This window comes from Chenopodium quinoa, unplaced genomic scaffold, assembly GCF_001683475.1.
Source record: "Chenopodium quinoa cultivar QQ74 unplaced genomic scaffold, ASM168347v1, whole genome shotgun sequence".
Taxonomy (NCBI): domain Eukaryota; kingdom Viridiplantae; phylum Streptophyta; class Magnoliopsida; order Caryophyllales; family Amaranthaceae; genus Chenopodium; species Chenopodium quinoa.
Window position 1 is genome coordinate 1028090 of NW_018743792.1, and position 114362 is coordinate 1142451.

Below are 114362 nucleotides of genomic sequence, written 5' to 3' on the forward strand. Positions count from 1 at the left end.
TGTTGCGAGCTCTCCTGGTTCTGCCAGGAAACATGTGGCGGCTGAGAAATAGCCGGCCACTTCTTCTAAAACTCCAGCTGGGCCGCCTAGAAGTATGAAGTTGTCCTTGTAAATTTTAGACTTGCTCCCTTTTTTACTAGGTCTAATCCGTTTGTTTATGCTTGATGCAGCCGGCCCTCAGGAGCCTGACCTGGTCGAGGTGGCCAAGTCTATGATCAAGGCCGTTCCTCCAGCTGAAAGGGAGGCGGTCAGGGGTGTCGGCACCCTTGACCTAGATGGGATTGCAGGGATCCTTGCTGAGGTATACAGCATATTTTTGAGTATTTGAATTCCAGGTCGCCTGTTTTCTTTTTGTTTGGAAACTGACGCCTGTTCCTTTTTACTTAGGCCCTGCTCCGAGTGAACGGCCTTCGCAAGCCGTTTGACCGGAAGAACAAAGAGGTAAAGGCTGCAAAAGCTATGGCCGCCTCTGACTGTGATAAGGCAATGTTTCAAATTGCCCAAAATGAAGTTCTGACCATTGATATTCTTTATTATCAGGCGCAGGCTACCGCCGCTATCCGGGCTCAGTTAGAGGCGGCCCAGAAGAGGAATGGCGAGCTGGAGGCAACCATCAACAACCTCAAGGCCGAGCTGAGACCTCTTCGCCACAAGATGTCCTCATACGAAGCCTTGGAGAAATCCTTGGCCAACGTAAAGGAACGCCTGGTGACCCAGGAGAAGAGTCTTACTCAGGAGCTCTCGGAAAAGGTCGAGCAAGAAAAGAAAGAGCTGGTCCGGGAGATGATGGAAGACTCTGCTCAAATCCAGCGCATGACTTGGGGCCGCCTCTTCCCCAATGCCGACTTTGCCTCATGGGAAAAAACGTACCGCCAGTGTTCTGATACATATAATCAAGAGATCCTGGCGGCTGCTGAGGAAGAGGCGTTGGAGGAAGCGTTGGAGGAGGAGGAGCCGGTAGTGGCGCTTGTGCCGCTTGGGGGTAATGCATCAAAGAAGGATGCAGCTGAAGCCGAGTCCAGCAAGAAGAGTGCTGACCAGGCGGCAGCTGCTAATATTGAAGACCTACCCCCTTCATAAGCTTAATGTCTTCTTTCCACGGCCTGCGTGCCGTTTGTTTGTATTTACCCGGCCAGGGGGCCGGGGCTGTGAATATTTTGCCGGTCTTTAATGACCGGCTTCTTTTTAATGAATCTTTTTGTTTTGCTTGCTTCAAATATGTTTAAGTATTGAATATTCTGATATCCAATTGTACACTATACCGACTGTTTTACATGGCCGATAGTTGCAGAAAGGTACGGATAGTTAGTCACGCCGCCTATGCCCCTGGACGACTGGTTGTCTGTTTCCAGGCTAGACGATCAGTCCGCCATTTATCCAATCGGTATTCGAACCATTTTAAAGACTGTATCCCCTTTAGGCAGGCGGTCCTGTCATTTGTAAAATTAACCAAGTAGGAAAGTGGTCTGACCAAGTAAACATGATTGTTACCTAGTTGCCAAGTAACTGAGTAGTAGAGGTATCAAGCGGTGGGTACCGGTTGTTATCCTTTATTCGCCAATGTTTGTTGGCTTTTAACTCATAAGTTGTTAACCTAGCAGGAGTAGTGGTTGAGAGCCCCTGTTTGCTAAAAACAGGCGGACGACTCATACCTTTTAGGCTCCATACTAAGTTCGAGAGAGTGACTATGAGTTAACTTTGGAGTTACTCAGTCTCCGTCACTCCTGCTTGAGTAGTAAAGGCACCAGGCGGCGGAGGCCGGCTGAACCTTTTGATTCGCCAATGTTTGTTGGCTATTAACCCGAGTGGTTACCTAGTAGGAATAGGGGTTTGAGTGCCCCTGTTTGCCAAAAAACAGGCGGTCTACTCAAACCTTTTAGGTTCCATACCAAGTTTGAGGGAGTGACTATGAGTTAACGTTGGTGTTACTCAGTCGTCGTCACTCTTGCTTGAGAAGTAAAGGTACCAGGCGGCGGAGGCCGGCTAGACCCCTTGATTCGCCAATGTTTGTTGGCTATTAACTCAAGAGGTACCCCCTGTATTTATCCCAAGTAATACAAGCGGTCATCTGACTCAGATGTCAACTGCTACCACTGGTATGGTTAGTGATAGAGTTATCCTTGTCTCAAAAACGGCTACGTGGTTGCCCTTGGGGACAGTCGTATAGGTGCCGTGTAATTAGTTTATAGAGCAATGTTCCACCCAAAAGGGAGCTGCTCTCTGCGACGAATTTCATCCGGAGGGATGCCGCCGGACGCCTGCTATGATGTTGGGACAGGTCGTATTAGTTTTGAAGATGGGATCAGTTGGCTTGGCGCCTGGTTTGATCATTCGGCTTGTCGCCTTGGTTAGTTCTTGGTGAACGTAGGTGCTAAGTAAGAGGAGGGTAGCCGCCTGTTTAGGCACAGGGTCGGCCAGGGCCTAATCTTTTTTAGCTAAGTATAAGGGGGGTGGCTGTGTGTTTGGTACCAGTCGGCCCTCTTCTATGGAGAGTAGTCGAGTATATGTCCAGACAGCGTGCCCCTATGGTGATAGAGTAAAATACTCAATGGAGAGTAGCCGACTGTAAAGGTACAGGCGGCATGCCCCTCTGAAGAGTAAAATACTCAATGGAGAGTAGCCGACTGTAAAGGTACAGACAGCATACCCCTCTGAAAGTATAACTCAATGGAGAGTAGCCGACTGTAAAGGTACAGACGGCATGCCCCTCTGGAGAAAGTTAAACATGGAGAGTAGCCGACTGTTTGTTAGTAGGCGTGCCCCTCTTAGTACAAAATTGAATATTAAGTACGCAAACTTTTATTAAGTAGCCCTTGACTATTTACATCATTCAAAAGAAATATTTCTTAAGATTATCTACATTCCAAGTTCGAGGCAACGGTTGTCCGTCTGGTGTTCCCAGACGGTAGGTACCGTCCCTGACCTCTTCCAGATTCGGTAGGGTCCTTCCCAGTTGGGAGTTAGTTTGCCAGACTCATTAGCCCTACCAACTGCTTCTATTTTTCTAAGTACAAAGTCCCCCACTTTGAGTGGACGCCTGTGTACTTTTTTATTATATGATCTAGTCATTCTCAGGCGGTAAATTTCATGGCGCAAGACAGCATTGCCCCTCCTTTCAGGAAGTGAGTCTAATGCCAGGCGCATGGCTTCCCAGTTTGCATCTTCGTCATATAGCATTACTCGAAGAGTCGGCTCGTAGTGTTCTATTGGAAGAACAGCTTCCGCACCATAAGTTAGGAGGAATGGAGTTTCTCTAGTCGCCCCTTTTTCAGTCGTCCTAATGGCCCAGAGAACATGTGGTAGTTCATCCGCCCATAGGCCGCCTACTCGTTCAATCTTTTTCTTGAGACCGTCTGAGATGATTTTATTAAAGGCTTTTACCTGGCCGTTTGCTTGTGGACGGCCGACAGATGCAAAATAGTGTGCAATTCCTTGGTCACCCAACCAGCTTTTGAGAACAGATGTCTCAAATTGGGGACCATTATCAAAAACCATAGACATGGGAACCCCGAACCGAGTGATGACATTTTTCCAAATGAATGAAATTACATCCTTCATCTTGATTCCCTTTACAGCCTCCGCCTCTACCCATTTAGTGAAGTAGTCGACGGCAACAAGTATGTACCTCCTTTCGCCTGTAGCAGGCGTATATGGACCCAGAATATCCATGCCCCACTTAGCAAACGGTAGTGGGCTATGAATGGTAGTGAGGTTAGTAGCCGGACGGTGAATTAGCTTGCCAAACCTTTGGCACTTGTCACATTTTTTCACCATCTCCATTGCATCTGCTTCTAAAGTAAGCCAAAAGTAGCCCTGCCGCCTTGCCCGTTGAGCAAGCGTCCTACCGCCTATATGAGAAGCACAATAACCAGAGTGAAGATCGTCTAGTATCTCTCGTCCCTTTTCTGGAGTAACACACTTTAAGAAGGGTTGAAGGTACCCCCTTTTGTGAAGTTCTCCCTTTATTATTTCAAAACTGGTTGCTCGTTTTTTCAGTGCTGCCGCCTGTTGATTATCATCCGGCAGGGTACCGTTTGTCAGATATGCCCTGATTGGATCCATCCAGGTTGAGCTTCTGTCTAGGATTGCAATAGGTTCTTCCTCAATGATTCTCCTAACCATTACTTCCCAAAAAACAGTTCGAGGAGTATCAGAGGAGGCGGATGATGCTAATTTTGAAAGTGCATCCGCCTGGTTGTTTTCTGATCTCGGCACTTGGATCAGATGAAAATCCTCAAGGGAGCCAACTGCTAGTCGGACCGCCTGTAAATACTTGACCATGGCCGGATGGGTTGCTTCGTATTCGCCATTGTACTGACTCACTATCAATTGTGAATCGGAACAGGCGCCTATTTTTCTTGCCCCTGTCGCCTTGCACATGCGGATTCCGGCTAGTAAAGATTCATATTCTGCTTCATTGTTTGAGGCCTGAAAACTGAAGCGTAAAGCATACTCGTACCTGTCGCCCTCTAGCGACTGACATATGACGCCTGCTCCACAACCATTTGAAGTAGAGCTTCCGTCCACATATACCTTCCAGACTTGGTCTGGAACTTGAGAGTCAGGAGGACGAGTCATCTCAACAATAAAGTCAGCAAAGGCTTGCCCCTTCACTGTTTTTCTAGGCTCGAAAGTAACTTCGAGGCTCTAAATTTCTATGGCCCATTTGATCATTCGGCCTGACGACTCCATGATGGTCAGTGGCCGCTTGATAGGTTGGTCTGTATACACGACGACTGCATGTGCCAAAAAGTAGGGCTTCAATTTTTTAACAGCCATGAAGAGTGCAAGACCAAATTTCTCCACTAAGGGATACCTCAACTCGGCATTTTTCAGTACGTGACTGACAAAGTAGACCGGGAGCTGACAGCCGTCTCTTTTAGCAAGGAGAACAGCGCTTAACGCATGATCAGAGACGGCCAGGTACATGTAGAGTATTTCTTTGGGCAAAGGGCTGACCAGCCTCGGCAAGGAATGCAAGTGAACATTCAATTTCTGGAAGGCCGCCTCAGCATCCGGCCCCCATTCAAACCTTGCCTTTTTCTTAATTGCCTAGAAAAAGTATAGGCATTTGTCGCCTGATCGGCTTAGAAATCTTCCCAAGGCCGCCAGACAACCTGTTAACTTCTGAACCTCTCGGATGGTACGAGGCGACTGCATGTCGATGACCGCCTGCACCTTCTCAGGGTTCGCCTCTTTCCTCTCTGATTGATAAGGAATCCGAGAAATTTCCGAGACTCAACTCCAAAGAAACATTTCTTGGGATTGAGCATGACATGGTGCCGCCTGAGTGTGGCGAAAGTTTCTCGGAGGTCCGACAGATGATCTTTCTGAGTTTTAGACTTGACAATCATATCATCAATATATGCCTCGACATTTCTCCCAATTTGATCAAAGAACACAGTGTTTATCATTCGCTGGAAAGTGGCCGGGGCATTCTTAAGACCAAACGGCATGACCGTGTAACAGTATAGCCCCTGATCAGTGACGAAGGCCGTCTTCTCCTGATCTTTCTTCCATAAAGGAATTTGATGGAAACCAGAGTAGGCGTCCATAAAGCTCATCAAAGCATGGTCGGCTGTTGAGTCGACCAGGTTATCAATTTTAGGCAGAGGGTAACTGTCTTTGGGGCACGCCTTATTTAAGTCTGTGTAGTCTACACACATTCGCCAGGTGCCATTCGGCTTTTTAACAAGCACCACATTTGCAACCCAGTCTGGGAAGTAACATTGCCGAATGAACCCTGCATCAAGTAATTTTTTAACTTCGGCGGCTGCCGCCTGACTTCTTTCTTCGCCATGGTTCCGCTTCTTCTGCCGTACCGGCTTCTTTTTCGGATCCACGGCCAGTTTATGTACCGCCAGATCAGGACTAATGCCTGGCATTTCATGGACTTCGAATGCAAAGATGTCCTTGTATTCTTTCAAAAGTTTGTGAAAGTCGTCACCCAGGACTCTCAGAGCAGCCGTCCCAAGTTTGACTGTTCGCTCAGGACATGAGTCGTCTAAGATCAAGTCTGTATGCTCACCAGCCGGCTGAGGGCGGAATTTATCCGACCGCTCCTCTGCCAATGATTGCTATTTTTTGTCTTTTCTTGCGGCCCCTGTCTAGGATGCCTTTCTCTTCTTGCCGCCTGCTTCTTGAACAGGCGCACTCTCCTTGACATTGTCAAGGTCTGTTTTTCCACCAGTCGACCCAGTGGCCATAACAGTGGGCTTGACATCCGAGAGATAGCACTCTCGGGCCATCCTCTGATCTCCCCTTAGGGAGCCGACTGTTCCATTGTCCCTCTCAAACTTGAGCAACATAAGAGAAGGGATTATAACAGCCTTGGAATTATTCAGGGTTGGTCGTCCCAGAATCATGTTGTAGGCCGAGAGTTCTTCTACTACCAGGAACCGGACTACCATGTGTCGTCCTTCCCCTTTTTCGCCCTGGCGGATGGGTAAATCCACTCGTCCCAGTGGGTGGACGACTCCTCCTCCAAACCCTACTAAAGGGTGGGATGCCGGATGTATGCAATTAGTCTGATATTTTAGTTTCGACAGACATTTGCTACTGATGAGATCTGAGAAGCTTCCGGTATCTATGAGGATTCGGCCAACTCTCTGGTTGGCCACTTTACATTCAATAACGATAGGGTCGTCATGCGGCCCTCTTACCCCTCCTAGATCTTCTTCAATGATGACAATCTCAGGAAATGAATATTTGGAGGGCCGTTCTTGGTGAACGGAATTTACATCTAACCGTCTAATATTGTATTTGTTGCCCCTAATAGTGGGGCCGCCTCCTGAGAAGCCGCCTGCAATGGTGTAGACGACTGCATCATCTGTATCGGAGCAGTCGGCCTGTTGATTCTTTTTGGTCGACTGCTTTTTCGAGGAAGTGTTCCCCGTAGATTTCTTGACATAAGTGTCAAGGTCACCTTGCTCAGCCAGGCGGTCCAGATACCGCATGAGACTGATGCATTCATTGGTGTGATGACCAACATCTTCATGATAATCACAGAATTTTTCTTGGTTCCGACTGTTTGCAGAACCCTTCATGGGGACCGGCTTCTCAATTGAGATCCGTCCCTTGATTTCCTTTAGGATAAATTGGCTATCCTTGTTAAACGCATACTTTGGGAAGTATGGTTTGAATTCTTTTTTCTTTTTCTGGGCCGGGTGTTTAGAGGAATCAGCCGCCCAGACCTCTTTTCTCTTCTCGTCTTTGTTTGACGACTGTTTCTGTCGTCCTTCTCTTTTGTCGAACCTTTTCCCGTCCGACTGTTTTACCGTACTACAAAGATCAGTCGCCTGTATATAGGCTTCCGCTTCAATCAAGGCCTCTTGAAGAGTCGCCACCCTCTTTCGAACCAAATCAAATTTGAAGGTCAACCCGTCTTTGAGACCTCTGAAAAAGTCAGTATAGGCTACCTCATCCGGTAACCCTTGAATCTGTATTCTCATCAGGTTAAACCGCCTGATGTAAGAACGAAGCCCCTCCTTCTCGCCCTGCTGAATTGTTCCTAAATCAAGGGTCGTTTTCTTCGCAGGGATGTTCATGGCGAAGTTGGAGGTGAATAAGTAAGCAAGCGTCCTGAAGCTATTTACACAACCAGTCGGCAGGTTGCCGAACCATTGTTGTGCGATTCCTTTGAGAGTCGCTGGGAAACACTTGCACCAAGTGGGATCATCCAACCCTTGAAGGTACATCAAGTTGGTGAATGCCATCAGATGGTCTTCTGGGTTAGTAGTGCCGTCATAGGCGCCTACTAATACATTTTTCACTTTGGCCGGCTGAGCGGCTTCAGTAATTTCCTTGGAGAAGGCCGACGGCTGTTCACCAAGTCTAAGCAACCGTAGCTGTCAGTCCATATGTTGGACGTTTTTTGCTGCATGTCCACCAAACGGAGGTGGCTGTAAAAAATATTGTTGTTGCGGCACAAACGGTAAGTTTGGTACCGCCTGGTCGCTATGAAAGCCGGACTGACGGGAGGTGCCGCCTGACTGACTCTCATGATACGACTGAGCATGCCTCATTGAGGTATTTCGCAGACTGTCTTAGAAGTTTGAAGTAGAGGCCGACTCTGACAATCGGTCACTCTTCTTCTGCTCTAGCAGTAGCCGAGCGTCTGTGTATGATTTCCTCGACCCGTCCGCCTGAATATGACGAACAGGTTTCCTATTTCCTGGAGTAGGAAAACGGTATTTTGTGAAATCAAGGGCAGTCGGCTCCCGCTTCCTAGATTTAGGATGAGGAGTCGCCTCTCGCCCTGGAACTGGCTTCCTCTTTAGTGAAGTGGAGGGTTTCTTAGCCGACTGTTCCTTGTCCGGAGCAGGCGGCTTCTTGTTGATCAACTCTTGAATTTCTCCCTTGAAGTCCCTCATGAAGGTCATGAGTTCACTCCTTGTGATGGGAGCAGACCCATCAGTCGGCTGTTGCCGAACAGGCGGTGCGCCTGCTGGCTCGCTTCCTGTATGAAGATGTTCCCGTTCCCTCCTTTCGGTATGACGGGTACGTCGGGCCCTTAGGGTCCCGTCTGAAGCTGTGTGAGCTTCAACTTCAAATTCATTCTCAGTATCGTGGTCCGACTGAACTTGAGGGTCGTCTAGGGGACGCCTCTCTTCAGGAGTCGGTACAGACTTGGATGCCATCTCAGAAGTACTCTCCCCACAGACGGCGCCAAATGTTTCGGGGTTTTCTGATGTCCTGCGGGAGAGTTACAATTCCGAGACTGGAACCGGACGCCTGTACCTGCAAAACAACGGAGACTCCTGGTGGTGGGAGCTCCGCCTCCAACGGTCAAGTTAGTACTTGATTAAAGAGTAATTAATGCGGAAATTAAAGTGATTGGGTCTCTCTAGGTGAGAGTGTTTAATGTGAGTTTTTAGCGTTTTTCATGTAATCCCCCCTTAATAAGGATTAAGGGAGGTATTTATAACCTTGGGAAACGTGCCAATCCTAGGTTTAGGTTAACCTAGGGCTGATTGGGCTTCCCTCGGAAGTTGGGCCTGGGTGGTCGGTTTCTCCATTAGGCATGGAGTATGCCACGTGTCATGACATAATAGGTCCAAGGTGGACGAATAAGCGTGTGCCACGTGGCAAGCCCTGACAGTTCCAACTGGGGGACACTTGGCAGGACCTGATTGGCCCACGTGGCGCATTCCGATTGGTGGGAGCAAAATCCCCTAATCACCAAGATTACATCTTCCAATATGAAGATTAATCAAATTTTACTCACAAGTAATTGAACTTGATGGATTTTAATCAACCAAACATGAAAAGTCCAAACTTTGTTCAACATGGAATTTAGGGTTAGGGTTCCAATCATTTAAACCTTTAAAGATTAGAACTTTAACATTATAGGAACTTAAAATTACAAGATCACAACAAGTTTTCACACTTTATTGCAATTTATTTGCAAAATTTGTGAAAAACAAGTTTATGTGAAAAATTGGTATATCAACTTAAGCACTAATAAAAACTCCATTATTATGCTTAAGGATATTTTAAAACCAGTAGATTAGTGATGCAAATGTGTATTTAATCTAACTTTGTAATGCTTGCATTAATCAAGGCTTAAAAAGAATTAAAATTTTCGTTAAAAAACGAAAAACTCCAAAAATTGGGTTTCTGGTTCGAATTTGGCTTCTGGACAGTCTTGAAAGGGTTGAATCTGTTCCAGAATGTCGATTCTACCCAAAAATCACTATTTTTGAGCCAAAATCTTGGTTCGACAGCCAAATCGAAAATAAAATCGAGTTTTAAAATTAATTAAAATGAGCATCTAATCTAATTAGAAGAACATGAACCAGAAAAATAAATTCATTTTAAACATCTTAATTAAAAAATAATTGCAAATATTAAAAGGAGCGTGGCTCCGATACCGCTGTAAGGTTTCGTAGTGACCCGACACTACGCGGAAGGAAACCCACCAAGACCCGCCCCTTAATTAAAACAATTAACAAGCATATTAAACTTAATCAAACAAGATTAAGAACAAGAATTATACCTTTGTCGCGTGCTTCTCTCCCAAAGAGCTCTTACTTCAAAATCCCGAAAACATGAGATCTCCGACGGATCGTACCCTCGACCCGACCCGAGCGTCCTAAGTCTTGAAGGTTAGTCAAGACCCGGACAAAATAACTATGAGTTTTACGAATCAAAGGTTTACTCTTACTTAGAGTTCCCTTTTTAATTCCACTCAAGGTTGTTCATTTCCCAATACCCAAGCTTGGTATTTATAGGGAAATGAACCCTTGAACTTCATTCCCCAACCAATGTGGGAGAATGAATAATTTGCTAATTAAATTCAATCACAATGCAACAAGTGTCAAAGGGAGAGAGAAGATTAGGTGAGGACCATGGAGAGGTGGGGGGGACCATTGCCTTGCTCCCCAAGGCTTACCCAAAGCCTTGGTCCCCACCCTCACAAAACCGCCTCACCCATAAGGGCTGCTGGGTTGCTGCCATCTAGCACGCCAGCTAGCAGTGCCAGCCAGCTAGCGCCAAACTGCCCAGCAACCTCGCATGCTTAGTGCTGGTGCGTGCCAGTGCTAGGCGCTGGTGCGTGCTGGCCCTCGCATCCCACGCACCACACGCATCATCGCTGCACCCCTTCGCACATGCTCGCACACCCAGCATGCGTGCTGCTAGCGAGCCACGCATGCTGGCCCCCTTTGCCTCGCCAGCCACACGCACCATCCTCGCAACATCCCTCGCTCATGCACTAGCTACGCACCATGCGCACTAGTCATGCACATCGTGCATTGGCCTCGCACCACACGCACATCCACGCATCACACAGCAGCCTTGGTGCATGGTGATGTTGGGCTGCTGTGCGTGGCCTAGCAATATGCTGGCGCCCAGGCCCTCGCACATGTATGGTGCGCTTCTTGGTGCTACCATGCGAAGGCTAGCACACAAGCCATCACGCATGCTGCGATAGGCTGCTTGGTGCGCCTGGTGCCTGCGATGGCAGCGATGGTGCTCCTAGCGCTTGTGGTGCTTGCGATAGTCAGCGATGGTGCCTAGGCATCATGCTAGGGCTGCGATAGCGCCTAGGCATGATGCTAGGGCTGCGATAGGTTTCCATGGCGCGCCTACGATGGTGCACCTAGGCTGCGATGGTGCGCCTAGCACACCTAGTGTGCTTAGGCTTGCGCCTAGCCATGCTAGGTGCATGCTAGCCTGAACTAGCCTAGCATCCACATGGCTAGGCCAGTGTGGTGCTAGGGCTATGTTCATACTTGTTGCTTTGTGATTTCGCGACGCTTGGTCTCGACGCTCGGTCTCGACGCCCTAGGCTCGATATCCGACGTCTATATTCGTAAAACTCTGCTGACTCATTAAATCCTTTCGGATTAATTCGTCGTCTCGGATCGGTGATTCGATTGGGTTCGACCCAAAGGGTTCAGTTAAGATTAAGCTATAACATCAATTGTACATTGATGTTACTGATCGGAAGCGGCCTCCACCTAGGCCTCCACCTAGGCATTCCGATCACTTGACTCATTAAATCCTTTCGGATTAATTCTGAACCCTCTATCGGAAGAATACACTTGTTGGAGGGACACCATTCCTTTCAGTTTCTTCTACTCACTCAAATCAAAGTGACAGAGATGGATTAACCCTTAGGGTTAACTCATAGTCACTCTGGCAAGCTTGAGATGGAACCTAAACGGTGCAAACTAAGCCGCATGTTTTTGGTAAACAGACGGTACTCGACCACTATTCCTCTAAGTTTCAAGCACAACATATGGACACAGCCGACTATTTCTTATTATTACTCAAGAGCACGTGACGGAGATTGATCAACCAAAAAAAGTTAACTCATAGTCACTCAACAATCTACAATTGGAATCTAAAAGTTACAAATGAGACCGCCTGTTTGTTGGCAAACAGACGGCATTCGCCCACTGTTCCTATTATACTTTGATTGAAAACATCCAAATTGGCACCTGTTCTGTACGAGCACCAAGCAAACAGACTATTTACAATCAACAAAATAAACTAAGTACAAAACTTAGTGACAAAACCGAGGTTCGTCAAAGAACTATTTTGAGGCCGAGAACCGGATAATGCTGAGTGTCCACCTATCGAATAGCCGCCAGTCTGCCTAGTTTGGGGCAATCACCATAGTGATTGATTGACTTAAAAATCAGTCATACTCAAAAGTATCAAAGATTTCCAAGTCAATCCATCAACCTTAGAAAACCAGGCGCACAGCCGGCCAAGGGCAAGAATAGTCGGTAAACCAAAATAATCGGCACTTGAAAACATACAAAAAGGCAAGCTACATACACTTAGCAAAAAGTGAAAAGCAAAAATTCAAAAACTTCAACAATGGATGAATACTGATGAAAACAACCAGATGATTGATGTAAACAGTCGGCCAGGTGACCGACTGGAAATGTTAATATTTCAAATTGTCAATAAACCCCGACCCCTTGGTCAGGTAAAGATACAGAACAAGCGGCACACAGGCCGAAGAAAGTTGACATAAAAGAATTGGAATTCAAGCAGCTGGAGGAGGACCTTCAGTGTCGGCAGACGCTTGATTTTGATCATCAATTAGCGGTTGTTCTTTATCGGCATTCGTCTCCTCCTCCGGCGGCTCCTCGTCAACATCCGCCTCCTGCTTGTCATCCTCTTCCTGGTCCGACTCCGCGGAAGTGGAGTCGGACGCCTCATCCTCTGCCTCCTCCTCGCCGTCTGCCTGCCCCATGATCTTCTTGTTGTATTGATCAGTACAGACGTCGGATTGGCTCCCCCGTTTTTCATAGCCGGTATCAGGGAAGAGGGCCGCCCAAGTCATCTTCATAATGGCGTTGTAGTCGTCCATCATGTCCTGAACAAGAGCCATCTTCTCCTCGCCAGCTTTCTTATTAAGTTTCTGGGTGAGGTCAGCCTCTTAATTCTGCAGGCGGCCCTTGAGCTTGTTCACCCGAGCGTGGAGTCCCTCGGCCTTCTTGTCTGCCTCCTTTAGAGGCGCCATCTCAGCTTTGAGGTCTTTAAAAGACTTCTCCAACTCCAAGATCTTTTTCCTGGCCCCCTCTAAGTCCTTCTTGGCCTGCAAAGTGGCGGACGCCTGATAATACAATATAGTGGTCAGAATCTCGTTTTGAGCTATCTGGAACATAGCTTTATCGGAATTAGAGGCGGCCATGGCTTTCACAGCTTTTACCTCTTTGTTCTTCTCGGTGATGAGTTTGTGGAGACCATACACTCGTAGCATAGACTGCAGTCGGCCAAAAACAGTCGTCAGTTACAAGCGACCAGGCAAATGTTAAATAAAATGAAAGAGAACTTTTTTACTAAGTATACCTCGGCAAGAAGAGCCAGGATGACCTCAAGGTTAAGGGTGCCGACTCCCTTAACAAACTCCCTGTCCTCAGCAGAAATGGCCTTCAGCATGGCCTTGGCCATCTGAACCAGGTCAGGCTCTTGAGGGGCATCTACAAGGTAGACCCTGATTAATACGTGGCATGAAAACAGAAAACCAGCCGCCTGAAATCAGAGGACTCGGTTGCTTGATGATACTTTGAAGATTTGAACAAATTATACCTCTCGCCGCCTCCTTTTCTCTTGGAGGCCGGCTGCTCCCAGGGGTGGCCGAAGTCCTTGCCCCGCTTTGGGGAGTCCTTCCTTGCCTTTCGGTCGTCTGTCTCCTAGCGTTGCCAGGAGTTGACACATCCCCAGTCGTCTTCTTCCTGGCCTTTGGGTCCGGCTGGGAAGAGGAGGAAGGTCTGACAGTGTCGCTCTGTAACAAGTCATTAAGTCAAAGACAAGCGATAGATAAAAAGGGAGAGAAAATTGTGCTAAGGTAAGGTAGCTCACCCTAGGCGCCTGTTTGGCAGGCGACTCCTAAGTGGACCGCTTACCAAGAATGGCTGCGCGGAGTTGGGCGGCTACTTTCTTGGAGGCCGAGATTTTGTCCATAGCTTTGTCTGCAAAAGATGAATCAAATGGTTAGACACAGAATCAGTCAAGTCTATCAAGACACTCTAAATAGGCGGCCCCCTACCTCTCGGCATCTCCTCGCTAAGGCCGTAGGCGGCCAGGTATGTCCCATCGTATAACCAGTTATACTTTGGGATGTAATTTTGAGGGACGAACTCCCTCACCCCAATCTGGGGTTCGCCTGTATTATAACTTTGAAGAGCCTTCGGTCAAGGATCTCTTTTTTTGCTCTTCGAGGACAGGCGGCAGGTCGGATCCGCCTGTCAAGTAAGGTGGATCCCTGTTCCACCTATTGAATTTTTTGTTCTTAACTTTGTCAGGGTGGGAGAAAATTTAAAAGGTGATCCCCCAATCCTTCCACTTGTTCTCCTTCCCCATAGTCATCATGTAGCCCTTGTGGCTAGTCAGCTGGAACCAGCCGGTCCTGCTTGTTTTTGGGGTCCGACTAAGGTAGTTCATGTGAGCAAAAGCTTCAAAGCTTGGCTCCACCTCGTATATCTCACAGTCGGCAACATAGCCCAAGATGTTGAACCATGAGTTTGGGGCCAGTTGCCAGAGACCTAGCTAGTACCCATCCAAAATCCTCTCTACAGCCGGATGTAGAGGAAATCTTAAACTAGCTTTAATGGCCGCCTCAAAGCAGCCAAAACACTCGTCCCTATAGCTGGACTTCTCTGGCCAGATTACCGTATCCTCGGCATCCGACACTATAAGAATGTAACCATGGATAGATCAATGATAGGAGGGTCATTCTGAACCTCCTCCCCTGATTCTGCCAAAATAGAATCACTTGGGGTGCTTGGGACGCCTGTTGGCATGTCCGAGATCTCGCTAATGGGCGCGTAAAATGAGGAGTCGTCTGAATTTGTTATCCTGGCCATTCTCTCTGTTTTTGCCATGGTGTCCTGCAAAGACACATAGACAGTCGGACTCTGGGCATTTCGCAAAGGGTGGTCCAGCATGGGGCAGGCAGCACTCCTAGTTCTAGATTCAGCCATCGCCGGTGACTGGCTGATCACTAACCTAGGTCGTGTCGGGTGCTTTTGGGCTACCATTTTTGAAAAAAGAAAAAACAAAGAGAAAGTGAAAAAGGGAACAGGCGGTTACCTTTGAGTAGAGACGTCTTGGATGAAAAACTGAGCGACTGAAGAAGCAGCCGGTCTGTAAACAAGAGGCAGTCGTCCAAAGTGTCAGATCAAACGTCCAAAGTTCTGTCTTAAAAAAGTTTCTAGAATGTCCAAATGATTTGGACACCCCCTATTTATAGGGGGGAATGTCAAGGGTAAAAAAAACGGTAAAAACCATTAGCCAATCATGGCGTGACACTTGTCACAAGCGCCACGTGGCATGCCACGTCACCCCTGTGAGGGGCAAAAGATTAGGGGATTTTTCCTCGCCACATGGACCAATGAAGCCCTGCCATGTGTCATCCACGTGGACTAACTAGAGTCCACCACGTGTCACCTTGTAAGGGGTCCAAGGTGGACCAATAAGGTCACGACACGTGGCAGGCAGAATTGCCAACTAGGAAAGTGGCCTCCCACGGCCCAAATTCCTAGGCAAGGCCCAGTCAACCCTAAGTTTACTAAAACCTAGTATTGGGCATGTTTTCCAATACCCTATAAAAGGGAGTTGTTTCCCTCTGAGGGACATTTTTTATTCAGAAATACATAATTTACATTAACTCTCCATCAGAGAAAGTCGGACACCTGACGCCTCAAACTGAGCAATCTCACGTTGCAGATACTCTCTTGGAATCCGAGACAGACCTTTTACTTTCCGCACTTCACTCCTCATACATGTTCTAACTTGATCGTCGGAGGCGGAACTCCCACCCACAAGAGTCTCCGTTGTTTTGCAGGTACAGGCGTCCAAAGATTAGTATTGGAATTGTAACTCTCCCGCAAGACATCGTCCAGAGGTCAGTATTGGAATTGTAACCCTCCCGCAGTATTGGAATGTCAAGGGTAAAAAAAAACGGTAAAAACCAATAGCCAATCATGGCGTGACACCTTTCACAAGTGCCACGTGGCATGCCACGTCACCCTTGTGAGGGGCAAATGAATAGGGGATTTTTCCTTGCCACGTAGACCAATGAAGCCCTGCCATGTGTCATTCACGTGGACCAACTAGAGCCCACCACGTGTCACCTTGTGAGAGGTCCAAGGTGGACCAATCAGGTCACGACATGTGGCAGGCAGAATTGCCAACTAGGAAAGTGGCCTCCCACGGCCCAAATTCCTAGGTAAGGCCCAGTCAGCCCTAGGTTTATTAAAACCTAGTACTGGGTACGTTTTCCAACACCCTATAAAAGGGAGTTGTTTCCCTCCGAGGGACATTTTTTATTCAGAAATACATAATTCACATTAACTCTCCATCAGAGAAAGTCAGACACCTGACGCCTCAAATTGAGCAATCTCACGTTGCAGATACTCTCTTGGAATCCGAGAGAGACCTTTTACTTTCCGCACTTCACTCCTCATACATGTTCTAACTTGATCGTCGGAGGCGGAACTCCCACCCACAGGGGTCTCCATTGTTTTGCAGGTACAGGCGTCCAGAGGTCAGTATTGGAATTGTAACTCTCCCGTAGGACATCAAAAACCCCGAAACAAAAGGCAACTGCGGTTTGTCTCCTCGCTTTTCTATGTCACTCAGATAGTGAGGAATACAATTAGATTAGAGTTTAGAGCTTTACATTTTATTAAAAAAAAATAAAACAAAAAAAACTTAGAACATTACATTATCCTTAGTGACTATCTTTGTAATAGTTTGTAAAGTTTATCAATGCAATGTAATACAATTCAACCTTCAATTACAAAATATAGATACGGAGTATAATTGTTAAAGGCGTTGGCTATACAAAATTCAAATTAAACACCATTTAACGGCGCATTTCTTGTGGGCTATGCAATTGGTGGCAGTGTGACGGTGACGTAGGTTGTGTAGATTAGTTGGTGTGGGTGGCTTTTTGTGTGGGTCAGTGATTGGTTGTTTGTGTGGGTCGATGGGTTGGTGTGGCTGACGGTTGGTTTGGATCTAGAGAGATGAATGTAGGATTGTGGGCGAAGAACAAACTCAACTAAAGAAAAACCTTTTTTCTTTTCCAATAAATGTAATTTTATTTTGTAAAAAAATACCGCACAAAACAGGTATGACTATCAAATGAGCATGTTAAATGGTTTTGAGTTACGAGTCAAAAAAAAGAATCAAAATCTACTAAACAAGTCAGATTAAGATCGGGTTTGTGAGTCGAGTTAAAATTATACGGGTCTACACACAAACCCACACAATGGACACAAGGAAGCACAAGAGACAAGTCTTTGTCACCGACTCTCCAGTCTCAACCCCATTTTCGTCATTTCACGTACCCCTAAAAATCCTCACTCACTCACACAGTCACACTCACTTTCTCTCTCTTTCCCTCCTCACCCACTTTCATCACTCTCTTTCTCTCACTCACTTCTCTTCTTTCTCTTTCCTCTTCATAATGGGAAGCCGCACTCAATCCCATCAGCTCAGAAACGGGCTCTTCGTTTCGGGCCGGCCCGACTCCCAGCCCAAGGAGCGCCCGCCCACAATGGCCGCGCGGGCGGTTCCGTACACTGGCGGCGACATCAAGAAATCCGGTGAACTCGGCAAGATGTTCGACATTACCTCCGCCACTCCACGCTCCAACACCACCACCGCAACATCCTCCTCCTCGCTTTCTCTCTCCTCTCCTCGCCCGCCACCTTCTCGGGCCTCATCCCAGCCCAACTCCGGGTCGGCTCGATCCGGGCCCAACTCCGGCCCGCTCCCTCCTCGCCTCAGCAACTCGGGGTCCTTTACCAAGAAGGTGTCGGGCCCACTCTCGCTCCCACCGACAGGTCTCATCACGTCCGGCCCGATTCGGAAGTCGGGTCAGCTCGACCCGGGTCAGCAACAAGTGGGTCCCACTGGGGGTGGGGGACAAGGGAAGATGGTGTATGGGACAGCTGTCACTAGTTTAGGGAGTGAAGGGGTGAAGTATGGGATGAGGGTTTCAAGAGGGGCAATGTGGGTATTTGGGATTGTGGTTTTGATGGGTTTGTTGATTGGGGTGTTTCTGATGGTTGCCGTTAAAAAAGCTGTGATCTTGGTGGTTTTTGCCGCGATTTTGGTTCCGATTTTCATGTGGTTAGGGTGGAATTATGCTTGGGGGAAGAGGGCAATCTTGGGGTTTGTTAAAAAGTTCCCTGATGCTGAGCTTAGAGGTGCTGTTGATGGCCAGTTTGTCAAGGTTACTGGGGTAAGTCCATTTTCTGTGTTAAATTTTTGATCAATTGATTTTTAAGCTTTTATTTTGTGATTGATGATGATGATAATGATATGTTTAGTTTTGTTTTTGGTTATGTTGTCATTTTTAGAGCCTTTTTTTATGTGATGTCATTACTCATTGGTTTTCACTTGGTTAATGTTGATTGCTACAATTTGGCATTTGCTTCATTCCATTTAGTCATTTTCATAGATGGAATTTGGGCTTAAACTCCTTTAGTAGTGAGTAGTAAGTAAAAGGTGTGGACAAAATACTTGCTTCATAGGTAAGCATACTGTTGAGTAGTTGATTAATGATTCATTCCTTTTCTGTAGTCATATCATTGATAGAACTAGTCATTGGCAAAAGTTGTGGATTATTATTCATTTATAATGGAAAAGAGAAGTGGGGTTGAGCTATTGTGCTTTTCTCAAATCTTAGGTGCTAGTCAAGCATTTGAAGGCTCGAGTTTAAAACTTAAAAGGGTAGTGAGAATTGGGCTTATAGAGTGCTGTAATGGTTGGTTTGTTATGCTTCTCAAGCTATTTGGGATCTGCTGTGCCTTTGATGTTGCTGAATGCTAATAGTTTAATGCGTGCTTTTGCACATTGTTCCTTGAGCTGGTAAAATAAAATTTGTATCTTGAGTTTGCATTTGCAAGAAAGGTTTCAAGGTGGTTAAGGCTATCCATGTGCCTACTGAAGTTCTCATTAAGTAAAAGGGAGCAGGTCGCTTGTAAGTTTAACTTGAATCTTGCAAGTGAGGGCAGAGACTAATAGGAGAAACGAAAATTGTTAACTTCTTTTAGCTTTCATTAAAGGGATTCAGCTTGAGTTCAGCGTAAATGTGGTATTGTACATTAGGTATGATGACTATTGGAAACCTTATCGTACTAGCTCTAGGGGGTAGTATCCAGTGGTTATGTTTATTTGAACTCATGGATTGGGAATCAACTTTAATCAGGATCCTTTGGTCTTAAGTAATGAATTTTGGAGACTGAGCAGTATTCCAAGTAGTGAAAAAAGGCTATGGAAAGCTACTGCAGGATGAGGTTTAGCTGGGGTTCTTGCTGATGGCTATTGTAATTCCTATTGTGACCAGTTTGAGGTGCAGATGCCTTAGTTGGATTCTACTAGTGATACTTCTCTTAGGTTTACTTGGAGTTCTTGGAAAGGCCAATAGTAGCTACACAAGCAAGCAACATGAAAATTGAATGATTGATCACCCATATTGGGTATTTAAGAAGATGGGATCAATCATGATTTCTGAATTTATGGATAAGTATTCCTCCTTTTCAACTGTTGTTTCCTTTGCAGATGCAAAAATATGAAAAAATTTATCTGAAGAGAGGACAAATAGTCCATAGAATGTGTCCTCACTCCACAGTCAGAAGATATCATGGAAGGGAACCATGTATTCTAAACTAATAGGCTGATAAAGTCACAAAATTAAGGTTCTTAATTGTCACAGGTAAAATACTCTGTTTTAAGATTATACAAGCAATTGCAAATGTGGTATGAGCATTAACATCATCATTTATGTCTTGATTCAAGGATCTAGTGAGATTTGCCTTGGGTCCTATGGAATGGGCTGTCTTGGGATTGCTAGTGTGTCTAATATGCTTTGCCTTGGTAATAAGACTGTTTAACTTTTGTTTAATACAAATATATCTAATAAGGATTGAATCAATCAAAGCCTTTATCTAATAAGTGGGGTCGGCTACATAAACCAGAAGTGATTATTCCGTGTAGTTATCCATATACTTCATATCCTTCCTAACTCTTTCTAACCAAGTCGTTTTCGGTCTCCCTCCCTCGTTTAACCCCTTCATAGTCCCACTCTTCCACTCTTCGTACCGGTGCACCCTCCGGTCTCCGTCTTATATGCCCAAATCAACGCAGGCGATATTCCCTTAGTTTGTCTGCAATACTCGCCACACCCACTTTCTTGCGAATAACCTTATTTATGATTCTATCTCTTAGAATGTTCCCGCACATCCAACGTAACATGCCGTATTTCCATAACCTCCATCTTTTCAATATGCTCCTTCTTTGAAGCCCAACATTCTGTACCATAGAACAACACTGGTCTCATGGCAGTCCTGTAAAATTTCCCCTTCAATTGTAAGGGAATGTTTTGGTCACATAACAAGTAAAATAGTTCCCTCACCTTATTTTAATTGGCATGCTAGTAGGGAGTGTGATCGATAGAATAAGCTACTCATGTTCTCTTACAACTGGTACAAGCAACAGTTTCCACCAGCCAAAGAGTTGTTAAGATTCCCAACTCAAATATAAGGTTTAATTAGCTTTTGTCGATATTTCTAACAAAGTTAAACAGTCAGCAAGATATTCACAACTACTACTCTCCCTTTGTTCCACAGTCTTTGCACCATGGGTGTTTGAACACAAATCAAGGAGAATGAAAAGTTACGAGAAAATTGTTATAAGGTGGTGTGAGTCCCCACCATTTGTGAAATTGTAGAGAGAAAATTACCTTGTGAGAAATGTAGCAAAAAGTTTGAGAAAAACCAAAAACAGAAAATGTTGTAAAGATTATGGAAGGGAGGGAGTATGCTTTGATTATCACTTGTAGTATAATCCACCTTACTGAGCTTGCTGATTATCAAAACACTAACGCCTGCCCCAAATTGGAAAGAGTAAGGAAGATAACTATGAGGGCAGGCGAAGCCTTGAGGAAAAATCTGGTAATTGCTCTGTAATTGGCTCATGTTCAGGGGCAACTAGACTGCTGTAATTGCTCTCAGACATAATGACAATCAAACTCTATGCCTCTATGTGCTTCGTCCATTTTGGAAAGTTTCTTTCAAATCTGCAATATAGATTGTTTTGAGAGGAATGGGAGCGACCCTAGGAACAATGTCAATTTACTGGCAACCCTTTCAATATACTTGTTTTCAGCTTCTGCTATTGCAAGGCCACTGTAGTTTGCAGTATGCTTTCTAGATTTACAGGATCTCGGACTTTGTCATGAAAAGGAGGAAGAAGCCATTGACCATATGTAATGAAGTTTGACACATAACTGTCGCTTTTTGTTGATTGATGAACTATGTCCTGCTGTTCAAATCACCCCCACAAAAAAATGTAAATTATAAATTATTTAACTCTTGTCATTATGGTATTGTTGTTGTATTACTGTCTCATGTCCTCTGTAATGTTTTTAATTTTACTTTTATTATTATAATCATTGTTAATAGAAGGTAAAGAAATTACTTTGTGAGAGAGCGGTTATTGATAATGGCTAGTGATAATTATTGAATTAAGCAGCTAAGCAATACGTGATGCACTAATGTTATTTATAATAATTAGCTCGCCTAATATCCAGTAAACGAATCACCTTTGCATCCATCAGTAGAGCAGAGAATTCTTTTTATTCTATTGAACTGCATCGATAGGACAGCATTTTATGGGCAGAAGAAAACTTAGGTTCCAACTCTTGGTGGTGTTGGTTTTTTTTTTTTTTTTTTTTTTTTTTTTTTTGTCTATAGGCCATGATATTTGATTTGTTGCTATATATTTACCTTCATGTGGTGAATTCGTGCAAGGCTACACTTCTAAATTGTGATTGTTGCTCATGTTCTTATGTGCCTATTTGAATATTTTGTGATTTTAATTTATATTAGTTGAGCCATTTTCTTTCTTTATGTTATCATTCTTACCATGATACATATATATCTTCCCCTGAAACTAAATTTTATTGCATACAACTGCAGGATGAAACGTATACTTAGACCTTGTTTTCCCCACTTTATATTTGCTGACCTAAACTTATTTTTACTGAATTGAACTTGTTTATTGAATATAACCTATTTTTACTCGATCAAACTTATTTTTACAAATTGAATTTATTATTACTGAACTGACTCTACTTTTTCTGAAATTATATTTAATGAATTGAACTTATTTTTACTGAATTTATTAAAGTAAACCTTCTCAGAATCTTATTTTGGTATGGATTGGCCTATGACCTTTAGTAACAAGCAATTTACTACTGTAGTAATTGTGATATCAGCGCAGTGGCACTTCCTTTCCCATTAAATCTTCACATTATACTCTCAGAAAAAAAGAACTTCGAAGTTATGTGCTCATCACTCATCAGTCATCTGTGCTTTGTAACTGTGAAATTATCATCTGTGTGGTGGTTTTATGTTTAATGTTTTTACTTGACATATGTAAATATGTAATTGCTAGATATTTCGTAAACATATCATTTTCAAAAGTCAAAACCATGTTATTTTACCTAACACTGAACATGCCTACTGGATATATAAGTATATAACTGTCAAAAGATTTTGTAGTTATAAATTTATATTTTTTTGTTCCTTTTGTATGCTTTATTAGCTGTGAAGTATATTATATGTCTGGATGCAGGTTGTTACATGTGGCAGTATACCTCTTGAATCGTCGTTCCAGAGGGTACCGAGGTGTGTGTATGTATCAACTGAGCTGTATGAGTACAAAGGATGGGGTGGGAAGGATGCAAACACCAAACATCGTTGCCTCTCATGGGGATGCAGGCATTCAGAGGTCAGTTAACTTAGTTCTTTTTTGGGCAGTTGTATATAGCATAGATATTGCTGTTATTGAACTGAAAGATCTTGTTGGACTTTCTTGTATGTAAGCGGCTTATTAGGTACATATATAGTTCTCTAGTGTTGGTTGCTCCAAAACCAGTCTAGAAGAAAAATGTAAGATTTTGATTTTCTACTTTTGAAAGTTTAATGATTGACACTATCATCTATTGCTATTGTCTATTAGGAGCCAGGTTCTATCCCTGGATCTTTACCATTACCATTAGTAATCAATACTGTCATAATCCTTTTCCCTCTGTAATTAATGGGAAATTCTCAATGGTAGCCTCAAACTTTTGTTTTTTATCAGTGGTAGCCAAACTTTTTTCTATTTATCATTGATAGCCTCATAGTTATTAATTTTCTACAACATGGCATTACTAATACTAAAAAGGTAAAATAACTTTTTAACTTAATGTTTTTGTGGTTAATATGATTAACTAAGGTTAGTAATAGGTTAGAAGTTATAACAGCCTATGTTTTTTTAATATTTGGCTCCAACATTTCCCTCCAAAAATTTCCCCTCTTAACCTAGCGTAGCAGCCACCCCTCTTTTATTAATATTTCTTCCTCTTTTTTCCATTGAAGATTTTTTCTTGCCATTACCATTAGAGATCTAGGATGATTGTATTACAACTGCAATATACGTGGGTTTTTCTTGTGAGAAAATGAAGATAATTTTTTTTTTTTTTAGATTAAATGAAGATACTGATATTGTTAATTAGAGCAGTAGCATGGTTTTCAATCCTGAGCATTAGTTCACCAAAATATTAGAGTTAAACAGCAAAATAAACACCTGATTCCCAATGTTAAACATGAGTACACAAAAACTAGTACCTAAAAATCATAACTAGGCATAGCATATCAACTACTTATGATTAGATGTTGATGCCCTATTTGTGTACTTGTTCTTCGTAACTGTGGCTGGTTGCTTCTTCTGATTCTTTATTCTTGTACTTTTCCTTGCAGTCACCCCTCCTTTACAGGTTTGGGTATTATGCCCAAATGCCTTGCAGTTGCTACATTGTACTGTTTTAGCTCTTTTACCTTTATTTGCTTCATCATCTGCTCTTTTTTGGTTCCTACAAGGTCTCCCCACACCTCTTTTCATTTTTGGTGGGTGTATGTAAGGCATGTTGATCTCTGGCCATTGTTCAATATCTGGTATTGACTTGATGCCATGGTTGTAAATTGCCTTATACCTCCTCAATGAGTACCATTCATGCACAAAAGTGTGGGGGTTTAGTTTTGTGTGTAATATTGCTCTCATGCCATGTTTACACGGAATACGTGACAGTTGCCATGCCCCACATAGGCATGTATGGTTCTTCAAGCTAACTGACTTTCCATCTAAAATTTTGTACTCTCCATCTCCACACATGAACGGCCTGCAGGTTCTAGAATCATGACTAAGCTTTTGAATCCTTTTTATAATGTCAGGACATATATCATTCCTTTCCCATTCTTCACATGCCTGTCTCCTAGTAGCTATTTTGACCATAGTATGTCTTCTAATGCCTTCAACAATAAGAAATTATTAATGTTAATGCATATTTTATTATAGAATAATAAAGAAATAAAGTAAAAAAGAAAAGGAAAAAATAACAAGAATAATATACCTTCTAAGAGAGTGAGGACAGGTCTGCATCTATCTATGCCAAGGGTCACATTAAAGCTTTCGACAAAATTAGTCTTATTCACATCACATTTAAGTTCTGGATTAAATTTGTGTTTGGTCCATCTACTCTGATCTCCCAAAGTCTACCAGATGGGTTAACCTTGTTCAATTGATCCATTGCCTTCTTAAAAGTGAAAGGTGAGTATGCCCCACAAGCTTTCCGGAACAAAAAGAGCATAAGAGGCCCGGGAAAGGCTTTTTTCCAGTTAGCACAAAGGTGTCTACAACAATACCTTCTAGGTGCTTCTGACCAAAGTTCATTAAGTGCCAAATCAATCCCCTACATACGTGGTATTGTATTATTACACTATATAAAATAATAAAAATAACTAATTAACAAAGTTAACTAAATCATAGTTGAAATAAAGAAGATACATACCTTCTGTCTATCTAAAATAAAACGGGCTTGCCCCAGTTTCTCAACATGAGAAACGTTGATGTTTCTCAACATGGCAAAATAGTAAATACTAGCAAATTTATAAATATTTTATTGTTTTTTTGTGGCTGACTTACCCTCTTCCTTCTCCTTCAACCATCCTCATGTTCTTCAAGCTTTTCCATCATCAATGGCAGACGAATTTCAACACCATGCCCAACACCACCAACTTCATGCCCAAAACCACAGACACCACAACAAACCCCAACCCCATCCTAAGAAAAATATATTAATTAAGGGCATAGTTAACCCTAAATGATAGTTGTGTGTTGTTAATTGTAAGATTTCTGTCCGTTGTCAAAGATATTCCCGATCTACAATCTTCCATTGTTAGGAGAGAGAGAGAGAGAGCAGTGAGGAGAGAGAGAGAGTAGTGTGTATGGGTTTTTGTTTTGCTGAAATGACACATGTACCCTTACTTGTTCTAGCAAAAATACGAAAATACCCCTTTGAGAAACATTGTATGATGAGAAACTTGTATTTACTCAAATAAAACACCAACTTTCACCCCTCCCACTATCTTTCAGTAGGTTCTTCAACTGCCAAACAAAAAAGAGCCAACTATCTGCATCTTCCCTGGAAACAATGGCCCAAGCAAAAGGGTAAAGCTCATTATTTGCATCCAAAGCTATTGTAGAAAGAAGTACTCCTCCATAGTTGCCTTTAAGATGAGCCCCATCCACACCAATCAAACTCCGGCAACCACTAACTAACCCATCTACTGCTGCCTTAAATGATGTGAATATGCTTTTGAAAATCAGTGGTCTTTCAGGGTCTCCTGATGCAACCCAACCACAAAATGCAGCAGATTCAGGGTTTGTCATCTTCACCATCTCACAATAATGTGGCAAATGAGCATAGGATTGATCATGGCTGCCATGTATTTCCATCAGTGCCCTATTTCTGACCCTATATAAAGTACTACAAGCCATTTGTATACCATATCTTTGGAACAACAAAATGTTCAAAGACTTTGAAGATATATCATTATTAGCTCTAATGTCCTCCATTAAAATCCTTGAGGCCCATAGACTAGTCACCATTGGATTGTTTGTATCTAATCCAGTGCAAGAGTGTTCAGCATTTTGAATTGACTTAATAGCCCATGTTAATCCATCTGGTAGCTTAGATGCATGTAATCTCCACCCACACCCTTCTGCATCACAACTAATTGTGTACCTTGAGTTGTTTGCCCTCTCAACTATGACAGAAAATCCACATTGTATATAGTAGTATCTGACTAAATCCCTTAAGTGTTGTTTGTCAATGAACAATTGCCAAGGTCTCAAAACTATCTTGCCAAAGTCTTCACTCTTATACAACTCCCCATTTTTGTACAATTTCAAGAAGTAATTGTCATCATCTTCTTCGTCATCTTCAAATACCGGATCATCAAAGGGGTCAAAATTGTCATGGATCAGTGGACCACCTTCATCCTCAGATGCACCACCTTCTTCATCTAAACTGACATCATCATCTTCCTCATCATCCAAATTGCTCTCTTGAATATAATCATCTTCTTCATCATTTTCTAAATCCTCATTATCATCATTGCTTAGGCTCATTACTGTGTTAACATACCTTCTCCTACTTCCTATTCCAATGCTTAGACTGTTACTACCTTCTAATACACCTTTCCTCCTTGCTGTTGTTAATTGAACTTTCCTCTTCTAAATTCATGTGCTATAGAAGACTTAGATTAACAACTTATATCAGAAAACCTCTCACTGCTATTGTTATTGTCAATTATATCAGGGGTAGGAATAACAGGAGTTGGTATAAGCTGATTTGGTAGCTTTTGTTTTCTAGGACTTCTCCTAAGAACAAGGATTGGTTCTGGTTGAGGTGGATGAATAGGTTGTGATGGATTACCTTGAGGGTCTTCATTGTATTTGGGTGTAGGTTCAGCAAGTGTGGGATTAATCCCTAACCATTCTTCAAATTTATACCCTTTTTGGTTTCCTCTACCACTACTCCTCCCCCTTCCTCTTCCTTTACCCCTCCCTCTACCCCTCCCTATTCCTCTTCTGTTAGGTGGGGAGTTACCCATATTAACCATGTCATTCCACATTATCTCTGTATCAAAGTTATAACTGTCATCCGCATTGGATGTCAAATTTGCATCATTCTCGCGTGTCTTTTTTCTTATAGGTACAAGCTTTTGCACTACATTAGGATTACTTGGGCCATCAATCACATAAGTAGTTGGTTCATGTACTGACTTCCCTATTAGGCTGGTGGTGTATACTTTGTTTACCTAGCCTATCGGATCTAATATCTTTAGCAGAGCTCACATCTGTAGGGTACTCAGCCTCACTCACCCATATGAATATCATAAGCTTATCATGTAGCCTATTAAACATCTCCATCAAATCATGGTCTGATTTAATTTCATATTGTTGCATATTATACACATATTCAAAGGAAGGATATTATGGAGTTAGTTTATTGAGTTTGCTAGCTACTTCTCTATAATCAGGTCAATTAACATAATCTTATCAATGTCATCAATTATAACATCAACATCATGTCCTAAATATTGAAATTTTAGTACTACTGGAGCATCCATTCTGCAAAATAATCAAAAACAACACCAGCAACTTGTATAAGATATCCCCTAAATCAAACTAATACGAAGTATTAATTACTCACAAATTCAATTCAAACATCAACCAAACCCTACAATATTTAACTGAATACACAATATTTCATTAACAAAATCTTACAACTATGTATAGTGGACATGAATTTCATAATTGCACTAACAACACAATCCACCAGCAACAATAACAAACAAAATGATCAAACTTTTTCAAAATTGCATACAAAGTGGCCACATACGAATCATACGGGGTCAAAATTGCATACCTTGCCTTATGCGATGATTATGCTCCAACTACCCACTCACAATACACTTTGCTCCAACAATTTCTGAATTTTGCTCAAAAAATAGAAGTAGCAATATCCTCTGCATATGACTCTTCGAAGAAAAAGGTGACTGATGATGGCGGTGAATGAAAAATAAAAGTACAAATGCCTTTTGAAATGGTTTGTTAGAGCAATTAAAATAGGTAGGTGGGGGGAGGGAATTAGATTAATTAAGAACTTAACATTTATAATTTAATCATGGTTAAGTTAAAAGGTGTTTTTAACCTTTTTAGTGTTAGTAATGCCATATTGTAGAAAATTATTAATTATGAAGCTACCAATGATAAATAGAAAAAAGTTTGGCTCAGTTTGAGGCTACTATTGAGAATTTCCCTTAATTAATTTAAGTTCCAGCGCTACCAATGAAGTTGACTTACCCTTCGTAGCTGGGAACTGTGCAAATAAATTAAAAGTAAGCTTAGGTTTGTACCAACTCCTAGAATTTTTTTTTTTTGTGAGTGTTGAATGGAAATAGAAAGTTAGAGATGCATGTGACGAGGAGAGAGAAAATGAAATGCCAACTTATAAAGGAAAGAAACATTGTTGCCCATAATGTGTAGTAGCCATTTTTAGTAAATGTTGCACATAATATGAAGCAGAAGTAGTATTTTTTTTTCCTTTAAATATTTTGAATTTGGAACTCTACTTCACCAAGATTTCATGTTGTGTTTGATCAAACAACTTTATGTTTCAATCTGGCTAACAACTCATTAATGGGACGTGGGGGGCGGGGGGTGGGGTGTTGATTCATTTGTTAGTATTAGGTTTGGGGTTAGGTATCTAACTTATTGGTTTGGATGAGTCATACCAAGAAAAACATACCTAAAATCATGTGTTAGGTTGCATAAAAACTTAAAAGTTAATCTCATTAGCCAAAATAAAAATTAACATTCTCTCTGTCACTCTATATTGGGGCACTCTACTGCTGCTCACATAATTTCAAAAACAAACTTAAATATTGTTGCCCACATCTCAAATCACGACCAAAATAGCTCCAAATCATACTCTATATAACTCATCACCAAAAGCATCGTAATGATCAAAGCAAATTTTTTTGATAGAGTCCAAAGAAAAAGGTAAGAAAAATCATTAGTTTCTTCCGGCTATTGCAGTTTCTAGCCTGCAGCAATGGTGGGCAATTGGTTGACTTGAAGGTTGCTGATTTTCATGAAGTTAGTTTGGTAACTTAGATTAAGTGTTGGAAATTAACGAAATTGTGGTGTAGCATTGATAGCATACGGAAATACAGATATAATTGTTTTAATGTTTTTGTTGATTCCGGACTTGAGGGTTTCTTCCAACCCACTCACCCTGTCCCTTGGTATGAGGACCTGATACCTTGGGGATTTGAAGAATGGAGACTTGGACAAAACAAGTGGTGTGGGTTTGGGTGATTCCAAACCTATACCAAACCCATACCTTGTAATGAACCAAACACCCACTTACAAATTCTTTCATAAGTGGGATTGGTCTTCTTGTCAAACTTTTTTGGTGTTGACTTTTCTTTCTCTGGAATACCACATTACCTGAATCTAGGTGTATAAAAATTTATTGCTTTTGCTTGCCTTTGAGACCATTCCAATTTGTGTGAATCAATATAGGGACTTGTGAAAAAATCTATTTTTGTGAAAAATATCCATCTTGTTGCATTTTTTTCTAAGCAGCTGCTGTATCTAAAACATATGTATTATATTTGCAGAAATATGTTGCAGATTTTTATGTGTCAGATTTCCACTCTGGATTAAGAGCCCTCGTTAAAGCTGGTTATGGAGCAAAGGTGGCCCCTTTAGTGGAAACTGCAACTGTTGTCGACATAACTAAAGAAAAGAGAGACTTGTCTCCAAACTTCTTGCAGTGGCTAGCTGATCGAAGTCTTTCTAGTGATGACCGCATAATGCGCCTAAAAGAAGGGTATTACTCTTCTGCCTAGCTTTACTCTAGCTTTTTTACTACCTATGTGCCAAAGGAAATCCTCCATTATTATTGGCATGGCTTGTTAAGGAAAGCATCCAAAGAAATAAGAGAAAGTAAAATATCATATTCTTTTAGGTTGCACCATTAAATAATTAGTTCTAATCTTTCCAAAAGAATTAGGTCGTTATCTTTGACGGGTGAGAACTCTGAGAAGAGCTGACCCTGGGCCTCTCCTGAAAATGAGGCTTGTGATGGTTCAGTTATGACGGACCAGGGCTGAGATTGTTCTGGTCAAGGTAATAATGCCTGCCTGACTGACTGGTCGTGTGCTGTATTGTCCATTTGCAGTCATTTAGTGTTTTTTAAAACTTCTTTTTTTTTTTTTTGATAAATTAGGTAATTAAATTAGGCCTTGTTGCTCTCTTTTGAGCTGAAAGCAGACCTGTTTCAGAACTTGCAACTTGGCCATACCTGTGCTTCTTCACCCCTGGTCAGGACTGGGGTGAACTGGCCTATTGGGGTGGCAGCTGTGGAGGGTGTTCAAGTTTTTGGTTTGAGTAGAACTAGAACCTAATGTCATTCTTGACAGTTCCTTCTCTTCACTTGTTCAGGTATGTTAAAGAAGGCAGTACTGTCAGTGTCATGGGCATTGTTCGGCGCCATGAGAATATCCTCATGATTGTACCACCCTCAGAACCGCTATCTACAGGCTGTCAATGGTTACGATGCCTCCTTCCGATGTATGTCGAAGGCTTAGTACTGCATTGTGAAGATAATCAAGATTCTGAAGTGGTTCCTGTGTAAGTACATAGATCTAGTTTCCTCGCATGTTTTTTCTTCTTTGAGTGGATTCCACAAGTACATATCTGCCCTGCGAAGACTGCAAAAAGGGCATGATGCTTTTCCATCCCTCTGTCCATAGATTTTCTGCTCTCAAGTGTATGTAAACCAGCCTCTAGCAGACACAAAAGGGGCTCAGAGGACGCAGGTGTGTAATAAGTAGAATTTCTCGAGTCTCTTATAAACCTTTCTGTGTTTAATTGGATCAAGCAAGTAGGGGGAGAAGTTTTCCTCATCAACACTATGAGAAAAGGAAGCTCGGGTTTTTCACGATGAGCCACGTATATTCTAAAGCTTTAGCTTTGTTTAGTGTAAATAAGCTACAACAAATCCGAAGAGCCCTATTTTCTTCTCTATTCTTCCGCATTTTTGTTTTCCTTTCAATTTTTCACGAAAGGTAGAGTATGCTCAACACTAGTGCTTTGTGTATTGATTATATAATTATGATTAAATGTTTTTCCATCCTTCAAGCATCTATGTAAGGTGTGCTCTCTGTTTTTTCATGCTGAGTTGCGACAATTGCTTTCCATATGGTGTGTTCTCTGTTTTTTCACGCTGAGTTGCGGCAATTGCTTTCCTTAAAAGGACGTAGAGGCATACTTTGTATTTCATACATGCTGTTCTACAACTAACCTGAATCACCTCTGCATGACTGCATCAATTGCATGAGCTTGGATGAGACAGCTGCAGAGCATGCTGCTAAGAATGAATTGAGAAATACTTCTCTTCTGTTCGAATGTAGTTGTCTTATTATTTCAAAGTATCTTAATATGATAAAGAATGCACCTGTGAATCTTTCCTTATCATTATTGTCAAGGACTTATGCTTTGTTTGGAGTGAAGAAATGGCGGGAAAAGAAGGAAAATGGAATAGGAGGGATGAAATATCTTTCATTTGGATAGGAAATGAGGAAGGAAGGGAGTTGAAGGGGAGATAAATGGAGGGAATCGAGAGATTAAACTGTAAGAAATTGATTCCTCCAACTTTGGAGAGATTTGAAAGGAAAACTCATCATTTTTCCCTTCCCTTCTCCTCCTTTTCCTTTATCTATCCAACGATAGTGCTAAGGTCCATTATACCAAGTTCTCGTCAAAAAAAAAAAAAAAAAAAATATAATAATAATAATGGTTACAAACCAAGTAACGCATAAAAAACTTAAGTTGAACAATTCTTGTGAGTTTTTGACATCTTAAAGTAGTAAATGGGAAAAATTATACAAAAGAGGGCAAATTAATGTTTGATTTCCTTCAATAGTAAGTTCATTTTGAATGCAATAGTGAAGGGAATATGACAAAAGTATGATGCAATTCTTTTTTCCTTTTAAATAGTAATTTATTTAAAGAAGGAAAATGAATTCTTTCAATTTCCTCTCCTTCTCTCGTATTAGATATCCACACCAAGTATGATGCAATTCCTTTTTCCTCTTTTCTTCCTTTTCCTCCATTTCTCTCTATTCAAACATAATGTTAAGGTTATCATATACAAGCCTGAATTGCTCAAGTAAAATTGACGTTTTCTTTATCACTAATTCGATTCAGCTTAGAAAAACAATCACAGAAATTCTAAGTATAGGGTGGCTTGTAATTAATTACCAAAGATTATAATTCCTAGAGTGATAAACTTTCTTCGAGATTGAGATACGCACGTTTTTATTTATTTATTTATATATTAGTGTAAAAAAGTGAAACTGGTCTTATTGTAAAGTTTTAAGTATAATTTGGTCAATTTTTTAAGACCAGATGCATCAGCCGTCATAAAATCATGTGGTCGATCCACTTAAGGAACACCTTATCTAGAAATAAAGTTAAGTCTCATAACAGTGATGAATTTATCATACAAAATTATTTGGTATAACCTTTTGTTACTTTCCATAATTAAGGTGGCATGTTACGTTAGTAATAATAAAACTTAAAAAGCAATTACCTATCGCCGGCGATCAAATTGGGCATCCTGGAAAATTATAATCTTAACTAGATTTAGTAATCAGTATCATATCTTTGACATCATAGAAGTATAGAACCCAAAAGCATTCGTTTCTATGTTTTTTTGACGTTACACCTTTCTTTATAGCCGTACTTACTCATTTCGAATGTTTGAAACATACTTTTATTGTTTGTTTGGCTTTATTTGACCATTTTCATTTATCACATTTGTCAATGTATAAATTTAACTACTACCTCAATATATTTTATATCTAACAAGTTAAATGGATATTATGATACGGAGTAAGATTTTTTGAAATAAATCAAACAAAATCTCACATGATTATATTTGACAGCCAAAGATAGTGTGTAAAAACTGCAAAAGAGACCTAGTTAAAAAAAAAAAGAACGAAAGAAGTATTTCATATGTTACATTTTATAGCCCATCTGTTTCATTACTTTACTTTAGCATTTTTACTACATTTTTTTTTACTATACTTGGTGAAAATAGGAGAAAATCCAAGTTTCACTTTGAGATAAATCTGTAAATGTATTTTTCTTTCACAATGTAATTTTTTTTCTTTAATTTTTTAAATAATAAAGGTGAAATAGTAAATAAAGTTGTGACAGGAGATAAACTGCAATGTTAATTTCAGAGATTAATCTGTGCTTCCTTTGAGAATAGTACTCACGTAATGACCTAGACTATACTTGGGAAGTAAGTAAAGGTTTATTGGATAAACGAACAAAAAAAATTATTATTAATTAAAGACATCCACAAAGTAAGAGTCTGTTCTGTTCATTTTATTTTAACTTATTTCAGTTTTAATAAGTTAAGATAAGTTCAGTTCAGGAAAAATAAGTTCTGATAAGGGTTACCAAAGTTCAAATTATAACTAAGTTAAGTTTTAATAAGGTTTAATAAGTTCAAATAAGTTCAGGTAAGTTCAGATACGTTCAGGTAAGTTCAGATAAGTAAAAATCAGGTGAATATAACACATCCTAAGCCCTTGAAGACCTTGATTATTTGGTTTTGGGATGATGTACTCTCTGTATCCCAAATACAAATTTTATTAAACCCAATATCGTAATCCTTAAAATTTATTTTTAATCACCTTTACCTGTTTTTTTTATTCACTTGTCCATCATACTCCATTCTCTCATTTTTTATTTATTTATTTATTTTTTAATATATTACCTCCGTTTTATTTTATTTGCAATAATGTGCCATTCATTAATATTGACAATATGTAGGTAAAGTTTAGATATGAATGGTAAACGAATCAAGAAAATTAAAGTTGCATGATGAAGAGGAGAGAGAGAAAAAAAAAAAAAGAAAGAAAAGTAAGAAAGAAACTATTGAAATGGAAATAGTATACAATTTTAATCTACAAAATGCCACTATATATCTATATCTCTCGTTTTTTATGCTACCTTCGTTTTAAATTATTTGCAACGATTAGACATTTTCAATTCACATTTTATGTTAAATCATTGCAAATTATTTGAAATGAAGATAGTATATACAATTTTAATCAACGAGATGCCACTATATTGTTTTTTATTCATCTCAAAAAAAAAAAAAAAAAAAAAGACTTTATTTGGAGACGGTTAGAGTAGTAAATGGAGTGATGGAAAACAAGTTTGCTTTGGGTTCTAAAATCATCAGTTAATGGGTTGCTGGCAATCATAATGGCGGATAAAATTTGCAATGGTCATACGAAGTTTATAGTCAATACTCGACAGTCGAAGATACTGCAAAAGAAGAAAGATTAACAAAATCATAATTAAGAGTAGCTATCCACTACGTTGATTAATATTACTATTTAAATTCAGAGGTGGAATAAATAAAAAGCATTCTAACTTCATTACTATTTAAATTTGCGGTTGACTACACCATGTGATCACTTGTAATGAACAAAGTAATTCCTATAATATTAACTGAGTAACCCCTATAATACTGACCGAGTAACCCCTACAACACTGATAAAGTAACCTATAACACTAACCGAATAACCCCTACAACACTAACAAAGTAACCCCTGTAACATTGAGTGAGTACCCCCTATAACACTAACGCGTAGCCCTTGTGATGGCCAGTTATATATAAGATTTTTTTTTTTAATAATATAAGTGAAAAGGGATTTCTTTAATAAAATATTGTCAAACGACAATCCATACAATTCTTAAGTAAACAAGAATTCCAGCATAAGTACATAACACCTTAAATCTAAATACATCACAGATTCAACTAATAATCGCCTTATTAAAATATTCATATGAAGCAATACAATCTGTGAGTTAGCATTAATTCGGCTTGTTGCAATCCACTGATACGTAGTCATTTGAGTGAAAATAATCAGCTCATGGTGTCCTCTGAATTCTTGTGAAGATTATGAAACCCTAAATCTTCAATTTTCACATACAAACAGAAACAGAAAATAAACACAAGAGAGAATCATCATCCCAAGGATGAGATTTGTTCATTAAAAGCAATTAAAAAGTTTTTCAAACTTAACACCGGTAAGAACACCAGTGAAAATACTTACAAAGATTCACAACTGAGACCAAGAGAAAAAGAGACGGAGAGAAAAGGGAGAAGAGAGAAGAAAAACCTTTAAAATAATGGAAAAATAATCTAGCAATGAAGGCGAAAAATCTTTCCCAGGAAAAAACACTAGAGGAAACTAAGAGAACACTTCCAAGAAGAAAACCTAGAGGGAACTATATTACATTGTTGTTATTAATGCTTAATTGGGTGTTTACAAAAATTGTAATTTCTATTGTGTGCCCACTTAACTAAAAAGTATTTCAAGAGTTTTTAAGCGGATAGCATTTATCATTACTTTTTTGAAATTTCATTTAGTAAAATTATTATATTAATTAAAAAAAAAAGCCATTTTCAAGAAAAAGAATAGTGTAAAAGACTTGTGAATCCAACAAATATTTTGTTTTTTTATATATAATACTTAATTAAATTTTGAATCCAACAAATAGGGAAAAATGAAATTAAAACAAGTCCAACTTAATTAAATTCAATTTAAATAGTGCACAAGGCTAAATTATTCAAGAACCATTCTTTAAATCAACTTAGGTCTATATTGATGCTTCAAAATTGAAGGGCTACATTCATTATTAATTTAATCAAATGTAAATTGATAATGAGATTTGACAAAATTAAGGGGTTTGGAAAATTAAACCCTTTCATCCAATGAAAAATTTCCCAACAACAACTTGTGTAAAATTGAAAAATTTACATCTTCCAATATGAAGATTAATCAAAATTCAATCACAAGTTTTGAACTTTAAGGACTTTAATCAACACAAAAATGATTAAATCCAAAATTTAATTCAACATGGAATTTTGCAATCAAAGTTCCAACCAAATAAACAATTAAAGGTTGAATCTTTGAAATTTTTAGGGGCTTCAAAATTGCAAGTTCACCATAAACATTCACACTCAAAGCAATTTATTTGCAGTAATGTGAAAAATACAAGTTTATGTGAAAAGTGAACACACCAAATTAAGCACCAATTATGACTTCATAAACATGCTTAATGAGGTTTATAATTGTAGTAGATTAGGGATGCAACCATACATTTAATCTACCTTCATCATGCAATAATTAATCAAGGTTAAAAGATTTAAAATTTTTCGTCAAAAACGAAAAACCCCTCGAAAAACATATTTCTGGGTGGATTTTGGCTTCTGGAGAATCCTAAAAGGGTCAGAAATGATTTAGAATGTTGATTCCACCCAAAAATCACTATTTTTGAGTCGAAATCTTGGTTCATCAGCCAAAATTATAAAAATACGAGATTAAAATAATTAAAACGAGCTTCTAATCTAATTAGAAAGCACAACCAGAAATTTAAATCCATTTTAAATCACCTTAATTAATTATTAGTCACAATAATTAAAGTGAGCGCGGCTCTGATACCGCTGTTGGGTTTCATAGCGTCCAACGCTACGCGGAAGAGAAACCCGCCCAAGACCCGCTCACTAATTAAAGCAACTAAATATTTTATCACATAATTAACAACATAAAGAGAGAAAGAGAAAAGACATTCTTACCCTCGACGCGTGCTTCGCTCGCAAATCGAGCTCTTACTTCGAAAGCTTGAGCGTCACAATCGTGACCGCCTCCAACGACTCGTACCCACGAACCTGGCCCGAACGGTCCAAGTCCCGAAGTTTAGTCGGGACCCGACCAATAAAATGGAGTTTTACGAACTTAGAGGTTTTCTCACCTAATGAGAGATGCCTCATTGAGTTCTACTCAAGTGTATTCTCAAATGCCCAACCATTGGGTATTTATAGAGAAAATCAACTTGTCATCCCATTCATGATCAATGTGGGACAATTGTATTTTCCTACTAATTTATTTTAATAAAAAAAAAATTAATAAGCAATGCAATAAATGAGTTACAAGTGGCAAATGGAGGAAGAGTGATTAGGTGAGGACCATTCCAAGAGGGGGGGACCATAGCCTTGGTGCCCAAGGCAATGCCCACAACTCTTGGTCCCCACACTCAAATCGGATCCTCCATGTGGCTGGGACAGCTGGCTGCCAGCCAGCCTTGCTGGCGCCTGGTGCCTTGGCTGTGCTAGCAAGCCACCCAGCACTCACATGTGCCCAGCCAGCAAGCTACGCACACCATGCGAGCTGTTGCTGTGCCATGACATGTGCTGGGTGCTGCCCAACAAGGCTACTAAGTGCTCGCCACTGCTATCCCCGTAGGATGCCCACCCCAGCCCGCACAGCACGCATAGCTAGCAAGGCCCAGCCCTGTGATGCTGCGTGCTTGCGAGAGGCTGGCTACTGGCCGCGCGCCATTTCCTAGCACCATGCAAGGCTGCCAGCGCCTAGCACCACGCATAGCCTTGCATGCTGAGCATGCTGCTATGCGATGCTCGGTGCGGGGCTGCGATGGCTTGTCGATGCTATTACCTATGATGCTAGCAAGGGTGCTAGCGCCCAGCACCACGCATAACATAGCATGCTGCTATGCGATGGTGTGTGGCTGGATAGCTAGGCGAGCAGTGCTAGCCCATGCCTTGCGCCAGCTCCTAGCAACCAAGGCCTAGCCTTGTGATGCTTTGGGCGCATGGCTTGCTAGCACACACGCAAGGCTACGATGCTTGCGGTGTTTAGCTAGCATGCATGAGCCTAGCACGCCTAGCATGCTAGGCTTGCGATGGGTATTGCCTAGCCTAGCACTCACATGGCTAGACCAATGCGAGGCTACGACTAGGCTCGTACTTGTAACTCGATTGATTTCATGTCTCGTCGAATTCTAAATTCGACTCGACTTGCGACGCTCGATCTCGACGCTCTAAGCTCGATATCCGACATCTTTGTTCGTAAAACTCCGACGACTCATCGAATCCTTCGGATTGATTCGTCGTCTTGGATCGGTTATTCGATTGGGTTCGACCCGAAGGGTTCAGTCAAGATTAAGCTGTAATATTAATTGTACATTAATATTACTGATCGGAAGCGGCCTCCACCTAGGCATTCCGATCAATTGACCTTACTGAAGAATTAGCTTTCCGATAATTCTGAACCCTCTATTTGAATAATACACTTGTTGGAAGGACACCACTCCTTTTACTTTCTAGGTAAGGTATACTCCCAAAATTTTCTTTAGAACATCAGCTTTATGCGATCCTTACTGACGTGATTGTGTTATGTCTGCAGTGCTTTTAATCTTGTCTAGGGGTGCTGGGCAAAGTGTCTGAGTTTACTAGGGCTTTTAAAGCCATGAAGAAGGAACGTGACTCTTTGTCTGAAAGGATCAAAGCATCGTTTGACGCTTTGAAGGGGGAGCGTGCTAAACATAAGGAATGTCGTACTAAATTGGAGCAGATGCAGAGCACCTTGAAAGTTGCTGCGAACGAGTCTCTTGACTTGGCTAGCTATTATCTCGACAAGGCTCGATTGGAGATCATGGTGGAGTTCCAGCAGGGCAAGCGTGAGGCTTGGGAATATGATGCTGAGAAGGTTGCCTTTGAGAAGTCTTACCCTAGGGAAACTCCTGTTCCAAGTTCACTTCTGCTGAGCTGTGCTGATAAGGAGGTGAACTTCCCTGTGATTGATGCTGTTAAAGTCTCTCCTGATGAATAGAAGGTCCTTGCTGACAAGATTGGAGAAAATTTGCTTGCAGTGTTATTTCCTTAGTCATTTCTAAACAATATGCTTTTTTATGTTTAAGTGTTTGTAATATTGCTGCCTTCGTGCCGCTTGATGTTTTTGCTTTTTGTTGCCTTTGTGCAATAGGATATTTTGTGTTTTTGTTGCCTTGCACAACTAAGTAATATATGCTTTATGCTTATTACTCTAGTTGTTTATGTTGTTGCGATGTATCCCAGTTGTATTACAGTTGTATTGCAATTGGGATGCAATATTGCTTACATGCCCTTCTTGTGGTAATTTGGTAGCTATACTTTCCTTGTTCTACAAGAACATTTCTACGCGTTGTTGTGCCTTATACAGTGATTGTATCCTTGAAAAACAGGAAAAGGCAGGGGTGGCCGTGGGTTTCCCCAACGACCCTCCAATGCTTAAGTCAGTACTCATAGTTCAAATAAGCGAAATTGATTAAGTAATGGGAAAAGAGGGTACCTTTCTTGTGTTAACATCGTAACTAGAACTGCTTCTTAGGAAGGTTTCCTTTCTGAGACACGCTTGTTTAGAAATACAAGTGGAGGGATTTCACACCTTTATCGTGTCTTGGCTGCCTTTAGTTAGGTTTTTGCGTACCTTAGAAATGATGAAGCTTTAAGTGTGTTGCGTTCTAGCTTGTTGGAATCTTTCCCTTATGTGTTCCTTAGTCTGTATGCTCCATTGCCTACTACCTTTGTGATCTCGTATGGACCTTCCCAGTTTGGTGCTAACTTTCCAACATTCACTTCCCTTGTGTTCTCGTATACCTTTCTGAGGACCTAATCTCCTACCTTGAAGACTTTGATTTTCACGTTTTTGTTGAAACTTCTTGCAAATCCTTGCTGATAGGCTGCCATTCTCATCTTGGCATCATCTCTGGTTTCTTCAACAGTGTCTAGGTTGTACGCTAGCTCTGATTAGTTTCTATCTTCTATCATCAGCCCATATCTTGCAGTTGGGACTTCCACCTCAGTAGGGATTTTTGCTTTAATTCCGTACACTAGTGAAAAGGGAGTATGCCCTGTTACGCCTTTTGGTGTTGTCCTATCTGCCCACATCATGTTAAGTAATTCGTCAGCCCATTTCCCTTTTGCACCTTCTAGTCTCTTTTTCATGTTGTTGATAAGGGCTTTGTTGCTTGACTCTGCTTGTCCATTTGCTTGAGGGTACCTTGGTGTGGATGTGATGAGTGATATGTTTCATTCCTTGCAAAATTTAATGGTTTTCTTACTGATGAGCTGAGATGCATTGTCAGTAATGATTTCAGACGGTACACCGAATCTACACAGAATGTTCCTTGTTTCGGGTGTTTTTAGTCCCTCGGGAGATTTACAATACTGGGTATGAGCGCCTACCTTCTGTACCTGCAAAACCACAATACTCCGGTTGGGTGGAGTTCCGCCTCCGAAGATCAAGTTAGTAGGATTTCGGATGAGTAAGCGTGCGAAAAGTAAATGTGTATTTCTCCCTGATTCAGAGAGATTCCGCAATTAATATTGCTCGGGTTTTGTGTATGTATTTATGAATCGGTAATAAATGAGGATTTTTCCCCTATTTATAGCAGATGAGGATCTGCTCCCCCATTGGGGGTATATTGCCACGTGTCAGCATCCAATTGGATCCCGTTGGGCCTCTGGTGGGCTGCCACATGCCATCATACTACTGGGCCACGTGGCATAGGGTATTTTTACCCTAAACATTTGCCCCTCACAGGTGTGACGTGGCGTAGCCACGTGTCACCTGTGACAGGTGTCAAGCACAGGGGAGGCGACGGTTGATTTGCTTCCCGCCTCTCTCTCTTGGATTCGAATTTTGAAAAGTTGAGGCAGAAGTTGGCGATTTGCCTTCTAGGCTTGTCTATAAATAGAGACGCACCCCTCTCTCCTCTTCACTTTACACATTTTGCAAAAAATTCTCTTGAGAGCTCTGATACCGGCTGCTTAATTGTGCACCCAACTTCCTTGTTCGAACACATCCGGATACCGGTTGAGTGCTTCTTCAATCAACTCACCCAGGTACCGTCTGGCTCTTGATTTATTCTTGATTTGAGTAGAACTATAGACGATCTTAAACCATTTGGGGCACCTTAAGCCCTTTCTTTCATTTCTTGCATTTGGTAGACCCATAGACGGTTTGGAACGTCTAGGGTATCTTCAAACCATGGTCTTCAAAAATAGACCCTCAGACAGTTATGGACCATCTGAGGTATCTTCAAACAATGGACTTTCCAATTAATGCATCCCATAGGCCCATAGACGGTGATATACCGCCTGTGGCATCTCTAAATAATGGTCTTCAAGGAGTTGCACTCAAAAGACCCACAAACGGTTACATGCCGTCTGGGGCATCTTCAAACAATAGTCTTTAATATTTTGCATTCAATAGACCCTCAACCGGGAATATTCCGCCTAGGTCATCTTCAAACAATTGCTTATCAAAACTTGCATTTCATAGACCCTCAGACGGCTAGGAGCCGTCTAGGGTATCTTCAAACAAAGGATCTTCAAATCAAGACGCACAGACAGTTTTGGACCGTCTGGGGTATCTTCAGACAATTGTTTTTCGAAACTAGACCCACAGACGGTTATGGACCGTCTGGGGTATCTTCAAACAATTGTTCTTTTAGTCTTGGATCCATCATACCCTCAGCCGGACTTAATCCGTCCGGGGTATGCTTGAGCAATTCTCTTCACAACTTGCTCATGATCTGCTCTGGTGAGGCCCTCAGCCGGTTCTTATGCCGTCTGGGGGTTCGTTGAGCAATTCTTCATGGAAACCGCTAGTTGTAGCCTTGAGTCATTCTTGTAAACCATTAAATTGACCCTCAGCCGAAAATGTTCCGCGTGGGGTATTTTTGAGTAGTATAGATTTTTTTTTTTAACTTGCCTTCATTAGACCTTCAGCCGGCCTTTATGTCGTCTGAGTTATCTTTGGGCATGCTTCCTTGATACCGCCTGGGGTATCTTTGAGCAAGATTTTGTGATACCTCTTGGGGTATCTTTGGGTGATTTTCTTCCAAAATGCCTGACTGTTTGTCCTTGTGCTTCAGGTTTTTTAAACGCAAACGGACTGCTCCGCTTGTGGCATCTTCAAGCCACACTTTGGAATCTCAGCCAAGTCTTCTTCAGACGTCTTCACATATTCAAGGTATCGCCTTTGCCCCCTGTAACCTTTTGAGTTTACCGGTTGTATAGGTTAGAGAATAATGGACTATCCCAATACACACACGGCACGGCCTAGGGCAGTTGTCAACTGGTCATCGGATATGGCTGAATCTAGGACTGGGGATGCTGTCTGGGGGTGTATGGAACGCCCTTACTTTTCTGCGAATCCGACCATCTCTGTTCATGTGCAGGACATAATGGCTCGGATAAGGAAAACGACTGTTGACCCCGAGTACAAGTCAGATGATTCAGCCGGAACTCCGGTTGAAGATGTTCCCTTTGATTAACCGGGCGTTCCAAGTACGCTTGGTGATGAGATTCTGGAAGAATCCGGGAGCTCAGGCGGTATGGGAATCGATCAGGAAACCGGATCTACTGATTCCTCTATGACGCCGGATGCCCCTCAAGATGACGAGGAGGCATATAACTGGCTTACAATAAATAATCCAATGGAAGCGCATATGAGCGCCCGGGATGTGGTGACACTAAACGCAACCCTCCCGACATTTTTGGAGAAGCGCCCGATAGGGACCGGCTGGGAGTTGGGTGTCCCGCCTGCGAGCGCGTTAGTTGTCTGGGAGGATGACCTGGAACATGCCGACAATTACTTCGGCTGCTATGAGGCGGCATTCAAAGCCGGCCTCCGGTTCCCACTCCATAGAACAATTAAGGCCATTCTTCGGGGTTATGACCTGGGTGTCTGGCAGCTCACACCCAACTCTTGGGTGAATATCATTGGATACATTGCCGCCTGTGAGATGCAGGACGTGACGCCTAGTTGGGAGGCGTTCGCGCATATGCACTACTTGAGCCGTGCCCCAGGCGGCTGGAATGCGTGGTACACTCTCACCACGCATCCGGAATATATGATGACCTTGGAGAAGCCCTCCAAGTGGACGAGCTGGAAGAGCAAGTTTTATTTCGTCTCTTCCCCATCAACGGCTGCTAATCACCGGATGCGCCGTTACAATAAGAACCCGACTTTATTGGGAAAGAAGTGCGCCCTACCAAGGGTGCCGGCTGAGGCCTGGGATGCCATTATGGAGCCGGGGCTATTTAAGAAGACCACTCAGCCACTGGATGATGGGACGCAAATCATTGTCCCCAAATTATGGGTCCCTCATCCGGACTGGTTCAAAGATGAGGCGTTCCTCTCCGCCTGCGGTCTCAGAACCTTTTGGGACAAAGGTTTACCGCTTAACTGGCGATTTATGCCGCCTGTATGGTGTTTGAGTGCTGTTGAATATTTTCCTTGTTATTTTGCAGAGAAAGGACTTGAGATGACTCCTAAAAAAACTCCGGCTAAGTCAGCCGCTAAGATTAGGAAAGAGCAGCTCGAACAGAAGCGAGCCCAACTTGCAACCCGAGCAAGTGGGGTAAGCACCGGCTGACCTTATGCTGTCTGTATTCCTTGTAATTAATTTGATTTTAATTCAAGCTTCATATTTTTTACAGACGGGGAACTAGAAAATTCCTCGCTCCCTAAGGCAAATGGTTAGGAGGCCGGGAGAGGAACTCCCGCAGCCGGCGTCGCAGAGGTGGAGGGTTGCAAGTGGCCCTGCACCAACTTCAGCCGGCAGGGCACTGCCTCCTAAAAGGCCCACGACCGCAGGTAAAAGCCTGCAAAGTCTGGGCTTAAGTTCAGAGCCAGCTGAGGCTGGATCTAAGGAGCCTGCTCCTTCTAGCCGGGTGCCTACTATTGCATTCCGGCTCAAATGCGGCTGGGGGTGGATGGGTTGAAAACCCCCTTGCGGAAGAAGCAAGAGGAGGTAAGGGATGCCCAAAAACGGGAAGCTGAATTAATAGATGTCTGTCAATATAACTCCTTAATGCTTGAAATCCAAACTAAATCCCGGGAGATGAAATAGGAGGAGCTCATCCAGCAGCTGACGGCTGCTGCTGATTCAGCCAACAAGACGGCTGCCGACCTACAGCTCCAAATTGACCAGCTCAAAACCGACATCCAAGCTCTGAAGGATGCGGAGAAGGAGAGTGCCGGGTTGAAGAATGAGGTCACCCGGCAGGGGGAGGAGTTGGACGAAGCCAAGAATGATCTGGTTAAGTCCAAAAAGGAAGCTCTAGACCAGCTGTCGGCTGAGCAGACCCGGATAGTCACCGAGAATGAGCGTGAATGCGAAGCGCGCATGAAGATGGCATGGTCCATGATCCACCTGGACACCGACTATGCCTTCTTCGACTTGAGGTACAAATACGCAACAAAAGTATTTGATGCTCAAGTACTCGGGATTAAGCAGCCGTCGCCTTTCGAGGGGTGGGCCGGCATTGGGGATGATCAGGCAGAGGGAGAAGTGCCGGGTGAGGAAACTCAACCCCAGCAGACCCTGGATGCCCCTAATGCCGGTCAGGGCCAGCAACCGGAGCAGCAGTAACAGCAACCTCAGCAACACCAGCAGTAGGATCTTTAAAATTCTTTCTTTTTACTGGCTTGCGAGCCGTGAATTTCTGTATCACTTTCTCGGACGGGGGTCCGGTTAACATTTGAATTTAAAATTTCAATATATATATAAACCGACTGTGTCGGTTTGCTTCGCATATTTTCAATTCTTTTCAGTTTTTGCAACTTTTGGATTCTTGCATTCTGTTTTGAATGAACTCTTGTAATATGACGGATGCACTGGCTATGTATGCCGCTGGACGGTTGGTTGCTTAGTCCAACCCTAAGCAAGCAGCCGTACATAATCATTCGGGTTATTGTAGAACAGAGTTGTCCGATTGCATACAGGCGGCTTAGGACCGGACGTATAGACAAGGTTCTGGCCTTGCTTCCATTGTCGTAACCAGCTGTAGTGCTTTCCTGCAAAGGCCGGATGCGCATTGACGTACAATTTGTCGCCTATACTGCCATGGGGCAATAGCAAGGCGGATGCTGGGGTCAACAGGGTTTGACCTTTCTGTACTGCGTTGGGGCAGTCGGTTGTGACCTATGATGCTATTTTCCGGCTGTATTGCCTTGGGGCAATAGCCGGTTGTAGTATGACAAAATTTGCCGGTTGTATTGCCTTGGGGAAATAGCCGGTTACGAATTTCAAGATGATTTTAAAGTTAATTAGGGTTGAACTTCAGGGTAGAAGTGGGGACCGACTATAGTGCTTTTTGGGCAAAGCCGGCTGATTAACAAGATTTAATTCACCGTCTGTATTGCCTTGGGGCAATAGCCGGGTGTATCTTGTTTGCGATAGGTCATTCGAACGGACATGGGTTCTTTAACCTAACCGGTTAAAGCCGTTTGAGTTCATGACGCATAGAACAATGTTCCACCAGGAACGGAGATGTTCTCTTTGACGAATTCACCTGGATGGGCTTCGCCGGATGCTTGTTCACGGATAGAGCAGGCGGTTTAAAATATGTTGGCTTTGGGGCCTTTACATAGCTAGGTTAGGTACTTAGCTTTTTACTCATTTTGAGCAAACGGGTGCCCGGTTGTGCATTGCACAATTAGGTCTTGATAGGTGCCCGGTTGTGCATTGCACAGGGGACTTGGAAGATTCCCAGATGTGCATTGCACATGGGACTTAAAATATAAGAAATAAAGCTGAAATAAAGTATTCCTTTCAATCATTTACTCTTAGAAAAAGTATTTACAATCTCCTTAGAAGTAGTACTTTTTCAAGTTATCTACATTCCAGGTTCTGGCCAGCTACCTGCTGTCTGGTGTTTCCAGCCGATAAGTGCCGCCTCTTAATTCTTTGAAAATCCGGTAGGGGCCTTCCCAATTGGGGATTAGCTTTCCTTGTTCATTTGCCCTACCGGTTGCCTCCATTTTTTGTAACACAAAGTCCCCCACTTTGAGGGGCCGCTTGCGTACTCTTTTGTTGTAAGCCCTCATCATTCTCAGACGGTATATCTCATGACGCAAGGCGGCATTGCCCCTGCGTTTCGGGAGTGAATCCAATACAAGGCGCATGGCCTCCCAATTAGCCTTTTCGTCATAGAGCATGACTCGGAGTGTTGGCTCATAAAGTTCAATAGGCAAGACGGCTTCAGTGCCATATGTCATGAGAAACGGAGTTTCACCGGTTGCCCCCTTTTCTGTTGTCCTGATGGCCCAAAGCACGTGAGGTAACTCATCCGCCCAAAGACCACCGGCTTTTTCAATTTCTTTTTTTATGCCGTCTGAGATGAGCTTGTTGAAGGCTTCAACTTGACCGTTTGCCTGGGGCCGGCCAATAGATGCGAAGCAGTGCGAGATCTCCTGATCTCCCAACCAATTCTTAAGGGTAGGCGTTTCAAACTGGGTTGTCAAACACCATAAACATAGGAACCCCAAACCGGGTGATGATGTTCCTTTAAATGAAGGAGATGACATCCTTTATCTTGATGCCTTTGACCGCCTCTGCCTCGACCCATTTGATGAAGTAGTCTACAACCACTAGAATATATCTTCTGCCGCCTGTGGCAGGAATATAAGGACCTAAGATGTCCATGCCCCATTTTGCAAATGGAACCGGGCTGTAGATAGCCGTCAGGTCTGTTGCCGGACGGTGTATGTGCCAGCCAAACCTCTGGCACTTGTCACATTTTTTCACCAATTCCATGGCGTCTGCCTCAAGGGTGGGCCAAAAGTAACCTTGCCGTCTGGCCCTCTTTGCTAGAGTCTTGCCGCCTATATGTGAGGCATAAAAGCCCGCATGCAGGTCCTCTAGCACCTCTTTTCCCTGTTCAGGGGTGACACACTTCAGGAACGGCTGGAGATAACCCTTTCTAAAAAGTTCCCCCTTGTACATTTCGAAGCTCAGAGCTCGCTTTTTCAGTGCCGCCGCTTCTGAAGGGGCATCCGATAGTGTGCCGTCTACCAAATATTCCCGAATGGGGTCCATCCAGGTTGAGCTTCGGTCAATAACTCCAATGGGATCATGCTCAATGCTTCTTTTTTCCATGACCTCCCAAAAGACTGACCTAGGCGTATCACAAGTGGCGGATGAGGCCAGCTTGGACAGAGCATCCGCTTGATTGTTTTCTTACTGGGGCACCTGACTTAGATGAAACTCGTCAAGTGTCCCCGCCTCTTCTTTAACCGCCTGAAGGTATTTGATCATTGTCGGATGGGTGGCCTCGTAGTCACCATTGAATTGGCTAACGATCAATTGAGAATCCGAGCAGACGTCAACTTTTCTCGCCCCTGCCGCCTTACACATGCGTATACCGGCTAACAGGGCCTCGTACTCAGCTTCATTATTTGAAGCTTGAAAGTTGAACCGTAGTGCATATTCATACGTGTCTCCTTTCGGAGATTTGTAGATTACGCCTGCACCACAGCCGTTCAAGGTAGAACTTCCGTCTACGAATAACTTCCAAACTTGATCGGTATTCTCCGGCTGTGCCGGCCTAGTCATTTCAACAATGAAGTCGACAAACGCCTGACCTTGAACTGCTCGCCTAGGTTCGAAAGTTATCTCTAGGCTTTGTATTTCAACAGCCCACTTGATAATTTTGCCAGATGACTCTATGGCAGTCATTGGACGCTTGAGTGGCTGATTAGTATAGACAGTCACCGGATGAGCCAAGAAGTAGGGCTTCAACCGCTTGACTGCTTTGTAAAGAGCCAACCCAAATTTTTCAATCATAGGGTACCGGAGTTCAGCATTTCTAAGTATGTGACTGATGAAATATACCGGGAGTTGCTTTCCGTCTCTCTCAGCAAGGAGGACGGTGCTAAGGGAGTGATCTGAGACAACTAGGTACATGTAGAGAACCTCCTTAGGCAGGGGGCTCACTAGCCTTGGCAAAGAGTGCAAATGTTGCTTTAACCTCTGAAATGCCGCCTCAACCTCTTCCTAGGGCCGCCAGGCAACCGGTTAATTTCTGGGCCTCCTTGACGGTTCGAGGTGATTTCATGTCAATAACCGCCTGGACCTTTTCCGGATTGGCCTCTATGCCTCTTTGATCAATCAGAAATCCGAGAAACTTCCCAGACTTTACGCCAAAGACACACTTCTTGGGATTCAGCATGACCTTATGCCGCCTGAGGGTGGTGAAGGTTTCTCGGAGGTCAGCTAGATGATCCGCCTGCAGCTTGGATTTGACTATCATATCATCAATATACGCCTCTACATTTCTTCCGATTTGATTGGAGAAAACCGTATTGATCATTCGTTGGAAGGTAGCAGGTGCATTCTTCAACCCAAACGGCATCACCGTGTAGCAGTACAACCCCTGATCAGTGACGAATGCTGTCTTTTCCTGATCCTTCTTCCATAAGGGGATCTGGTGGAAGCCTGAGTAGGCATCCATAAAACTCATTAAGGCATGACCGGCTGTAGAGTCGACCAGGCTGTCGATCTTGGGAAGTGGGTAGCTATCCTTCGGACATTCCTTGTTCAAATATGTGTAATCTACACATCCGCCAGGTACCATTCGGCTTCTTGACAAGAACAACATTTGCTACCCAATCCGGGTAATAGCATTGCCTAATGAACCCAGCATCCAGGAGCTTTTTGACCTCAGCGGTTGCCGCCTGAGACCTCTCCTCGCCATGATCCCTCTTCTTTTGCCTAACCGGCTTTATTTTGGGATCAACAGCTAACTTGTGGACAGCTAGATCCGGGCTGACGCCTGGAATCTCTTCCACTTCAAAGGCAAAAATGTATTTGAATTCTCTCAAAAGTTGGAGCAGGCTTGCCCCCAATTTTTCAAAAGCTACCGTCCCAACCTTGATTGTTCTGTCAGGACGCCTGTCGTCTAGGACGACATCCACATTCTCACCAGCCAGCTGGGGCCGGGAGTCATCCGGCCTTACCCCGACTAGTGATTGCTATTTTGTTTTTCTAGCGGGGGCCATCTGGTCCGCCTTTCTCTTTTAACCAGCTACCTTGAAGGCAGGCGCGGCTTCCTTGTCTTCGAGGTCAGCAGGTTCCTCATTATGACCGGCTACTGTAACAGTCGGCCTGACGTCTAAGAGATAGCACTCTCTTGCCGTCTTTTGATCCCCGCTTAGGGCACCCACTGATCCGTTATCCCTTTGAAACTTGATCATCATAAGAGAGGGGATGATGACCGCCTTAGACTCATTGAGGGTGGGTCGGCCCAAGGTTGTAGGCAGTCAATTCCTCGACCACCAAAAACTTGACAACCATGTGTCGGCCTTCCCCCTTATCTCCTAGCCGAATGGGCAGGTCAATCCTCCCCACCGGATGCACTACCATCCCCCAAAGCCGACTAGGGGGTGGGGAGCCTTGTGCATGCTGTTAGGCTTGTACTTGAGCTTTGTCAAGCATTGATAACTGATCAGGTCAGATGAGCTCCTAGTATTAATTAAGATCCGGCCAACTCGTTGATTGGCAACTTTGCATTCGATGACTATGGGGTCATCATGGGGCCGTCTGACCATGCCCCTATCCTTCTCAGAGATGAGGACCTCAGGGAAGGTTTCTTTCGACGCTTGACCCTCATCCTCTAGGCTGGATAACTTTCTGATGTTATCCTTAGTGCCCCGGATGGTGGGACCTCTGCTTGCGAAGCCGCCTGCTATGGTGAAAATATGCTCTTTGTCAGTTTTAGAGCTAGCAGCTGGTTTCCTAGACGGTTGTCCCCCGCTTGGTTTGGGGTTGCCCTTGGACTTCACCAGATAGGACTCCAAAGCCCCCTCATCAGCCAGACGGTCCAATAGCCGCCTGAGGCTATAACAACCATTGGTGTCATGGCCAACATCCTCGTGGAACTGGCATTACTTGCTTTTGTCTCTATTCTTTACAGAGCTTTTCATAGCAGTCGGTTTTTCAATTGTCAACCAGTCCTTTATCTCCATGAGGATGGAGGAGCAGTCTTTGTTGAGCTCGTACTTGGGGACGTAAGGTTCTAACTTCCTTTACTTCTTCTAGGACGGCTGACCTTGGCGGTCTGCTGCCCAGACTTCTTTTCTTCTTTTTTGGCCGGCTGGGTTGGCCGGTTGTCTCTCCTGTCGGACCGCTTAAGCTCCGACGGATGCTTGATGGCGCAGAGCTTAGTTGCCTGTATATAGTCCTCTGCCTCCATCAGCGCCTCTTGGAGGGTGGCTACCCTCTTACGAACCAGCTCAAATTTGAAAGTTGACCCATCCTTCAGACCCTTGAAGAAGTCTGTATATGCAACCTCGTCAGACAACCCCTTATTTGAATTCTCATCAGATTAAAACACTTGACATAGGAGCAAAGTCCCTCCTTGTCACCCTGTTGGATTGCCCCTAGGTCGAGACTTGTCTTTTTTGCAGGGATATTCATGGAAAAGTTGGACGCAAACAAATATGCAAGCGTCTTGAAGTTGTTGATACACCCAGCCGGCAAGTTGCCAAACCATTGCTGGGCAATGCCCTTCAATGTAGCCGGGAAGCATCTGCACCATGCAGCGTCATCCAACCCCTGTAGGTACATGAGGTTAGTGTATGTCATTAAGTGGTCTTCCGGGTTGGTGGTACCGTTTTAGGCGCCAACCAACACATTTTTAACCTTGGCCGGCTGTGCCGCCTCGGTTATCTCCTAGGAGAAAGCCAAAGGCTGTTCCCCAAGGTTTAGCAGCCGGAGCTGCTAGTCCATAGACTGGACCTGGTATGGCGCCTGACCCCAAAAAGGAGCCGACTGCATGAACAGAGATCCATAAGGCGCGTGTGGCTGTTGGGGCACATACGAAGCCTGCTGAATCACATTAGGGCCAGTACGTGCAGACACGCCGCGTGACTGGCTCCCTTGCTGCATCTCCGAGTGCTTCATTGAAGCATTTCGAAAACTGTCTGAGTAGGTCGACGTTGAAGCCGACTGAGACATGCTCTGACTTCTCTTCTCCTGGATGAACATGCGGGCGTTAGAGAAAGTCTTTTTTGACCCATCCGGCTGTGTATGCCGGATGGCCTTCCTTTGCCCTGATTCAGGGAAAGGAAGTTTTGAGAGGTCGATCAGGGGTCCATCCGTCCCCTTGGGTTTAGGGTGTGGAGTTGGCACCCGGTCTTTTATTTACTTCTTCCTGGAGGGTGAAGGCTTCTTTGCCGGCTGACCTTTGCTTGAGCTAGCTGACTTCTTGATTATGTCTTTGATTTCCCCCTTGAAACTAGTCATGAGATTCATGAGTTCGTCTCTGGTGACGGGGGCAGCACCCTCCGCCGCCTGGGGTTGTCCAGGGTGCTTGCCGCCTGGGTTGTTGGGATAAGCTTTGTCCTGACCCCTTTCCTTCTTTACTTTGGAACAGGTGCGTCTTGAACGGAATGACCCGTCTGGGGCCATATATGTGTCGACATCATAGTCGTCACCACTTCCACTTTCATGGTCCGTATGGACCTCAGGGTCAGCCGTAGGCCAGCTGCCCTCTGCATTCGGTACAACATCAGATGCCATCACAGTAGTACTCTCCCCACAGACGGCACCAAATGTTTCGGGTGTTTTTAGTCCCTCGGGAGAGTTACAATACTGGATATGAGCGCCTGACATCTGTACCTGCAAAACCACGAAACTCCGGTTGGGTGGAGTTCCGCCTCCGAAGATCAAGTTAGTAGGATTCCGGATGAGTAAGCGTGCGAAAAGTAAATGTGTATTTCTCCCTGATTCAGAGAGATTCCGCAATTAATATTGCTCGGGTTTTGTGTATGTATTTATGAATCGGTAATAAATGAGGATTTTTCCCCTATTTATAGCAGATGAGGATCTGCTCCCCCATTGGGGGTATATTGCCACGTGTCAGCATCCAATTGGATCCCGTTGGGCCTCTGGTGGGCTGCCACATGTCATCATACTACTGGGCCACGTGGCATAGGGTATTTTTACCCTAAATATTCCTTTTGATGAATGAAATGGCATGTTTGTCCTTGATGTCCTTGTATGCCTCGGCTTCAATCCATGTGGAGAAGTAGTCTGTCATTGCCAAGAAGTATACTCTTTGCCCTGATGAGGGAGGTAATTTAACTATATCTATTCCCCATTTCATATATGGCCACGGTGTCAGTGTTGAATACAGTTCTACGGATGGTTGATGAGTCAATGGTGCGTGCTTTTGACATTTAGTGAATTCCGCAGCGTCGTTTCTCATGCTGGGCCAATAATACCCCATTTTGAGGGCTCTGTTGGCTAAGTTCCTTCCTCCTAAATGATTCCTGCACTCTCTGATATGTAGGGATTGTAAGACCTGTTGTACTTCTTGTTTCTCCAAGCACCTTAAGTATGGACCAGCTGCTGACTTTTTGAAGAGTACGTTGCTGATAAGGCAATATTTGGATGCTTTCATGGCGAAAGCTTGTGCAGCTACCTTCCCTTTTGGTGTTACTTTGTTAGTGAGGAAATCTTTGAGGGGTTTGGTCCAACTATCTTCTTCATTAGTAGGGTCTGCTTGGATTTCATAGACGTTCATGGTTGATTCTTTTTCTATGGCTGGAGACATGATATGTACCAACGGTATTGCTCTGAACTCATCAGGATTAATATTGGATCCAAGGTTGGCTAGTTCATCCGCCTTAGTGTTCAAGTTCTTGGGTACTTGTGCGATTTTGAATTCTTCAAATTCCTTTGTGAGGCTCCTTACTACCTCCAGGTATGCAACCATTTAGGCATCTTTTGGTGCATATTCACCGTTAAATTTGTTTACAATGAGTAAAGAGTCAGAGATTACCTCTAGGTGTTTTATTTTTATGTCCCTAGCAAATGGCCAGGTTGAATCCTTCAATAAGTTAATCTCAGAAGGCATTAAGAAGAAATTAGAAAGAGTTGGCGGCCTATGGGCTGACGAATTACCACATGTTCTGTAGGCCATCAGAACGACTGAAAAAAAGGTGACTGGTGAAACCTCATTTCTCATGGTTTATGGGGCAGAAGTCGTCTATCTATTGAGCACTATGAGCCGACTCTTCGAGTCATGTTATATGACGATGAGGCTAGCTGGGAGGCTATGCGGCTAGCTTGGACTCACTCCCAGAACGCAGGGGCAATGCAGCCTTGCGCCATGAGATCTACCGTATGAGAATGACGAGAGCCTAGAACAAAAGAGTGCACAGGTGCCCCTTGAAAGTAGGGGACTTTGTGCTGCAAAAAATGGAGGCGATTGGTAGGGCCAATGAGCAGGGAAAGCTGACTCCCAATTCAGAAGGCCCATACCGGATCTATGAAGAAGTAAGAGGCGGCGCCTACCGCCTGGAAACACCATACGGCAGGCATCTAGCCAGAACTTGGAACGTAGACAACTTGAAAAAGTACTACTTCTAAGACTTGTAATCTTATTTTGTACTTAAGTATCAATGGAAGTTGCGTTGTTAACTTTTAATGTATTTCTCTCATGGTACCGTCTATATAATGTACAAGAGGCCTAATTTAATATTTCAAATTACTGCTCCAACATGAGCAAATTTAAGCTAAGTCTAAAAAACTTAGTGGCTATGTGTTGTTCCTTTTAGAAAACCTAATGAGGCCCATGGACAGATGATCTGACTAAGGCCGATGGCCCAATGACCTTTAATATATAAAAAATTTGTCTACCCGAACATGAGTAAATATAAGCTAAGTCTAACAAACTTAACAGCTATGAGTTGTTCTTTTTAACAACCTATTAAGGCCAATGGCCGGATGATATATGATTAAAACAATACGTCTGTCCCAACATGAGCAGGCGTCCGGCGACATCCATTTGGGTGAATTCGTCGCAGAGAGCATCTCCCATTTGGGTGGCACATTGCTCTGAACTGATCAAATAAGACAAGAATAACAAAGACTACCGATTTCTTTAAAACCTGCGGTAATCTATAATATCTAAGTCGGATACCGGTTATTGTTGCTCAGGGGCAACACAGTTGGCTAAATTTGAGGATATAAGCTAAGTTAAATATTTAGCAGCTAAATTGCATAAATAAGCTAAGTCTAACACTTAGCAGCAAAACATGCGAAGCAATCACATGCGGCCTTTTGCCGTCTATACATTTAAAATCAAGCGACAAAGACTTTACTTATAGTTGTTAACATTTAAAACCTAAAATGGGACCTAAAAGGTACGAATGAAACCACCTTCCTTATTGACACCAGACGGTATTCGGCCACTTTTCCTACTTAGGTTTACGAAGCAAAGCGTGGTTCGTCTAAAGAACTATATTAAGGCCGAGAGCCAGATAATGCTGTATGGTCGCCTATGCATTGGTCGACTGACCGCCTGGTTTGTGGTAATCACCATTGTGATTGATTGACTTAGAAATTAGTCATACTCCGTAAAGTATCAAAAATTCCCAAGCCAATCAATTCACCTTTTGAAACCAGGCGAACAGTCGCCCAGGGGCAAGAACAGTCGGTATATAAAGAAATCAGCATTCATGAAAAAAGCAACTTACTTATACCAAGAAATGCAAAAATTTTACGCAAGTACAAATTGGAGAAGCCGGCCAAAATTGCAGGATGATTCATATTAACAGTCGGCCAGATGCCCGACAAAAAAAGAGTTAAAATTGTTAATAAACCCGACCCCTCGATCGGTAAAGATACAAACAGAGCATGCGGCACGCAGGCCGAAGAAAGTTTGAATAAAAACAAGAAAGGCTTAAGCAGCATGAGGGGGCTGTTCAGCATCAGCATCCGCATCCTTTTGTTCCCCGGTCGGCTGTTAGTCTTTTTCGGCATCCGCCTCCTCCTCCTCCTGGTCCGTCCCCCTGGATGCGGAATAAAACGACTCGCCCTCCCCCTCTTCTCCATCTTGGGCTTGGCCCATGATCTTGTCATTGTACTCTTGAGTAGAGGCGGCAAACTGATTATTCCAGCCCTCATAGATGGCGTCCGAAAAAAGAGCCGCCCAGGTCATCCCCATGATGATGTTGCAGTCGTCCATCATGTCTTTGACCAAGGCCTACTTTTCCTCCTCGGCTCTAGAAGTGTATTTTTTGGCGAGCTGGACTTCCTGGTTAGCCAACCACTGTTTTAGTTTGTCAACGTGAGTACGAAGGCTGTCTGCTTCCCTCTTTGCCTCTTTGAGAGGCTCGAGCTTGGCCTTGAGGTCCTTGACCTGCTACTCCAGCTCAGAGACCCGCTTCTTCGCAACGTCCAAGTCAGCCTTGACCTGTAGGTTGGCGGTCGCCTGTGAATGTAGTATGTCAGTCGTCAATATTTTATTTTGAGCAATATGAAACATGGCCTTATCATGAGAAGAGGCGGAATGAGCATTCGCAGCTTTTATCTCCTTGGTCTTCTCATTGATGGGCCTGTGAAGACCGTGCACTCGCAGCATAGACTGCATTCGGCAAAAGAGATCATTAGTAACAGGCTGCCCTAAGAGAAAAAGGAAGTAAAAATTACAACGATACCTTAGCTAGAAGGGCGAGGATTGCATCCAAGTTAAGGGTGCCGACTCCCCGACTGACTCCCTGTCTTCAAGGGAGACGACTCTCAACATGGTCTTGGCCAGCTGTTTAAGATCTGGCCTCTGAGGGGTATCTGCACAATTAACATTTTTTAAGTACTTGGTGTAAACTCGGCCAATAGACCGACTGTTTTCAGAGGTAATAGACGACTGCTGATTGAACTTGACCCTACAGGGGTAAGGCAAGGGATTAAAATTTTTGATACCTTCAGCTGCCACTTCTTTCTCCTTATGAGGTCGGCTGACCTCAGGGACGGTTGGAGACTTGGGAGGATGGCTTCTCCCTAGTAGGCGTATCGCGTACCTAACAAAAATAAACCTAACGAGACCACTACTATGTAAACGGGAAAGTAAGGATCGAATCTCAAGAGATTAAGGTTCACCTAATTAAATAGACTCAAATAATCACTAGGCAAGTAACAAATCAATGGCGATGAACTTCTAAGAACTAATAATTAAAGGACTCAATTAAATCTAAAGGAAGTGATAAATCAATGAACTAAAGCATCCAAGATCAAGCATTACCACGAATATATAATCAATGCATAAATAATTCTACCCCTAATAACAATTCAATCGACAAGAGGAAAAGCATTCCCTAATCAATACCAAAGGTCTCTTCCGAGTTATCAATGGCTTCCCAAATCAACTATCAAGCCTATTTCCATGTAATCAAGCAAATAAGGGACATTAAACACAATACTTAACTTTCAGAATCATTCTATCATCTACTTCCGTGATGATCTTCAAACCCTTAATTGAAATACCCAAATCCCGTTAATGTTCAACTTCCGTTGCAATAAGAACAAAGGGATGATAACAATACTAATTCTTCCTAATCTAGTATTGGCATAAACACAATCAATCAAGAATGTCACTTGGAAATATTATTGGAGAAATTAAAGATTAAATCTAAGCATTAATCATATCCGGGCTTTGCAAGATGCCGGATTATGAATCTACTCACACATAATAGCAAAACCAATAACAAGATTTAATAGAGAGAACATAATCATGGTGATATTACTAAGCCATCATGGTGCTCTTTGACTTGTTGATGATGTAATCTCTCTAATGGTCTTCTTAGTTTCTCCACTAAATCCTACCAGCATCGTTGACTTGTTGATGATGTCTTTCTCGTTAATGTTCATATGTTTCACTGTATCGAGTATAATGATGTTGGCTTAGCTTCCATTGTCAACTAGGATCCTCTTGATTAAGCAGTTTCCGACTAAGAGTGATATTACTAGGCCATCATGGTGCTCTTCCATTGCATCACTTTCTTCAAATATGATTGGAGCGTCTATCTTTGCTTGCACCTTCTTGGCTGGCTTGTTCATGTTACTTTCTTTGGTGTTACGCTTTGCTGCTGAGTGCGTCAAACCTCACACTTCTGATCCTCCGGAGATGAAATTGATTGTTTTGACGATTTGAGGAGGAGGCGGGGGTCCACCTTGATTGGACTCTCTTTCTCTACCCGGAGCTTCGGACCTGTCCGTCATGAATTCCTTGAGATACCCCTTCTTCAGCAAGTAGGCAACCTCCATTCTGAGCGCCACACATTCATCAGTAGTGTGACCAATGTCTGAATGGAAGTCACATCACCTCAATGGATCTTTCTTTTATCCTGGCTTGTCGCTCTTCCTAGGCCATTGCACGGTATCTCCCATTTTGTTCAGGGTCCTAATCACACCTGCAGGGTTAACATTAAAACAATATTCATGTAATTTAGGAGGGAGTTGAGGATCTTCCCTCCAATCTTTTAATTCTCCCTCGACAACATTGACTGTTTCCTCCTCAAAGCGAGATCGCGGATAAGGCTTGAATTTATGATCCCTTCTTGGGAAGTTGTTGCTCCTTGTTGACGAACGATCTGGCTCGGGAGTCTTTCTTGTCTTTCTTGCATAGACATCTTCTTCGAACCTGACTTGGGCCATTGCTTTAGCTTGAACATCTTCGAAAGTTGTGTAGGGATCTTTGGTTATTTCCTTATAGTGCTCGCTATGGTCCAATAGTCCTCTTCTAAAAGCTTCAATAGTTGTCGGAGCATCACATTTGTGTATTCCAATCTTCTCCCTATTAAACCTGTTAAGGTAATCTCTCAAAGATTCTCCATGACTTTGCACGACTATGTACAGATCCGAAGATTGCTTCTCAATCTTTCTACCGGTAGCAAACTGGATTTTGAATAGGTTGACCATTCCATTAGAAGATCAAATAGTCCCATTATCTAAATTAATGAACCAAGTTAGGGCTGGACCTGACAAGGTGGATCCAAAGCCTTTGCACATGATTGCCTCCCTGATGTCTCTGGGATAGAGTTGGTCATCATTTTCTAATTGTAGAGGGACACGTGCTCATCAGGATCTGTTGTACCGTCGTACATGGCCATGCTGGGTATACTGAACTTTTTTGGCACTTCTACCATGGCGATCTCTTTTGAGAAGGGTGACTTGATGGAGCCATCTGCAGTTTCATCCTCCATGGGCTTTGGCACTCCGAAAATTTTTGCAATCTTTGCCTCGAAAGCCTTGAGGTACTCCTTGACCACCTTTTCTATCCTTCCCTTCTCAGTTCCTGCTTGCTTGCTTGCTCTTTTGGAAAGTACCTGCATCAATAAAACCTTCCACTAGTAGAAAAATATAAAAGGGCACCGATTCAAAACCCCCATATAGCACCGGTTTTAACCTGGTGTAGATTTGAGGGATGCTTAAAAAAAAGAACATTAGCACCGGTTCAAAACCGGTGCTAATAAATTTTTTTGGCACCGGTTCAAAACCAAAACCGTTGCCCTTAATGCCCCAGAAAAAAAAAAAAAATATATATATATATATATATATATATATATATATTTATATATTTTGCATTTTTTCACTTAAAATGATATAGAAACACTAACATATATATATAATTACATTATTTTCATTAAAAAAGGCTGTAATATTACAATTTTTGTCCAAAAAATAAAATAATCCAGACTTATCTCTGAGTACCTTTCTTGCATTTCATTTAACTAGCATATTTCAGACAAAGGATCAATTGAAAACCATAAGCCATCTTCATCAAAATAGCACACATCCCCCGTTTTTAGCCAACCATTTGAAGTGAGAGTTGAAACAGTCGCCTCATGATTGTTAAAGTAGCCTGCAACAATAATGTAAGACTTTAGGCAACATAGCATCTAAAAATAAATTGTGCTTGGCAGGGAGAACGATCGGACTAATTAATATCAGGTCTTAGATCGTGTTTGGCCAGTACTGGTACAGTTTTGAGTATTTTCAGTCTTAAAACAAAAGTTTATTAACAACTGCACATTAGCATTTTATTTATGGATTTGCATACTCTTTAATATAGATCTCCGCAAACCAGCAATAAGTTCAAAGAATACAGCACATGTGGAAATGTGTTAACCTTACCTTATCAAGTATTTGTTCGATTATTTCATCTGCCAACTTCAGTTCAGATTCACATAGAATTGCGACCAACATTTGCCTCACCTGCAAAATAATAAATATCAGCTCATATGAATATTATAACAAACTTGCTAACATGCAAGGTATACAAGTGTACTTTTACAAAGCATGTAGAATTATGATCAAGTGCATACTAGAACAACTAAGATATTAAAGGCACTTCTATGCAACCTAAAGGATCACCAAGCGAAGCATCACACCAAATAGCACTTGCGAATTGAAAAAACGTTGGTGTTGAAGCACCTGTTTTATCACTAGTTTAATTTAATTCCACAATCACTATAGTTTAGTGCACAATGATCATACAAGGTTATATGACCGGCCGACAACCATATTGCACAAATTTATGATCCCTCAAATCAGGGTCCACAGTATTGCAAAGTAAAACAATACATTGTTCAGACATCAAAGATTGTAAATGAAAGCTGAGGATTGAGGATTAGGGGATAGCAAACCCAGTATACCTCGTCGCGGTCAATATATCCTGTGCCATCCACGTCATAAAGCTTAAATGTGACTGCAATAGAAAAAGGATGAGTGTGAATAGATATACATGACCTAGGTTTCAGATATACAATATGTAGGACGATGTTAGAGAGACTTTGTATAAAACAAGGTTACATACAGTCTATCTTATCCTCTTGGGAGGCATTAGGATGGAAGACGTTCAACACTCTGACGAAGTCACCGAAGTCAGCTACTCCTTTCCTTTTAACATCGAACAAATCAAAGATCTGTGTACAAAAGGATTCACAGTTATTAAGGGTATAACATAATATTTACGGACACAAACTATCAAATGAAAAACAAATAAAGAAGAATATAGCTGAAGGTGTAGTGTCATCAATGTACAACATCAGTAGCAACATACCCGAGTAGCAAAAAGATTCTCTTTCTTCTTGTTTTTGAACAAATCTAACTGAAATTCCTCCTACAAACATACATTTATTATACTATGGTAAGGAAAAGCCATACATAGTCCAGAAATATTTCATATGCACAGGATATACAGAAATTAAGGATGCAATCGAGAAGCTACAGTACAAGAATCAAAACCCAACTCTAATTATGCAATATCAGACAAGTCAAACACTAGGACACATTAATTACCAATAATTTGGGTTCGTTCAGTTTCTGGTTGAAATTAAGGATCCAATATCATTCAGTTACATCATGTTGCATATTCGATTTCGGGTAGAACAATCTTGTTCCAAACCCTAAATTCAGACATGTTTGTCAGAATTTGGGGTTGAATCAAGATTTGTATAAGCTCATAGTCAACATCTAATTGACACTATAAAAATGGCCTTAAAATCTTAGTGAATCTTTACTACACCTTAAGCTGAATAAATAAAACCTTATAAAGTAGTACAACCTTGCAGGGGATTTCAGCATACACATGAATATGAAACAGAAGTTTCACATGCCTCACAAAGATGACACAAGCAACAAGGCAACAGAATATACTCAAAGCTAACATGGTAATATTGTAATGTATACCTTACTTATAAGCCCATCATCAATCACAGAACTGCTTATGCTCTTAAACAGCTCGAACAACGCTTCGACTTCACTAATAATAACTGAAAAGAGAGTAAAATTCATTTTAGTTCAGTCAAAACCTCACCAATCATATATTCTACTCATACAATCAGGTTATCTGAAAATCCAATTCAAGATCAGAGAGTTGTCGAGTTCATAACGATCACAAACTTTTAATCGATAGCATACATCCAAGGTAAATGTTGATAAGTATATTAGGTGACTCGTACTTCGTAGCTTTGTCCGCCCGATCGGGCGGACATTGCCCGGTCTGACCGGGCGGAAGAAGAAGAGGTGCCTGGCAAATTCGTTGAAGAAGCTGCTCTCGCGCCCGACCGGGCGAGCCTTCGCCCGACCGGGCGAGCCTTCGCCCGATCGGGCAGACCTTGCCCGGTCTGACCGGGCGGTGGGGGTTGGATACGTTGAAGCATTCGTATGGAGTTTTCTTCTCGCGCCCGATCGGGCAGACCTTGCCCGGTCTGACCGGGCGGAGAAGGAAAAATACGGAACGCGGATTTTGCGGTTTTAGGTTATCTTATTTTATTATCTTTTTGCCCAAGTATCTTTTAATTAGGGATTAATATAAAACCTCCCTAATATCAGTATTAGGGTTAAGAGAGACAGAGTGAAAGCCGTTCTTGAGAAATACAAGAATCATCTTTGTAATCTTTGCAGTTTATAGTGAAATCATTCGATCTCGGTGCCCGTGGACGTAGCTATCACATCGATAGTGAACCACGTAAATTCTTGGTGTTGTTCTTATTGTTTGCATTGAATTTCTTTATTGTTTTCTTGTTTGTTTACGACCTTTGCTTCCGCTGTCGCACAACAATTGGTATCAAGAGCTCAGGTTCAATCCTTGGAGAGTTTCTTGAAGATAACAATGGCAGGAGATTCAACAATAAGAATTGAGAAGTTTACCGGGAAAAATAGTTTCGGGCTATGGCAAATTAAGATGAAGGCTCTGTTAAAACAACAGCAGATATGGCGTCCGTTGGCTCCAAAGAGTACTACTTCGGAGTCAGGAGACGGACCGACTGACTCGCAGTTAGAAGTTATGGAAGAGAAGGCACACTCTACCATATTACTTAGTCTTGATGATCAAATCATCACGGAGGTGGCTGATCAGGAAACGGCGGCTGGATTGTGGCTGAAGCTGGAGTCATTGTATATGACTAAGTCGTTGACCAACAAATTATTACTGAAACAGCGGTTGTTTAGCCTCCGGATGCAGTCAGGTACTTCCTTACGGGAACATCTAGAAAAACTTAACTCTATTTTGCTTGATTTACGTAATTTAGATGTTAAAATTGATGATGAGGATGCTGCGTTGATTTTACTTGTATCTCTACCGTCTAGCTTTGAGAATTTTGTAGAGTCTTTTGTTGTTGGTAAGGATTCTATAACCTTAGAAGAAGTGAAGGCAGCACTTCATACTAGGGAACTCAGAATGAAAGCTACGAGTGATAATGGGGATAATGGTAGTGGGTTGTTTGTTAAGTCCGGAAAGTCTAAAAAGAATAAGGGGTTTAACAAGGGGAACAATGCTGGGTCGGGTGCTGGAAACGGCAAGGATGGATCTAGTAAAACTACTACTAAAACATGTTATTACTGTAAAGAACCGGGTCACTTTAGGAATAATTGTCCGGTGAGGAAAAACAAGTCCCAGGCTGCTGTAGTTGAAGAGAAACCGAATGAGAGCTATAATTCAGAGGAAGATTTAGCATTAGTCAGTTCTGCTAGGTCTGATGATTTATCTGATAACTGGGTTCTAGATTCGGGGTGTTCGTTCCATATGTGTCCACGTCGAGATTGGTTTGATACATATGAACCTCGCAATGGGGGTATGGTTATAGTCGGTAACAATGCTCCATGTAAGGTCACAGGTATTGGTTCCATGAGGTTGAGGACTGTTGATGGGCGGAGGTTAACTTTGACTAATGTACGGCATGTTCCTGCTTTAGGAAAGAATCTGATTTCATTGGGTACCCTGGATGAATTGGGGTACAATGGTGTGTTTTCAGATGGGGAGTTGTGTATTTTCAGAGGTTCTGAGTTGGTACTTAAGGGTATCAAAAGGAACACCCTCTATGTTTTTGAGGGTGTTACACTGCCTAGTTCTGCGGTTTGCGCATCTGTATCTCACCAGGAGATGACTAAGATTTGGCACATGAGGCTTGGTCATATGGGGGAGAAGGGGATGCAGCTATTGTCCAAGAGGGGTCTTCTATCCGGGGTCAAGGTTGCCAACCTTGAATTTTGTGAGCATTGTGTGTTTGGTAAGAAACACAGGTCAAAGTTCAGCAAGGGTGCTCACATTACTGATGCAGTGCTCGATTACATCCATTCAGATTGCTGGGGTCCATCTAGAGTTGAAGGTATGGGAGGTTACCACTATTTTGTGTCATTTGTTGATGACAAGTCCCGATACACATGGCTTAGGTTGCTTAAGTCAAAGGATGAGGCCTTCAAAGTTTTCAAGCAATGGAAAGCTTTGGTGGAAAATCGACAAGGAAGGAAGATCAAGAAGCTACGAACGGACAATGGGCTAGAGTTTTGCAAAGACGAGTTTAATCAGTTCTGTGCAGATGAGGGTATAGGTCGGCATCATACTGTCAGGAAGACACCACAGCAGAACGGTGTAGCAGAACGGGTTAATCAGACACTGCTAGAGAGAGTCCGATGCATGCTCTCTAATGCAGGGCTTGGGAGGAGGTACTGGAGTGAAGCTGTGTTAACAGCTTGTTATGTCATTAATAGGGGTCCTCATTCTGGAATTGATTCCAAGATTCCGTTTGAGATCTGGAGTGGTAAGTTGCCTAATTTTTCGAATTTGAAGATTTTTGGTTGTGTTGCTTATTATCATGTTATTGAGGGTAAGCTGGATCCACGAGCCAAGAAGGGGTGTTTTGTTGGGTACGGGGATGGTGTGAAGGGGTTTAGAATTTTTTCACCTTCGGAGGGTCGGGTCATTCTTAGTAGGGATGTTACTTTCGATGAAAACACCATGTATTCAATTAAAAATGCAGAGATTTCAGATTTGAGAAGGGAAGGAGACAATTTATTACAGACAGATGGGGTACTTGAGGTACATCAGTCTACCATTGCTGATTTACCTCGGGTACAATATATTGATGATGATGCTGATGTTCCAGTGCCGGGTACTCCTGAACCTGAGATTACTCCTACTCATTCTAACTCTGGGGATGAGGTGGAGCAATCTAATCAGGGGTCATCTAGTCAACCTGACACCATTCTTGAGATGCCTAAACGAGTTATCAAGAAGCCTGTTAGATTGATTGAAGAGATGGAGGGAAGAAATTGCTGTGTTGATGCGATGACAGGTTATGCATTGAGTGTAGCTGATGATGTAGAGTCATTTGAACCTGCCACATATAAACAAGCAATTAGTTGTAGTGAGTCTGCGCAATGGCTTGCCGCAATGGGTGAAGAGATGCAGTCCCTTTACAAGAACAGAGTGTGGGAACTGGTAAAGGTACCGGAAGGGAGGAAGCTTGTGGGTTGTAAATGGATTTACAAGAAGAAAGAAGGGTTGTCGGAAACTGAGCAAATACGTTTTAAGGCTAGGCTAGTTGCTAAGGGGTTCAGTCAGGTAGAAGGGGTTGACTTTGTTGAGATATTCTCACCTGTGGTTCGACATACTTCTATCCGTGTGTTATTGTCAATTGTAGCACATTTTGATCTTGAGCTGGAGCAGTTGGATGTTAAAACGGCCTTCCTTCATGGCGATTTGGAGGAGGAGATTCTGATGAAGCAGCCCGAAGGATTCGAAGCTCCTGGAAAGGAACACTATGCCTGCAGATTGCTAAAGTCATTGTATGGACTTAAGCAATCCCCCCGACAGTGGTACAAAAGATTAAAGGAGATGCTTAACTCGGAGTTTGACATGAAAGACTTGGGTGCAGCTAGGAAGATTTTGGGTAAGGAGATCTACAGGGATCGGGCTAGAGGTAAGCTTTTCTTGACTCAGAAAAGCTACATTGAAAAGATTCTGTCTCGTTTTGGGATGGAAAAATCGAAGCCTATAAGTACGCCAACTACTGTTAGTTGTAAGTTGTCTTTGTCTATGTCACCTCAATCAGAGGAGGAGTTGTCTTATATGTCTAGAGTTCCATATGCAAACGCGGTTGGTTGTTTGATGTATGCTATGGTCTGTACTAGGCCGGATATTGCGCATGCTGTTAGTGTTGTAAGCAGGTTTATGGCTCGACCTGGGAGGGAACACTGGCAAGGGGTGAAAAGGATTTTTCGCTACCTGAGAGGGACAGCTGATATTGGTCTTGTGTACGGGAATGGTAAGGAATGCTTGGTCACTGGGTACAGTGATTCTGATTATGCAGCTGATGTGGATACCAGGAGGTCTGTGACTGGTTATGTGTTCACTTTGGGTGGTTCTGTGGTTAGTTGGAAGTCTACATTGCAGTCATCAGTTACGTTGTCAACTACTGAAGCTGAGTATATGGCTTTAACTTCTGCAGCTAAGGAGTCTATTTGGCTCAAAGGCCTAGTAGGTGAACTGGGTATTGCACAGGATTTTGCTACAGTGTATTGTGATAGTCTAAGTGCGATTTGCTTAGCTAAAGATCAAGTACACCATGATCGGACGAAGCACATTGATGTCAGGTATCATTTCTTACGTACTGACAAGAGGATTAAGGTGAAGAAGATTGGGACTGCTGACAACCCGGCTGATTTCTTCACTAAGCCTGTTCCGTTTAGCAAGTTTAAACATTGCTTAGACTTGTTAAATATTGATTACTACGTGATGTAGTAGGCCCTGAGGGGCGAAGTTGGGGAGCTCCTGGTGTAGGTGTGTTGGCATTAAGGTGGAGCTTGCCCGGGGCTTGTGATGCAGGTGGAGCATTATGAGTTGTTATACTTGGAGACGAGTATGTGATGGGTCTTGGTTGAAGACTTATCGGGATGTATGGCTTATGCATGAGTCTTGCATCGGGTTTGGCTTGAGATGTTTTTTCACTATGTCTTGATGGGGTCGTTTGCTGACTACGAGTTCTCGTCAAGGTGGAGATTGTTGATAAGTATATTAGGTGACTCGTACTTCGTAGCTTTGTCCGCCCGATCGGGCGGACATTGCCCGGTCTGACCGGGCGGAAGAAGAAGAGGTGCCTGGCAAATTCGTTGAAGAAGCTGCTCTCGCGCCCGACCGGGCGAGCCTTCGCCCGACCGGGCGAGCCTTCGCCCGATCGGGCAGACCTTGCCCGGTCTGACCGGGCGGTGGGGGTTGGATACGTTGAAGCATTCGTATGGAGTTTTCTTCTCGCGCCCGATCGGGCAGACCTTGCCCGGTCTGACCGGGCGGAGAAGGAAAAATACGGAACGCGGATTTTGCGGTTTTAGGTTATCTTATTTTATTATCTTTTTGCCCAAGTATCTTTTAATTAGGGATTAATATAAAACCTCCCTAATATCAGTATTAGGGTTAAGAGAGACAGAGTGAAAGCCGTTCTTGAGAAATACAAGAATCATCTTTGTAATCTTTGCAGTTTATAGTGAAATCATTCGATCTCGGTGCCCGTGGACGTAGCTATCACATCGATAGTGAACCACGTAAATTCTTGGTGTTGTTCTTATTGTTTGCATTGAATTTCTTTATTGTTTTCTTGTTTGTTTACGACCTTTGCTTCCGCTGTCGCACAACAGTAAATATAGATGGAAGAGCTTACAAGCAGTTTGAGAAGCAAGGAAAACCGGGTCTTCGTTTCCAGGACATTGCAGCCTACTTGCAGTAGAATGAAAGCAACCCATATTTAAAGAGCAAGAGATCCACAACCACTAGAATAAAGTGCTATGGCTCTTTTATTGTATACTACATCACTAGTAAAACCATCTTTAACCTTGAAAATTTCAATTTCAAATTCAAAGCCAAAAATACAATCACTAATTAGTTAAAGCCAATCTTCAAATTTGATTGAAAAAAACCCAAATCTATGTCAGACCTTCTGATTCAAGAATTTGCAAAATTGTGATACATACATATTAATTTGAAGTTCCTAAAAAATAAAGTGAATTAACATTATAAAAATCAATAAAAATAGAATAATTCAACACATCATGGAACACCACTTTCAATACATGAACTTTTTGATTAAATAATTGTCAAAAATAGTGAACCACCATTATACCAGCAAGCTTTCCCTTTTTTTTTTCCCAGGTATATACTTCCCAATCTAATTAAATACAATTAATTTTATTACAACTTTTTAATTTTGGTTTTCGTTTAAAAAAACAAAAATCAAGCATTTCGCTTACTTCTTCGGCAGCAATAGAGATCTCGTTAGCCTTTTCCTCCGCTTCTTGGCGGATGAATCTAACCATCTGCTGGATTTGCTTTTGGACATCGGTCTCATTCATCTTCGGATCTGCAATTTCGGAAAATTTACAAAAACCCTAAGTTGAAAGAATCAACAACTATAACCAAAATAAAATCCGAGAATTTAAGTGTAGATCTAGAACAACATGAAATTGCAAAAATGAAAGAAAAAAAGATTGATCTAGAAAGAGAAAGAGAGAAATACCTGAATACCGAGCTCCCAAGAAGCATTTCTAAGCAATTTCAGGAGGACGGCTATGGCAGCATACCAGAAGAGGGGGAAGATGAGCTTTAATCGTCTCCCTCTTTCTCTCTTCTCTTATCTTCGTCTACTTCGCCCCATTGAAGCTTGGTTTGCTGCTGCATCTTTGTTGATTAGGGTTTGTTTGAGGAGAGAGGAAAGAGGAGAGAGAGATAAAACAAGACTGAGGAAACAGAAAGAAAGAAGAGGGGAAAGAGAAAGAAGGAAAAGGGACGTTTTTTTTATTACAATTGGTACCGGTTTGGTTTGAACCGGTGCTAATCACATCATTTCGCACCGGTTTGGTTTGAACCGGTGCGATTACTCTTTCCCTCAATCCCGCCTATTTTTTTGGCACCGATTTTTAAAAACTAGTGCGCATTTTGCGGTGCTCATTTATGTTTTTCTACTAGTGTTCATCCAGGGTTGCGTCCCTGTTGTTAGCTACTTTTTCCCCATTAGTAGGGGTATGGAAAGCTCCTGACAAATCAAGTTGCATGGCTATGCTTTCAGTATTCTTTCTGGAATTGACTGTTTTGGATGCAACCGACTGTATTTGGTTGCGGAGGGCTTCATTTTGTTTAGTTAGGCTAGGGAGTTTTGCCTCTGTTTGAACTTTTTTAGCAAATAGGGTTTCGATCTGGCTTTTCTATTGGTCTAAGGTTTGGCGGAATGCATTCATTCCCTCATGATTTCGGCTATGGTGAAGGGTACTGGTTGTCCTGTTATGCTTGGAAGGTGTTTCTTTTTGTCTTTTTAGAGAGTTTTTGGCAGGTTAACTGATTATCAGCCCCACGGTGGGCGCCAAATTGTTTAGGGCAAATCTTAGAGGGATGATTCTTGGAATTTAAAAGGTTTTAGGGGTAACAATAAAAAATCCTGCAAATAACAATCATAATAACCAAGAACAATAGCGCAATAAAGAATGAGTAAACTAACAAAGAAATAAGTGTAAAGAAGGCAATACTAAATAAGGATGGTCTCCTTGATCAGAATGAACACAAAATTTGTAAGTAACTTGCATATATTTCGAGTATTAATGTATGAATGAGGTTGTACATGTTTTGTTAGTTATTTATACTTAGGGATACCTAGGATTTACAAGTATTTACAGAATATATTCAAAAGAAGAAGATCTTTGCTTGTTTATTCTTCTTTCCTTGCGGCATTATGTATTTTTGGTATGCTTTCCTTACCGCCTTGCTGATTGATTCCCTTTCCATACTTGAGTCCATCAAGGCGTTGAAAGGAATGGTGTCCTTCCAACAAGTGTATTATTCTGATAGAGGGTTCAGAATTATTACAGAGCTAATTCTTCAGTAAGGTCAAGTGATCGGAATGCCTAGGTGGAGGCCGCTTCCGATAAGTAATATTAAGGTACAATTAATATTACATCTTAATCTTAACTGAACCCTTCAGGTCGAACCCAATCGAACAACCGATCCGAGACGGCAAATCAATCTGAAGGATTCGATGAGTCTTCGGAGTTTTACGAACACAGACGTCGGATATCGAGCCTAGGGCGTCGAAACCGAGCGTCGCAAAATCACAAGCAACAAGTTCGAGCGTAGCCGTAGCATCAGTATGGCCTAACCATGTGGACGCTAGGCTAGCTCGAGCTAGCATGCACAATGCATGGCTAGGCATTAGCGTGTGTGCGTGCGTGTGTGTCTTCGCATAGCACAGCACCATCGCAGTGCTAGGCACTAACGTGTGTGCGTGCGTGTGTGCCTTCGCACAACACTGCACCATCGCAGTGCTAGGCACTTGCGTGTGTGTGTGTGTGTGTATGCCTAGGCCTATCACCACACACCAGCCATCAAGCATATGTGTTGTGCGCATGTGCGAGAGACAGGGGCCAACACTACGTACCAGCCAGCAAGGCTATGCGTGTGTGTGTGCGTTGGCTAGGAAGGAGCACTACGCTATCAGCGCCCAGCAACCCAACAGCATGCAACACGCATATGATGGGTGTGCTGGGGCCAGTGTGCGCTGGCACCGTAAGCTGGCTGGGGTGTGCTGGCGTGCTAGCTGGCTGCCAGCCCAGCTGCCCTTTGTGAGTGGCGGTTTAGGAGAGGTGGGGACCAAGGCCGCAAGGCTTCCCTTGGGGAGCAAGGCTATGGTCCCCCCATGGGATATGGTCCTCACCTAACCCATTCTCCCCTCTTGCCACTTGTTGCTATGTGATTGCATTTGCTTAATAATTTATTTTAGAATTAAATAAATTAGTGCATTTGCACATGATCCCACATTGATCATGAAATGGGATTCAAGTCCCCATTCTCTATAAATACCCCTTGGTTGGGATTTTGAGAATACACACAACTTGAGTAGAACTCAAAAGGTATCTCCAACAGTTCAGAAAGCCTTAAGTTCGTAAAACTCCCTTTTTATTTTATCGGGTCCCGACTAACGTTCGGGACTTGGATCGCTCGGGTCGAGGTTCGTGGGTACGAGCCGTCGGAGACCTTGCGATTGTGGGGTTCAAGTAAGAGCTCTTTTGGTGAGCGAAGCACGTGTCTAGGGTATAACCTTTTCTCCCTTTTCTCTTAATTATGTATTAATTATGTTTTGCATGCTTTAATTGCTTTAGTTATCGGGGCGGGTCTTGGTGGGTTTCCTTACGCGTAAAGTGGGTCTCTACGAAACCCTACAACGGTATCGGAGCCGTGCTGCTTTTAATTATTGCAATTATTTATTAATTAAGGTGTTTTAAAGTAGATTTAAATTCTGGTTTTGCTTTTCTAATTAGATTAGAAGTACGTTTTAAATTAGTTGTAATCTCGTATTTTTCGGTTTTTGGCCTGGGAACTCTGATTTTGGCTCAAAAATATTGTTTTTTGGGTGGAATCGACGTTCTAAATCAGTTTCAACCTTCTTCGAGAACTGTCCAGAAGCCAAATTCGAATCAGAAACCTATTTTTTGAGGGTTTTTTCATTTTTAACGAAAATTTTAAATCTTTTATGCCTTGATTAATGCAAGCATGTCAAGGGTAGATTAAATGCATTATTGCATCCCTAATCTACTGCAATTTAAATTTCTTTTAAGCATGATTATGGAGTTATAATGTGTGCTTAAGTTGATATGTTCTTTTTCACATAAACTTGTTTTTCACAATTATGCAAATAAATTATTGCATTAATAAGTGAATGTTTATTGTGAATGTGGTAATGTTAAAGTTCCTAGCATGTTAAATATCCAATCTTTAAATGTTTAAATGGTTGGAATCTTGACTCTAAATTCCATGTTGAACTAATTTTGGATTTTTTCATATTTGATTGATTAAAATCCTTAAAGTTCAAATGCTTGTGATTATTTTTTATTAATCTTCATATTGGAAGATGTAATCTTGTTATTTTACACAAGTATAAAAGTTGGAAAAAAAAAAATTTCATTGGATGATTAGTTTATTTTTCCAACTCCCTATTTGTCAAAATCCATTGTTAATTTGCATATTGGTTAAATTAATTATGGACATAGCCTTTTCAATTTTAAGCATCAAGAAAGACCTAAAATATTCCAAGGTAATTTTGGAAATTTAGGCTTGCACACCATTAAAATTGAATTTAATTAAGTTGGACTTATTTTATTTTCATTTTGCCCTAAATTAATTCTAAAATAAATTTAGATTAATTTTACGTCAGAAGTATATCGGGATTAAAATTCCGAGAAAAATGCACGCAAATCGAGGCAAAAACCCCAAGCGCCACCAAGGCTAGCCGGGCTGCCCACGCAACCCGCATGTGGCTGCCTATGGTGCGCACAGGGCTGTGCCTTGATGTTGTGCTGCTGTGTAGCGAGGAATGCAGGGGCGCTGATGCGTGGGCAATGGGCCAAGGCTGCTGGAGCGCTTGGGTATGCTGCTGGGCAGCACGGCAGCAAGCCCTAGCCAGCCCGCCACTTGCTGGCAGGCGCCAGCGTGCTAGCCAGCATGCGCAGCATGCAAGGCAGGCTGCTGGTGCTAGCAGCGTAGCATGCTACGCTACGCGCTGCATGCTAGCACCACGCACCAAGCACCTCCCATGGGCTGCCTAGCAGCCATGGTGCGCAATCTACAAGGATACGAGCGAGCTGTTTTTGCTTAATTTCGGGCTATGTGTTTTGCGAAAATTTTGCCGTTTTAAAATATTTATGTAATTATTTTAACGAGGTTGGACCTCGAATTTTCCGGGTCTTGCAAAATTTTTGATTTTGACAAATTTGGGTTAACTGGCTTAATTAATTGGATTGATTAAGTTGGATGCAGAATTTAATGGGAGCTTAGCTAATTACGTGTACATATTGCACCTTAGTGATACCTAATTTATTAAACAACTTTGACTAGCTTTAATTAGGCGCGTTAATTGGATTAACCACCTAAGTTAGTTACTAGTTTTGCGTGTTTACTTGTTTTTATCTCTTAAAATGCATGGGTCATTCACAAATAGTGAATGGGTGAATGAAAGATTGTTTCAAAACAGGTTTTGAGAAAAATGGCAACTAGTGGGACCCGACTAGGATAGAAAATATGGTCTGTGTTCCGTTACGTATTTTTGTAAATCTAAATACGGTCTGCGTACCGTTAAGTATTTTTGTACTTTAGATTAATCTTAGTCGTAGTAGCTAGTAATTTTATTTTGGCAAAGATGTCTGAAGACGGCGTTTCGATGAAGACGAGCCAAGATGAAGACCCTTGAAGATTTGAAGATTTCAAGGGGTCATGCTAGTTGCCAAATGCATCAAATTTATGCCTTATATATATTGTTGTTATGTTCATATATATATATATATACATATATATATATATATGTATATATATATATATATATATATATATATATATATTGTGAATGATAGATGCATGTTTAGGATTTCGATATGTTGTGATGATTAGTTAAGTTCACTTAAATCAACCAACATAGAAACCCTAGGTCACTTAAAATATTGAGCTAAAATTTGTTGTTCCAAGAACAACACTTACTGAACTAATGGGCGTACGTGATGGGCTACGCCAAAGCGAGGCATCACTACTTCCCTAGGAACGTAAGGTATACTAAGTATACGAGTTGATCTTGGTTAAGCTCAACGATATAAGTAAGGAGTCCTTAGATGTCATGGCAAAAGAGATAAAATGTCAGGAATGCATTAGATGCGACGTTTTATTAAACCGAGAGTAGCTTAGAGCTATTAGCAATTGGATTGCTTACCTTAAGATATTTAATGTTAAGAGAAGCCAAAGCATGCTTAACCATTTCTTGATCTTTAGGATCTCGGAATCATTTTATTCTCGCCTTAAAGGGAAAATTTGCATGAACGCTTTTAAATTTCAAACTTATTGATTATATGAATGGTTTTCCATTTTAAATTCTTTCAATTGTAGAACAATGTCTGCAAATAACTCAAACAACAACCAATTCTCTTTACGCTCAATTCTCGACAAGGAGAAACTGAGTGGGCCAAATTTTCTCGATTGGAAAAGAAATTTGTGTATTGTTCTCATGCAAGAGCAAAAGGAATACGTCCTTGATGAGGAAATGCCCGACACTCCCAATGAGGAGGTCACTCAGGCTTCCCTTAACCGATGGCAAGTGACAATGATTGGATTGTTTGAGAACATGGAAAGGCTAGATGCTGGGTATTCAATCGAGATGGAAATTGACATCATTCTCCACTTGCTGCATAAAGGCTATGATCAGTTAAAGATGAACTATAATATGCACAACATGGAGAAAACTCTCACCGAGCTTCATGGTATGTTGAAGCAAGCTGAGCAAACCCTCAAGGATGAGGGAAAGCATGATATGCTCATGGTGAGAAAGGGCAAGCCATTTAAGCGCTCGGGCAAGAAGAAGAGCTTTAAAGGGAAAGAGAAAAATTTTCCGCCTAAGTAAAACACTGCCAAGGGCAGCAAGGACAAAAAGGTAGCCTCTTCCAAATCCGACTCCGAATGTTTCTACTGCAAGAAGAAGGGACATTGGAAACGGGACTGCCTCAAATTCAAGGAAGATAAGAAGAACGACACCGTTGCTTCTTCATCAGGTATTTTTGTTATTGACTTAAACTTCGCTAGCAAAACATCATGGGTATTAGATAACGGATGTGGCTCACACCTTTATTCCAATGCTCAGGGACTAAGGATAAATAGGAGGCTAGAGAAGGGAGAGGTCAAGCTTCGGGTTGGCAATGGAGCAAGGATGTTTGCCGTCTCCGTTGGAACTCTCAATTTGTCTTTGCTTTCTAGGCTTATTTTAGAACTTGATAATTGTTATCATGTTCCTAGAGTTACCAAAAACATTATTTCAATTTTGGCGTTGGATGCCAAAAGGTTTTTAATTTTGAATTAAGAACAATAGTTGTTCATTTTATTTCGATAATGTTTTATATGGTAAGGCATATTCTGAAAATGGTCTTTATGTGCTTTCTCTTGACGAACCAGTTTATAACATTAATGATACCGCCAAAAGGGCTAAGACCATCAAGTCAAATCAAACCTACTTGTCGCATTGTCGTCTTGGCCATATTAAGGTCAAACGCATCAAGAAAATTCTACAAGAAGGTGTTCTTGACTCATTCGACTTGGAGTCGTTTGAAAATTGCGAAGGATGTCTATTAGGCAAGATGATAAAACATCCGTTCTCCAAGTTGGGAGAAAGTGCAAGTGACTTATTAAGTCTAATACACATGGATGTATGTGGACCAATGAGTACCCGCAAGACAAGGTTACCGATATTTCATCACTTTAACCGACGATTTTAGTAGATATGGCTATGTCTACCTAATGTCGAAAAATCTGAATCTTTTGAGAAATTCAAAGAATTTCAGAGAGAAGTTGAGAATCAACTTGGCAAGAAAATTAAAGCACTTCGATCGGATCGAGGTGGCGAATATTTGAGCCATGAATTCGACGATCACTTGAAAGAAAGTGGTATTCTTTCAGAGCTAACACCTCCCGAAACTCCTCAATGGAACGGAGTGTCCGAATGGAGGAATGGAACCTTGTTAGACATGGTTCGATCAATAATGGGTCTTAGTGAACTTCCTATCTCTTTCTGGGGACATGCGCTACAAACCACGACACTAACACTGAACCGAGCTCCGTCAAAAGCTGTTAAATAGACTCTATATGAATTATGGACTAAGAAACCTCCTAGGTTGTCTTTTCTCAAGATTTTGGGATGCGAAGCATATGTCAAACGGTTAATTTCGGACAAACTTCACCCCAAATCAGACAAGTGTTTCTTTGTGAGATACCCAAAAGAAACCAAAGGGTATTACTTATACAATAAATCCGAGAACAAAGTGTTTGTTGCTCGTGATGGTGTCTTTTTGGAGAAGGAACACCTTTCCAAAATGACAAGTGGGAGGAAAATCGAACTTGACGAAGTTCGAGAGGACGAGCAACAATGTCAACCTGATAAAACTAACAATCTAAGTGCTTTGGAAGCAGCTGAGAAGATTGATCAGAATCAAACAGACAATGTAAATGCTCAACCCATTACCCTTCGTAGGTCGCAACAGCCAAGATTTGATGAAGGCATCAGCAAGTTTGGTTTTATCAAGAATCCAGATGAGTCTTGTGTCTACAAGAAGGTCAGTGGGAGTGACATCACATTCCTAGTCCTATATGTCGATGACGTACTGCTCATTGGAAACAACACAAAATTACTAGAGTCCGTAAAGGGCTGGTTGGGAAAGTGCTTTTCAACGAAGGACTTAGGTGAGGCACTGTACATATTAGGCATCAAGATCTACAGGGATAGATCTAATAGGATGATTGGATTGAGCGAGAGTACTTACATTGATAAAGTACTGGCACGATTCAACATGGAGAATGCCAAAAGAGGGCACCTACCCATGTCCCATGGCGTGACTCTCAGAAAGAAACAGTGTCCACAGACACCTGTTGAGCGAGAGAGAATGGATCAGATTCCATATGCTTCGCTAATTGGGTCGATCATGTATGCCATGATATGTACCAAGCCAGATGTATCGTATGCTTTAAGCGCTACGAGCCGATACCAATCAAACCCAGGAGAGGCGCATTGGACTGCGGCCAAGAATATCCTAAAGTATCTGAAAAAGAACAAGGATAAATTCCTGGTCTATGGTGGCCACAAAGATTTGGTTGTTGAAGGTTACACCTATGCTAGCTTCCAGACTAATAGAGACGACTTCAAGTCACAGTCAGGGTACATATTTTGCCTAAATGGAGGAGCGTTTAGGTAGAAGAGTGCCAAGCAAAGCACCACTGCAGATTATACAACTGAAGCCGAATACTTGGCAGCTTCAGAAGCCGCTAAGGAGGCTGTTTGGATTCGCAAGTTCGTCAATGAACTTGGTGTTGTACCCTCCATCAAGGGTCCGATAGATCTCTACTGTGACAACAATGGAGCTATCGCTTAGGCTAGAGAGCCAAGAGAGCACCAGAAGGTCAAACATGTCCAGAGGCGATTTCACATGATAAGGGAATGGAAATCCGAAGGTGAAATCAGAATTTGCAAGATCGGAACGAATGATAATGTGGCCGATCCTTTGACTCAACCTCTGCCTCAAGTGAAGCACAACAAGCACATTGAGGCAATGGGAATCAAGTACTTTGGAGATTGGCTTTGAAATTCCCTATACATGTGTTTTAATTAAACTAGACGTTTTAATGTAAGACACTTTGTTGAAACCATTCATTTATGGAGTAATGAATTTTATAATTTCTATTCACTCCATTGCTATTTAATTGTACTTTAAAATTAAATAATGAGTCCATTCGATTTATGAAAATATTCAAAACAGGGTATCAAGACCATGTCTTGGATAAAGAAACACCTGTTAAGTGAACATTGAATATTTAAATCGAAAATTATCCCAAATCAAGGTCATCTAACTGATGGACGATTGATGACCACCAGAGATTAGTGTGTAGTATGATTTACATCGCCGTTTCTTGTGCTGCAAGGACGTAATGGTCATAAATCATTTGCAGAAGTGATAGTTTAGAACTGCACTGGATAGACCTATGAGAGTACTTTAAGAGATTCAAAATTTTCATAAGTACATTTCTCATTATAGCTATCGGAACCTATTTCCTCAACCATGAGTATTGTGAAGTTTTCTTGTTTGAGTACTAGTCTCTTTGATGTTGCCTAACGTCTGCCGTAACTGGGGATCATAACGGGAACACTCGAAAGATTAGGTCCTCTTAGTAAGAGAAACTTACAGTACAAGATTGGGAATGTCCCCCTATTAACAATAGGGAACATGTCTTTGTTGTTTACAAGGCCGATCGAAGAGCGAGATTGTGAAAATGCATGGCCGTGCTCAGATGGATTTTAGAAATCATCTGCTTATTGACAGTCGAACTCGGAGATCGAGAAACACTTCTGAACGTAATAAGGATGACGATGAATCTTACCTTATAGTTCACGAAGAGACATTAAGCGACATAAGAAATGGGCTATACACTGTATGCACACTTGTCTGGAAGGACAAGTGGAAGATTGAAAGGAATGATGTCCTTCCAACAAGTGTATTATTCTGATAGAGGGTTCAGAATTATTACAAAGCTAATTCTTCAGTAAGGTCAAGTGATCGGAATGCCTAGGCGGAGGCCGCTTCCGATAAGTAATATTAAGGTACAACTAATATTACAGCTTAATCTTAACTGAACCCTTCAGGTCGAACCCAATCGAACAACCGATCCAAGACGGCAAATCAATCTGAAGGATTCGATGAGTCGTCGGAGTTTTACGAACACAGACGTCGGATATCGAGCCTAGGGCGTCGAAACCGAGCGTCGCAAAATCACAAGCAACAAGTTCGAGCGTAGCCATAGCATCACTATGGCCTAACCATGTGGACGCTAGGCTAGCTCGAGCTAGCATGCACAATGCATGGCTAGGCACACCTTGGGTGCTAGACGCACATAGCAGCACCATCGCAGTGCTAGGCACTAACGTGTGTGCGTGCGTGTGTGCCTTCGCACAGCTCAACACCATCGCAGTGCTAGGCACCGGCATGTGTGCCTTCACACACCACAACACCATCGCAGTGCTAGGCACCGGCATGTGTGCCTTCACACACCACAGCACCATCGCAGTGCTAGGCACTGGCGTGTGTGCGTGTGTGTGTGCCTTCGCACAGCACAACACCATCGCAGTGCTATGCACTTGCGTGTGTGTGGTGCGTGTATGCCTAGGCCTATCGCCACACACCAGCCATCAAGCATATGTGCTGTGCGCATGTGCGAGAGACCGGGGCCAGCACTACGCACCAACTAGCAAGGCTGTGCGTGTGTGTGTGTGTTGGCTAGGCAGCAGCACTACGCTAGCAGCGTCCAGCGCCCAGCAACCCAGCAGCACGCATATGCTGGGCGTGGTGGGGCAAGTGCGTGCTGGCACCGCAAGCTGGCTGGGGTGTGCTGGCGTGTTAGCTGGTTGCCAGCCCAGTTGCCCTTTGTGAGTGGCGGTTTAGGAGAGGTGGGGACCAAGGCCTCAAGGCTTCCTTTAGGTAGCAAGGCTATGGTCCCCCCATGGGATATGGTCCTCACCTAACCCATTCTCCCCTCTTACCACTTGTTGCTATGTGATTGCATTTGCTTAATGATTTATTTTAGAATTAAATAAATTAGTGCATTTTCACATGATCCCACATTGATCATGAAATGGGATTCAAGTCCCCATTCTCTATAAATACCCCTTGGTTGAGATTTTGAGAATACACACAACTTGAGTAGAACTCAAAAGGTATCTCCAATAGTTGAGAAAGCCTTAAGTTCGTAAAACTCTCTTTTTATTTGATCGGGTCCCAACTAACCTTCGGGACTTGGATCGCTCGGGTCGGGGTTCGTGGGTACGAGCCGTCGGAGACCTTGTGATTGCGGGGTTCAAGTAAGAGCTCTTGTGGTGAGCGAAGCACGCGTCTAGGGTATAACTCTTTCTCCCTTTTCTCTTAATTATGTATTAATTATGTTTTGCATGCTTTAATTGCTTTAGTTATCGGGGCGGGTCTTGGTGGGTTTTCTTCTGCGTAGAGTGGGTCTCTACGAAACCCTACAGCCGTTTGTCTTGATTTCATTTTATTTGACTCGCTTCTTGGATCTATTGGTCATGCCCTATGTCTTTTGGACTTCTTGGGAGTACGGGCCCAACAAGTTTGTGTTGCATTCCACTGCCTTCCCCTACCAATTTCAGTTTTATTTGAGAATGAGGGATAACTTAAGTGGTAAGAGCTCTCCACTCAGTTTTAGGTGATCCTGGGATCAATTCTAATCACTTGCCCTAGTGGCTCTCTAAAAACACGCAAAAAAAAAAAAAAAAAAAAAATAAAAAAAAAAAATCTAATTTTATTATCAACCAACAAATATATCATCCCGCAAAATATTTAAATATAAAAAATAAATCCTTCATTTTTAAAAACAAAAGCCTCATTGAACAAGACATGTATATTTGTCAGTGTAGATTTTGACCAATAATATATTTCATTATGAATAAACTTTAATTATAAAAGCATTCTCTTCGAAAACTACACATTTAGATGTCTCTAAAAAGTACCCACATAAATATATATATTTTTCTTAATTATAAATGTCTAACACCGACAGAATTGGGTTATGTAAATAGTGCAAAAAGTAAAATAGAGTACTTATTTTGAAACATAGGGAGAAAAAGTAAATTCTACCTTTGTGTCTTATTATTTGCAATTTTGGAGGGTTGCATGGAATCTCAAACAAAATTGGTTTATGATGGGCGTTAGAACGGTCGTACATTCCACACTCAATCAAACACATTTATTAACAAACACCTTACAAACCAAGCATAATGACAAGTAAGAGTTCGGTCCACAAGGAACAGGATATGATTGCCAAAGATCTTTACACTTAAGCTAACTCGAAGTCAATTGGTGAATTGGGGTTCGTCAAGAAGACAAACAAACTATGGTTCTAAATCAATGAATTAAAGATACTAGGGAATGAGATCCACTCAACCAAGGCAAATAGGCAAACGGGGAGTAAAATAGACAAGATATAACAAGGACTATATGTAAAATCAACCTCATGCAATTAGAAAACAACTCACACTACTAAACTTAGATTCCTCATTAGTTTAGCAATAGATGATACATAATCAAATTACAATAAGTAATGACGTACTCAATTTACACTTCCATGTCAAATTAGGCATATCATACTATCAAGCTCCTTAGTCAAGGGTAGCTAAACCTATCATGAGGAACTAACAAGCAATCTCATATAATCAATTTAATTGCAATACAAACATCAATGCTTCTCCCACATTTGCATAGTTAACCCAAAAGGTCGAGCTTCACCCAACCCCTAGCAAGAAAACTACTCACAACTCATGTTTATCAACATGCAATCAAGAATTAGGGTTCTAAATACTTCAATAATTGGGGAAAAGTGGTTAACAATTGAAATAACTATCATCCAATAACAAATTACCAAGAACTAAGAAGATTTTAAATAACATGCAAATACCAAATAAAATCTGAAATTAAAAGGAAGAAGGTTGGAGAAATTACTAATTGAAGCTTCAAATGTTGAATACAAATTGCCAAACTTTGAGAATAATTCTTGAATTTCACTAATACAATGATTTGATTTGATGAAAACTAAGCTAAATTAATCCTAAGGAATGTTTCAAACTAAGAGAGGTTTCTGAAAACTAGGCTACTGTCCTCCTTCTCCTCCTTTTTTAAACGATCTCAAAAGGACCTTAAATAGTCCGTACAAAATTCGCTGAGATCGGGAAAAGGTCCGACCGAACTCTGGGTAGGTTCGGTTGGACTCAGGGTAGGTTCGGTCGAACCCTGTGTAGGTACGGTCGAACCTCCCTGATCCTTGTTTGGTCGAACTTTTGAGGTTCGACCTCTCCTGCAAAATTGCTGAAAAACTGGTTTGACACTGCCTTCACTGCACCCTGGAGGTTCGGTCAAACTTTTTAAAAGTTTGACCACACCAAGGTTCGACCGGACCTTTCAGAGGTTCGGCCACACCTCCTCTTGCACTTCCTTTTCTTGCTTCCTCTCCTTCCCTTTTGCTCCTCTTGCCTTTGTCCATGGCTTCCATACTTGGCCAAGGGGCTTCCCACCGTGCATAGGACCGTCACGGAACCTGCAGAAGATACCAAAGTTCACGAGAGCATGGGGATGATAAAATAATGCATAAAGATTATCAAAATAAGCATTACTTTTCATCAACACAAAAAGAAGCCATAAGAGGATAATGAGGTGGAAAAACCTAAGAAAAATAAGAGGAAAAAGACCTAAATACTACCCCTAAGAGTGACATAAATGTCACTCATCAAACTCCCCCACACTAAGCCTTTGCTCGCCCTCGAGCAAAGCAAAGGAAAAAGAACAAGGGAGAAAGAATTAGTTATTCAAACATGCAAGGAACAAAAGAAAAACCGAAATTGCTTTTAGCAAAAGCAACAAGCCATTTAAACCCCAAGGTCGCCGATGAGGACGAGTTGTGATCTCGTTAGGGTTTCCAGAGAGCATACCCCACAACTCTTACAAAATTGCGTTCAAGACAAACCAAAAACAAGGGAAAAAGAAACAACAAATCCAACACAAATCATAGCCAAATCGAGCTTTTGGAGATAACAAACATGAATGAGTGTCAAACTTTCTGAGTAGTAGAAGTGAGCATGCAAGGGGATGCCGAAAGTTTATTGAAGGATAAGTTATGCTAAGCATAGAGAACTCAAACATGCACCACTCCCCCCGCATTCCATACAATCTTACCGCGTTCCCTCATCTAGATTCAAATCCGCCTTTGGAGATAGCATCAAGTGACTCCTCGAAGGAGCCGGAACAAAGATAAAACACTGCAAAATAGGGGAACCCGACATCTCACCAAGTCATGCCTTCTCCATATGCTTGAGTTCCAGCTCCCTCCACCGATTAGTGACTCAACCAACCTAGGTCAACAGGGCATTGAAAGGGTTATAACGATGGCTAGGGGGTAAGGGTGTGGAGGAATTTGGAAATTGGTGCTTAGCCTAACCATGAAGCAAAGGGTGATCAAGCCTCTTTTTCAAAATCAATCATCAACCAATTTTCAAACTACGTTGCCACAATCTTGAACTATAATGCCAAACACTTTTGAGCTTTCGCTTTCCTCTTACATCTTCATTCATCAACTCTTCGTTTGTCACATTCTCTAGGATTTACATTTGCTTTTCTTGAACATATATTCACAAAAACACTGCTTCACTTTCCAAGTAGAACCATTCCCTTCCAAATTTCAAATCAAAACTACAATAAGCCCTCATGGCTTGAGCTTCACGATTCTAAGGGTGAAAGTAAAACAAAAGAGCCATGGGCTTGCAATGTGCTATAATCAAGGAGGGGAAGATTCAACATGGTAAGGGCAAATGCAACCCAAAAATACAAAAGAAAAAAAAAAAAAAAACTAATACTAGAAAACAAAAATAGTCACCGAATGAAGAATGCCTTTGTCATTCGTAGGTTAGTTCGGTCTCGATCTCGGGAGCCAGACGCCAAGTTCTAGATCTAAGCATGCCTTGGTGAGGATCCTACGCCGCTCATACAAGTAATGTTGGAGGCTTGAACAATAAAGCTCACATCGGGTTACAAAAACCATCTCTAGGGCTTCAAATCCCCTAATGAGAGCAACACCTTCTTACCACAAACAAGTGAATTTGGGTTCGATGGGCCTAACGAGTTCTATAATAACTACCTTAGCATGAACATGTCCCAGAGTCAACCAATGGCAATCCTGAAGCATGCAAACTTATAACACTCAAGAAGCAAAGCATTCAAACACACGAGTCAACATTATTATGCTCGAAATGAAAATGAAACAACTAAGCTTTTCGTGGTTTTCCATGAATAAAAAGGAAAATCTTTTTCATTTTTTTTTTTTCACATTTTTCGAATTTTTTTTATTTTTTTTTAGTGCAAGGAGTACAAGAGAGATAAGAGGCTAGTAAACATATAATTCTCAATCGACAAACAAAGATCGTTCGGCATCAATACCAACGATCACCAGATTCCGAGGAATCAAATGCAAACAACCTCGAACAATCAACTCCATTCTAGTCTAAAATAACTATGCACACAAAGAAAAATAAAGGAAAGTAGGGAAAGATCTCACCAAATGCTGCTTGAAATAGAACACAAGGCAAAATTGCGATCTCACCAAGGTTTCCGGAGCTTGAGTTGCTCCTTATCCCATCATTTTGTGCTTCCGTTTTCAAGCTACAAGGAAAGTGGGCCAAAAGAAAAGAAACACTACAACTATACAAAGAAAAGTTAGTGAACAAAAGGAAAAGACTTGAATTATAAACAAAAGAAAATGATTGACAAAAAGCCATCTACAATATTTGGATTAAGGGATTTGGATTTTGGGATTTGGATTTTGAGATTTGGATTTTGGGATTTGGATTATGGGATTTGGATTTTGGGATTTGGATTATGGGATCAAGAGAGAAGAGGGAAAAACAACTTCAAAAATATTTTTTTTTTTTTTTTTTTTTAAAAAAAAAATGGTTCATAACATCATCATCATAAGAATATTACCAACCAAAAATCATCTCTAACTACAATAAATTCATTATCCGTGATGGTTCTCCATATGCACAAGCTACCATCCTACCACACTACCCTCCTATGTACACTTCAACCAAAAGGAACATCCTCCCCCACGCTAGTCTTTTGCACGTCTCGAGCAAAAGGAATAGGCATGAAAGTCCGGGGGGGGGGGGGAAAGGGAGGGAGAGAACCCTCATTGGGGGTTTCTATCCTCCCGTTCCTTAGGAGGGTTCATGAAATCAAACCCCGGGCGGTCCATGGATGGATGGAAAGGTTGGTTAAAGTGCTCATAGGGCCACCCTTGTGTACCCCAACCACCATCAAAAGGATTCGGGGTTGATGGACTTGCCGGATCATAGGCGTAGTCACACCCACCCGGCCGATAAGGGTTGTATGGTGGGGTACCAACACGTTGGGATGGGTCGATAGGACCTTCCCAATAAGCATAGGTGTTGGGGGAGGGGTTGTTAGGGTCATAGGGGTCCCAATGTGGAACTGGACCCTCTTGAGGCGGGTGGTAGGGATAGTTAACATAGGGCGTTTGAACGCCCGCTTGCACAAGACTATCATAGTTCATCCTTGCGTAGTACCCCCATTGTTCAATAGAAGCCTGATTATCAAAACGAATACCATCGAGGGTACTACGCAGGGCACTCATATCAAAAGGAGAAGAGGAAGAAGAAGAAGATGTCTCACCTCCCCCACTAGGGGGGGGGGGGAAGGGATGCTCCACTTGGTAGACCGGTTGAGGGTGAGAGATTGCACCGCGGGCTTGTTTTTTCCTTAATTCATCGGGGATAAATTTCGCGCAATCTTCCACCTTAGCGGGTTGGAAGGGTCTACCGAAGTGTGAGGAGGATCCGGGAGGACACACCATTCTTCTCCATTATCTATCAAGAGGATAAATTTGCGATTCTGGGTGGAGTAGTTGATGAAGCGTTGGTTGCGGAGAGCAACAATAGAAAGAGCATAAGGAGGGTAGCCGACGGCCTCTTCTTCTTTGTTTTGGAGCACATGGGGGAGCAAATCAATTTGGTCCTTGTAAGCTCCACCATTCAAAGAAAGGGCAATGAGGGTGATCATGCCCCCCATGTGTATCTCATCACCAAGCCGCCCATCTCGAGTGTCCAACAATCTCGAGATAAAAGTGGCGGAGCATTTGAACTTTAAACGCTGAGGATTGTCGACCAAGTAAAGGCAAGCTACCTCATCTTTCACCATAGAGTCGAGGTTTGCCTTGAAGAATACGGCATACTGAAGGAGCCGGGCAAAGTATCTCAAAGCAATATGGATGATGTTGTTGACCTTTGCGGTGTTAGTGCGAAAGATGGGCTTGGTGGAGATGCTCTGCCACCATTCTTGTTCATTATAGGGAATGCGACACATTGAGGTCATATCGGAAGGTCGATGCATCCCGGTTGCTTGCCAATGGAAGATCTCATTGAGCTCACTCTCGGTTAGGGAATGGTCTTCGTTGAACATACGAAAGTGAAGAATAATTTGAGATTCATTCCCTTCATCATCTTCTTCAATGACTTCCTTGCGGAGGGAAGCAAGGAACTCCAATGTGACGCGCTCATAGGTGTGAGCGTGGAGGTCAATGAACTCGCCCCAACCAAAGTTTTGTGCGAGCCGGACTACTTCATCCATGATGCCAAGCTTTCTTAAGGTGTTCCCGCAGAAGAACCTTGTAGATCGTATGGGACGGTCTATGAGGGTTTTATAGACATCCCAAAAGTTTTTGTTTGGAGCGATGATGCCATGATCATAGATGCCGGGTGGAGGAGGAAAATTTGACGATGAAGATTCACCCGTCCTCTTCCTCTTGGACTTGCTTTTGCCAAAAAGATGCATTGTGAATCTACAAAAATCGCCAAGAATTAACATTAGGAAGATTCAAGCCAAAAGGGGGCACAAGAAGCTCGTCGAGATTAAAAGTGTGTGCAATGAGAGTAAAAGCCATGAGTTGTGAAATAGATGTAGACGGTAGCAACAATACAATTCAAGGCATTAATGGACACTTATAAACCAAGGCATGAGCTAAAAATCCTATGGCAATCGAATGCAAATCCTAAGAAAACCTAGGCGAAATTGGGCATGACGTCCCCTAAAATTCATGAAATCCACTCAAAACTCATCGAAATCAAACCGAGAACAATGAGTAATAGTCACAAAATTCCATCCAACTCAAGAATTTCTCAATCAAAATGTAGCATGAACAACCTAGTGAAAGATTAACACATTCAAGCAAACAAATTGAAATCATGAAAACCCAAGTCATACATGCATATTCATCATGAAACAAGTTCTACTAACAACAACCAACCAATTACAACAAGGAAATCCCAATAACCACTTAAATCAAACAAGCCATGACTAACAATATCAATTATACCACATATCATACTTGAACATGTAAAACATGGTAAAACAAAGAGAAATTGAAGAAATGAGCTTGCAAAAGCTAGAATAACCATACCACAATTGATTGGAAGTAAGTAGAAATCAAGAAGTTTCAAGTCACTCAAACCCTAGAAATTGGGGAAAATTTAAGGAGATTGTAGGAATTGAGTAGTGGATGTAATGAAGTGAGGAGGGAAAAAGATAGGAGTGATTTTTATGGAGATTTGAGGTTGAAGGAGGGGTGACTATGGAGTATTAGGGTGAGAAGGAGAAGAAAAGGGAGAGGGAGAGCCGAATGTAAGAAGTAAGAGTGAGAAAGCAGCGGCTCAAGCCTATTAATTCTAGGCAAGCTCGAAAAAGGTTCGGTCGGACCTTATGAGGTTCGGTCGGACCATAATAAGTTCGACCAAACTTTTTGAAAGTTCGGTCGAACTTTTGGATTTTCCAGAAACTGCCAGAATTCAGCCTAATTTGATTTCCAGAACAGGAGCGGCCGAACTTTCTGGGGGTTCGGTCGGACCAGCATAGGTTCGACCAAACTTATGAAAAGTTCGGTCGAACTTTTTGATTTTCCAGAATTCGACAGTTTTTAGCCCATTTTGAGTTCTAGGGGAGGAGCGACCGAACTCTTGGGTGGTTCGGTCAAACTTTTGCAAAGTTCGGCCGAACCTTGTTGCAGTTTGGTCGAACACCCCTAAATCCCTCTATCTGAAAATTTGCACAAAACTTTCCCTCAAGACACACTAAAATACAACACAATCATGCCTAAGGTATATGGAAAATGCATTCTTTTTTTAAGGCAAGACAAACAAGAATACCAACACAAACCAAATACACGCAAAACCATCAATCCAAAGTTGTGAAAGAAGAAAAGAAAACATCAAGCAAATAGAATAGAGGAGGGTTAGAAACTCGGGTTGCCTCCCGGAAGCGCTTCTTTAACGTCACTAGCTTGACGTACTTCACACACTCAAGAGATGAGATTGCATTGCATTGACTCAATCAAACCAACATGAGCATCCTCATAATAAAGCTTGAGGCGATGCCCATTGACCTTGAATGACCTCGATCCATCCAAATCATTTAGCTCAACTGCTCCATGGGGGAACACCTCCTTAACGGTGAATGGACCACTCCACCTTGACATGAGCTTTCCGGGAAACAGTTTCATCCTTGAATTGTAAAGCAACACCTTATCTCCAACATTGAAGGTCTTCTTTTCAATTTGCCGGTCATGCCACTCCTTTGACCGGGTTTTGTACAAGCTTGCACAATCATAAGCATCCATCCGTAGTTCCTCTAACTCATGCAAGTCTAGCCACCTTTGTTCACCCGCACTCGCCAAATCAAAGTTGATCTTTTTGATAGCCCATTGAGCACGGTGTTCAAGTTCAACCGGAAGGTGACAAGACTTACCATATACAAGCCGGTAGGGGGTAGTGCTGATGGGGGTTTTGAAAGCGGTTCTATAGGCCCAAAGGGAATCATCTAGCTTGTCCGACCAATCTTTCCTATTCCTAGCCACTGTTTTCTCAAGAATTACCTTGATTTGGCGATTAGAAACCTCCGCTTGCCCACTTGTTTGTGGGTGATAAGTCGTGCCAAAGCGTTGATGGACCCCATTCTTTCTCAGCATCTTTTGAAACACATTATGAATAAAATGAGAACCATTATCGCTAACCATTGCTCTAGGGATCCCAAATCTTGGAAATATCACCTTTTTGAACATCTTCATCACTACCTTGTGGTCATTAGTTGGGGAGGCAATGGCTTCAACCCATTTAGAAACATAATCAACCGCCACAAGGATGTATTGATTTCCATTAGATGAGGGAAAAGGTCCCATGAAATCAATGCCCCACACATCAAACACCTCAAGTTCAAGAATCGGTTGTTGAGGCATTTCATTTCTCTTCGAAACATTACCGGTTCTTTGGCAAGAGTCACATGTTTTCACAAATCCCCATGAATCTTTGAAGATATGAGGCCACCATAACCCGCTTTGTAATACTTTGAAGGCTGTTTTGTTGGCACCCATGTGCCCTCCACAAGGATCGGAGTGGAACATCTTCAAAACGCTCTTCACTTCATCATTTGGCACACATCTACGGAGTAAACCATCTACTCCTCTTTTGAAAAGGATCGGATCATCCCATATGTAATGCCTTGCTTCCCTTTTCAACTTCTTCTTCTGGTTCCTTGAAGCATTTGGAGGAAACTCCCCACAAGCCAAATAGTTCACCAAATCCGCAAACCAAGGAAGATCTTTCTCGGCCAACAAGTAAAGCACATCATCTTTTAACTCATCACAAAATGGGACCCCATCGTCATTATCTTGCACGTTCTCTAACCGGGATAGATGATCCGCAACCACATTTTCGGCCCCCTTTTTGTCCCGAATCTCTACATCGAATTGTTGAAGTGATAGCACCCAACGAAGAAGACGAGGCTTGGACTCTTTCTTTGCCACAAGGTACCTAATAGCCGCATGATCAGTGTAGACAATAGTTTTGGAACCAATGAGGTAGTTCCAAAACTTCTCAAAAGCATGAACCACAGCAAGAAATTCTTTCTCTGTTGTGGTGTAGTTCCGTTGAGCTTCATTCAAGGTCTTAGACATGTAGTAAATCACGTGAAGCCTCTTCTCTACCCTTTGCCCCAATACTCCTCCAATCGCAACATCACTTGCATCGCACATAAGCTCAAATGGCAAATCCCATCTTGGCCCTTGCACAATTGGAGTTGAGATTAAAGCCTCCTTTAATTTGTTGAAAGCTTGGACACACTCTTCATCAAAAATAAAGATGGCATCTTTTTGAAGAAGAGCATTTAGGGGTCTAGCAATTTGTGAGAAATCCTTGATGAATCTCCTATAGAACCCGGCATGCCCCAAAAATGACCTTACTCCTCTCACATTGATTGGTGGGGGAAGCTTTTCTATCACTTCAACTTTGGCCTTGACAACCTCAATCCCTTTGTTTGAAATCTTGTGACCAAGGAAAATTCCCTCTTCCACCATAAAGTGGCATTTCTCCCAATTCAAAACCAAATTGACCTTCTCACATCTTTTCAAGCACTTGCCCAAGTTGGACAAACAATCCTCGAACGAAAGGCCCCCTACCGAGAAATCATCCATGAAAACTTCCATTTCGGCTTCAAGCATGTCCCCAAAAATACTCATCATGCATCTTTGGAAGGTTGCCGGTGTGTTGCAAAGCCCGAAGGGCATCCTCCTGTATGCAAAAGTTCCATAGGGACAAGTAAAAGTTGTTTTCTCTTGGTCATCCGGGTTTATAGGGATTTGAAAGAAACCCGAATAACCATCAAGAAAGCAATAATACTTGTGCTTGGTTAGTCTTTCAAGCATTTGGTCGATAAAAGGGAGAGGAAAATGATCCTTGTTGGTGGATGCATTTAGACGTCTATAGTCTATGCACATCCTCCAACCAGTCACCGTTCTTGTTGAAATGAGATTACCATTCTCATTTTCAACTACGGTCATTCCTCCCTTTTTAGGGACCACATGAACGGGGGAAACCCATCTAGAACTCGAAATGGGGAAGATGATGCCGGCATCAAGGAGTTTGGTGATTTCCTTCTTCACCACCTCCCCCATTTGAGGATTGAGTTTCCTTTGCCTCTCAATGGAAGGCTTAGCACCCTCCTCAAGTGTTATGTGGTGCATACATAAAGCGGGGCTAATACCTTTGAGGTTATCTATGGTATAGCCTAAAGCACCTTGGTGATCTCTCAAAACACCACATAACATTTGAGTTTGGCACTCGTTCAAAGAAGAATTCACAATAACCGGAAAAGTTGAATTGGGGCCCAGAAACTCATACCTTAGGTGTGATGGTAGAGGTTTCAACTCTACCATTGGAACACCCTTACCTTCTGTTGAGGTAGCTACTTCTAATGCATCATGTGTTGTGATTCCCATGCACACTTGCTCATTGCTTGATTCCGTACTTCCTTCAAGCATCTCTTCATACAATGCCATCTCTTTGCTTTGGTCACCTATCTTTTCCTTGTTCAAAAGGACATTCTCAAGAGCATCGTTAGTAGTGAGCAAGTGCTCATGCATAGAAGTTAGAATAGAATCAATAGTATCAATCATCATGCAATTATCAAGACTAGAGCTTGGATATTTCATGCTCTCATTCAAATCAAATTCTATCACCTCATCTCCTACCTTTAGTGAAATTTTAGCACTTTGAACATCTATTAAAGCACCCGAAGTAGCAAGAAAAGGTCTTCCTAGAATTATTGGAATGTTAACATCTTCATCCATCTCTAACACAACAAAATCCACCGGGATTACAAACTTCCCCACCCTTAGAGGAACATCCTCTACCTTACCCTTTGGGAATTTAATAGAGCGATAGGCCAATTGTAGGGTGATGTTGGTGGGTAGAAGTTCCCCTATCCCAAGTCTTTGGTATACCGAGTATGACATTAGGCTAACACTAGCCCCTAGGTCACACAAAGCATTATCAATTTGCATCTTGTATATTGCACATGGGATAGAAAAGTTACCGGGATCTTTTAACTTTGGTGGCATCTTATTCATGATAATAGCACTACAATTCTCGGTGAGATTCACCGTTTCCACCACATCACACTTTCTCCTTCCACTCAAAATATCTTTTAAAAACCTAGCATAGTTAGGCATTTGCTTGATAGCATCGGTAAAAGGGATTGAAAGGTGAATTTGCTTCAGTGTTTCAAGGAATTTTCCGAATTGCACATCTAATTTGTGTCTCACAAATTTATGGGATATGGAAGTCTTTGCAATTGTTTGGTTTCTTTTTCACTCTCTTTTTCTCTTCTCTCTTTCTCAAATTCTTTTTCTTTCTCACATTCTTTCTCCTTTTCATTCTCATGGTTTTGCTCTCTCTCTTGTTCAAAATCACTTTTAAAGGGAGGCTCACTCATGTTCACTTTCTCATTGTTTTCCTTAGGGACACTCTCTTCCAACACTTTCCCACTCCTAGTTGATATAGCATTCACCGGTTTCTTGAGGTCAAGTCCTTGGGTGGAAGTTTAGAAGTGCTAGCTCCCTCTTTTAAAGCATTGGCCAATTGAGAAATTTGTGTTTCAAGCATTTTGTTATGGGTCATTACTTCACTAAATTTCTTTTCACTTGAGGCCATGAAAGAATTGAACATTTTAGTTTGATTTTCCATCATTTCCTCCAAGCTAGACCTACTATGTGGTGCTTGTGCATAGTGGTTGTCTTGGGAAGCCCTATTACCTCTAGAATTCGAATTGGACGTATTTTGATTAGAAGAAACTCTATTATTATTGTTGTTCCAATTGTTCCGATTATTAGAGTTTCCCCCTTGGTGAAATTGCCCTTGATTCCCATAGTTTCCTTGATTATTATGATTATGGTTACCATAACCACCTTGTTGGTTGTAGTTACCTTGGGGATTTTGGTCCCTTTGGTTCCTACTTCCCCATTGATTTTGATTATGGTAATCGTAATCATTTCCTCTTTGGTTATAGGAATTCCCCCCTTGTTCTCTTCTATTTGGTGGTAAGTATCTTTGATTGTCATTCCTATGTCTATTATCATAAGACAAGGCATTGACTTGTTCATTTTCATTTTCATTACCATCTTTGTATTGGGGTTGGGGTTGTAAATCATAATTACAAGAAGAGGTATCATGGTCATAAGACCCACAATTTTCACAAAACAAACATCCATGAGGCATGTTATTAGAAGTAGAGGGAGAAGAGTTAGAATTCATACCTCTCCCCTTAGATTGGGAGGGATGCTCTTGTGTTGAACTAGAGGTCTCTAGTTTTGCCTTAATGGACGTCATCTCCTTTCCAAGGTTGGCGATTTGGGAGGTCAAATTGTTGATGGCATTAAGGTGATCAACGGAGTAAACCGCATTTCCTCCCTTGTTTAGAGAATCTCTCTCTCCTTCTTGCCAATCCATGTGGTGCCTCACCACATCCTCAATTATCTCTATGACTTGCTCCTCCGTCTTGTTCATAATCGGGCCACCCGCTCCTGCATCCAAGCTAGTCTTTCCTTGTGGGCTCAAGCCCCCATAGAAAATTTGAAGCACTTGATATGACGGAATGCCATGATGAGGGCACTCCCTTTGATATTCCTTGTATCGTTCCCATGCTTCATAAATGGTTTCACTAGCTTTTTGACGGAAACCTTGGATCAAAGCTCTTGCCTCGGCCGTCTTCTTTTGGGAATAGAATCTTCCTAAGAAAGCCGTGGTGACCTCGTCCCAAGTTCTCAAGGAGTTAGGCCTCACCTCCTTCTCAAGCCATTCAAGAGCTCTTCCTATCAAAGAAAAAGGAAACAACTTTAGTCTCACAAACTCTTGAGTTACCCCATTTACCTTGATCGTGTTACAATATTTTTCGAACTCGTTCAAGTGTGCAAGAGGGCTCTCATGTTTTGCTCCACTATATTGCCTCCTTTCAATCAAATTAATCATTGCGGGCCGAATCTCGAAGTCATTGGCTTGAGTAACGGGTGGAGCAATGCCGCTTGAAGCTCTATAAGCTCCCGGAGTTCCCAACTCCTTTAAAGGTCTTTGAGGTGGTGGTTCCGCGTCACCCATTTGATCTCGATCCTCCTCGAAATTGGTCTCTCTAGCTGGGGGAGTAGTAAACGGCCTAGAACCGGCTCTTTTTCTCCTTCTATAAGTTTGCTCAATCTCGGGATCGTAAGGTACCAAGATCCTGTTTTGAGTTCTGTGCATACACTCTCAACAAACGCAATTAGTACCAAGGCTACAAGTGTAGCCAAAAAGAGACAATCTTTTTGAAATTTTTTTTATGGTGAACTAGACTCAAGTAATCAATTAGCTATCAACAACACCGTTCCCCGGCAACGGCGCCATTTTGATGGGCGTTAGAACGGTCGTACATTCCACACTCAATCAAACACATTTATTAACAAACACCTTACAAACCAAGCATAATGACAAGTAAGAGTTCGGTCCACAAGGAACAGGATATGATTGCCAAAGATCTTTACACTTAAGCTAACTCGAAGTCAATTGGTGAATTGGGGTTCGTCAAGAAGACAAACAAACTATGATTCTAAATCAATGAATTAAAGATACTAGGGAATGAGATCCACTCAATCAAGGCAAATAGGCAAACGGGGAGTAAAATAGACAAGATATAACAAGGACTATATGTAAAATCAACCTCATGCAATTAGAAAACAACTCACACTACTAAACTTAGATTCCTCATTAGTTTAGCAATACATGATACATAATCAAATTACAATAAGTAATGACGTACTCAATTTACACTTCCATGTCAAATTAGGCATATCATACTATCAAGCTCCTTAGTCAAGGGTAGCTAAACCTATCATGAGGAACTAACAAGCAATCTCATATAATCAATTTAATTGCAATACAAACATCAATGCTTCTCCCACATTTGCATAGTTAACCCAAAAGGTCGAGCTTCACCCAACCCCTAGCAAGAAAACTACTCACAACTCATGTTTATCAACATGCAATCAAGAATTAGGGTTCTAAATACTTCAATAATTGGGGAAAAGTGGTTAACAATTGAAATAACTATCATCCAATAACAAATTACCAAGAACTAAGAAGATTTAAATAACATGCAAATACCAAATAAAATCTGAAATTAAAAGGAAGAAGGTTGGAGAAATTACTAATTGAAGCTTCAAATGTTGAATACAAATTGCCAAACTTTGAGAATAATTCTTGAATTTCACTAATGCAATGATTTGATTTGATGAAAACTAAGCTAAATTAATCCTAAGGAATGTTTCAAACTAAGAGAGGTTTCTGAAAACTAGGCTACTGTCCTCCTTCTCCTCCTTTTTTAAACGATCTCAAAAGGACCTTAAATAGTCCGTACAAAATTGGCTGAGATTGGGAAAAGGTCCGACCGAACTCTGGGTAGGTTCGGTCGGACTCAGGGTAGGTTCGGTCGAACCCTGTGTAGGTTCGGTCGAACCTCCCTGATCCTTGTTTGGTCGAACTTTTGAGGTTCGACCTCTCCTGCAAAATTGCTGAAAACTGGTTTGACACTGCCTTCACTGCACCCTGGAGGTTCGGTTAAACTTTTCAAAAGTTTGACCACACCAAGGTTCGACCGGACCTTTCAGAGGTTCGGCCACACCTCCTCTTGCACTTCCTTTTCTTGCTTCCTCTCCTTCCCTTTTTCTCCTCTTTCCTTTGTCCATGGCTTCCATAATTGGCCAAGGGGCCTCCCACCGTGCATAGGACCGTCACGGAACTTGAAGAAGATACCAAAGTTCACGAGAGCATGGGGATGATAAAATAATGCATAAAGATTATCAAAATAAGCATTACTTTTCATCAACACAAAAAGAAGCCATAAGAGGATAATGAGGTGGAAAAACCTAAGAAAAATAAGAGGAAAAAGACCTAAATACTACCCCTAAGAGTGACATAAATGTCACTCATCAGTTTATGAGTCTTAAATGGAGAGGGAAGGTAAAAATGTATTTAATGAGAAGAGAGAGAGATAGAAACAAATGACACTTTAAAAATAATAGAAAATATTTGTTCCAATAATATCAAACGGGGTAATAGTTATACTCCCTCCGTCCCTATTTTTTTGCCCCATTGCAAAAAATTGGGTCAAATTTCAATGATTTTGACCATAAATTCCCATTAATTAACAAGAGATAATATATTCATGTGAGGTGTTGTTGGATTCGTCTTATTGTACATGTATATTAATATCAAGTTTTTATAATTTTTACATGTAAGAAAATAAAGTTATATATACGTTGCAAGACAAATCTTGGAGACCGTTGATCGCCGGATAATAGGTTGTGTCTACTATTCTAGATCAAATCAACAATTTATATTCGTAATCTTACTCTACCAAGTTACACAAGATAGTGGCAAGCTAGGGTCTAACCACAGGGACTAAGTGTATCAATTTGAGCTAAGTAAACTAGTAGGTAGGTTGTGAGATAGAGAGAGAAACAACTAAACACTACTTAAAGCAATTAACAAGATACTAGGGAAAGGGGAATCTAATTACATTAATGAATTCAATAGAAAATTGCAATTAGATGATCATGACCTCAATTAGGAACGATCAACACTAACTCACTATCGCGCAATTAAGCATGTTAATTATCGTACTAAGCTAATTCACTCCCGTGCAACTTGCCTAGCAAAGGTATGGAAGAATCTAGACTCTCAATCAACTCACTTCCGCACAATTGATTGAAAGCACAATGAAGAACCTAGAATCAATTAGCTAAAAAGATTCTAGTCAATGTAAGCATCATCCAAACACAATAATCAAGAATCAATTGCATAATAATCACAACCAATCACTCTATTCATCAAACTAACCTTCATCCATTTTCCTAGAACAAAATCTAAGCAAACTTAATGAAGAAAACATGGAAAATAAGGTAAAACTAGAATTAAAGCAAGAATCAAACAAGTAAACTAATTGTCTACTCTAATCAAGAATGAATTAAACAAAAACAAGAATTAAACAAAGCAATAAAGGTGAGAGAAAGTTAGAAAAGCTCATTAAAGAGATGAGAAGAGAATCAACAAAGTTGCTTCTTCAATCTCTCAAATCTCTATTGAAATCCCAAGCTTTCTCTCTCTAAAACTACTCCTAAACTAGAGAGAGAGACTCCTAATCTAAGCCAAATCCTAGTTAGAGGAGAGAGAAAATGTAAAAACATCCCTCTTAAAGTCTAAACAAGGTCATCCTATTTATATTACAAGAAGAAAAATGGAGAAAAAACAAAGATAAAACGCAAAGGAAACCCAGAAACCTGCGCCCGCGGCAGCCACGGACGTGCCCGCGATGGCTAAGGGCCGCGCCCGTGGAGAGGCATCTCCGGGGCATCTAGAGGAAGCTGGCCAAAACTGGAAACCCGCAGGGCCGCGCCCGCGGTGGTTTGGACCGCGCCCTCTCCAGTTTGGGCCGCGCCCTCTCCTGTCTTGGTCATGCCCTCTCCTAGCCATCTCCGCGCTATCTCCGCTTTATCTTGTTAGCTTGTCCTCTTCTTCTCCACGGTTCTTGACTTTAAAGCTTCATCTTTTGAATCTTGGCCTCTCCTTGTCCCATAGAAACACTTAGACACTTCAAGTACCTAGACAAAAGATCAATGAAAGGCAAAAGTAAGAGAATAAAGAGGAAAACACGTAAAACTAAGCAAGAAACCGAGCATAATGCACGTTATTGTAAACTACGGCCTAAAAACATAAACTAAGACATTATTAACTAAAACAAGACTAAAAGGACTAGAATTAACCAAGATAGACCAAAATAAACCTAAAACTAAGGGAGAAAACCACCCTAAAATGTGTCACAAATGACACTTATCAACTGTGCAAAATAAAATGGAAAAAAAATAGGGACAGAGGAAGTACTGGTTAACATCCCATGGTGATAACAGTACACCATATGGCCCATACAAACCTAAACCAACATTATGAATATCCTTAATTTTACATTTTAAACCATGAACCCGAACCCACAACATAAATCATGCATCAACAAGGACAACGACACATCAAAATTGGAGATTATTACTCGTATCTTCTAATAATTCCTAAACAAATTAAACCTAAATACAATTACAACAGTCCATACAAACCCAAACCAACACTATGAATATCCTTAATTTTACATCTTTAAACCATGAACCCGAACCCACAGCATAAATCATGATCAACAAGGACAACGAAACATCAAATCGGAAATCATTACTCGTATCTTCTAATAACTCCTAAACCAATTAAACCTAAATACAATTACAGAAGTCCAATGACTAGGGTAGTAAGGAAGCAACATAAATATTTTAACCGAGGGATTCCATTGTTCCAATTTCCATTACAACAATGTTTAAATTTTAGTATTGGAGACCTACATAATAATTAACGCTTTGTTTGGATAGAAAACAAGGAAGGAAGGAAGGGGAGGGATATAAGAGGAAAGGAAGAGGGAAGAAAGGGAGGGGGAGGTGAGCTCCATTTTCCCTCCAAATCTCTCCAATTTTGGAGAGATTATGCTCATTAAAGAGAGAGGGAAAATGGATCCCTCCATCTTCTTTCCTTTCCTTCCCCCAATCCTTTACCCAAACAAGAGAGTTTGTCCCCCTCCTTTTCTCTTCCTTTCTTTTCCTTTCATTTCCTTCTATCCTAACAAATTAAAGTGTAATTGTGTGTTTGGATAAAGAAATGGGAAAGAAAAGAAGGGGAGGGAGGTGAGGGAGAGGGAGGAGAAAGGAAGGTGACAAGCATTAAATCGGTCGCTACAATCTAACTCTCAATCAAACAATACTTATACGAACACCCTATAACCAGTATAATGGCAAATAAAGGTTCGGTCCACGAAGAACGGGAGAACCTGTTAATCAATCCTAAAACCTAAGCTAGTTTGAAATCAATGGAAGATGGTGTTCTAAAATACTACTAATAAGATGAAATAATCAATAAACTAAGACACTAGGGAGAACGGGAATCCGCCTAACCATTGATAATTAAGCAATAAGGAATCATAGAGACAAACTGGATATGCAAAGACTATAAGTCTGATCAATATCATGTGATAGGAATACAACGGGCAATACTAAGCTTGGATTTCTCATGCACTTAACATTACTCGATACATAATCAAACCACATTCAATAATGAAATACTCAATTCATAATCTCTTGTTCAAACCAAGAATAACATGCAATCAAATTCAAGATTCTAGGTTAGCTACTCCTATTATAATGAATTAACATGCAATCGCATATAATCAATTTAATCACTATCCATTTATCAAAATCAATCCTCAATTACATAGATTACCTAGGTCGGGTTTCATCCCAAAACCCTAGCTAGGACACTACTCACACATATTCATAATCAAAGCAATAATGAATTCCAAAAGCATAATAGATACAAACATGAATTCTGATTAAGGAATAATAAAGCTTGATTAATAAACAAGAATGAATAATACCAATTGTATTGATGCGAATCAATGACAAAGTTTGGAACTTTGATATCCGATGTCAATGAGTAATACAAAGAATCCCAACGAATCTTGCTTCGAATCAATCCGGAAAACTACGATTAACTAGATCAAATCTATGGAATCTCAACTACGGAAGTGCTCTCTGAAAAAAACGTCTCTAATCTACCTCAAAAATCTGTCTAGAAACAACCCTTATAATTGGGCCCTTTTATATGTCTTCAAATCCGGAAAGTTGAATGCGCGACCCTTCTTGAATCAGTACGGCCGTGCTAGAAGTGGCACGGCCGTGCAAGCATGGCAGTAGCTGATCCGCAATATCTTCAATTTTGGCACGGCCGTGCTGAATTTGGCACGGCCGTGCTAACGCCTGGCACGGCCATGCGGAATCTGGCACGGCCGTGCTGAATCTTGCACTGGCACGGGCATGGAAATTGGCTGACACGGGCACTGGCCTGACTTGGCATGGAAAATGGCATGGTCGTGCTTCATCTCAGCACGGCCGTGTTGCCTGGTCAGAATTGCTGGGGCTGCCTGGCACGGGCGTGCCAAGTGTGGCACGGCCGTGCTACTTGTGCATCTTGTGTAAACTCTTGAAAAACCCCCTAGTTCCTCGCATACGACCAAGGTTGGCTCGATCACGTACCAATGGCTCGGGACCCGAGTAAACTCGGTCAATTATACCTGAAAACACATCAAAAACAACCCGAAACTCGTGAAGCACGTAATACAAGGGATGTAAGCATAACAAGGAATAAACGACCAAAACGGTCCTAAATACGTCCAAAATCATCCTATTATATGCTCTAAAGCGCGCCCTAAAGTGCGCTTATCAAAACCCCCAAGCTACCCTTTTGCTAGTCCTCGAGCAAAACTAAGGGATAAACACACACACAAGATCAAATAAACTATTGCCATTACATATAAGTCAAGTTTAAGCGCAGAATAAAGTCAACGGATCCTACTTAGAACAACCATGCATGGAATAAAAACTCACTCAAACAAGCAACGAGACACACAATCCAAGGTATCGTTGATCAAAATGTGAACAAGACCTAAGCCAAGCATAGAGAACAAAGGAATCATGCTTCCCTCTAAGCCCAACCAAAACAGCCACGTCCTCCCCTTTTGCTTCAAATCACCACCCTAATTGGCCCCTCGTGATTCCTCGAAGGAACCGGAAAAAGTGATATTTTGAGGAAATAACAAAGGTATCCCGACATCTCAATTACGCATAATCTTTCCATAGGGTTGAAAAGTATCTCCCTCCACCGTTTGAGAACCGAACACCTCTAAAGTCTAAGGGTCTTAAAAGGTTGTAATGTATTGGCAATGGGTAAGGTAGGTGAAAACAATTTAAAATGTGGAGTTAAATCCTAAATGAAGCGCAAGAATCACGATTCTAAAAAACAAAGCTCAAGAGATGCAATTCACATTCCACAATAAACATTGATCACACTCTCACACATCCCAAACTCTCTATGTTATACACACTCAAATCACCTTTTTCAGACTTTAAAGCTTTTATTTATATGTCCTTGCCTTTTTCACAATTCAGACGGCTTTTCTCTTTTTTTTATTTTGATTTTCTTTTCTTTTTTTTTCTTCTTCTTCATATTGCATCTTTACAATTAAGCTCACTTTCAAACTTTCTCAAACCAACTATCGATCATTATTCTTGATTTATACACAATAAGCTCAAACAAACCTTGCGAGGTAAACGCTTCACAACTAAGGGTTGGTAGAACATCGGCCATCGGGTTTGTAACATGGGTAACGAAGAATGAAATTAAAGGCTCAACATGGTTAGCAAGTAAGATGATGTAAAAAGAAAATTAATTTGTAACAAAACAAAATGAATAAGAATAAGAAAATGAAAAAGGTGCCCTCTTCCTCCCTTAAAAGTGTCAAGTCAGTCTCGGGAGCTACAAGTCAACACAAAGATCGAAACATGCGTAATCAAGGATCCAAATATGCCACTCAAAAAGAATGATGAAGGCTAGAACAATAAAACCTCACGGGATTCAAAAACAAAGCAACTACCAATTAAGGGGATCAAATCCACAAATGGGAAGCGACTCCGTCTTACCACAATTCAATGGCTTAGAGTTTCACACGATAACAACGTTCTATCTAGCTACCCTTCGCCTAGACTCGTCTACATTGATCAACAATAGACTCAAACTGTGTATTCATCACTGGCTTAAGTAGAGATAGGCATTCCACACACATTCATTCACGTTTTGAATCCAAATATGAGCATTATTCCAAAAGTTTATGCAATTAGACAAGTTTATCATGATCCAACAATATAGGAAAAAACTATGAGGCAACTCATATAAGCTAAACTACACATCCTCATAACAGAAGCTTTTCCTACCTATCACACACATATATACAACTAAGTAATCTAGACAAGTTAAATGGCACATAAAGAGCATAAAAATCACATAATAATCCCAATCGACAAACAAGTGATCAATTGATATCAATATCAACGATCCCAGGTTCCTTAGAACCGATCAAACATCCTCGAATCATTCAACTTCTTCCTAAACTAAACTATCCTAAGCACACAAAAAGAGAAAGGGAAAGATCTCACCAAATTTGCGTCCCGGGAGCTCCAATTAGCGGCCATAAATTGGTTCTTCGTACTCGTGCCGCTTCTTGAACGATCCCAAGCTGCAAAAAGAAGAGACATACTAGCAAACAAGTTAAGGTTAGTCCTAAGAAAGCAGTAAATCTTTTTGTATTTTTTTCTTTTCTATTTTTTTTTTTTAAAGAAAGCAAATAAAGACTAAACTACCCCTTATCTACAAACATAAGTAAGACCCCCCCCCAAGCTAGAATCAGACATTGTCCTCAATGTTTACACATCAAGGACTTACAAATGTGGGAAAGGGGCATCTAAGGGAAAAGGGAAAGGGATCACGAGCTAGGGCCGCCCGGGCCAGGAGGAAAGCGGGAGGCCATGTCGTCAACACTCCTCTTCAGATCTCTGAAGGTAGAGGCCATATCCGAGTTTTTCAAACGTAAACCCGCTACCTCGCTCCTCAAATCATCAAGTCCTTGGCGGAGCGAGGCGTAGTCTTGCGCCGGGATCTGCTGGGCCTCATCTGGGCCGCCCTCCTCCTCATCATCATCATCGTCAGCATCATCACCACCTTGGCCCCCATGGGCTTGTTCATCTCTAGGGTGAGCCTGTGGATTGCGGTCGACATACTCCGTGTTCCCGTCCTCGTGCCAGATGAAGTCAGGGTCGAAGATCCAGTTTTCCATGTTATATACGACCGTCCTTTCTAGATCGGGGAGGTAGGCATAAGGCTTCCCTACGACGAGCCATAAGTAGCAATCTGGCATGGTAGTCCCATCGAACCATTGCATGGCTTTTAGGGTGCGCATATCTAGTCTCGTCGTCCCTGGAACAGCCTGCAAGTGAGATAAATCAATGCCATTAAATTGGGCAAGGATGGTGATCATGCCACCAATAGTAATGTCGCCCCTCCCCCGGGCTACACCGTCTAGGTGGTCTACTAACCACGCCCCCATGCCTAGCCGCCCGTCCCCCCGGGTGAGATGCCACAAGACTGTAGCTCCCTAATGGAGACTACCCCCAAGCTATATCCCCTAGCGAAGATAGTAGAGGAAAAGGTCCTATGGGACAGTCTAAAGGCGGGATTGACGATGGAGGTCGCCTTATCTCTACGGGGGTCCTTATCTACCTTTCCCGTAATCTGACGCCAAAATGAACCCAGCTCATAGTGTTTGGAATGGCCATCCTTAGGACCATATTTCAGGTCGGATCGCCATCCAAAGGCAGCATTAACTTGGGCCATAGACATTTGAATAGTGCCCGAGTTCATTAATTGGAAGGACAAGTACCGGGGTGAGTTATTCTCATCCCGGTGTACGTACAAAGAAGCTAGAAACTCGAGGGTAAGCCTCTTATAGGTATGAGCATGCATGGTCAAAAAGGAATCAAAATTAGAATACGAAAAAAGTTGAACCATGTCGTTCTCAATCCCTAAAGCCCTAGCGGCCAAAGGGTCATAGAACTTTGTAGGCCGGATCGGTCGAATGGACAAGCTTAAAAATTTGTCCATGAAGGACGGATTTCCGAAAACAATGCCCATGGTGTCCACCGGTGGTGGAGCCACGGTTGAGGGTCCTTCGTCCCGACCCGACCTTCTACTAGATGTTTTGGTTCTTGGCATGGTGTGTGGATTAGATTAAGCACAAATTACTAAATAGCAAAGAAACTACACCTAAACCAAACAATGCAAGAACACACAATGATTCAATCAAGGAGTACTCTAAACAATCAAACCTAACATGCAATGTACTTAAACACACAATCACTAATTCACACAAGTAAGTGACAAAGAAGCACAAATCAATAGCAAAATATCAACAATAACAAGTGAAATTTGACAAAAATGGCAAAAGAAGAGAGTAAAGAACGAAATCACCCAATACACCACGAAATTGTGGCATGCCGAATTGTAGAGGGACCGAAAATCACTTCCACTAGCCTGAGGAATGCTTCAATGTACGTTGGATGTCGAATTCGTGAAGAGAATTTGGTGAATTAGGGTTTGCTGTGAGGATTTGGGGGAGGATTTTGGGGTTAGGGTTTGCTTAGAGGGAGAAAGGGGTATGAAAGTGTGAAGGATGATATAAGGAGATTGGGGAAATAAGAGGAAGATTGGGAAAAATTGATTTAAAGATGCGCGAATCCGGAATAAAACCTGTGCTGCACGGCCGTGCTATATTTGGCACGGCCGTGCTGAAAGTTTGGCACGGCCGTGCCAAATCTGGCACGGCCGTGTTGGACTGGCAGAACGGTGTTGCAGATTGGCACGACCGTGTCATTTTTGGCACGGCCGTGCTGCTGGGCTTGGGACTTAACTTTTTGACGCAACTTTTTTGGCACGGCCGTGTTGGCATGTTAGTAGGCTTTTTGAGTTTTAGCACGGCCGTGTCAAATTTGGCATGGCCGTGTTGAATTTCTGCTGAGGAAACCTTCTGATGGCACTGCCGTGCTGAAAATGGCACGGCCGTGCTGCCTGGTGGCACGGTCGTGCTCCCTGATGGCACGGTCATGCTGCCTGCTACAGCCTGCAGTCCTTTTTCTTCCTCTAATACATGCATCACTCCCGTTTTCCCGACTTCCAACTAGTCCTTTACCTACACAAAGACACACACATAACACATGAAAGGGAAACAAATTAGGAGCTAAACAAACAAAAAGGAAAACAAATGAAACTACTCTAAAAAAGCAAGAAAGTCGGGTTGCCTCCCGGAAGCGCTAAGTTTAACGTCGATAGCTTGACCTGGTCACATTCAACACTTGTGACTGCATTTGAATACATCAATCACACCAACATGGGCTCCTTCATAGTATATCTTCAATCGTTACCCATTTACCACAAAAGACTACAATCCACTCGAATCATAGAGTTCGACCGCCCCGGAAGGTAGAACCGCCTTGACGGTGAATGGTCCCCTCCATCTTTACATCAACTTACTGGGGAAGAGTTTCATCCTAGAATTGTACAAGAGGACCTTGTCCCCGACATGGAACACCTTTCGCTCTATTTTCTGGTCATGCCACTCCTTGGATCGCGATTTGTAGAGGCTTGCACTATCATATGCATCCATTCGAAGCTCCTCCAACTCATAAAGCTCCAACATCCGTTGCTCCCCCGCGCTTTCTAGATCAAAGTTTATCTTCTTGATTGCCCATTGAGCGCGGTGCTCTAATTCGACCGGGAGGTGACATGCTTTCCCGTAGACCAAACGGTGTGGGGTAGTGCCAATAGGAGTCTTGAAAGCTGTCCGGTATTCCCAAAGTGCATCATCGAGCTTGTCAGACCAATCTTTCCTATTCTTCGCAACCGTCTTCTCAAGAATAGACTTAATCTGTCGGTTGGAGACTTCCGCCTGCCGACTAGTTTGAGGGTGATAGGTTGTCCCGAACCTTTGATGGACTCCATTCTTGCGAAGCATTCTTTGAAAGGCCCCATGCACAAAGTGTGACCCGTTGTCACTTATAACTGCTCTAGGAACCCCGAACCTTGGAAATATTATCCTCTTGAAGAGCTTCACCACCGCCTTGTGGTCATTTGTTGGGGAGGCGATTGCTTCCACCCACTTAGACACATAATCCACTGCCACAAGTGTGTATTGGTTCCCACGGGAGGAAGGGAAAGGTCCCATGAAGTATATGCCCCAAACATCAAAGATTTCAAGTTCAAGTACGGGTTGTTGGGGCATTTCATTCTTCTTAGACACGTTTCCACTTCTTTGGCACGCATCACATGTCTTCACAAACGCCCACGAGTCTCTAAAGATGTGAGGCCACCATAGTCCACATTGAAAAACCTTTTGAGCCGTCTTGTCAGCTCCCATGTGACCTCCGCAAGGGTCGGAATGGCACATTTTCAGCACACTTTGAGTTTCATCATCCGGAACACACCTTCTTAGTAGACTGTCCACACCTCTTTTGAACAATATCGGATCATCCCAAATGTAGTGTCTAGCATCTCTCCTAAGCTTCTTCCTTTGGTTCTTGGTGTACTCGGGAGGGAGCTCCCCACAAGCTAAGTAGTTTACCAAATCCGCGAACCAAGGCAGTCCCTTCTCCTTAATGAGGTACAAGACATCATCCTTCAATTCATCACAAATGGGCATCCCATCATCATCTTGTTGTTCCCTTTCCATGCGTGAAAGGTGATCCGAAACCACATTCTCGGCCCCCTTCTTGTCCCGTATCTCCACATGAAATTGTTGCAAAGAAAAGACCCATCGGAGGAGACGTGGTTTGGACTCCTTTTTCAAAATTAGGTACTTGATAGCGGCATGGTCGGTGTAGACAATTGTCTTTGAACCAATGAGGTAGTCCCAAAACTTTTCAAAAGCATGAACGATGGCTAGGAACTCTTTCTCTATGGTGGTGTAATTCTTTTGTGCTTCATTCAAGGTCTTTGACATATAGTAGATTACGTGAAGCCTCTTTTTAACTCGTTGCCCAAGAACACCCCGATAGCCGTATCACTTGCATCACACATCAACTCAAATGGTAGGTCCCATCTTGGTCCTTGCACTATCGGAGCCGAGATCAAAGCTTTCTTGAGTGTGTTAAAAGCATGTAAGCACTCGTCATCAAACTTGAAATCAACTCCTTTTGCAGTAGGGCATTTAAAGGCTTTGCTATGAGAGAGAAGTCATTTATAAACCGCCCGTAGAAGCCTGCATGCCCTAGAAATTGTCTTACCCCTTTTGCATTGACCGGTGGTGGTAGTTTTGCGATGACTTTGACCTTTGCCTTATCCACCTCTATCCCGGCATTGGAGAATTTGTGACCAAGGACAATCCCTTCCTCTACCATGAAGTGACATTTCTCCCAGTTGAGGACCAAGTTCACCTTCTCACATCGTTTCAAGCACTTTCCCAAGTTCACCAAGCAATCATCAAAAGACGTGCCTCCAACTGAAAAATCATCCATGAAAACCTCCATCTCGGCTTCCAACATGTCCCTAAAAATGCTCATCATACACCGTTGAAAGGTGCCCGGTACATTGCATAGTCCAAAAGGCATTCTCCTGTAGGCAAATGTACCATATGGACAAGTAAAAGTTGCTTTCTCTTGGTCATCGGGGTTGATAGGTATTTGGAAAAACCCCGAATAACCGTCAAGAAAGCAATAGTACTTGTGCCTAGTTAGTCTTTCGAGCATTTGATCAATAAATGGGAGGGGAAAATGGTCCTTTTTGGTAGATGCGTTTAGACGTCTATAGTCTATGCACATCCGCCAACCAGTTACCGTTCTAGTTGAGATGAGCTCACCATTTTCATTCTCAACCACAGTCATTCCCCCCTTCTTAGGGACAACATGCACAGGGGAAACCCATCTAGAGCTCGAAATGGGGAAGATGATACCTGCATCAAGGAGTTTGGTGATTTCTTTCTTCACCACCTCCCCCATTTGAGGATTGAGTTTCCTCTGCCTCTCTATGGAAGGCCTCGCACCATCCTCGAGAGTTATGTGATGCATACATATAGCAGGGCTAATACCTTTGAGGTTATCAATGGTATAGCCTATGGCACTTTGATGCTCTCTCAATACATCACATAACTTCCGAGTTTGATCCGCATCTAAAGAAGAATTCACGATGACAGGGTAAGTTGAATTAGGACCAAGAAATTCATACCTTAGATGTGTTGGTAGAGGTTTTAATTCTACCTTAGGGGCCTCATTTACCTCTTTTGCATCGGCTATAGCAAGAGCATACTTGGTTGTGATCTCCATGTGCTTGTGTTCTCCTTCATCTCCGTCAAGAAATTTCTCTTCCATGTCCCTGTCCTCCTCGGTATCACTTGGCTCAAGATCATGGTTAGTAGAGAGAAATTGTGTATGCATACTAGAAACAATCAAATCAATAGTGTCAATCATCATGCAGTTTTCGGAACTAGAACATGGATATTGCATGCTTTTATTCAAATCAAAATCAAGGACCTCCTCTCCTACCTTTAAAGAAATCTTAGCACTCTTCACATGAATGAGAGCACCTGAGGTAGCTAGGAAAGGTAGTCCAAGAATAATGGGTATATGATTATCCTCATCCATTTCCAAAACCACAAAATCAACAGGTATCACAAATTTCCCAACCCGTAGGGGAACATCCTCCACCTTACCCTTAGGAAATTTGATCGAACGATCAGCTAACTGCAGGGTAATGTTGGTAGGAAGAAGTTCTCCTACCCCTAAACGTTGATATACAGAATATGGCATAAGACTAACACTAGCCCCAAGATCACATAATGCATTATCAATTTTCATTTTATTAATAGCACAAGGGATTGAGAAATTACCTGGATCTCCTAATTTAGGAGGCATTTTGCTCATAATGATTGCACTACAATTCGCAGTGAGGTTAACAGTTTCCACCCCATCACAATTCCTCCTACCACTCAAAATATCTTTCAAAAACCTAGCATAGTTAGGCATTTGCTTTATAGCATCATTGAATGGTATGGAAAGGTGAATTTGTTTCAAAGTCTCCAAAAACTTACCAAATTGGACATCTAGCTTGTGTCTCACGAACTTATGGGGGTAAGGAAGTTTTTGCAATAGATTTGGTTCTTTAACTTGCGTACCTTCCTTTTCTTTTGGGACCTCAATAGTTTTATCATTCTCTCTGGTCCTCTCATCCTCACTTTCTACAGCATTATCAGTGATAGGTGGAGTCACAGGTTGACTCTTTGGTGGTATTACATTATCGCTCCCTATCAAAGTCTTTCCACTCCTAGTGGTGATAGCATTCACAGAAATTTTAGGGTCAATACCTTGAGGCGGGAGTTTTGAAACTCCAACCCCATCTTTTATAGCACTAGCCAACTGATAAATCTGGGTTTCAAGCATTTTATTATGTGTCATCACTTCACTAAACTTTTTATCACTAGTGGCCATGAAAGTGTTGAACATTTTAGACTTTGCTTCCATCATCTCCTCCAAACTAGCCCTCTACGGTGGTCCTTGAGCATAGTAATTGTCATTTGGAGCTCGGGAACCACGCACATTAGATTGTTGGGGATTTTGATTTTGGAAGTTCCTGTTACCATTGTTATTCCAGTTTCCCCTGTTATTGGCATTCATGTTGTGATTGTATTGCCCTTGATTACCCTGATTACCTGCATTTTGTTGGTATTGATTTTGATTACCAAAGTTACCATGTTGATTATAGGATCCTTGGGGATTTTGGTTCCTTTGGTTCCTGTTTCCCCACTGGTTTTGCTGTTGGTTATCAAAATTATTACCTTGTTGATTATAATTGTTCCCTCTTTGATTTGGTGGTAAATATCTGTTATTGTCATTCCTAGGTCTATTATCATAAGACAAGGCATTGACTTGTTCATTATCACAATCATTACCATCATTAAAATTAGATTGAAATTGGGACTCTAAGTTACAGGCAGAGGTATCATGATCATAGGATCCACAGTTTTCACAGAAAGTACATCCAGCAGGCATATTATAGGAGTTAGAATTCGTACCTGCTCCCTTAGAATGGGATGGAAGATTTTGATGCGGTGGGGCATCGAGCTTTTCTTTGATAATAGACATCTCCTTACCTAGATTCGCAATTTGTGATGTCAAATTTCCAATTGCATTGAGGTGATCTACCGAATAGACCGCTCCTCCACTCTTGCTCGTAGCTTCCCGCTCTCCATCTTGCCGATCCATGTGGTGTCGTACCACATCTTCTATGATATCAATGACTTCTTCTTCGGTTTTGTTCATAATGGGGCCACCTGCTCCCGCATCCAAATTGGTCTTCCCTTGAGGACTCAATCCTCCATAGAATATCTGTAGTACTTGGTATGTTGGAATTCCGTGGTGCGGGCACTCTCTTTGGTACTCCTTGTACCTTTCCCATGCTTCGTAGATTGACTCCCCACTTCTTTGCCGAAATCCTTGGATCAACGCTCTGGCATCGGTCGTCTTCTTTTGAGAATAGAATCTTCCCAAAAATGCTGTCGTGACATCATCCCAAGTGTGTAGAGTGTTTGGTTTCACCTCCTTTCTCTAGCCATTCGAGGGCTCTCCCGATGAGTGAAAATGGGAAAATCTTTAATCTCACGAACTCTTAATTCACCCCATTGACTTTGATAGTGTTGCAGTACTTCTCAAATTCATTCAGATGAGCCAAAGGGCTCTCATGCTTGGCACCACTAAACTGCCTTCGCTCGATGAGGGTGATCATGGCCGGCCGGATCTCGAAGTCGTTGGCCTCAGTAGTGGGTGGAGCAATCCCACTTGAAGCTCTATACGCCCCAGGAGTTCCCAACTCCTTAAGGGGTCGTGGTGCTGGCCGATTAAGTTGGCGCGGAATGTCTGTCATTGGAACCTGTTGTGTGTTGTGTTCCTTTCCTTGAGAGATCGATGACGTCGATCAAGATTTACGATTGCTCTTCAAAGTCCTTTCGATTTCGGGATCGAAGGGTATTAACTCTCCCTGTTTAGACCTGCGCATACACACTAAACAAACCAGTCAAATAGCAGGGCTATAAGTGTAGCCAAAAAGAAAAATCATTTTGTATTTTTGTTTTAAGAACTAGACTCAAGAAATCAAAAAGCAATTAACAAACACCGCTCCCCGGCAACGGCGCCATTTTGACAAGCGTTAAATCGGTCGCTACAATCTAACTCTCAATCAAACAATACTTATACGAACACCCTATAACCAGTATAATGGCAAATAAAGGTTCGGTCCACGAAGAACGAGAGTAACCACTAATCAATCCTAAAACCTAAGCTAGTTCGAAATCAATGGAAGATGGTGTTCTAAAATACTACTAATAAGATGAAATAATCAATAAACTAAGACACTAGGGAGAACGAGAATCCGCCTAACCATTGGTAATTAAGCAATAAGGAATCATAGAGACAAACTGGATATGCAAAGACTATAAGTCTAATCAATATCATATGATAGGAATACAACGGGCAATACTAAGCTTGGATTTCTCATGCACTTAACATTACTCGATACATAATCAAACCACATTCAATAATGAAATACTCAATTCACAATCTCTTGTTCAAACCAAGAATAACATGCAATCAAATTCAAGATTCTAGGTTAGCTACTCCTATTATAATGAATTAACATGTAATCGCATATAATCAATATAATCACAATCCGTTTATCAAAATCAAACCTCAATTACATAGATTACCTAGGTCGGGTTTCATCCCGAAACCCTAGCTAGGAGACTACTCACACATATTCATAATCAAAGCAATAATGAATTCCAAAAGCATAATAGATATAAACATGAATTCTGATTAAGCAATAATAAAGCTTGATTAATAAACAAGAATGAATAATACCAATTGTATTGATGTGAATCAATGACAAAGTTTGGAACTTTGATATCCGATGTCAATGAATAATACAAAGAATCCCAACGAATCTTGCTTCGAATCAATCTGGAAAACTACGATTAACTAGATCAAATCTATGGAATCTCAACTACGGAAGTGCTCTCTGAAAAATACGTCTCTAATCTACCTCAAAAATCTGTCTAGAAACAACCCTTATAATTGGGCCCTTTTATATGTCTTCAAATCCGGAAAGTTGAATGCGCGACCCTTCTTGAATCAGCACGACCGTGCTAGAAGTGGCACGGCCGTGCAAGCATGGCAGTAGCTGATCCGCAATATCTTTAATTTTGGCACGGCCATGCTGAATTTGGCACGGCCGTGCTAACGCCTGGCACGGCCATGCTGAATCTGGCACGACCGTTCTGAATCTTGCACTGGCACGGGCATGGAAATTGGCTGACACGGGCACTGGCCTGACTTGGCACGGAAAATGGCACGGTCGTGCTTCATCTCGGCACGGCCGTGTTGCCTGGTCAGAATTGCTGGGGCTGCCTGGCACGGGCGTGCCAAGTGTGGCACGGCCGTGCTACTTGTGCATCTTGTGTAAACTCTTGAAAAACCCCCTAGTTCCTCGTATACGACCAAGGTTGGCTCGATCACGTACCAATGGCTCGGGAACCGACTAAACTCGGTCAATTATACCTGAAAACACATCAAAAACAACCCAAAACCCGTGAATCACGTAATACAAGGGATATAAGCATAACAAGGAATAAACGACCAAAACGGTCCTAAATACGTCCAAAATCATCCTATTATATGCTCTAAAGCGTGCCCTAAAGTGCGCTTATCAGAAGGGGGGGGAAGAAAGATGAGTTTTCCTTCCAAATCTCCCCATTGTTGGAGAGATTAATTTCTTACAATTTAATCCTTCCATTTCTCTCCCCTCCAATTCCCTTCCTTCTTTATTTGTTGTCCAAATGAAAGATAATCCATCCCTCCATTTCCCTTCCCTTCTTTTCCCTCCATTTCCTTCAATCCAAACAAAGTGTGAAGGATATTGATGACTAAATCATCATTATAATCAGTTTTTCTAACGTGTGAAAACAAATTCCCTATAATTATTTGTAACGAGGAATATCTACATTCTTAAAAAAGGTAAGTTTAAAATTTATTTGGAAAATAATTAAATCTTCATTATTTCCTCTATTACAAGATTTACCACATTTTTTACAAATATGTTATGCAATATATTTTAGTCAATTTCCTAATTAATACAATTATTTAAAAACAAATAAAAAAAATAATGCTAGCCTCATATAGGTACACTACTACTCCATACAATATATTCCAATTTTTTTTCTATTTTTAATGAAATCATTAATCAATTTATTTTTATCTATTTTTTTTTTTGACATATATATATTTTTTTTCTTAATGAAAACACCATACATTAGAAAAAGGTACTGTGTTGATTGTTAGACAAAATATAACAGTTGAAATAGTTTTTCTTGGGATAGTTTTGGTAAAACTCAAAAGCTTGTTCCTCAGATCAGTTAAAAAACATTGGCAAGTAAAGGGTTCAAAAACATTATTGTTGAAGTGCTCTCCATCTTGTAAGCGAGCTTTTATATCTTTAGAATGTTCATTTTCTAGTGGTATGTTTAAATCAAAAGAGGCTTCGATTGGCTTAATAACATTATATTGGAATTAATATGTGCATATAAATTTAGTAATTGAAAAAATAGATTATTATTAAATCACATAACATATAAATTTACAAATGTAAAAACTATACAACACCCAAAATTATATACACATAACTATTGTATACCCACCATTATCAAACCAAATGAAAATATAACTCAGATTAATTCTTATGTGAATATACAAACTGACTATTATGGACTGTTAGAAAATAAATTACTACAATACAACATCTAAAAAAAGTAAGATATAGTTATCTTGGATTACCTGATTAATGTCTTGAGGTTGCTATTGCATAAGTTCAATTAACAAAATATTTTGCCTTAGCTTATTCATTGAATGCAAGAAGAAAGGATAAAATATATAGTATGATTCAATATATTATAGGGGGAAAATGAATTATATTATAGTTATTCGTTATTGCTTATACTTCATGTGATATGTTGATTTATCATTATAGGTTAATAGTCAATATATATCCTTAGCACTGTCAAAAACCGAACCGAACCGGTGAAACCGAACCGATTCAAACCGATCCGAATGAGAACCGAACCGATTAAAAACCGATTTTTTGAAACCGAAAACCGACCCGAACCGCATTTTAGTAAACCCGAAACCGAACCGATCCGAATAACGTTAAACCGTTTTAGAACCGAACCAAATCTAAACCGAACCGGAAAGGAAACCGAACCGAAAATAAACCGAACCGTTTACAAACCGAAACCGTTTAAACCGTCATAAAAACCGTTATAAACCGAACCGTTATAAACCGAACCGTTTACAAACCGAACCGTTTACAAACCGAACCGTTTACAAACCGAACCGTTTATAAACCGAACCGCTTATAAACCGAACTGTTTATGAACCGAATTCTTATAAATCGAACCATTTACAAACTACTTACTACTAAGAGTGGTTATTGGGCGTGTCAGTGTGGGTCGATGCAAATCATTTAAGGGGCGAGTCGGTTGCAGGTCAAGATGAATATTTAGCGGGACAGAAATAATAACCAATAATTCGAGACAAATAAGGAACAACATATCAATATGTAATGTGACTAAAACTATTAATACTTGTTCTATGAAATTAAAACATTTTAACAATGAAGCAACACAATATATATTAAACATCACTAGTTCACTACAATACAACATCACGTCTTCTTAATTAGATGCAACACTTTCATCTATCACTTGTTTACCAATTTCAAGGACGTCTTCTTCAATATCACAATCATAACCACGTAACCAGTTTTGTGTGGTCACCAACTCGCAATAGAACATGCACAGCCAAACGTACAAATTTGGCACTGAGAGCTTCAAAATCCTTTCAATTGCATACAATAAGTTTGCTTTCAGAGGATGCTGTGAATTTTGTACAATTGGATTGATATACTACAAAAATAGCAACAACAAAAAACAAAAAACAAAATGTCAAGATAACGTCTGAGATAGGAAAGCAGGGGGAAAAGATGAAATTTAATAGATAAAAGGAACAGACATTGGTGTAAACCACTCAAACAGCAAGAATTCAGAAATATATGACCCCCAACCAAGATCCCAAAACAAGACTGCTAACCTCACATAACCATAACCTCACATAACCAAAGCCAGCAGTGGAATTCACATCTAAGTTTAAAATGAATGACCATCTGAATAATAGGGTGGTCTTTCTATTTTACATCTGAATTTTACATTTCAGTAAGTGGTCTTTCGTTCTAGCTAAGAGTTTCCTAATCTATAAGTCTAAATGCAGCAGAAGATTGTTAAAAATAAAATTCTAACAAGGATCAATCTCACATCTTGTATTATTCACAAATACTTCTTCAGATGATTAAACTTGAGGAAATCTTTAACACATTACTACCAATAAGATTCCAGTAACACCACTAATCTCAGCTATTAAACAATTTTAGAATACAGATAATGTATAAGAAATTAATTAGTGAAAAAATACATGTAATTGATTAATACGAAGTATAGTATATCACAGAATCATATAGCTGGGATGGTATGGTTGTAAAATCGTATAAATTGCTAAAAAAAAAAAAAAAACAAAAAAAAATCGGAAACAATCAAAATCATGAACAATCGGAAAAAAAATCGAGATTAACTTGAGTAAGTATAAATTTACCTTCAACTTAGCTTGAGAGTAGCTAGAGAGAGATTGAAAGAAGGTGCTGAGCTTGGAGATTGGAAGAAAGAACTGGAAGAAAGAACTGGAAGAAAGAAGCTAAGAACGAAAGAAGAAAGAAAGATGGGAAAAAAAAAAAAACTTATATATGACGGCTGAGAATCAAGGAAGAGAAGGAAGCTAGGGTTTTTTTCTTATTTTGGGAGGGAAATTCTAACTCAAAATATCTAAATTCTAAATCTAAAATTTGTTTTTCCTTTTGGTTTTTGGAGGGAAATTTCCCACCATTCATATTTTGAAGAAATTGTCAACCAAAAAATAAAATCAATTTTCCACTTTGTAATAATCAAAATTTTTAATTTTTGTTTAACAACATTAAACAAACTTTTATACAATTGATTAATTACATGGTTTCAAAAAAAAAACTAATTACATTTCTCGAATCCCGATAAAACGATATACACCTACATAATATCAGTTTTTAATTTTTTATAAATTTTTTTAACACACACATTAAAATATTAAGTTCTTTAGATTATAAAATGTGAATCAGTTAGCGTGTAAATGTCTAGCGTTGCAATTAATAAAAAAATCGAAGACCGTTTAATAATATAATGACGTCATATCTTAGAGAGCTAGTAATATTACGGATTTGTACGTATAAGCAATACACTTGTAATCGTGTAAACTTATAAATGATATAATTGACTAGTAGATTAGTACGTAAATACAAATTACTTAATTAGAAATGTGTTATGACTACATGAGTGATTGACTAATATCGTAATATGACTATATAGTATATAAGCAATTGTCAATTTAGCATAGCTGCATAATAGAATAATAGTGTACTAGACTATCCTACTCGGTAATATACTAATACCATTTCAGTATTTGATATGTTAGACTTAAGTTAAAAGTTAGTCTTTCTTATTAACTTGTTAGTCTAATTAAATAATTACTAATTACTAATTAGTGACTTAAGCCTTAGGGGTAAACCAGTAAAGGATATAGAATCAATATTACCTTCTTCTTCATTAATGTGTTCTTTCATTATATTGTATAAATCAAACTACTTTGTAATATCTTCATATATAACTTTATGCAAATATATAATGATAAACGAGCCTTAATTATCAGTCTTGTTGACTAATTAAGAATCGAATACCAAATTGCAAATTTCGATGTTACAACAACTCATCAAATCATGATTATGACACTGTTAACTAAATGATCAAATCAGAAGCAGATAATAATCTGATAGTAAAACAATAATACATTAATGCACTAAACTTTTATAATCTACTTCGTAATAAACTAGTAAGATCAGTATGGCTAAACTTGAATCATAACATGATATGTATTTATAAAAATAATGAGAATTTGCATATAATATGATGCCTCAATATGAAGTGATGAAGTCTCGGCTTGATATAAAACTTGTTAACTAGCAAAAAGTTAGAAAGTAGTACAAAATTTTTTGAAATCAAAAACAAATCTAGACTCGAACCGTAATTTAGTAAATCTGAAATAAAACCGATCTAAATAATGTTAAATCATAGAAGAACCAAACCCGTGAACGAACCGAACCAGTTATAACCGAACTAAAATAAAACTACACCAAAAAAGAACCGAACCGTTTCCAACCTGAAACTGTTTGAACCGGTATAATCACCATTTACACCGAACCATTAATAAACCGCAACCCGTTTGCACCAAACCGTTTACTACCGGGACTATTTACAACCCGTACCGTTTACAACCCGAACCGAATTTAAACCGAGTTAAAAACCGTTTACACCAAACCGTTAACAAACCGCAACCCGTCTGCATCGAACCGTTTACAACCCGGACTGTTTACATCCCGGACCATTTACAACCCGAACCAAATTTAAACCGGGTTAAA

General features: G+C 41.5%; 2 protein-coding genes across 4 annotated transcripts; one reads left to right on the forward strand and one right to left on the reverse strand.

The window, feature by feature from the left end:
- The first annotated feature begins 17293 nt into the window (after positions 1 to 17293).
- On the forward strand, positions 17294 to 31113 carry LOC110685174 (uncharacterized membrane protein At1g16860-like). The gene is made up of 4 exons (XM_021861638.1): positions 17294 to 18217; positions 22615 to 22770; positions 29556 to 29767; positions 30382 to 31113. Exons 1-4 carry the CDS (start codon positions 17438 to 17440, stop codon positions 30572 to 30574), a joined length of 1341 nt encoding a protein of 446 aa, XP_021717330.1. The 5' UTR covers positions 17294 to 17437; the 3' UTR covers positions 30575 to 31113.
- Positions 31114 to 55923: 24810 nt separating this feature from the next.
- LOC110685175 (calcineurin B-like protein 1) lies at positions 55924 to 66957 on the reverse strand. 3 transcript variants are annotated; one of them, XR_002503936.1, is made up of 9 exons: positions 66738 to 66957; positions 65886 to 66581; positions 60139 to 60221; positions 59510 to 59569; positions 59264 to 59372; positions 59103 to 59155; positions 58582 to 58662; positions 58159 to 58309; positions 55924 to 57773 (listed from the first exon to the last, which is right to left on the reverse strand). XR_002503936.1 is itself a non-coding variant. In XM_021861640.1 (8 exons), exons 2-8 carry the CDS (start codon positions 65965 to 65967, stop codon positions 58253 to 58255), a joined length of 525 nt encoding a protein of 174 aa, XP_021717332.1. In that variant the 5' UTR covers positions 65968 to 66581; positions 66738 to 66957; the 3' UTR covers positions 58105 to 58252. The 3 variants fall into 3 exon arrangements, 2 of the variants coding, with proteins under 2 accessions (XP_021717331.1, XP_021717332.1); XM_021861640.1 differs by lacking the exon at positions 55924 to 57773 and having other exon boundaries at positions 58105 to 58309; XM_021861639.1 differs by lacking the exons at positions 58582 to 58662; positions 59103 to 59155; positions 59264 to 59372; ... (2 more) ...; positions 65886 to 66581; positions 66738 to 66957 and having other exon boundaries at positions 55924 to 57342; positions 57426 to 57773; positions 58159 to 58257.
- Positions 66958 to 114362: the final 47405 nt, after the last annotated feature.

Excerpts from the sequence above, each read along its gene's own strand:
- LOC110685174 (XM_021861638.1), top strand. The coding sequence starts at position 17,438 with ATGGGAAGCCGCACTCAATCCCATCAGCTCAGAAACGGGCTCTTCGTT. Across the intron at positions 18,218-22,614 it reads AGTTTGTCAAGGTTACTGGG|GTTGTTACATGTGGCAGTAT; the intron begins GTAAGTCCATTT and ends GTCTGGATGCAG. Across the intron at positions 29,768-30,381 it reads ATAATGCGCCTAAAAGAAGG|GTATGTTAAAGAAGGCAGTA; the intron begins GTATTACTCTTC and ends TCACTTGTTCAG.
- LOC110685175 (XM_021861639.1), bottom strand. The coding sequence starts at position 57,497 with ATGATGACCAACTCTATCCCAGAGACATCAGGGAGGCAATCATGTGCA. Across the intron at positions 57,343-57,425 it reads CTTTGGATCCACCTTGTCAG|TTTGCTACCGGTAGAAAGAT; the intron begins GTCCAGCCCTAA and ends TTCAAAATCCAG.